The 101,852-nt window shown below is 38.6% G+C and overlaps 5 protein-coding genes across 9 annotated transcripts; 4 read left to right on the top strand and 1 right to left on the bottom strand.

Annotated features, from left to right (window-relative positions):
• The first annotated feature begins 7,900 nt into the window (after positions 1 to 7,900).
• Positions 7,901 to 26,356, top strand: mcrs1 (microspherule protein 1). 3 transcript variants are annotated; one of them, XM_067388672.1, is made up of 16 exons: positions 7,901 to 8,013; positions 8,114 to 8,143; positions 8,385 to 8,444; positions 11,345 to 11,507; positions 11,620 to 11,758; positions 14,073 to 14,237; positions 14,316 to 14,425; positions 15,833 to 15,941; positions 16,797 to 16,935; positions 17,024 to 17,099; positions 18,228 to 18,256; positions 18,365 to 18,457; positions 18,540 to 18,622; positions 23,133 to 23,220; positions 24,357 to 24,484; positions 25,242 to 26,356. In XM_067388672.1, the coding sequence occupies exons 3-16, from the start codon at positions 8,435 to 8,437 to the stop codon at positions 25,326 to 25,328; spliced, it is 1,419 nt and encodes a 472-aa protein (XP_067244773.1). In that variant the 5' UTR covers positions 7,901 to 8,013; positions 8,114 to 8,143; positions 8,385 to 8,434; the 3' UTR covers positions 25,329 to 26,356. The 3 variants fall into 3 exon arrangements, with proteins under 3 accessions (XP_067244773.1, XP_067244774.1, XP_067244772.1); XM_067388673.1 differs by having other exon boundaries at positions 7,956 to 8,143; positions 8,385 to 8,501; XM_067388671.1 differs by having other exon boundaries at positions 7,956 to 8,143.
• Positions 26,357 to 29,616: 3,260 nt separating this feature from the next.
• suox (sulfite oxidase) lies at positions 29,617 to 47,207 on the top strand. Of its 2 annotated transcripts, none has more exons than XM_067388675.1 (4): positions 29,617 to 29,687; positions 37,796 to 37,862; positions 38,102 to 38,289; positions 40,843 to 47,207. In XM_067388675.1, exons 3-4 carry the CDS (start codon positions 38,146 to 38,148, stop codon positions 42,340 to 42,342), a joined length of 1,644 nt encoding a protein of 547 aa, XP_067244776.1. In that variant the 5' UTR covers positions 29,617 to 29,687; positions 37,796 to 37,862; positions 38,102 to 38,145; the 3' UTR covers positions 42,343 to 47,207. The 2 variants fall into 2 exon arrangements, with proteins under 2 accessions (XP_067244776.1, XP_067244775.1); XM_067388674.1 differs by having other exon boundaries at positions 29,623 to 29,687; positions 38,102 to 38,294; positions 40,843 to 47,206.
• Positions 47,208 to 47,347: 140 nt separating this feature from the next.
• On the bottom strand, positions 47,348 to 50,715 carry LOC137021767 (tubulin alpha-1B chain). The gene is made up of 4 exons (XM_067388677.1): positions 50,568 to 50,715; positions 49,205 to 49,427; positions 48,754 to 48,902; positions 47,348 to 48,656 (listed from the first exon to the last, which is right to left on the bottom strand). Exons 1-4 carry the CDS (start codon positions 50,568 to 50,570, stop codon positions 47,676 to 47,678), a joined length of 1,356 nt encoding a protein of 451 aa, XP_067244778.1. The 5' UTR covers positions 50,571 to 50,715; the 3' UTR covers positions 47,348 to 47,675.
• Positions 50,716 to 51,598: 883 nt separating this feature from the next.
• On the top strand, positions 51,599 to 54,255 carry LOC137021766 (tubulin alpha-1A chain-like). Its single transcript, XM_067388676.1, has 4 exons — positions 51,599 to 51,676; positions 52,298 to 52,520; positions 52,823 to 52,971; positions 53,069 to 54,255. The coding sequence occupies exons 1-4, from the start codon at positions 51,674 to 51,676 to the stop codon at positions 54,047 to 54,049; spliced, it is 1,356 nt and encodes a 451-aa protein (XP_067244777.1). The 5' UTR covers positions 51,599 to 51,673; the 3' UTR covers positions 54,050 to 54,255.
• Positions 54,256 to 58,902: 4,647 nt separating this feature from the next.
• prph (peripherin) lies at positions 58,903 to 93,404 on the top strand. Of its 2 annotated transcripts, XM_067388679.1 has the most exons (9): positions 58,903 to 59,479; positions 77,573 to 77,633; positions 78,304 to 78,399; positions 81,862 to 82,029; positions 82,108 to 82,233; positions 82,575 to 82,795; positions 82,881 to 82,930; positions 88,677 to 88,747; positions 92,391 to 93,403. In XM_067388679.1, exons 1-9 carry the CDS (start codon positions 58,980 to 58,982, stop codon positions 92,439 to 92,441), a joined length of 1,344 nt encoding a protein of 447 aa, XP_067244780.1. In that variant the 5' UTR covers positions 58,903 to 58,979; the 3' UTR covers positions 92,442 to 93,403. The 2 variants fall into 2 exon arrangements, with proteins under 2 accessions (XP_067244780.1, XP_067244781.1); XM_067388680.1 differs by lacking the exon at positions 88,677 to 88,747 and having other exon boundaries at positions 92,391 to 93,404.
• The last annotated feature ends 8,448 nt before the right edge of the window (positions 93,405 to 101,852 follow it).

The raw sequence follows: 101,852 nt of genomic DNA on the forward strand, positions 1-101,852 counted from the left end.
AACTCCTTTCTGATATTGCTCCACTATTTTTCGCCACAGCATTGGGGGAATTGGTGATCCTCTGCCCATCTTGACTTCTGAGAGACACTGCCACTCTGAGAGGCTCTTTTTATACCCAATCATGTTGCCAATTGACCTAATAAGTTGCAAATTGGTCCTCCAGCTGTTTCTTATATGTACATTTAACTTTTCCGGCCTCTTATTGCTACCTGTCTCAACTTTTTTGGAATGTGTAGCTCTCATGAAATCCAAAATGAGCCAATATTTGGCATGACATTTCAAGATGTCTCACTTTCAACATTTGATATGTTATCTATATTCTATCGTGAATAAAATATAAGTTTATGAGATTTGTAAATTATTGCATTCCTTTTTTATTCACAATTTGTACAGTGTCCCAACTTTTTTGGAATCAGGTTTGAACTTAATATACTAAAAATTCTTCTTTAGTACTTCTTAAGATCATCTTAAGAACATCTAAGTGTACTCAACTGTGCTATTTTGAGACAGTGTGAAATATGAACTAAAATGTGCTTTTAATATACTATATCTGTATTTAAAAAATGTATTTACATACTACTTATAGTACATTTGAACCAAGCGGCAACCTCCCCCTTTCTCTCGTGAAGCCAATACGGAAGTTACTTAAACTGCGATTCATCGACTGGCCGCTAGGGACAGGCTCCAAAACAGCAGAATCTCATAGAGTCCCATGTTAAATTGGCCAAGTTTATAGCAGAAAAAAACATGTTTACAAGTTGGTTCAAATTGTGGTTTTGGTCTATACTGCTATTTTTGCCCTTCGTGACAACTCTGAGGGGGGTGAATTTTTTTATAACTTATCCGTTTAAATTATTAAGCCTTAAAGTTCTGCATAATTAAGGCCGTGGTCACTTGAGTGACAGGTAGATTGCGCTGCTGTCTGTGAGCTGTCACTTTACCTCAGCTGCCGCTGAATTTGGCATCTCAGCCGTTTTTTTTCTCGATTATTTTATACAATTATAAAATATGGCTTGCTGCATAATATTCGAGACTGATATGTGTCTGTGTAGATGTGCATGCATGCGGAAGAAACAGAACACACGTTTTTGGATCGTGGCATTGACTGAAAGTTTGGTTGTGAGATTTACTGTCTATGGAGATTTACTACAATGACAATGGCGGGAGGATATCAAAATCCGACAGCACTGTCTGTTTGGATATTATAACTAAAACTGCTGCACTATTTTGAAAAAAATATACTTTGGACACAGGCTCATTTGTTTGTTAGATGCAATCGTATACAGTTTTACAACATAAAGGCTGTTCAGATTGCATCCTTTCTTGAAGAACGATGACAGAGAGCAGATCATTCAGAAGAAATGTGACATGTTTTTTTGTTTTGCAATGGACACTCATATTTTACCCAAGTGCCACAGATTGGATTCATCTCGCGACCTCTATTTCATTATAAAGGTATGAAGTCCCATTTGATTTTCCATGTTGTTATTTGCACACCCAACACTACTGGTGTTGGAGCATCTATATCTTTAAAAAAACACCGTAAATTGACAGTAAACCTTTAGAACGTTCTGATGATAAAAAATATCTTCATTAATATTTTATCTAAGATAGATAGATAGCTCCTTTGCCTGCTAACATGGTCACGTCGAGCTAGGCGGGCGTGGTTTCAGCAACCAGTCATATCAGCTCAAACCACCTCCCCGCCTCTTTGCCCATTTTCAGTTATCCGGGAGTGACGTGCAGTGACGCGCAGCTAAGATGGCCGCGGCCTCATTTTCACTTCAAAACTGTTCAGAACTCTATGTCCATATTTTTTACAGTCTATGATTTGAACCAGTGCCCATAGACAGTAAAAGAAATGGACACAGCGACCCCATTGGAACTCAATTGAGTCAAGTGAAGCCCATTTTTAGCGATTTTTAGCACTTCCCTTTCTGACGCACAGATTCTCACTAAGCTTGATGACTTCAGCAACCTGTCTGACAGATGTAAATCTTCTAGTAGCTGTGCGTGCAAACTGCCATCGTTAATCTTGCAGAGACGGCGAGCTTGAGCGGGGAGTTCTTTGGCGTGAGTGAGCAGGAGTAAGTATTCTGATTAATTATTTTGTATAGTATCTTTAAATGTAACGCCAGTACGCCATATTAAGATAATCTCCCCGATTGTCTGCAAGCTTCTCCTCCTGTCTGTACGGTAATTTCGCTACTGTGCGACAGAGAGTCGAGTGGTTATGACGCAATCGTTAGCTTATTTTTACAAAAACTGTTTCTACGGGGCCATAATGTAACACAGAAGGTAATGGAGCCCTTTATACATTGTCGTGTATCTTTGGAAATAAATAATGGACAAATGCAATCTTTAAACGCCTCAGATGTACAGTTATTCACTGTCAAAGTGACGCCAAAATGAATGGGAGTCAGTGGGGATGCTAACGCAAGTGAAGCTCTGCTACAAGATGGCGGCACCCTGGCAGTGCCCAAGGAAGTCGACCGGAAGTTGAAGTCGGCCGCGTGCTGCCATCTTGTAGCAGAACTTCACTTGCGTTAGACTCCCATTCATTTTGGCGTCACTTTGACAGTGAATAACTGTACATCTGAGGCGTTTAAAGACACCATTTGTCCATTATTTATTTCCAAAGATACACGACAATGTATAAAGGGCTCCATTACCTTCTGTGTTACATTATGGCCCCGTAGAAAGAGTTTTTGTAAAAATAAGCTAACGATTGCGTCATAACCACTCGACTCTCTGTCGCACAGTAGCGAAATTACCGTACAGACAGGAGGAGAAGCTTGCAGACAATCGGGGAGATTATCTTAATATGGCGTACTGGCGTTACATTTAAAGATACTATACAAAATAATTAATCAGAATACTTACTCCTGCTCACTCACGCCAAAGAACTCCCTGCTCAAGCTCGCCGTCTCTGCAAGATTAACGATGGCAGTTTGCACGCACAGCTACTAGAAGATTTACATCTGTCAGACAGGTTGCTGACGTCATCAAGCTTAGTTTGAGTCTGCGCGTCAGAAAGGGAAGTGCTAAAAATCGCTAAAAATGGGCTTCACTTGACTCAATTGAATTCCAATGGGGTCGCTGTGTCCATTTCTTTTACTGTCTATGGGTGCTTCTCAATTCTTATTTTTGCATCCTCGTTTCCTTTCCTTGCTTCCTTTCCTCGTGTCTTAGCTCCACCCCTTCAGGATGCGAGGGAAGGAAGCAAGGAAAAGATGCGAGGACCTAGGAATTGAATCAAGTGAAATGATATATCCTCACTCCCTTTAGCGTCACTTCAAAGCATCATCAGCTGCGCACGAGGGATACCCACATGTTGATAAAGTTTGTTTTTTTAAAGAAATATATAATAAATATTAATAAAGCAAGATGCCCCGTTGAAATATATTAGGTATAAAGTTTATTTAAATTTAAATTATTGTGACAGATATAAAGGGGGAGGAGAATTTCTGCGTGCGTCACGTTTCTCGATGGCAAAGACTTCCGCAAAGGATGCACCTCTGTATCCTCGCTCATGACTCCTCAGGAAGCTTCCTCACTCCTCGATCCTCGCCTCCTCACGGTGCAATTAGATAATTGAGATGTCCTTCAAGATGGCTGAGCTCGATCGTTTTCCGGGTCATAGGATGGAGGACGGAGGAGCGAGGAGGGATATTGAGAAGCACAACTATGATTTGAACCCATAGTGTACTACTAGCTAATTCGAGACCCAGACCCTAATCCCTGGCCCAGACCACACGGTGGAGAGCACAGACAGACATTATATGAGTTATATGTGCTTATAAGAATTGTGTAAGAAGTAAAGCAATACAAACTCAAATGGGTGTTTTAAGTTTAGACACATTTTGAGTCACCCCTCCCTTGCTCCACAGTGGTTTGGCCCACCGCGCCGGCGGGAGACGACAGTTCTTCTTCAGACAATAATAGTGCCCCAGGGATGACGCGTTTTTGTAGGCCAACCCGGAAGTTAGCGGCGCACGGGTTCCCTCGACTGAAAGCCTATTCATTTTTCCCATAGACTTTTGGAAAATCGCAGAAAATAAGCTCTGTGTTTAACAAAGGGTTATGACACTTACATGTTTTGTCTATCAAGATAATCTTTACAAGTTAACACAACATTTATAGATTTTGAAGCCTAAATAAAGTGGCCAGATATAAAAGGCTAACAGTAGGCTATAAACGAACTACAGCACACCATGGCGTCCTCAAACTTTATTTAGAAAACAACTCTATTTATAAACATGCTCACTGATTATATATGGGCTGTGTATGAATACTTATCCACTTTTTCATGAGAAATGCTGTCCAAATGTCCTGTTTGACGTCTAAAATCCCCGCCAAAGGAAGTAGTCCCTTTTAGCAATTTGTTAGCAACCGCCGAATTTAAGACACAGTAAAAGTTTAAAAAATCACAAGTGCGTTATAACTGGTGTGTTTTATGTCATAGATCAAAACGTGAAAGTATTTAGAGGCTTTGTTTACCACAGACCAGGCGATTTAGCAAAAACCCATTAAAAAAACCCATAGACTTTACCCCAGCTAACACAAGGTGTGTTCGACATCGGCTGCGGCTGGATGCAACCGATCGGCGAGAGTAGCCGCGTGCAGGCGGGGAGGAGCTGAAAACGGAGACGTGAAGTCGGACACTTTCTGCTTCCCGTAATGACGCTCGCGCTGCGTTTGCATACTTTATCACAGCTGAAGTGAAATAAATGTAATATTTGACTAATACACTGATGTTTCAGAGACATTTTCATTCAAAACTTTATGTACTGCTTACAGCGTCTGTTTTTACAAGAATAAAGTTCAACATAAGCATATGTTATTTAAATAACAATGTAGTGGGGTCTTTGTTTTTTATCCGTTTTATTTTGATAAACATGACACAATACAACATCGCGACTTCATGAAAAGAGCTTTAACTGTTATAAAAACACAGATTTTTAAGCATTAGTGGAGCTGAAGGCGTGACAATAAACACGAAACACACGTGATCGTTGTCATGCGTTGAATCCGGCCAATCATGAAACAGCTGTGTCGTCATCAGCGCTCGTGCAGCTCCTCTTGAGAAACTGCGCTGGCTAACTCAGGCGGCTGATCTCGAATCGCTCTCGCGGTACTTTAAAGCCACACGTCACAGTCACATGACGTCAGCGCTGTCTCAAGTCGGACAACATTTCCACACCTTTTACAGAGTCAAATCAAACACTTTTAATGCATTTGTACTACACTACATTAAAGCAAATATTTTTTTTATCAGTTATTAAAGACATTGTGCTACAAACAACCATAATAATGTTTTATACATTGTGTCTTTTTAAAGTAGGCTACAACTGGATACAAAATAATAAAATTCTTTTCACTTTTATAATGCTTCATAATACACCAAAATAAACACAACTGAAAAGGTGTTTTAATGAAATGTTCAAACAACGAATAACCTTACCTGTTGCCAAGAACCGTAGTGTAATCATCAGACGTTCCCCCACGGAGATACAATCCCGGTAGTTCGTGTTTGTTCTCTGTATGATTGGACTAATAAGTTCTTTTAACATGTGAAATTGAGTGGGAAAAAGCCGAGCGAAATTTTTAAAACCACAAGTTTCCTGTAACTCGAGCTCTCGACACAGGTTCGGGAAAGCACCTTGGGCCTGTCTCTGGAGTATCCATGGTTTCACCCATTTAGTGCGCTTTCTCCGTATTTTTCTCATCCGCTTCTTCTTTTCCTCTTCCACAAGCAAAAGACCAAGGGCTGACAAAGCCAGTGCCATTTGCAACGTGTCGGACATTTTTGAAATAACACGAATCCGTATGTGATGAGCGAGAACTGGTTTTTCATGCACCTTTGTTTATGTTTTGTATCCCTGTAGCTCTTCCGGTCTCCCTAGCAACGAACCATAGCAACGAACACAAACTACTGCCACCTGCTGGCATGGAAAGGCATTTCATCTCACGCAGGCGCAGAACGGACGTGCTATTTGGCCGTCGGCTGTCGAACGTCGGCTTGGTGTGTCAGGGCAACTTTGGACCCAGACGCTGCCGACGCCAGCCGACGCCAGCCGACCCCGCAGTCTGCTTTCGTCGCCACTAGTTCGTCGCCGTCGGCTTGGTGTGTTCCGGCCTTTACCGGCATGCACTGCTTCAAGCCAGCCGCCGATCGGTCTTTGCGGCGCTGCATCAAGTCGAACAAGCCTACAGTTACGTTGTGACGACGTAACTGGACCGGACCATATTCGTTGTAGCGACGTACCAAATAACGTTCTAGGGACGTAACTTCGCTATCCCGTGATGCCACAGGAGAGGATTCTTCATAATTCAAAAATGGCGGAAAGCGGCGATATGCAGCTCATTCAAGTCCTTAAGTACCTCAGGGAAAAACTGTGTTTATTGTGGTTAAATTGCACTTGATTAACATAATGTAAGTAAACAGCTGACTTATTGAAAGTTTAAACAATGTAATGAGAAGATTAAAAGTTGGCTGTAAAAAGTTTATTCATTATTACTGACAGCACATCAAGCTAACCAACAGGTCGAGATAACGTTACATCCGCTTGTTAACTGTTTTATTTAACGGAGACGTTCGTTGTTAAGCAGTTTAATGAAATTAGAAAACTTAACGGACAGCAACATTCAGGCGGCAGTAGCCTAGTTTATAGGGCTCACAGTTTGTAGTTTGTTTTTTTTGTTTTTTTTAGAATATGTATATTATTATCATCATTGTATTTATTTGTATATATTGTATATAATATTTAGGCCATGTTGTGCATTTCTCTCGCCCTATCTGTCTATCTACACACTATTTATATATAATGTATTCAAGTTTGCTTATTGATTCATGTCTTTTGTTTCTCGTGTATTTTTATATGCATTCATTTTTAATAAATTGCTTAATTTCGTTGCTTCAAATCAGCCTCTGTCGTGATATTCACAGATGTATTTTTATTCTGAGGTAAAATTTCCTAGCTAAATAGGTGATTATACTTTGACATATTTAAATTTGCGCGCTGTTGTGACGACGCATGACAAGTGACAACATTAACATGGCGGATGTAGTACGTCCGAATTCCATTCATACTACTCCTATTCATACTATATAGAACGTACTGTTTTAACCATAGACATCATATAGGTAGACGCCAGACGCCCTATCGAACGCTACTGCCTATTGGCACGGACGAGCCGTGGAGCCGCCATCTTGGACCGGTCGCCAGCTCCACTCAGTGTAACTTGTTTGACAGGTGCAATGAGCTGTCAGCGCATTTAATTAATCATATCTCACTGAATACCTAACTGATTTTGACGCGGGTTTTTTTTGCTGCAAAGGTCATTCATGTAGCTATGATACAGGACACATTGTTCAGTGTATTTTAATATTCATAGTAGGCTTACAGTTATATAATATTCTGATATAAGATATGCGACTACATTTCTCTCCGAAATGGTAGGAAAATAAATTTAATTGAATGTGGAGGATTTTAACTGTGACAAGATGATTGACAGGGTAGTTTAAACAGTTATAGGTTGCGTAAATAAGCGACGGAAACGTCAATTAAAGATGCAGTTATGACGAGGTAGTATGTCCCAAAGCTTGTCTACTCTTCTGCTACACACTCAAAAGTATGTACTTTTTCTTTACAAAAACAGTAAATGCTTTTAGGACGTAGTATAAGTAGGCGAATTGGGACGCAGCTTAGGAGTACGACCGGTCTAAGATGGCGGCCGCAAATCTCATCGCCCAGCGGCCAATAGGGCGTCTACCTATATGATGTCTATGGCGTCCTCATTTTCGCTTCAAAACTGCTGTTCAGAACTTTATGGGTGACGTCACGGACGCTACGTCCATATTTTTTTACAGTCTTTGCGACCCGCCAATAAAATCAGAGAGAGAAAGAGAGAGACAGCAGATGGCAGTAATGCAACATTATGGATGCCAACTGCTGTAAAACTCCAACGAAGAAGAACCCGGAAACGCTCCAAACTCCACAGAAGCCTCCGGTTAGCTTAGCATCGTTGCTTCTTTTTTGTTTATCAAATAAAAGAATAACATATTGTGTAATATTTGAATCTTATATTGTATTATTTTATATTATTTAAGAGTCAGAGAGCAGCGATACTCATTCTAAAGGTAAAACATACATCGCCTGAATTCTCGACATTAATGTCTTTAATATGTTGTTTTGAATCATGTTTGATACAACAGTTTTCGCTTTTAGAGCTTCCAAAGCAAATAAATGATAATAATATACACCTAACATATAATTAAGCGGTGTATTACAGTGTCGTTCTAACGATGTAGAGCCAGCACATGTGTTAATAGTGTTTGTTGTAGTGTAGGTCTGTGTTCATACTCTTCTGTCTGTTTTCAGTATTCATGATTCATCGGGTTTCTGAGTGTTAATCAGCTGATCAGGAGATCATGGAGAAAGGCAAGGCAACACGAACATGATATCAACAGAAGAACAACACTAATATGTTATAAGACTGTGAGCTTTTATTACAATACGTTTGGTGGATTAATAATAGTTACAAGATTAAATATCAATTAATTTGGCTAAAAATAGAGTGGGACCTACACGTTCATTTTTCTCAAGGAAACAAATCTCTTTCAACTAATGCTGTAAACAAACAGGGAAACCTGTCAGCTGGTATTATTAAAGGTTAAAATTAACAACTCATTCTTATACAATTAATGTATTTTTATAATAATGTTGTAACATTTTTTTAATTATATAATACATAGTGCATACATTTAACAAAATGCTGCTCTCAAAAGTTTTTGTTGACATTAAGATTTTTAATGTTTTGAAGTCTCTACTGCTCACCAAGTCTGTATTTATTTGATCAGAACTACAGTAAAAACAGTTATATTGTATAATATTTTTACAATTTTAAATAACTGTTGTCTAATTGAATATATTTTAAAATACAGTTTATTCCTGTCATCAAAGCTGAATTTTCAGCATCATTACTCCAGTCTTCAGTGTCACATGATCCTTCAGAAATCATTCAAACATGGTGATCTGCTGCTCAAGAAACATTTATGATTATCAATGTTGAAAACAGTTGTGTACCCTTTTTTCCAGGATTATTTCAAACTTCGAAAGAACAGCATTTATCTGAAATACAAAGCTTTTGTAACATTATACACTACCGTTCAAAGGTTTGGAGTCGTTGCAAATGTTTTATTCTTTCGAAAGAAATTAAAGAAATTAATACTTTGATTCAGCAAGGATGCATTAAATCGATCAAAAGTGACAGTAAAGACATTTCAACAATATATTTCAGATAAATGCTGCTTTTGAACTTTCTGTTCATCAAATAATTTTGAAAAAAATTGTACACAACTGTTTTAAACATTGATAATGATAATAATAGTTTTGTGAGCGGCAAATCAGCATATTAGAATGATTTCTGAAGGATCATGTGACACTGAAGACTGGAGTAATGATGCTGAAAATTCAGCTTTAATCACAGGAATAAATTGCAATGTAAAATATATTCAAATAGAAAACAGTTATTTTAAATTGTAAAAATATTTCACAATATTGCAGTTTTTGCTGTATTTTTTTGATCAAATAAATAAAGCCTTGGTGAGAAGAAGAGACTTCTTTTAAAAACATTAAAAAAAATCTTCCAGTCCAAAAACATATGGTCATTGATCTTTTTGTATTGGTTGACTTATTGTTTGCAAGCTGTTTTATTCTTGTCTTTCCATGGTAGTACGATTGTATGAGAGATGATACATATCAGTAAGCTGTACTGTATCTTTCTACATACCTTCAGATGTTTATTTGGTGCTATAAGTAGTCATAAAGAAGAACATGTATCTGTTCACACTAGTCATTGTTTCGGGAAAAGATTCAAAGCTTCGAGAGTGTCGAAAACAGTAAAAGTAAAAATAGTAAAAAGTAAAGCAGCCAAAACCACCAGTTTCATGCTACGTCCTCAAATTAGTGATGTGCTACGATTAATCACGATTTATCATTTGCAAAATAAAAGTCTTTGTTTACGTAATACATGTGTGTGTTCTGTGTATAATAATTATGTATATATAAATACAGACACATACATTTATATATTTAAGAAAAATGTTAGATTTATATATAAAATATTTATATTTATATGTAGTATCAAATATATATAATTATATATATTTATTTAAACATGCATATTTATACATGTATGTATGTATATATATATATATATATATATATGTATATATGTATATATATATATATATAAATATAATTATTATACACAGAACACACACATATTACGTAAACGCAGACTTTTATTTTGCAAACGATTAATCGTTGCACATCCCTACTAATAGTGCGCGCAAGTGATAAATTAATTTACCCATTAAACTGCAGCATTTAATGCCAGTATGAATACCAATATGATGTAACAGAAGAATAAACACACATATATGAATTGCATATGGCAAATATTTTATTTACCTGAAATAATTTGTATTCTTCATATTACTTGTATGACTGTATTTAAAAATGTAATTGAATAAGTCTGAATGAACCTACTCGTAAAGTAAGTCTGGGGCTTCAAACTTTCCGATACGCAAAGCAAAACGTGCATGTGATTGGACAGAAAATGAGGCTTCATTTGTCGCCGTTCACATGACTCTGGGAAACCTATACACACCCTGACACTAGAAATTGTGTCGCATGCACGATATGCACATCGAAGCTTCAGTCATACATAACATCACTAGTTCACATGCCACTTTAACTTAGGCGACACATTAAAGAGTGCTAAAGCTGTATTTATTTTAATTGTTTGAATGTTGTTGTACAATTGACAATATGAAAGCTGAGACTTTTTCATATCAAAGTAACCTGCTCTGTCTTGTCTGATGCTTTTTTGTTAGCAATTTAAATTTTTAATCCAGGGTTTTTTTTTAGTTTTTTTTTTATCTGGGCTCCAGGGAAAGTTAATACATTAGATTAATAAACGTAAATAAATGATTAGTTAGTTGTTAATCTGTTAAATTGGGTAAATTGGATAATAAAAATGATTAATATAAATAATGTTTGTGTTAAAAGTAAATAAATAAATCCATTGAACAGCACATTGAATTGTATTGAATAGAAAAAAAAATGAGTAATGTAAATAGAAACTAATTTCACATTTATAATATAAATTTTTAGTTGATAAATTAGGTGGGGATGGGGGTCATATTTGGGTGTCCATCATGGCAGATAAAAGATTGAAAACCCTGACAGGGTGTGTAGATTAATTACTGTCATCACTCTCTCTTCTCGCTCTCGTGGCTTTTATGCATTCTGTTTGATAATGTGATGTGTTGTAGACGTAAAGGCGGGCGTCCCCTCTGCCGTGGCTGGAGGAGCATCAGTCGGGCCCATGGTTTCACAGAGCAGGTCTGAGGACGAGGAGTCCAGCGCTGTGAAGAGAACCGCTGCTCAGGCCTTCAGTGGAGCGGGAATGATCCCCAAACGCAGGAGCTCCTCCAGGTGAAGAGTGCTCATCTGCTACCGTCTGCTTCACTGTGCTACTTTTTCCATCATGGTCCAAAACCTGTACCTTATCATTGTAAATCAAAGTTGTCTTGTCATTATATTGTAGATCAATAAAGAGAAAGAAATTTGATGATGAACTGGTTGAGAGTAGCCTCGCGAAATCTACCAGTCGGGTCAAAGGTCAGCCAGTCATTGAGCCAATCAGATGCCCTGGGAGTGACCTTGCATCCAGTGACAAGAAGAAGGTAATGAAGGTTACTGTGTTTTGTTACACAACTCTGTGTGATATTTGATTGTGGTTAATCGTAACATTTTTCTGGTCAAGCATCACTAAACTGTATAATTGACCACTGAAAAAGTGTGTGTGTGTGTGTGTGTGTGAGAGAGAGAGAGAGAGGTAAAAACAGTTAATCACTACCAGTCAACAGTTTGGAATAATCAATTTAATATATTTTAAAATGTATTTTATTTCTGTGATCAAAGCTGAATTTTTTTGCATCACTCCAGTCTTCAGTGTCACATGATCTTTCAGAAATCATTCTAATATGCTAATAATAATAAAAAAAGTTGTAATAATAAAAAAAGAAATTAATACTTTTATCTGACAAGGGTGCATTAAATTTTTCAAAAGTGACAGTAAAGACATGGAGCCCAATTTTAAGTTGCACTTAGGGCTAAAAATCCACTTTTGTTAGTTTAATGATGGTAAAAATGCTTGTACCTTGTACCTAGTCTTATAATGAGTCATGGGTGTGTTTTGGGCGTAACGTGCAATAAACCAATCAGAGTGTCATCTCCTATTCCCTTTAAAAGCTTGGTGTCCTTGCACCACGGCGGATTGCTATTTACTTGCCAGAATATAGACACCCTCATCCTGACGAGTCAGTTTAAATACATGTGTGTATTGCCACGATTGTTCTAATAATTTGCTAATTTCATTACTGCAAATAGGTCATTCTAATATATACAATGACTATCCATTATGACATTTATCTTTATGTACACAATAATAATCATTTACATTGTAATTCTTTTATTTTTCATTTATGGCATGTTTGTGTGTTGCTGCGTGTCCCTTTGTGTGCAACAAGCAGAGTGAACGGGTGTTGTGCACCTGCCTATAGGTGCAAATTACTAACGCAGCCTTTAAAGGTGTAGATTTCAACAATGAATTTGAGAAAAATCGCATACAGCACCTTTTAAATAAAGGCCATTGACTTTAGACCTAAAAACAGCAACATGCCAACAATGCACCTGAAAACAACTCATTTTCAGACCAGCATGTCCATGGGCGAACAGATGGGCGTGAGTGCATTTGCTATTTAAACAACGTGGTGCAGGACGTGAAAATGATAACTGCGTCAGGCTGAAACTAGCAAAAAAAACACTGTTTCAAATAAATGCTGTTCTTTCTGTTCATCAAATAATCTTGGAAAAACAAAGTATCATAGTTTCCACTAAAATATTAAGCAGCAAAAACTTTTTTCAGCATTGACAGTAATCAGAACCATTTATAAATAACTGAGCAGCAACAATTATTAATGATAATTGAGCAGCCAGTCAGCATATTAGAATGATTTCATGTGACACTGAGGACTGGAGGAGCTGGAGTAAATTACATTTTAAAATACAGTAGTCAACATTTGAAGTGGATCAAAACCTTTCATCAGAGTTTTTCCTGAAACCTTCTTCTTAGCACAACTTTGAACTTTTTTGATCCACTTAAAATGTTGACTACTATACATTCACATAGAAAACAGTTCTATTTAAATTTTAATAATGTTTCACAATATTAGTGTTTTTACTGTATTTCCAATCAAATAAATGCAGCCTTGCTGAGCAGTAGAGACTTCTTTTTAAGAACATTAAAAAATAATTTTTCCAAACTTTTGAGCTGTAGTGTGAGAGGTACAACAGTAAGGCACATCAGGTCTTGATGGCCAATTACGATTTTTTGACTATATCCAATTTTTTTGATAAATTTTTCTTCTTTTAAAAGTGAGCTGTGTACCCGATAACTGCATTTACACTATACTTGGAAAAATTAACAAAAAATGGCATTATGATATTAAGTCAATATCAATAGTACATTGAAGTTTAATTTATTGATATGGAATTCATAGAAAAGAATTTAATGCAATAATTTCATCCTTACATCAAAATAATTATACTGTACAAATTCTTCACGACAGTGATTATGTACACAGATCCGCGGGATACGTGTGAGAGATATAATAGTCAGGTGGTAGAACTTTTGTAAAGCCCGTCAGAGGTTCTGGGTTTGAATCCGCCCTCTTATAGGTTTATTTACTTATTAAAACCAAAAGCGTTCATCATTGATTGCATATCAAGGGCAGGGACATGCTTGTGCATTTTATTTTGTGACACTGGAACGAATAGGGAGTCTCCACAGCAGGACTGAATTAACACATTATTTAACGCAAACAATCAAAATGAATACTCTGCTAGTCAAGTAGATGTGTTTCATTTGTTATAGATATATCTGTACTACGAAATGTTGATTTGTTTTTGTCTTTTTTTGTTTTCTCTGAACCACAGGGTTTAAAGTCCGGGAGCGCTCTGACGCCGCCTCTTACCATGTTGATCACTCCTTCATCGATGTCCAAACGAATGAAGAAAAACAAGCAACCCTTACAGATAACCAAAGACCTGGGCCGCTGGAAACCCACGGATGACCTGCTGCTCATTAATGCTGTCCTACAGGTCAGCTGTCAGATTTGAGTGCTTTTAGAAGCTGACTGCTTTCAGAGATGAACTGAAGTACATGTACATTATGTTCAGACTACAGATCTCACGTCAGTTCATCTGGGGGTGAAATTCAGCTGTCGCTTCACACTGCGGGAGATTCAGGAGCGCTGGTACGCTCTGCTGTATGACCCTGTCATATCAAAGTGAGTTTCTGAAGCATCATTCTTATATAGCTATAGACCATGTTTTAAACATAAAAGGAAAAGTTCTTTCAACTGTCATCATCGTCATGTTGTTCTGAACCTTAATGAAAACACAAAAGAACAACATTTCAAGAATGTTTTTCACATTCATTTCATAATAGTATCAGAAAAGATGTACCTTTTGAGTTCTTTGAAAGGTGTTCAGTGTCTTTGCATGTGAAACAGAATTTCATGGCTTTTTTTTTTTCTTTTTTTTTTTAATTATTACATTGGCCAATTCATAGTTTTCAGTCATGTGACTGCCACTGAGATCTGGAGGGTAAAGCATCCATAGATCTGCAGCACAGGCCTGTCAGTTTTATAGGTTTCAAGTCACAAATATTTAGATCTCCTCTTAAAAGATGAAGAACAAAAATATGTGAACAAAATGCCAGTTTTGGGCACCTTTGATCCATATATAGCACTTGCTGCGGCATTTAAATAATTTAAAGGTTAGTTCACCCAAAAATGAAAATTCTGTCATTAATTTCTCCCCCTCATGTCGTTCCACACCTGTAAGACCTTTGTTCATCTTAGGAACACAAATTAAGATATTTTTGATAAAATCCGAAGGCTCAGTGTGAGGCCTTCATTGCCATCAAGACATTTAACACTTTTTAATGGCCAGAAAGCTACTAAAGACATATTTAAAACAGTTCATGTGACTATAGTGGTTCAACCCTAATGTCATGAAGTGACAAAAAAACTAAATAAAAACTTTATTCAACAATATCTAGTGATGTGTGATTTCAAAACACTGCTTCATGAAGCTTTAAAGCTTTATGAATCATTTGTTTCAAATCAGTGGTTCACAGCGTCTCTCAAAGTCACGTTATTTCCATAAACAAGGCTTCGTTACATCATAAGTGTTTCAAAATTTCACTGGTTCACCACTCGGGGCGTAACTTGGCAAAAAGTATTCTCATGGGTTTATAATATTAAGGTTGAACCACTGTACTCGCATGAACTGTTTTAAATATGTGCTTAGTACATTTCTGGGCATTGAAATTTCTGGGCGGGCAGGTTTGAAACGACACAAGGATGAGTTATTAAAGACAGTATTTTAATTTTTGGGTGAACTGACCCTGTAAGTAATATGAAAAACACAGATGTATGTTTGCTTTCTTGAAGCGGCACGAACACAGGTTATGCTATTAAGAATCATTAGATCCTACACAGATGAACTTCCCCTCCAGTGAGTCTTTGCTGCTTTGCATGAAAAAAAATCCCCAGGTTTTGTTGTCTGGAATGGTTTGGAATGATATGAGGGTTAGTAAATACTGGCAGTTTTTGTATTTTATTTAGTTTTTTCACTCTTTATCATAGAAATTTAATGTCCATTTTGAAAGGGTTTTGTCTGTTCCTCAGGTTGGCGTGGCAGGCCATGAGACAGCTGCATCCAGAGGCTATTGCTGCTATTCAGAGTAAAGCTCTCTTCAGCCAGGCAGAGGAAGCCCTGCTTGCCAAGATCACCTCTGTGAGTAAATGACATCAACATTTTGATCACATGTATTGGAGGAAATCTATCAATGTATGCTTTTGAGATATTATTGTTTTACATTAGGCATGTGACGGTATCAAATTTTCGTGTTGCGATTAATTGCTGAAGCTTTTATCACGGTATACGGTATTATCACGATATTGAAATGTTGCACAAACAAAAGTGTTGTCATAGTATAACAGGTTTAAGAACTCTTTTTGTAATACACAGAAAATATATAAAGTAAATAAAGTGCAAAAGAATTAGACTATAAAGAACAAAAGGTAACACTTTACAATAAAGTCTCATTATTTAATGCATTAACTAAGATTGAGCAACAGCTACATTTGTTAAAGAAAGTTATTTAATTACATTAAAAACATTGAATGGCTGTTTGAAGCATTTTAAAAACTTCACCTGCACAGTTGCTTTGTTTGCGGGGTTTCTGGGGTAACCACTGCATTCTGCTGTTCCATCAGCGCCCTCTACTGTCAGAGAGTGGATGTACACTTTCATTCAGCGCGTCTCCTTCACTCGTTCCGCCATGTGCTTCTCATGCACACTGGGCTCGTTTACATCTTTGCGCGTGTCCCTTTGACGCAGAAAACTGCGGTGTTGTGCATTTTATACTGTTGATGGGGAAAATATTCTTAAATGCATTATAAAAACTGTAATAATTGGTAATAAATTAGTATTTACGGTATTTTGAAGTGCCCACGATAACAATATCATGCATATTCATTATCGTGATATATCGCATTACCGAATATCTGCACATGTCTATTTTACATGCATCTTTTCTGTTCTGTTTACTTCATATTTAATTGATCCTTGCTTCATGTTTGTGAGCAGAGCAGTCAGCCTAAGCTGGAGGTTTTTCAGGATTTGCTGAACAAGCACCCAAATGTGTTTTACCCATCCCGCACTGCTAAAAATCTGCTGGTGCACTGGCAGCTGCTCAAGCAGTATTATTTACTGGAGGATCAGAGCGGTGAGATGCTGTCATATGTCACTGCAGTCTGATGGTCCTGTTTGTGCCGATCGCTGTCATTTAAACGACACATCTGATTTATTTATAGTTCAACCTCTGCCTAAAGGAGAGCAAGTGTTGAACTTCTCTGATGCTGAGCAGGTGGTTGATGATGCCAAACTCAAGTAAGCCAATTTTTTTTTTTTTTAAAGCTAAACTTAGGCTATAAACAAACTGCAACAAGGTCACATGACTTCAGCATCACCATCGCTAAGCTTCCGACAAGTTATAATAGTTGGTAAGAGTGTGATTATAAACACAATGGGTCTCATTCATGAAACATTCGTAAATATATGAGTAAATATGAGTGATTTGCGCATAAAGAGACCTTCCCGAAAACTCTTCTCCTGATTCACAAATACTTTGTAAACGTCAGAAGTGATAGTGAAATATGTGTGTGTGTGTTAATGAATTCAAATCAGTCGTAAATGGACACGCGTGCACGCTCATTCTCAATTACCATAAATCCCGCCCATTAAATCCGACTGACTGACCGGCATCATATTATGACACCAAACGAAGGATTTTGGCCATCAGCCCTATTGAAATCAATTAATTATTTGATTAAAGTGCTCCGTTTGCAGATGCTATTACTGGCTCTCACAATAAAAGTAAAAAGAAAAAAACGTATGTAATTACTATATATAATATTTTTTCAAAATGCTGTGTAATGTACATTATTAAGGTGAATTAAAATGCAGCCTTATTAATGAGCAAAACGTTCGGATGTTTCGGCTGGGAGCAGGTGTAGATTTCTTTCGTACCAACTAACATTTGGAAAATACGAACATTTTAATGAATCCGGAAAATTTATGCCAGAACCACTTTACACACGATTTACACAAAAATTCGTTCTGCTCGTGTTTCATGAATGAGACCCATTGAGGATGTAGAAGTGGATTAGTGAGTAGATGAGTTTACCTGTTCAGCGTGATGATGTTTAATGTCCCTGACAACCTCTTTAGTCCTATTTAGAGACTTGTTAGCAACTGCCTTTTTCAAGACAAGTAAAGGCTTCAAAAAATCACATTACTGATTATTACTGATCGGATCTGTTTTGTGTGGTAGAATAAAATGTGCTTGTATTCACCACAGACCGTAATTTCTAATCAAAAACCAAAATGGAAGAAAATGTCATCCCTGCAGCACCCTATAGTCTGGTTCATATTGTTTTGTTTCATTGGCCCCTTATAGGCTTTTGTGATAATCATGTATGATTCTCTCTGGTTATGTTCATTTATGTTGTTCATCAGGGACAGCAGAGATGAAGTTCTGGAGCATGGTGAGTTATTTCATACAGCCTCATGTTGTTTTTAATGCGTTTCAATGTAGTTATCGTAATGCTCTTTCCTGCGACTGTCTTAGACATGTTATGTTGCATTTCCTGTAGAGCTGATGCTTGCAGACAGACATCAGAAGCGTGAGATCAGACAGCTGGAGCAGGAGCTTCCTCGTTGGCAGGTGTTAGTGGACAGTATCACAGGTCAGATTTTGTGACGTTGTCTTCAGTATGGTTATAAGATGAATGTGATCACTTAAGTGATTGTGTGATGTAATTATTTCAGGCATGAATTCACCAGACTTCGATAATCAGACACTGGCAGCTTTACGTGGACGAATGGTCAGATACCTGATGAGATCTAGAGAGGTCAGTGAACATTTGCTATGCACAGAAATATCGTGCTGTGACATTATAAGCGTGTGTGAATGGTAAACATCTATTGTGCTTCTGTGATCATTTTGTGTAAAATAACAACATTATGTCTTTGAAAAGGCAGTTTTAGGGGCTCAGGACTAACATTTGAGAGCAGTAACACCAGTGCCACTAAGTTCTACAGATGATTTAGAACCTGATTTGGTAGCGCTTTTATTGACAACAGTAATGTGCAAAAAAATAAAAAATTCTATAGGGTAAAATGTAAATATTCTATTCTTATTAAATGTGGCATTGTTTTTCTATTGACCTTATTCTTGACTAGCCTACTGCGTTTCGAATTATGGGTTACACTTCTGGTTTGGGGAACTTCCATTCAAAAAAGACTGAAACCTATCGTTTCAGATCATAAGGTTGCCCTACAAATAAAGCTTATCTGTCAGCTTGACTAAATGAGCTGTCGATTTTACTTTCATGTTTTATTTTCAGACATCATGAGAATTACGTAACGCTTGGTATTTTAACGTAACATGTTATAACAAGAATATCTATGGCAAGAGCTCATTTCAGCTGCTGCTTTCTATCCTCGTGATTATTTTATTTTGTCCCTTTGCATACCGCTGCACATTTGTGGTCTGTTCTCCAGATATAATTTATGATATATCCCATTAATAATTAATTGGGATGCACAAAGAATCTCCTCCTCAAAGCCTCACGTCTCCAAAGAAACCAAAGACTGTTAGTGAGTTTTTGAAATGAGCGCATGCGTAAGAACAACCCCCCCTCCTTCACAGCTCATTTCAAGGGAACGCCTCCCAAAACTCATGCACGAGTATTGGAACACGAGTGTTTACCACCGGCATTCGCTGTGTCGTGTTAGTGGATTCATTATGTCAGACTCACCGCAGGTAACTCATAATCTGCAGTTGTTACTCCTGTCTCCTGACAAAAACATCGCATGCAGCGCCTGTGGAGTGTGGAAAGTTACTGGAGCGCGCAGCCGCGCTCGTCTCTCGCAAGGAACGTCACGGCAGTGATTGACAAGCCAGAGGGCCAATCGTTTACGCGATGATCATGTAACCGATTGGCTGATGTTTTTAAGGCCCTACCTCGTGCACAGATGATGTATATTAATATTATTCCTTTCAGTGCACCTAATAAATAGTCTTTTATCAGTTAGTAAAGACAGTTTCAAGTAATATTGCAAAAATGTATAAAACAAAACATCCTATTTAGCACCTTTAAGGCAACGTATATTACATAATGCAGATCTATATCACTATAGTTATGTTCAACCCGTCCGTTATTGCTGTGGAAAGAATCGCGCTTTTTCATGGTCTGTTGAAAGTACCTTGTTGATGCTTTTACACTTAAAAGTCCTTTTAATGTTAGTTAGTTGAAGGGTGAGTAGAATAATGTCATCTCTAGGGCTGCAACGATTAATCGCGATTAATCGTTTTCAAAATAAAAGTCTGTGTTTGCGTAATGTATATGTGTGTGTTCTGTGTATAATAATTATGTATATATAAATGCACACACATTCATGTATATATTTAAGAAAAGTGTTATATTTATATATAAAATATTTGTTTATATGTAATATAAAATATATATATATATTTATAATACATGCATATATTTCTAAACTTTATACCTGTATGTGTGTGTATTTATACATAATTATTATACACAGAACACACACATATATATTACGTAAACACAGACTTTTATTTTGAAAACGATTAATCGCGATTTATCGTTGCAGCCCTAGTCATCTCATTGTACCCGGTTTATAAATAAAATGCATTACTGCGTTCATAGCGCGAGTCTATCACTGAGTGTTTAAAGGAAGTTACTCCCATAATTCGCACAAAGCGTCATGGGGCGTTGGAATAAGGTGGATAGGTTTTGATTTTCATGATACTTTTGGACTTTTCCTACTTTATACTTAAGTACAAAAGTGCTAAACTTTGACAAGAATTGATTACTTGATGATTTCATAAATTCAAAAGCAAAACGTGAAAAATATGTTAGGGAGTGGAAATGGCTAATAAACCAATAAGTGCTCCTCTGAAGGTTATAGTGGTAATTTCATGTCTTTTTTATTTTTAAGGTGAGACACCCCAGGTGAATAGGGTAAAAAACAACAACTAATAGATATCACCATACTACCCCATGTGATTGATTACATTAAAAAGTGCAAACATTTTTTGTATTACAAGTTTTGTAAAATGTTATGTTTAAATATGCAAATGAGGCATTATCTAATTAAATATGCACTAATTTACACACATTTCTAGAACAAAAATCTGAATATTGGATGACGTCAGGTTCACAGTTCTCGTTTAATTTTTTGGACATATTAAATTCAAAGGTTTTTACAGAGGGAATTTTGGATATCTCTTTTTGTCACTCCATAAATCAGAAAATACTATCAACAGCCAGAAAAAAAAATATTTTCACAATTTTTTTTTTTTTTAGGAATATAATGTATAAAATCAGGCAAATTATATATCAACAAATCCCTCTGTAAAAACCTTAAGAATTTAGATAGGATTAAAACTGTCAAGTTTGGTGTATGTCAGTTCTGCTGAAGTGGAGATTTCTGACTCGGAGCAGGAGAAAAAACTAATTTTGAGAAAACGGCCTTTAAAGATATTTACTGTAATTGGAATCTATAGACGCAAATAGATAAAGTGCTATAAAATAAACACTTAAAAGTGTATTTTGGATGTTTTCTTTACACCAGTCTGAAAAAAACACTTTATGAAAAGCCAAAAAGTGCAAAATCTCAAAATTGACAGGTGCCTGAAAAAAGTGTTTTTGCCTGTAGTGTCTCTCCTTAAGTGTTTGTTTGCCGCCATGTGTTAGTATGTCTTGAAACTTTTAGTTTTTACAAATGAGAGCAAACTTTAAAGGATGAACACACAATGTTTTTGGTCATCACATTAAATATTATTCAATTTTAAAGTTATTTTTAGAGCTTTGAAGTGCTGGAAAAAGTTGTGTAAAGCCCTTGAAAAGTAATTGAATTTCACTCTCAAAAGGATGTACAAACACTGTAATGAATGAATTAAATAATTAACTCTTTATGCTGCAGTACCATGGTCATTGACGAATAAGGTTTTTAAAAGTGTAACAAAGTGTAAACATGATAACTAGCAAGTTAGATTGCTAGCTAGCTAATAAAAGGACAATCAAACATTTTATATTTAGTGCAAGTTTTTAAAATATTACAACATTTTCCATGTTTTTAATAGCGGGACATGCTTATGAGTGTGAAAAACTTGAATTTTTCAAATAGTTAAGAGAAAGTTAGTTACTTTGCTTCACAACCATGTGGTCCTTTGCAGGTGTCTGAATGATGTCCCATCCAGTCACATGATAAGTGATCACACAAAATGGTCCCTTTTTATTCGTTACTCTGAATGAAATCAATGAAATTCAATTTTCCAGACATTCTTTCTCATAACAAAGCAACGACTTTGACACATAATTTTAATACCATCTTGAACTGTACTGATATATGATGTTATAAGATCATGCCAGAATAATATATATATATATAAATCACAAATGAAATGGCTGTATTGGCCTTTGGATGGTTAAACTGAATGACCTTTTGACACTTCAAAATCTTTAAAATACCTTTATATGTAGCAAAATATAATTAAAATCTTCTAGTTGTACTTCCTTAAATACTTTAGATGTCATATCTTTGTTTTTATTATTATTAAACAAAAAACAAAAAAATACCCATCACGTCATTGACCCGGTAACAGTTAGCGTAACTACATTAATTAATGGTGAATGCCGGTGATTTGTGGGCTGAAAAGCCTTCTATAACTTGTTTGTTCATGGCACATTTCTCGTGATTTCCACATCAGCACTGTTTGTAGCACCGCTATCTATGGTTTGTAACAGAGAATTGGAATGATTCTCTCTGCATTTCCCAGCAATGTTATTAATTCTCTGGTGAATTTGGTCGCAGTCTGGAGCCCTCTGTGAGAATAAATTGGGGGGGGGGGGGTGACTTGTATACAAGCCACATATTTACAGTGGCCCCAAAAGGTATTTTTACACAAAACAATCTACAAAAGTCACTGCATTAGAGAACAAATTATTGATTAAACTTCATTCTACAGTATGTGCACTTGTAATTACACAAGAAAGTACTTAGTAATGTAAAGTAACTGCATAAGTTTAGTGTTATGGTTGGGTACTGGTTTAGTATCTAGTTTTTACACTGGTATTGTGATTACTATAGTAAAGTACATACAGAACAGGGCTGTAAGTGCTACCAAATATCGTCTGTCTATTTCTATACAAGTCACTTTTGAATTATCTATAATAACCTCTTTTTGTCATATGATTCACTTGAAATGTTTTTTTTACTTGAAATGAATGTCACTTGTCTTAATATTTAGTCATTAATACATTGTGAGATGTTTTTAAAGGAGCAGTTCAGCACAGATGTCCAGTAACAAACTCTGACATGTTTCAGATCACACTGGGTCGTGCTACTAAAGACAAGCAGATTGACGTAGATCTGTCTTTGGAGGGACCTGCATGGAAGATCTCCAGAAAACAAGGTTGGACAGTTCAGCAGCATTATTCATGGTATTCATGATTAAACTGCACAGTGCTTTCATTTGGTGTAAACACAAGCATTGACTAAAGTGGACGTGGATCAACTCCGGTAGCCGTGTCACAGCCGTAACCTGTGTAAATGAGGGATGACTATGGCAACATACACACTGCGGCTAAATTCGATTGTCAGTTCACCTTTTAGTGCTTAATCCTGTTCCATACACACACAGTTCAGTAAAATACGCATTCTTCAACTGAATAACCCAACTAAACAACTTAATGAAGTTTTTGCATCAGAGACGTTTCTCCCTTCTGTATGTGGGGTACAGAAATCACAGGGAAAGCATTATGAACCTTGGCTCATTCTTGTTGCCAGATCTTAATGGAAAAAAAGCAAACCAAAACCAGCCCATAATAAAACAACATAAATCAAATATAATAATATAAATCATCTTCATGCTGAAAATAATAGCAAATTATTGTGACCCGCGTCTGCTCACTTTAATATCTCCATAAACCCGATTGCTTTGAGCTGAACTTAAACTACAATCATTAAATGCTTAATAAATGAACAAGGAAACACTGCAGGAGTGCGCTCTGTGTGAAACAGGCATAAACAAAACACTGCTTTAGTCAACATTTCTGAAAATAACGAGTGTTTTGTCGCCTTAATATTACTTAATAACAGATACCAAACGAATAAGATGCCAGAACGTTGCTATGGTTTCCAAGCTGTCAATCGTTGCAGTTCCGGAATTCAGTCGTGTTCCGTTCACACATGGAACGATAATTTAGGGGATTCACTCCTGTATTTAAATGCAGTTGTCACTCCTGGAACTTGCAGTGTGTATTGTCTAACTTTGCAACTACATGTCAACTTATTCTACTAACTCAAACCCTGACTTAAAATTTTACTAAAACTCAGAGTTGGTTGCAAAGTTATATTTGTTACCTTTATTGAGTGGACCATCGAAATAAAGTGTAATGTCCATGTCAGCTGTAACTGAAGCACATCATCACATCAGCCACTATTTAATGTCTCGCATGATTCATGTAATTTAAAAAAAAATTTAAGCTTTGAGTTAAATGAACAATTAATGTTTAATTAATTGGAATAATGTTTGTTTTCTAACTTCAGGGATCATTAAACTGAAAAATAATGGAGATTTTTTCATCGCTAATGAAGGCCGGAGACCCATTTACATTGATGGACGACCAGTTTTATCTGGAAACAAGTGGAAACTCAATAACAACTCTGTTATGGAGGTACGGAGAGAGACAATTTAAAGGGTTAGTTCTCCCAAAAATGAAATTTGTCATTAATTACTCACCCTCATGTCGTTCCACACCTGTAAGACCTTCGTTCATCTTCAGAACACAAATTAAGATATTTTTGATGAAATCCCAGAGTGTTTTTTTTTTTAATCTCCCATAGAAAGCAATGAAATGACCACATTCAAGGTTCAGAGAAGTACATCATTAAAATAGTTCATGTGACTACAGTGGTTTCACCTTAATGTTATGAAGTGAAGAGAATACTTTTTGTGTGCAAAAACAACAAAAATAATGACTTTATTCAACAATTTCTTCTCTTCCCTGTCATTCTCCTATGCACTGTAGTCATGTTGACTATTTTAATGATGTCTTTACTACTTTTCTGGACCTAGAATGTGGTAATTTCATTGCTTTCTATTGGAGATAAAAACTAAACTTGGATTTCATCAAAAATATCTTAATTTGTTTTCTGTAATAATTTGTGTTCTGAAGATGAATGAAGGTCTTACGGGTGTGGACCGACACAAGGGTGAGTAATTAATGACAGAAATCAAATTTTTGGGTGAACTAACCCTTTAATTTGAGTCACAAAATTGCACTGCACATTTTGTACATGGTATATAAATTACTTTTGTTTTAGATGTTGCATAATAAATATGTTCTGCAGTCGTTAATGATGTAGTGACTCTCTGGCAGGAATTAAACAACAACCAGTTCAATAAAGCGCATCTTTGTTTGTTTTGTCCAGATTGCAGGTCTTCGCTTTGTGTTCCTGATCAATCAGGAGTTGATCTCTCTCATTAAAGCTGAAGCTGCCAAGATGAACCAGCCGTAACACTGAACTCACCGGACAAACACGATTCGGTCTGCGGCCGACGTGACACTATCTTTATCTCTGTGTAGAATCATAAACAGAAGACCTTCAGCACAAGATTATATGGGCTCTCATAGCAACAGCTGAGCCTGCATCTGCAGTTCAGATCAGAGGAAAATCATTTGGAGATTTTCTATGCTTATTATTTAGGCACATTTGGACTGAAAGAACTGTTTGAGAACATGATAGATTTGTTGTTATTTGTTTAAGTGAACCTTTTTCACTTCAGTGTTTTGTTGACTTGTACATTTTTTGTTTATAATTAAAAACTCCGTAACCTTGTATTGTCTAATCAAAGACGGTATGCTAATATTCTGCTCAGACAGAACTAGTGTAAATATGCAGATGACGATAGATTAAAACAGGAAAGTGATTTAATGATGAATCTGTGTGTTAGTAATGTGTTTGTAATGAACTTTTGTTAACTGAGTTGCAAACTTGCTTCCTTGAAATGAACTGTTGCAATCACAGAGTGGACACAAGTAACCTCCAATACCTGAAAGCAGGGGCGATTCTAGGGTCAGAGCTTTAGGGGTGCCGAGCACCCAATGAGCCCCACTGCCACCACCCACCCTCTCTTCACACAAAAACAAAAAATATGTCTATTGAAAAATAACTTAATCATTTTAACATTGATTCAACTAACTCCAAAATCCAGATTTTTTTTTTCTTCTTTTTTTTGAGACGACACTAGCTTAATTGTGAGTGTTCACACAGACAGCCCCCTGTAACAAACACAAAACCTTCACTCAGCTGGTTTTCCTGACTGTTAACTCCATGTGCCTCCTTTTGTATCAACAGTCATCAGATTGGTTAGATTAGATTCAACTTTATTGTCATTGAACAAAGTAACAGGTACTTGGACAACAAAATGTAATTCATCTTCTGTAAATTATTTACAAATGGCCATCTCTAACATATCTGGTTGCATACAGCAAAAGAAAAACATTAAACTTTCTTTTATTGTCTAGTTTGATAGTCAGCCACAACTGAAAAATAACAGATATAAATCTAGGAATGAATAACAATTCATTTAAAAAGCCACAGTGAGTTTTTTCACACATACACTTTAAAAAATGCTGGGTTAAAATGGACAAACCCAGCAATTGGGTTGTTTAAACCCAGCGGTAGGGTTAAATGTTTGCCCAACCTGCTGGGTAGCTTTATTTAACTCAACTTTTGTTTAAAAATTACTGTATTTCTTAATTAAAATTAACCCAAAGTATGTTGGAAATGAACATGTTCAATGAATAATTATCAAACAATAAACATTTATTAAATTGCTTAATACATTTATATTAATAAACTATTAAATTTATATTAATAAAATATATTTATAATACCCAACTATTTTGGGTTCATTTTAAGCTAGCCATATATCAATTTTTAAATAATAGTTGGTTTAAATAAAACTACCCAGCAGGTTGGGCAAACATTTAACCCAACCGCTGGGTTTGTCCATTTTCAACCCAACATTTTTTAGAGTGTACTGGGGCCTGTTTCATAAAACAAGTTTACCAAATAAGCTAGGCTTATTTCAGTTAGTCTGATTTATTTTGAACCAAATCAACTGACAATAAACCAGACTTACTGAAATAAACCTGGATTAATTGGTAAACTTGTTTTATGAAACAGGCCCCTGGTGGTATACAGTGATATGTCGTTTGTTTTCACTCTGGTCCAAACGCCAGGGCTTCATGTTTCCATGACGACTGACCAGAAAAGACGCACGTGAGGTCATGTTTACATGACTCCTTATTGTTAAAATGAGTATCAAATTAACGATAAACTTTAACAACAGAGACACACATAGTAAGGTGACCAGATTTCTGAAATGGAAACCGGGGACATTTCCTATGTGAGTGGTCAAAATACCACCAAAATCTCATTTGTTATTATCTATTAATTAAAAAACGGGGACAGTACTTTTTTTATTTATTATTATTATTATTGTGGGTTTCACATTTTACATTAATAAATATTATGATTTTATTTTATTATTGGGATTTTTGGTCTGGTTTTAATAATTCACCAAAATAACTAGCCAATAGGCCTAACTACAAAAACTATTACACTATTTTGAAAAAAATAACATTACAAAATACAAAGTGAGATAAATAACACAAATATTATTTGCAATATTTATTATTTTAATTTTCACGAGCTGTTTATACCAGGGGGGTCTGGTGGCATGCACCCCCGTAAGAAAATTTAGTGTATTTTAAGGTTAAATGCATCAATCTGGTGCACTTTGGAAGCTAAAAATTAAGAGCTTCAACCCATGTACAGTGTGCAAATTCAACAAAGAAACAACATTGACTTGTACCTGGACATTAAAGAGGGTTCAAACATCTTTTTAGTTGTGATATAAATTCTACATCGTTTTAGGTGTTTTAGGATGCCAAACAATAAAATAATAATATAATAATGTTTAAGGCCTATATAATTGTTCATATGACAGTAATATATATATATATATATATATATATATATATATACAGCTATGGAAAAAATTAAGAGACCACTTAACATTGATTTCTTAACTTGGAGTGGTCTCTTAATTTTTTCCATAGCTGTATATATATATATATATATATATATATATATATATATATATAAACTATGGAAATCTTGTTTTCGCCACAATAAATACAAAATGTTAGCCTAATTGCAAATTTTTATCTCACAAGTCTAAATATTTTTCTTACAATTGCGAGATTACATAATTGTGATATAAGCTTGCAATTGCCAGGAAAAAAGTCAGAATTGCAAGTTTATACCACGTTATTCTGACCTTTTTTTTTTTCGCAATTATTATTTTTTTGTGGCATTTTACAGTTTATATCTTGCGATTCTTACTTTGTTTCTTAGAATTGTGAGATATATACTTGCAATTGCGAGAAATAAAAATCAGAATAGCGAGATAAAAAGTAAAGTAAGTCGCAATAACCTTTTTTTTTTACATAAACAATCTTCCATAGTCATAATGTATGATTAAGAACTCGTATTAAAAACTGATTTTATAGTTAAGTCATGGCAATAAAACTTTTAAAGACTTAGAGAGCAATATATTACTTTAGGGCATAATCCAAGTCTTTTATTCCCATTGTTGTAAAATTGAAAATTTCCTGGAAAAGTCCTGGAAAATGATCGCTGAAAAAGAGTGGGAACCCTGATTATGTACTAAAAACATATTTAAATCTGTTCATGTGAGTACAGTCTACAGTGGTGCAATATTAATATTATAAAGCGAATATTTTTGGTGCGCCAAAAAAAAAGAAAATAATGACTTATTTAGCACTGCTTCATGAAGCTTCAGAGCGTTATGAATCTTTTGTGTCGAATCATGATTCGGATCGCGTGTCAAACGGTCAAACTCCTGAAATCACGTTCCGCTCCGAATCATGATTCGACACAAAAGATTTATAACGCTCTGAAGCTTCCTGAAGCAGTGTTTTGAAATCGGCCATCTTTTTTTTTTTTTTTTTTGGGTACACCAAAAAAATTCTCGTCACTTTATAATATTAATATTGAACCACTGTACTCACATGAACTGATTTAAATATGTTTTTAGTACATTAATGGATCTTGAGAGAGGAAATGTCATTGCTCCCTATGCAGGCCTCACTGAGCCATCGGATTTCATAAAAAATATCTTAATTTGTGTTCTGAAGATGAACAAAGGTTTTACGGGTGTGGAACGACATGAGGGGGAGTAATTAATAATTAAATTTTTGGGTGAACTAACCTTTTAAGAAGAGTAATGATGCAGTTCAGCTTTGATCATTTAAAATATATCCCAATAGAATATTTATTATTAATTTTACCATAATATTGATTAAATAAAGAAAGGCAGCCTTGGTGACTATATATATATATATATATATATATATATATATATATATATATATATATATATATATATATATATATATATATATATATATATACTTAAGTTTTGGCTGGCTGTGAATCTGCTTTTTCCTCTCAATGGTATTAAAAGATTAAGAGGCAGCATAATCAGTGTTTACCTTCATCCATGGAATGTTCTAGAAAATGACAAATGCTTAATGCGTGGTACTAAAATTAGCTAGATTACCAATTGTTGAGGTGTTTGTATACCTGCAAAAGAATATACATCTGATACATTTATATATTAAAAAAAAACAAAACAAAAGCACAAGATCTCGCGATGATGTCGCAGGCTGCGTCCACGTCACACTCGTGCGTATCAGTTCACTTTTCCAAGCGGACAGAGAAGGGTCGACATCGCGAGCTCATGGCGTATTCTGCTTCTCCGCGGACTGCAGTTTAATTACAGTAAGACTACGCTCTCCTAGTTATCAATGGATAAAAGCGAAGTCGTTAGTGGTTGGAATTCGAAGCAACATTGTGTGTGTGTTCGTTTGTCAAGTGTTATGCTGAATCAAAACTCAGTAGGATGTGTTTTGAGATGCACATGACTTTTTTCTTCTTTTTTCTTTTGTGTTTTTAGCCTACTAATGATATATAAATGTTTTATTTAATCGCTTTTGATTACAATATATGCATGGATGCATTTTATAAGTTATAATAAAAGTAGTTCCATTTTAGAACGAATTCCAAAATAGTTCTTTTTGAAAGTGTTTCCATATTTTCTTTTTTCCCCCACATGAAAAAAATGTATATACTATATGTATATAAAAATACTATAGTAATTTATAGTAAATTCTATAGAGTTTTTGAACCATACTATTATAAATTGTTATATGTTATACTTATTTACAACACTTAATGAATGCTAACTGATAAACTGTAATAAATACTATAGTATACTTTAGTTTTTACTACAGTAAACTGTAGTGTATTGGAGTATAATACCTTAAGTGTAAAGCATATGTTTAACTTTTATAGCAGAGTACTGCGGACATCTGACAAGATAATTCAGCTTTCTCAAACTGCGGCTTTTTATATCAACATGCATTTTAACTTCTTAAAGGAGGAGATTGATCTTGCGAAGCAGCTAGAACGTTTATTTAAACTATGCCTGGTGTAAGTAACCTTACTAAAAAGTGATTTAATTCATTTCCCACTACTAAATGACAAGTGTGAGGGTGTGTTGGACAAACATCAAGAAAGACTCACTTTCGCGTAGAATAACAATTTTAAGAACTAATCTTTTGAGGACGAAATGCAGTGTTCTGTCATGAAGCTGTAGATTGCTTGGGCTGATATGTTTTTAACCTAATCTGCTTTCAATCACGTCATTCTTTACAAGGTACAGCTGATTGGTTTCTGCTGTATCAGTAGCCAATGTGCTTGCTGCTCAACGTTCAAATACTTGGTCAGCATTTACTATAGCAGTGTGGCGTGCCTTCAGAAACCCTCCACCTTCCCCAGCTCCACCTGTATAGCTCTGCTATGGGTAATTCATGTATGCTGTATTGAACAGCAGCAGCAGTGTAGCAGATCTGTTCCACCAAGATCAAATAAATATATCAGCACTATCATATCCATTAACATGCCAAACACTCAGAGAGTTGTCATGATAGAACTAATTGAAGGGGAAATTTTTTGCACCTACATCAGTAATCATGCACGGCTATACTGGAGATACTCGGATGTAAACAACAGCATGGATTGCATGGTTAATGTACTACTGAAGATATTGTTCTACTTATTTACAATGTCTAAACCATGGAAAAAAGCTGCTAAATCATATAGAGAAGGACTTAGTAAGCAGGAAAGGCCGCAATATTTTGACAAACTAAAGTTAATAGGTGGTAAAGATCCGTACGAGCTGATCTTGTACAGGTCAGGGCCCTCATTTATCAATGGTGCGTACGGACAGATTTGTGCGTAGTGAGTGCGCAAGAACAGTTTCACGCAAAGTGTGGGATTCACCAACTTGTACTTAAACGTAGAAATGTGTGTAAATATAAGCACACCTCTGAGCATGCTTACGCAGATAATCTAGTGGTAGAATAGTGACACTACACACCAAAATCATTTTCACAGTAAAATCAGTCACAGTATGCATTAAGCAATCCACATGTCCTGTGTTTCCATTATTTATAAAACATTTTTAAAAATTTATAAAATTATTATTAGTAAATAATACAGAAAAACAAAACAAAACAAAACAAATGCAAGTTATTTAGTAGTACTCATTTTAAGCTTGTAGAAATTACAGTGTAAACATCAACATTATAAAATTAAGTTAAACTACTCAACTTTTCTGATACTGGTGTTCCCATCATGCACTTGGCCTTGAATAATTAATGAGGTAAATTTTTTGCTGTTTTCCAGCTGTTTTATCATTGCTTTTGTGGTTAGGTTTAGTAACTTAACATTTTGTGACATTTGGAGCTCATTTTCTACTCAAAATGCCACAATCACACTCAAAAATGTTCCATCGAATGTTACCGTCATTGTGTGTTGTGTACCAAGTATTGAGGTCTCTGTGTTCAACTATAGCATTACTTTTAATGTGTAGATATGATGTCTACACAATATCTTTCGTATTATCTGCTTAGATGTTTCTAAGTAAAAGCATACACATCAACAGCATGGTTTCATTCAGTGTTATATTGTTTTGTGTGAAATGTATTGCAAGAGAGTTTTAAATTAAATAGAAATTACTCAACTTTTTACTGATAAAGTTCAAGTTACTTATAATTTTACTTATCTCAGCTATGTAGAGTAACTTAAACCCATATTTGAAATTTACTTAAATAGTTTATGTGTGCAAAAACTTAAGTAAAAATTAAGTAAACTTTATCTTTATTTTATCTTGCATTATTGGAAGACTTTGCAAACAATGCGCTCCAGAGAGCACGTTTTCCAAGATCATGCTGATCTGCTTGGCAAGAGCTCTCTTTGCTATTATTGTGGTGAGGAAAAAACACAATCACGTGACTTTTAAAGGGAAGTTTTGTCACCATATATGGTTAATTGGAGGCGTTTCCGAATGCTAATGACCTTGAATGTGAACGAGCATGGCACTTACGCACATGTGGGATTTATCAACAATGATTGCTTACTCATGTGTGTAAGAACTGCGTGCGCACGTTTGATAAATGCCGATGTTCTTGTACTTAGGCACATTCTAAATTTCATTCGTTGGACAAAATGTAGAACCTTTTCTACGCACTGTTGATAAATGAGGGCCCAGATCTTTTACCTAGAATACAATAATAATAAATAAAGCACCATTAACACAAAAGATATGTAACTTAAGTTTTGTACTATTGGACTAGGTTATGAAATGAGATTAGAATCATTTTTTAAGCCAAAAATTTAACAAACAACAACGTAATATCAATAGGAGTGTATACTACTACACTACAAAATTATATAAGATATTAGCCTAATATTTCACCTACATGACGAGAAATGATAAGAGCAAACACGAATGTTGTTAAGATTCTTGCCCTGGAAGTCCTGGCCAACCACAAATGCCTTCTTTCCTCAGACAATTTTTTGCACACTTTTTCTTGATTTATTATAAGTTTTGGCATTCTATAGTACTCCAAATGTTTTCCCGGTCCGGCCAATTAGTACAGCCCAAAACGCGACAATAACTGACCATTTTCAGCTAAATTTGCGAGTTCTGTTCGGTTCAGAGCATTGTTGACGTTCACTCCCACCAATATGGCCGACTTCCGGATTGATTATGTATCGTGAAAACACCCTATTCAACTCGGAACACTCTTCAGTCACAGAAATGTGACAAAACATCCCTGGACACAATTAATTACAGTATTACTCAATCCAGTGTTTTATAGTTTAATATTAAAGTTGGCTTAATATTGGTAGATATTTCAGTAGTGCGTTGAAATGGAGTCAGTGGGATTTGTTTTTGGCTCTTTATGTGGCCTAGTTAATGAAAATGCTGAGAAACCAAGATTCCACACTGCTGGCCCTGAGAGCAAGGTTAATGTTTTCTGTACACAAGAACTGCATGAACCAAAACAAGTGTGTAATCCATTATGACGCAATCATGTCAGTCCATCTAAACCTTTCTTTGGGTCATTTCACATGGCTGTTTGGTATTTAAAATTAGGCTTTAGTTTGATCATTTTATTTCCAAGAGACTTTCTCTATGCCAGTAGTCTTTCTGCTTAACACCCTTTTCTTATCATGTGCAAATATATGTTTATGGTGGTCATTAACCGTTTTAAAGCCAGTAGCCCATCGTTGACATAAAGCTAATAGACTGATATGTGATGTTGGAGTGAGTAAATGAATGTTGCAAAGTTTAAACATGGGGTGTGAATCATTCTGAGATTCAGCGCTTTAAGTGACTACAGCTTGACTTCTCTTTTCATTGGAGTTTTAGGAGTTTTTTTTGGGGGGGGGGGTCATGACCCAGCAGGCTTACATGTGGTTGCAGTGATAAGACGAATGTTTTGATGAAAAAGTTTTGATGAGTCATGATGGTTAGTCTGTAGATCCATGCACTATACTTTTAAACTCACCAAGTGTTTCATGTTTAATATATTGCTGGTAAACTGAAAGGTACATTTAGGAAGGAATGGCTCTGTTGACCCCATTCTTCTTTATAAGTCCTAAGAACCTTATTGAACCTCATATTAAACACTTTCTTTTAATTAATAAACTTGACTCACATTTTTGTAGGGAATATAGGCCCCTAAAATAAGGGAAGTTTCACAAGATTGATGCATTATTGCTAAAGACCTCTTGATTGGATATCACAATCATATTTAGTCACCCATTCTTTGGCAATTTAGAAAAGTGTCAATAGCCACTTATGCAAGACTTTTATTTTAACACATTAGATATTTTGTCCCGTCTGCTTACAGAACTGACCTTGTTTGCATAACAAGATCCCTTCCTTATCAAATATAGACCCATTTCTTGTCTTGCACTCTCTACTAATTAGACCTTAATCAGTGTAGATGCCATACTGAATTAGTGTTGTCAAAAGTACTGACTTCGATAACAAGTCGGTACTGAAATTTTACAAATGTGATGCTTTGAGTGCTGTTGAGCGGATTAATAAACACCTCTGATTGGCCATTGTGTTCACACGCTCATCAGATATGTCTGTGATTGGCTACAGTGGTCAAGGGAACTTTTGAAAGCACACAGAAGTGTTTGAATTTGAAAGCGGGAGCGTTTGAAAGCAGGCCGGTGCTTGATTGATGTCTATTTACAACATGTTTCTGAAACGTTGATCATTGTAGCCAATCACAGACATATCTGTTGAGCGCGTGAAAACGATAGCCAATCAGAGGTGTTTAGAAATCCACTCAACCGTGCTCAAAGCATCACATTTTTTTAAATTTCAGTATTAACTTGTAATTTTCAAAACTCACAACTTTCATAACTGTTCTATGGAGTTTTTCTCTACTGAAAGTCTTTAGAAAAGACATTTCATTAGTTGAGCATCTGGCATGTTGTTAAACAACAGCAAAATCTATTGAAAACACTGTACTTCTATCCCTCAAATTAAATGCGGGCAGTGTCCGAAAGCTGGCATTGACTTTACAGGCAGCATTTGCGCACAAGGGTATATCATGAAAATGATTTTGGAGAGACTTCTGAGGCAACATACTGGTTTAATAATCTACAACAAAACATCTCTCAACAAAAAAAGAGAGCTTTCTGATAACTAAGTGAATATTTAATAACTACAATAGTACTTTCTAGCTAGAAGTTACATAAAGTGGAAAAAGTTGGTCGAAACCAAAAAACACAAAGAATAAGTCTGATTCATAAAGGTTCCTAAGTGTTAAGACTAGGTCTCAGCTCCAGTATTACTTAAGAGTGCTGGAGACGTATCCTAGTTAGGAGTAACAAGATGGACAGAGATGAGACCACACACTTTCCAACAAATATATAGATTTATTGGAGTTATATGATGACCGAGAGTTGATAAAACGATACTAGCTTGATTGTCGAGGTATTCTTTTTGTACCTGACCTAGTTAGAAATTTGATCATTTGTCCTACTCTACAAATCATGTGCATTTTTAAAAATATTTTGAAGATGAAGGAAGAACAAAACACTAAACTTGGTCAAGGTATTTATCTGACAAAAAAAAGAAGAAAAAAGTGCCAAAAAAGCACACCCTGACTGACTACAACATAATCAGTTATTACTAATATTTAGTTAGTTCTCTCATTTTTGCAAGACAGCCTGGCCAAAATTATGTTGGTACAATTTGACGTTTCATTGCGAAGCATTTCCTGAAACCACACTTCCAACAAACATTCATAAACTTGTGTGGTTTGAACCTGTGTTTAGAAGCATAATTTCTTGTTTATATGAAGATGACTTGCATAGATCATGCTCTTGCACACAATGAGCAAGCTAACATTAAAGGGTTAGTTCACCCAAAAAGGAAAATTCTGTCATTAATTACTCACACTCATGTCGTTCCACACCCGTAAGACGAGTTCATCTTCAGAACACAAATTAAGATATTTTTGATGTAATCTGATGACTCAGTGAGGCCTCCATTGACACCAAGATAATTAACACTTTCAGATGCCCAGAAAGCTACTAAAGACATATTTAAAACAGTTCATGTGACTACAGTGGTTCATCTTTAATGTTATGAAGTGACGAGAATACTTTTTGTGCGCCAAAAAAACTAAATAAGGACTTTATTCAACAATATCTAGTGATGGGCGATTTCAAAACACTGCCTCATGAAGCTTCGAAGCTTTACGAATCTTTTGTTTTGAATCAGTGGTTTGTAGCGTGTATCAAACTGCCAAAGTCACGTGAACTATTGAAATTCCGAAACACTTATGACGCAACAAGACCTTGTTTACTGAGAATCACTTGACTTCGGCAATCTGAACAACTGAGCCATCGTATTTCATCAAAAATATCTTGATTTGTGTTCCAAAGATGCACGAAGGTCTTACGAAGTTCATTCTTTATTATTCAATTTAAACCAAGCGGCAACCTCCCCCAGTTTCTCGTGAAGCCAATGCGGAAGTAATTTAAACTGCGATTCATCGATTGGCCGCTAGGGACAGGCTGTAAAAGGGAGCAGAATCTCATTGACCATAATGTTAAAACAGCCAAGTTTACAGCAGAAAAAAACATGTTTACAGTCTGGTTCAAATCGTGTTTTGGTCTATACTGCTAATTTTGCCCTAAATGATGTGATTTTTTTTTATAATTCATCTGTTTAAATTATACTAAGCCTTAAAGTTCTGCATAATTAAGGGCGTGGTCACTTGAGTGACAGGTGGATTGGCGCTGCGGTCTGTGAGCCGTCATGTTACCTCAGCTCATTTCAGCCACTGAATTTGGCATCTCAGTCATATTTGTGTCTTTTTTTCTGGATTATTTTATACAATAAATGGCTTGTTGCATACTCGAGACAAATGTCAGTCTGTGTACATGTTCTCGCATGCGGAACACACGTTGTTGGATTGTTGTGGCATTGGCTAAAAGTTTTGTTCCTGAGATTTACTACAATGACAATACCAGGAGGATATAGTACAACTCCGACAGCACTGCTTGGATATAACTAAAACTGTGACACTATTTAGAAAAATTATACTTTGGATACATGCTCATTAGTTTGAGAGAACATTTGAGAGTTATACAGATATCTGGTAAGTTACCTAAGTTATATATGTGCGTATAGAGTCTTACATTATAAACGATGCTCAGATTGCATCCTTTCTTGAAGAACGATGATGGAGAGCAAATCATTCCGACGATATGTAATGCAAACGAGGGGTAATATATAAAGATTTCATGGATTTAACGTTTTCATGAACAAAAAGTAGGTTTTTTATATTTTGAAATGGACATTTTACCCAAGTGCAACGGATTGGATTCATCTCGCGATCTCTATTTCATTAAAGGTATGAAGTCCCAGTTGATTTTGTTTGTGTTATTTGCACACCCCACACAAATTAATTAGCCTACTGGTGTTAGAGCATCTATAATGTTAACTTAAAAACACTGTAGATTGACAGTAAACCTTTAGTACTTTCTAATGATATTGTTATCTTTATTAATATTTTATATAGTATCTAAGATAGATATGCTAGGCGGGCGTGGTTTCAGCAACAAGTCGCATGGGCTCCAACTACATCCCGCCTCTTTACCCATTTTCAGTTATCCGTGAGGGATGTGCGGTGACGCGCAGCTAAGATGGCCTCATTTTCGCTTCAAAACTGCTGTTCAGAACTCTATGGGTGACGTCACGGACACTACGTCCATATGTTTTACAGTCTATGATTTAAATATATACATTTCAATAATTATTTTAAAGTGTGTCAGCACCGTTTTTGAAGAGTATGCATGCATAAGGGAAAGTGAGAAGTTCCTTATATCTGTTATATAACTAATTGAGCATTTGACTGTGGATTCATCATAACAGATCACCAGAGCTTTTGAACGGTGTCATTGTACTTTGACATCTTGGTGTTCTTCTTTCTCTCTTTACTCAGAAAGTGCAATGCAGAACCTAAAGAATTGCCAAGGTCTTGCTCCGGTCTTCCTTATCAGGAGTCAAAGGTAATACTGCCATTTCATAAAAACCTTTGTTCTTTATCATTTATGTGTTTCTAAATAAGACATATGAAAGTTTATTTTTCTAGGATTCATGGTTTACTTAAACTTGATTTAATCATTTTTGTTTAATGTAAATTATTAAAATGACAAGGCCAGATTCTCTTTCTTGTGCAGAAATTAGGAGGTTTGAAATTAATGATGTTTGTTATGAAATTGTTGCATAAACTTCTCTAAACTCTCAGTTCCAGGATTTCAAAGAGCATTATCCCATCCTTGTCTGTGTGGGATGGGCATCTTTCCTCTCGCTGGAGGAGCACCGGTGGACATGGAAGGCAGAAATACTTCAGTGACAGGGTGCCGAAGTTTAGATTTGCGCTGGCAGGGCTGCTGGCCGGTACCGGAGCTGTTCTGGCCTATAAGCACCACCAAGGCAAGGTGAGACATTTTCCCCAATTAAAAAAAAAAAAAAATTTGGAAAGAACTCTAAAGATATAAAAAGGAAATACAGCAGTTGGCTGATTCATATATAGATCTATTGAAAATAACAGCATTGTCACACAATGGATGAAAACACCTGTTACAAAACCTGTCAAAAAGTTGTTAAAATTGCACAAAACTGGTGACCGAAAGGATTGTTTCAAGCATGCCTAGATGGCAGAAACGGCGCTCCTGTTGACCCAAGTCTTGCCACGTTTTCTCAAGAGTAATTTAAAAACTATTAAAAAAATTATCTGTACAAATTAATCTGAACATTAACCAAACTAATCTATCTACTAAGGGTCTGGTATGGTAAGAGTTATGTGTACGTACCTCTTTCATTACTTATGCCTGAGAATGAGGGAGAAGAATAATCATGTTTTGCAAATATGTATTATGTATCTTATATATATATATATATATGTATATACATGATATATTGCCTGGTCCTTGGCAGGTCTTAAAATTAGGTAAATACAAGCTCAGATGAACAACAACACAGGACATATTACACTGTGTCATTATTTATTTAGGAAAAATAAATAAAAAGAAAAAGAAGCCATGGGTGACAAACTAAGTACACCCCATGATTTAGTTGCTTGTAGAGCCAATCAGGAGGAAAATGTTACAAAACTGAAAAGCACCTTGTGTTATAAAAGTACAAAATAAATAGAATAATGAAAAATAAAACTTTAGGTGTGTCATAATTTTCTCCACATAAACTTGATTTAAACATTCAAAAACATTAATTCTAGTGAACTTTGGCTGTTTTCAAAATACCTTCATTCACTATTCCCTACATATTCCCTCCTCAAGTAAACTATATTAGTGAAAACGAGTGAGTGAATTCAGACACTGAGTGCACCGGAAGGGCTGCCGCTTTTGCATAGTTTGTGTTTGCTGTTTAATAATCATAATAATAATCAGCTCCAGTAGAAAATATTTATCTTGAACTCTGTCAATGTATAAACCTTATTTAAACAATTTAAAAATCAATTAAAAAGGAATTTATACCTGTATGATGTTATGTTGCAACCACATTGGATCAGCGGTTTGGAAAATGGATGGATGATTCATCTGCGGGCGCCATCTTCTGGCAAGATGCAGGAATTAATTCTGTGCGACCCTTACAGCGCATTATGGGTGTTCTCCAGCCGTTGTGCTTACATCGGTTGTACACTCGTTATTGCGGTGCATTGTGGGGATTGAATGAGTTCACTTGATAAGGTCCACTATGGTTTCAGACATCACTACAAATGGCTGTACCCTCAATTAGTGCCTTGTTTAAATGGGGTGATTTCAGACACAGCCTTAAATGTTAAAGGGTTAGTTCACCCGAAAATGAAAATTATGTCATTTATTACTCACCCTCATGCTGTTCCACACCCGCAAGACCTTCGTTAATCTTTGGAATGCAAATTAAGATTTTTTGATGAAATCCGATGACTCAGTGAGGCCTCCATAGGGAACAATGACATTTCCTCTCTCAAGATCCATAAAGGTACTAAAATATATTTAAATCAGTTCATGTGAGTACAGTGGTTCAATATTAATATTATAAAGCCACAAGAATATTTTTGGTGCACCAAAAAAAACAAAATAATGACTTATATAGTGATGGCCGATTTCAAAACACTTCTTCAGGAAGCTTCGGAGCGTAATGAATCAGCATGTCGAATCAGTGGTTTGGAGCGCCAAAGTCACATGATTCAGCAGATTGGCGGTTTGGCACGCGATCCGAATCATGATTTGTCACAAAAGAATCATAACGTTCTAAAGCTTCCTGTTGTTTTTATTCAGAGAAAGTGTGCATAAAGAAGTGGAAGAGTCTGGGATACATATTTAAAGGAGAGGGAGAGCCCATCTCATGATGCGAATTCACGTCTGTTGTGAAGTGAATTTCGCGTGCAAATGAAGGGAGTAAACGCAAAATGTTCAAGCGTCCAACTACGCGTGAATAGTGAAATTTATTTGCGCAAGTCGCATCTGGTGTGAACGCCCCATTAGTTTTCAAGCACTCAAGTCATTTGTGTATGTGCTGTTCTTCTTCTGCTCTTTTTGCTGTTGTGGCGGTTGGCAAACAGTGTTGTATTACTGTGCACACCACAATATGTAACACACATATATATATATATATATATATATATATATATATATATATATATATATATATATATATATATATATATATATATATATATATAAATAACATAACAAAGTTATGACTTTTATGGATTCATAAAAAAAATGTCATGTCCCCTTTAAAGTTTGTGTAAATAAGGATGTCGAAACGAACTGGAACATCAAACACTGTCAATCATTACTAAAGTCTTAGCTAAGATCATAGAGTTTGACATAAAAGACCATTGATGTCTCACACTCTTTGATTAAGATCTCCCTGGGCTCCTATTATACAATCAGACAAGTAAAGGAACAATTGTAAAATAAAATTACAGTGTGTCCTTGACTTATTGAGTAATCGACTTTATTGTGTCTTTTTGTTCAGGTTGAGTGGGCAGCTTCTTCAGCACAGCTACCAGTGACGCAGACTTCAGCTCTTCCTGTGTACACCCTAGAAGATGTCACAAAACATTGCTCCCTTGACAGTGGCGTGTGGGTTACCTATAAAGGGGAAGTCTACGATATTACTGAATTTGTAGCCATGCACCCCGGTGGCGACAAAATACTTCTGGCTGCAGGTGGAGCTCTGGAACCGTACTGGGCATTATATGCCGTTCATGAGCAAGACCATGTTCTAGAAATCCTCTCGGAGTATAAAATTGGTGTTCTTAATACAGAGGGTCTCAAGAAGCAAGAGAGCGCAAACACTTCAGACCCTTACTCTGCCGAGCCGACACGTCACCCTGCTCTTCAGATCAACAGTCTGAAACCTTTCAATGCCGAACCACCTGCTTCTATACTTTCTGATAACTACATCACCCCCTCAGTCATATTTTTTAAGCGGAATCATCTTCCAGTGCCCAGGGTGGATCCAGAAACATACAGGTTGGAGATTGAGGGTCTCCCTGGTGGAGTAGCATCACTTACACTAAGCGAGCTGAAGTCTTGTTTTCCAAAACACACAATTACAGCAACGCTTCAGTGTGCTGGGAACCGTCGGTCTGAGATGAACACAGTCAAGCAAGTGAAAGGACTCAATTGGGGCATTGCCGCAATAAGCAATGCTACGTGGTCAGGCGCACGTCTGCGGGATGTACTGTTGCACTATGGCTTTGGACCAGAGGTAGCAGCGAAGGCTCAACATGTCCAGTTTGAAGGGTTGGACAGGGATGTGAGCGGTACAGCATATGGCGCATCTATTCCACTGAACAAGGCTGTGAGTGAGGAAGGTGACGTTCTTCTTGCGTATGAGATGAACGGGGAGGACCTTCCGCCTGACCATGGCTACCCTGTCCGTGTGGTCGTGCCTGGAATTGTTGGAGCCCGTAACGTCAAGTGGTTGGGGAAAATTGTTGTGAGTGAAGAAGAGAGCAAGAGTCACTGGCAGCAGAATGATTACAAAGGCTTTTCTCCAGGTACCGACTGGGACACTGTGGACTTTAAATCGGCACCAGCCATACAGGAACTCCCCATTCAGTCAGCAATCACTCATCCGGCAGAGGGAAACTCAGTAGACAGCAGTGACAGGGAGGTGACTGTAAAAGGCTATGCATGGAGTGGGGGAGGAAGAGAGGTTGTCAGAGTAGACGTCTCAATAGATGGTGGGAAGACATGGCATGTTGCCGAACTTCGCACTGGTGATAAGGGACAACACCCTGCTCCTCCTCCTCCACCTGGAAAAGCCTGGGCTTGGAAGCTATGGGAGATAGACATTCCAATTCCTCATAGGGCTCGAGAGCTGGAGATTGTATGCAAAGCAGTGGACAGTAGTTACAACACGCAGCCAGATACTGTTGCCCCTATCTGGAACTTGCGTGGAGTGCTTAGTAATGCATGGCATCGAGTAAAGGTAAAAGTGAATGAGGATTTGAAGGGTGAAAAATGAAGTTTGTAGCTTTCGAACAGTTTGAGCTTGTGGGTACTTGAAAGGGTACTACTCTCATTTACTCGGTAGTTACAATTTACAATCAGAAATAAATGTCTTGATGGATCTTTTTTGGTATTCAACTCACGAATACTTGGTCAAGACTGATTATACCAAACAAGTTTATCATTTGTTTTTCATTGCATCACCAAATTGTGAAATCCTGTATGATATGAAGACTAAATGGATTATACCAAGTTACGCTGTTCATAATTGTATTGGCTTACAATGATAAGGTGCCACATTCACACTGTTTTTTAAAATCTTAGTCTATATACAGTCTAGATAGATAGATTCAGATGCAATCAAAGGCCCCCAGAGACTGTAAAGGCCAGAACACACCACGCCGACGCCGACGAACTAGTGGCGACGAAAGTAAGCTGCAGGGTTGGCTCACGTTGGCAGCGTCTGTGTCCAAAGTTGCCCTGACACACCAAACCGACGCTAAACAGCCAACGACCAAGTAGCACGTCAGTTCTGCACCTGCGTGAGATGAAATGCCTTTCCGAACAGCAGACGGAAGTAGCTGAACAGCCAATCAGAAAGATCAGATGGCCCGACGGACCGACAAGCTCCAACGCCGATTCCACATGTCGAATCGGCTGAAAAAAAGCCAACGAGGACCAACTTCAGCCGGCGGTGCGGAACACACTGAGAAAACTTGGCCGACGAAGAAAAACTGACCGTTGGCTTGGTGTGTTCCTGCCTTAACCATATAAGCTTTTCTGAAGATCCAGAGATTATCAGTATAGTGGCATATAGAAAATATGTCATTATGGCCACGTACACATTGGAGCTTAATTTGGTTGTCAGTTCACCTGTTAATGCTTAGTCCTCTTCTGAATTCACACAGAGTTCATTCATTTACAGGAGTGACAAAAAGCGCATTCTACAACCAAATTACCTCCCGAAAAATGCATGTAATGTATTTACAATAATTCTGCACGGTGTGTACAGAACATGAAGTGAATATCTAGTTGTTTATGACACTTTGGGTGCTTTCACACTTGGTTTGATTGTTTGAACCGAACCCGAGTTCGATTGCTTCCCCCTCCCCCTGCTCCCACTGGACTGTGTTCACATTATATTATTTGGGTCCAAACCGCGGTTCGTTTACGTCAACAAACCGCCAGCTGTTTACTCCGTTGCTTAGTAATGATGGCGCAGGAGAAGGCGACAAAACGTTGCTCTCCTTGCTTTTATATTTTTGTTTTTGAATTGTTGGTTTTGTTCATAACGGCACTTGCGTCAATCTGCCGCGAATGTAGAACGCTGAAGGCGAGCAGAAATGAACTGGGCTACACTACAGCTCTCTGCTTGCAGCACGTCAGTCACGCTCGTCGGGAAAGTGAGTGAAAAACACACACAAACACATTTTTATCAAATAATACGACATTGATAGTGGTTCACTTCCGCTATTTGGTACGTAATTTCCCTGATAATTTACTCACCCCCATGTCATCCAAGATTTTCATGTCCTTCTCTCTTCTGTTGAAAAGAAATTAAGGTTTTTGATGAAAACTTTCCAGAATTTTTCTCCATATAGTGGACTTCAATGGCCTCCAGACAGATGAAGGTCAAAATTACAGTTTCATTGCAGCTTCAAAGAGCTCTACACGATCCCAGACGAGAAATAAGGGTCTTATCTAGAGAAACCATCGCTCATTTTCTAAAAAAAAAATAAAATATTTTTTTTTATACATTTTAACCATAAATGCTCATCTTGAACTAGCTCTCTTCTTCTTCTCTATTAGAATTATTATATTGTATATTATATTGTATTACTGCCCTCCACAGGTCAAAGTTTGAACTAAATTGTCATATACAATATGCTAGTGCAAGTATATAACAATTCAAACTTTGACCTGTTCGATCAGAGCACCTGAGAAAAACCTTTGTTTTACTTCTAAAGACGTGCAAAATGGCCTGATGAAAGAATGAAAAAAGCATTTCAGTAAGGACTATAAGAAAAGTGCTAAACAAGAAAGGACTTCATGTCCAGGCTCCTTAAAGGATTAGTTCATTTTGAAATGAAAATTAGCCCAAGTTTTACTCACCCTCAAACTAACCTAGGTGTATCAAATCAAATCAAAATTGTATTTATACAGCACAATAAGTACAACAGTAGCTGGCCTTTGTGCTGTACAAGAGGATAAATATCTAAAAAACAAACAAACAAACAAAGGCTGCAGTGCAAAATGTTTAATTTAATTTAAAAATCAGTGTTAAAAATCAAATACAGGCTGTTGGCCTGAGAGAAAAAAATACGTTTTCAACTTAGATTTCAATTCAGACTCTGTGGATAGTAGTCTTAAAGATAGAGGAAGACTATTCCACAATTTTGGACCAATAATAGAAAAAGATAAGATGACCTTAATGATCTAGCAGAGTTATTTAATTTCAAAAGTTCAGAGAGATATTTTGGAGCTGATCCATTTAGGACTTTAAAAACAAGCAGGATTTTAAAACCAATTCTATAACAAACCGGGAGCCAGTGCAACACTTACAATATTGGGGAAATATGATTAAATTTCCGTGTTCCAGTCAACAGCCTGGCTGCTGCATTTTGGACCATCTGAAGATGACTAATATTGGATTGGCTCATTCCAATATAATGAGAATTACAATAGTAAAGTCTAAATTAAATAAACGAATGGATCACTCTCTCAAACTCTGCAAATGTTAGAAAACTCTTAGCCTTAGATAAGTCTTAAGTTTGTCAAATTTAAGGGCAGAATCAAAAATAACAAGTGTTTTACATAAGGGACCAAATCTCCCAGGTCACCAGCAGAATTTAACACATCTGTAGGCCCGAAAACAATAACCTCAGTTTTGCTCTTGTTTAGATGCAAAAAATTAGAAAACCAAGACTTAATATCAGACAAGCATGCTGATAATGAGCTTAAAGCTTTTTTGTCGTTTTTCTTTAAGGGCAGATAAATTTGGGTGTCATCAGCATAAAAATGAAATGACACCCCATGTTTAGAAAGAATAGCCCCCAAAGAAAGCATATACAATGAGAACAAATCAGGGACCAGAATGACTTTATAGGACTTTATATGTATATGACTTTCTTCTTTCTGATGAACATAATCTCAGAAATATTCATAAATATCCTGACACATCCGAGCTTTAAAATAGTAAAATATCTAGCTTCTGCACAAGCCGCCTTCTGTGTTCAACGTACGCAGAAAGTGTAAAACTCTTGCAGTACACAAAGCTTATGCTACATCCTACGCCTTCCCTATTCAACTTATGGAAAAAGTGTAACTGACGTGACGCCAGTTTACACTTTCCTCTTAAATTCGGTATGGAAGGTGGTCTGGCAGAAGTAACATATTTTACTTCATAACTTGATGGATCATACTCATTGATCCCTATCAATGCCATTATGAAGCTCAGATGTTTATTAATATTTCTGTGATTGTTCATCAGAAAGAAGAAAGTCATATACATCTAGGATGGCTTGAGGGTGAGTAAAGCTTAGTGAACTAATCCTTTAACTAAGAAGAACTGGTCAAAAAGGCTGAAGTGAATAGTCTGGAAGAAATTTGGAAAGACCTGTGGAGTTCTGGAACTTTTTGGACCCATGGATCAGTGGTGTGTCTGGCACACGAAAGTCAAGGCTTATAACTAACACCATCGCTACGGTCGAACATGTGGGTCAGTTTCGTTGTGGGGTGCTTTGATGCTGCAGAAACTGGAAATCTTGACCATGTGACCGGCATCATGGATACTTCGTACACTGAAGTTTGATGGCCATTATACCAAATTACCTTTATAGGCTTGGTTTAGTGATCTGATCTGGAATGTTCTTAAGTGGCTTGTTCAGTCTCCAGATTTAAATCCCATCTTTGGTAAGATTTGAAGAAGCAGTGGCAGCACGGGAACCAACAGATATCAGTTAGCTGGAAGCTTTTGCACAAAGCACATAGGGCTGATAGTGGAGAGGTGTCAAGCTTGTAAGTAATTGTAGTACAGGCAACATTTTTTGGAGGTAATAAAAAGTGATACTTCTGGGAGTGGAGTCATTTTGTACATGGATGTTTTAATTTCTTTTTTATTTTTGTTTTCTTTTGAACAGACAAATTTATACTCAGAAATATTCATAATGTAATAATAAACTTTAAATGACTATTTAATGATGCCTTGTTGATATTTTTTTATAACATTTTGTTCACAACACCAGAATATCTTCAAAATCGGGGGGTTGAATTATATTTACTGCAACTGTATTTGCCATTTTTGCTTTATAGGGTTTTGGTGCAGAGAATCCCAGTTTTGCAAACATTTTTTTTTTACCATTAAATCAAGTGATTATGCTTCTTTATACCTTCACAAGCTGGCTTTGATGTAAGAAGTTATTTAAAATATGAAATGTAAAATTCATGATTAATAACCTTGACATTGAATGAATATGATAGAATAAGGTTAGGAATATTACAGTACCACATCACAACAAATTTAGTTTTCTCATAAAGTTCCACTTTTTAAAATAATGTTTATATATTTTTTTATCTTTTAGTAAGTGGTAGATATTTTAGTGTAATAGGTGTTGTTGAAAAAGTAATCTTTAATACAATTTGTAATGTGAATCTATTGATATTGTATGTGAATCACTATTTTGAAGTATACTCAAAAGTCTTAAATGAAACCTTTTGTCTTGTCATATTAAGGAAATGTAAAAATATGGTATTCTAGTTAAATGTTTAACTGCAGCAAGTTATTTAGGCAAAGAGAAAAAATACACAATACAATCGGTATAAGTATTTTTTTCAAGTGGGTAGTTTTGATATTTAGTGAATAAAATAAATGTGAACATGGTTGTTGGCTAAAATCACTCTTGTTGCTTTAAGGAACCTGTAAAAAAAACATACTGAAAAAAACAAATTATAAAAACTGAAATGAATATAAATGTGTGTTTAAAAAAAAAAAAAAAAATTGTCCTAAAATATATATTTTTTTAAAACTTATTTTTTCAGTGAGAGTTGAGTAAAAGCATATGCAACTCATGTCTTCAAATGATCAATTCATTGCAGATGTTGATAAGATCAGTGCATCATTTTATTTGATTTTATACACAGTTTTTGGACAAATCGTAAAATATGCCTTAAAAATCTCAGATCATTGCAGCATCAACTATGTGGTTAACATATTGTAAAGAACAAATGTTTACTACACATATTTCCTAAACTGCAATAGACAAACTGAATGCTTTCTTGATATGTGTCCCCTCTAAAGCCTCAGCTTTACATTTGTGACTAGAACTGATAAATAAATTGGTAAAAGTGATCTTAATATTCCTCGCCTTCCTCTTCTCCTTCTCCCTCGACTGAATCTACTCCCACCTCCTCATAATCTTTCTCCAGAGCTGCCATGTCTTCTCTAGCCTCAGAGAACTCGCCCTCCTCCATACCTTCACCTACGTACCAGTGCACAAAGGCACGCTTAGCGTACATCAGATCGAACTTATGATCAAGCCTGGCCCAAGCCTCGGCGATAGCAGTGGTGTTGCTCAGCATGCACACGGCTCGCTGCACCTTCGCCAAATCACCACCAGGTACAACAGTGGGAGGCTGGTAGTTGATGCCAACCTTGAAACCAGTGGGACACCAGTCCACAAACTGGATGCTGCGCTTGGTCTTGATGGTGGCAATAGCAGCATTGACGTCTTTAGGCACAACGTCACCACGGTACAACAGGCAACAGGCCATGTACTTCCCGTGACGTGGGTCACATTTGACCATCTGATTCGATGGTTCAAAGCATGCATTAGTGATCTCAGCCACTGAGAGCTGCTCATGGTAAGCTTTCTCAGCAGAGATCACAGGAGCATAAGTTGCCAAAGGGAAATGGATACGTGGATACGGCACCAAGTTGGTCTGAAACTCTGTAAGATCAACATTCAGGGCGCCGTCGAATCTGAGAGAGGCAGTAATGGAGGACACAATCTGACTGATTAACCTATTGAGGTTGGTGTAGGTAGGACGCTCGATATCAAGGTTTCTACGGCAGATGTCATAGATGGCCTCATTATCGACCATGAAAGCACAATCTGAGTGCTCTAGGGTGGTGTGGGTGGTAAGAATGGAGTTGTAGGGCTCCACCACAGCAGTAGAGACCTGTGGAGCTGGATAGATGGAGAACTCAAGCTTGGATTTCTTTCCGTAATCAACAGAAAGACGCTCCATCAGCAAAGAGGTGAAACCAGAACCAGTTCCTCCTCCAAAGCTGTGAAACACCAAGAAGCCCTGAAGTCCAGTGCACTGATCAGCCTACGAAGAGGGAGGAATGGAAAGAAATATATTAAGTTCAAATAAAAACCGAACGCTGAATGAGAACAGGCTGAGTGCGATTACAAAGATGCCTTACCAGTTTGCGAATCCTGTCAAGAACAAGATCAATGATCTCTTTGCCAATAGTGTAATGGCCACGAGCGTAGTTGTTCGCTGCGTCCTCCTTTCCGGTGATCAGCTGCTCGGGGTGGAAAAGCTGACGGTAAGTTCCAGTGCGGACCTCATCTGAACCGCAAAAAAAGCAGTATGGAGAGAACGAAAGATGTGAGGAACTCATGGACTGACCATAAAGGCCAGTTCACACTGCACTGACAGACGCCAACCAATGGCAAGAGACACTTTGTTGGGTTTTGTTGGATCAGTGTTACCCCTGTCGGTGTCTGTTGGCGTTGGTCGATGCTTGTTTGTTGGATTGCAGAATGTCTGAGAAGTGACATACTGTAATCTGGTGACTGTCAGTATCGTTCACCGTCTGTCGCTGCAGTGAGAATTGGCCTTAAGAGGCTGGTAATCAGGCAAATACTAACCTATCACAGTGGGCTCCAGATCTACAAACACTGCTCTGGGTACATGCTTGCCAGCTCCTGTCTCGCTGAAGAAAGTGTTGAAGGAGTCGTCCCCTCCACCGATTGTCTTATCACTGGGCATCTGTCCATCCGGCTGAATCCCATGCTCGAGACAGTAAAGTTCCCAGCAGGCATTGCCAATCTGGACGCCAGCTTGACCCACATGAATGGAAATACACTCACGCTGTTGTAGAAAAGAAAAGCAACAATTTTAATGTTATATGATAGCCTTCAAAGCTGATATATAATATTTTGCAACTGTGAATTAGGTGTTGTAACATTTCTGACACAAACTGCAGTTCAGTGCTTTAGATATAAAACTGAGCTCAAGAATGATATGGCTAGAGGCGAGACATCGTGTGGAAATACTGGGCTGAGCAACCATGCATGCCACCTTCCTCCTCCTCTCTTATTCAAAACCCCAAGCTCCATCCGGGTGTTCCCTGTTTCTTGCCTAGCAACATGGGTTTACAAACCATCATACCAAACTGCATTACTGTTTCAGTGTACAGTATATGCATATAAGTGCAGACCATACTCTTTCTGGAGTTTGTTAAAGCATACAAAGGAGGCTACAACATATGTTTCCTGAGCTTAGCTGGCCAGATTAATGCATCTTAATGAGATTATGGCTGTCTGCATATGCTAAAAGATTAGTGTGCACTCTCTGCTATGCCCTCATCATTAAATTTCACAACAATAACCATTGCTATAGGCCAAAATTTTCAGCATAGTCCAAAACAAAATGAAAAGTCCAACATAAGTTGCTTGATTGCACGTGCTAATTTACCCCTCCGTTTTAAAAGGCACTGAGGTTTGTGCACTGTTGTACTGTATTTTATTGTTGTTTTAATACTGTATCGCCACATTTCTATGCCCATCTTCTCCTGGATGAAAATATTAACACTGATGTGAACATGTTAACGTTTGACCCGCGTAAAATAAATGCTGAATATACAGCAGGAATAGATGCCGTTTAACCTGCCTCGCATCATCATGCTACTACACATGCATATTAAAAATAACAATTATTATCATATTCAGAAAAAATAATGAATGAGATTTAGTTTAGGCTCTAGCTAATATTAGCTTTCTTTATCACACAATTCGTGCTGAAATTGTTGTATTATTAAAATAGCGTACAGTCTCAAAGATAAAGGTTCATTACTGGAATAGATGGTTCCATGAAAAACCTTTAACATCAATGGAACCTTTCTATTCCACAAAAGGTTACAGTGGTTCTGAATATTATTAATCTGCCCCTTTTACCTTTATTTTTAAGAGTGTAGCCCATTAAGTAATAATACATGAGTCAGCTACTCACCATTTTCCTATATGCCTATTTAGGAATGATCTGGAAACGAGATAATGTTCTGCTACAGCGTTACTGTTCTCGACGGCGAAGAGTCGATGTAGTAACTGCGGGAAATCCTCGAGTCGCACCGCTTTTATAGAGCGACCCAACGTCAGGATCTGACCTACTTCAGGCTATGTGAATGTATAGAATTGCACCAGAACGCCTCTGTTTCATTCAAGTTTTTATTTATTTATTTATTATAACGTGTCATTGATGTCTGAATAATCTCTGGGGATAGCTAATTTTGTTATGTTATAGATTTTCTAAAATGTTCACTAGATTTTCTAATCAAAATATCGATATAGTCAGTTAAACTTCTCTTTCAAAAGCAGAAAGATTTTAAAAATCTATAAATGGTACTTTTTGAACCGTCTAGTGTCTAGTGTTTTTATTTATTAGTCTGCGGTGACATCAGTCTGCAGCATTATGACGCCATCACTGCAGCAGAATCTCTCATTCGGGCGGTGGCTCGGCTGGCTGTGATTTAAAATCATGTGAGCTGACTACTTAGGCAGCTTGGAACGGTTTATTATACCCTAGCCTAGACTGTTAAGGCAGCTTTTTAGGTTTTGAAACACATTCTGTCTGTCTGGATCACAGTGATATGGTGCGAGCGCATCAAATCTAAAACACATCTATTCATAAATCATCCGTTAATATAAATTATACCCAGTAGTTTTGCATGCTATTGATTATCGTGTCCAGTCAGGTGATTGAAATTTAAATGAATGAACCACGAATGGCAAAATGTTAAATGATTTGTAGGCTGCAGGTTGCATTTCGGTTTAATAAAATTGCACAAATTGCACTGATCTAGATTATAGTTTATGTGCATTTGGGCAGATTTATTGAATAACCCTTTTCCACAAAGAGATCCAACTTCTAATACATGATGTTAAGAGTGGTGCGGTGGCAGTATTTTGTCTGGAATGTTATTGTCACACAAAGGCTTATTTTTTTGATCATGAGCCACTCCCTCCTGCAGCCCATTCTCTCATAGCGACCTCCATCTTCTCTGCAGTCCGTGAGATCAGCACACATCAGCGCCTACAGCACCTGCGGAAAACGACAAAATGGTGAGTTTACACTTTAATTTCTCAGTTAAATTCTGCCTTAATATGTTCATCTATTTTGTTGTTTTGCACTGCACAGATCTTGAAGTCTATTGTTGCACTGTCATTGTTAGAAGATGAGTAGGAGAATTAAGACGAACAATGTATTATTCATATGGCAACATTTCTGATCTGTGAGACCGAAAAGGGATTATATATACTGTACTGTAAATTATACATCAACTTGTGTGATATTTTGCCATTATTATTGCTTTTAAAGAGATGTCACAATGCACACATTGATTCATTTCACTGTGCTTAAATGTCTTCTTCATGTAATTTGCAAACATTTATTAGCAAATTTTGGGATTATAATGCTCTTTACATTTCATGCCATTGGTGCTGGGCTTAGCTGGAGAATTAGGCTTCTCAAAATGGTGTTGAAGTTATATTTTTTTATAAAGAAGGCTATTGTAATGTTTCATAATGCAACTTAAGAAAATAAACATTTAACATGGCATGTAATAAAATATCATACAAAAATTACATTTTACAAAGCTTCATTGTGTCAGGGATGGAAATGATCCTTATTTTCAGAATAAGTGACAAAATTCATGACAATGTTCATTTTCTTTTCTACAACAGCGTGAGTGTATTTCCATTCATGTGGGTCAAGCTGGCGTCCAGATTGGCAATGCCTGCTGGGAACTTTACTGTCTCGAGCATGGGATTCAGCCGGATGGACAGATGCCCAGTGATAAGACAATCGGTGGAGGGGACGACTCCTTCAACACTTTCTTCAGCGAGACAGGAGCTGGCAAGCATGTACCCAGAGCAGTGTTTGTAGATCTGGAGCCCACTGTGATAGGTTAGTATTTGCCTGATTACCAGCCTCTTAAGGCCAATTCTCACTGCAGCGACAGACGGCGAACGATACTGACAGTCACCAGATTACAGTATGTCACTTCTCAGACATTCTGCAATCCAACAAACAAGCATCGACCAACGCCAACAGACACCGACAGGGGTAACACTGATCCAACAAAACCCGACAAAGTGTCTCTTGCCATTGGTTGGCGTCTGTCAGTGCAGTGTGAACTGGCCTTTATGGTCAGTCCATGAGTTCCTCACATCTTTCGTTCTCTCCATACTGCTTTTTTTGCGGTTCAGATGAGGTCCGCACTGGAACTTACCGTCAGCTTTTCCACCCCGAGCAGCTGATCACCGGAAAGGAGGACGCAGCGAACAACTACGCTCGTGGCCATTACACTATTGGCAAAGAGATCATTGATCTTGTTCTTGACAGGATTCGCAAACTGGTAAGGCATCTTTGTAATCGCACTCAGCCTGTTCTCATTCAGCGTTCGGTTTTTATTTGAACTTAATATATTTCTTTCCATTCCTCCCTCTTCGTAGGCTGATCAGTGCACTGGACTTCAGGGCTTCTTGGTGTTTCACAGCTTTGGAGGAGGAACTGGTTCTGGTTTCACCTCTTTGCTGATGGAGCGTCTTTCTGTTGATTACGGAAAGAAATCCAAGCTTGAGTTCTCCATCTATCCAGCTCCACAGGTCTCTACTGCTGTGGTGGAGCCCTACAACTCCATTCTTACCACCCACACCACCCTAGAGCACTCAGATTGTGCTTTCATGGTCGATAATGAGGCCATCTATGACATCTGCCGTAGAAACCTTGATATCGAGCGTCCTACCTACACCAACCTCAATAGGCTGATAGGTCAGATTGTGTCCTCCATTACTGCCTCTCTCAGATTCGACGGCGCCCTGAATGTTGATCTTACAGAGTTTCAGACCAACTTGGTGCCGTATCCACGTATCCATTTCCCTTTGGCAACTTATGCTCCTGTGATCTCTGCTGAGAAAGCTTACCATGAGCAGCTCTCAGTGGCTGAGATCACTAATGCATGCTTTGAACCATCGAATCAGATGGTCAAATGTGACCCACGTCACGGGAAGTACATGGCCTGTTGCCTGTTGTACCGTGGTGACGTTGTGCCTAAAGACGTCAATGCTGCTATTGCCACCATCAAGACCAAGCGCAGCATCCAGTTTGTGGACTGGTGTCCCACTGGTTTCAAGGTTGGCATCAACTACCAGCCTCCCACTGTTGTACCTGGTGGTGATTTGGCGAAGGTGCAGCGAGCCGTGTGCATGCTGAGCAACACCACTGCTATCGCCGAGGCTTGGGCCAGGCTTGATCATAAGTTCGATCTGATGTACGCTAAGCGTGCCTTTGTGCACTGGTACGTAGGTGAAGGTATGGAGGAGGGCGAGTTCTCTGAGGCTAGAGAAGACATGGCAGCTCTGGAGAAAGATTATGAGGAGGTGGGAGTAGATTCAGTCGAGGGAGAAGGAGAAGAGGAAGGTGAGGAATATTAGATTTCCTTAATTTCATGCCTTCCTTAGAATGAAAATGAGCAGGTAGCCTCTAGACTGAACAATTTCACAAGCTTAAGAGCTTTTTTGCCAGGTGACATAATGGTATTGGTGTTAGTTCCAATCTATGTAACTCCCTGATAAACATTATAACAAAAGCTAATTGTGGATATTCTGTTCAGTGTGCATTCTGGTGTTAAGAACCCAATAAAGACCTTAAAATGATCATGTTACATTTCTGTTTACTTTCATATGCTCTTGATCACTTACTTAAAGGGGACCTATTATGCTAAAATCACTTTTATAAGGCATTTGAACACCGATGTGTGTCTGTAGTGTGTGAGAACAACCAGTCTATTTATGGTAAAAATTAGTGTTGTAGTCAATACCACCTAATTCAACACCACGATGAGACCAAGACCAGTCCAGCACTCCTCAAATTCATTTAAAAGGTCTGCATTTGCTGAGAAATGTCTTATTTTTAATCATTAATTACAATTAGAATAAGATATTATATAGAGCTGTTACCAATCAAATCAAATCACTGAACAAAATTCATCTTTGAGGAACAGAGGTGGCACAGAAGCTGTATTTGAATTTATAAAATTAAAATGCAGAAATAATGTTAAGAATAATGTTTTACAAATAAGTAAAATTTTATTTATTGAATCCTTGAATAAAAGCAATATCATGTTTGCAGTTGTGCTCAGATTTGTGAAAACGGCTCTTGTGACATTGCATTATTACATCATCTGTTATAATATAAAAATCCAGTACTTTTTTTGCAACATTATCTTGAAATTTTTGGGCATTATACTGATTTTGGTGACATTTCTGACACAATCCCTCATCAATTTCTGACCTGGCACAACAGTATAAATACATGAAATCCAAAACAAGTTATTGATTGCATTTGAAGCAGGAAGTTTTACATCCAGTCACATTAACCCTTAAATGCATACCTCGGGTCTTTAGTGACCCGGGACGTCATTCACTACCCTCCTCCTCGTTCATTTTTTAAAGTTAGACATCAACCTTCTTCGTATTTCAAAATCAATTCATTATAAAGAATATAACAAGAAAACAATCATAAAATTACAAAATAATGCCTATTTTTGTATTCATTTTTTGTAAAAATTTTATCGACCCGAGGTGTGTATGAATGTATATTTTTAACAATAATTGAATCTTAGATGACGGAATAAGTGCAATTCACCTTTATTCCACAAGGTGGCAATGTCTGATACACAATGCTGAAGTGACGACTCATTCAGACATGAAAACATGAAATGGCTCAGGGATTTACCGCAGAGCAAGTACTGAACGCAGTCAAATATGACTATAACTGTTACTGGATGGATCTGGTGAAGCTGTTAGCGATTGAAAATATTGATTTTGAAGAGAAAATTATATGGTTCTGAGAAAATGTTTGAGATCGCGAATGGGCTCATATTCATGACCTCAAACATAAAACTAGCCCATTATTTGCTGAATTTACTGGAAAATGAGCTCTGACGAGGACAGTGATGATGGCATAAAACATCTGCTCAAACTGAGCCCTTTCAAGCTCCAAAAGGTAACAAAATACGATTTATTTTATTCTTCTGTAATTGTTTATCTAATATCAGAGGAGTTTTATATTATCGCAACAGGTAGAGATCCTTCCGTGTTAGATATTGATCCGGGTCGATAAAGACCCGAATATGTAAGAATGATTGGCGAAACAGTCATGCATTTAAGGGTTAATGCTGTTAATAAATAAATCAGACAGTGCACTGGAAATTTAGTGATATCCTCATAGTTGTGGTCTTGACCGGTCTTAAAAACAAAATCCTGAGTCCTCATGACTTAGACATGACCGAATATAAATGTTGACCAAGACAAGACCAATACCTTCAAAAAATGTTCTTAAGCCCGATCTCAAGACCAAGACTGGTTTCAAGTACTACATCACTAGTAAAAAATGTCATCGTAAGGAGAAGCCTCGCCCAGAGCTGGTGACAATCTGAGCTGAGTGAGAAGCAAGGAGTCCACCATTTCTGTATCCTCCCTGTAGCAGCTGGAGTTTTACAGTGTCTGCGCCAAAGAGGCATTACAACTACAAGTATTGTCTTTTGGGATGCATCAATGCTCCATAGACTCTCTCCATCTGACTGCATCACAAACGAGGGTCTTTTCACAGAAGGTTGATTCTGAAACATACTGTATAAGGCTGAACACCACTACTGACATTTCTGACATTTTCAGTGCATGAGATTGTCCTGTTTTGTTGTTGTCGGTATGCCGGAGCATGAGCTCTCGAAGCTCTGCCCTCTTCCTGAAGGGGGACTGGGAACAGCAACTCATTTGCATTTAATAAAAAGGGGGCAATTTTAATATTTTAATAATAAAATTAAGGCCACATTAACCATACATTGACCTTTAGTTCTGTGTTTTAAGGGGTCATTAGAAATCACTTTCCTTTATCTTTGGAAACAAAACATGATGATACACTATATGTAGACATACTGTAACTTTCAGAATGTCCTTGTGTGTCTTAAATATCTTAAAATGGTTCATTCTGAAATCTCTGACTTTGTGAATTGGTGCTTCTTTGCATCCAAACTAACACCACATCAACTGTTAGCTAGTAGACAAATGTGAGGTCCTCAAAAGAATGCACTACAGCACAACTGCATAGTAAGTACTCTCCGGAACTCTTTTAAAGCTTAAAATGATGAATGTGGACATGCTACACTACAGGCCTTTACATACACACAATCAAGCAAAGACAAGAAGACCTATGCATTGAATGTGCCATTTGGGATAATCTATTTAGCAACATGATCCGCCCATTTATGGTGAAGCAATACAACAGGACAGATTATTATTCCTTAAAAAAACACACAAGAAAAATTATATTCTAATTGAATTTAACTAACGAGAACAGTATAATTTAAGGAACATATCTAAAACCTTTTGTGAATCGCAAATGTTTCTCTTTCCAAATCAAATAGTTCAAAGTAGTTTTTATTATAATTTTAAAAGCATAATTTGCTCCAAAAATAGTCTTCTAATATATTATTTAACTAATTTTAGTGCTAATGAAATGAAAATGCTTTTTATTTTATACCACTCAAGGTATTAAAATGACTCAAGCACTAGGAGAACACTTTTTTTTCTTCACTTTTTTGTAGCAAATTAATAAAGTTACTGTCATATGGTACTGTTGTAAAAGCACATTACAGACAAATTTGACATTCTGTAAAATGTTAAATTTAACACAATATAAGAATATTATAGTCATCATTCTTTACATAATCCACATATATTTTAAAAGTTTTTATTGCTGACTTAAATATTTTGGAGAATTAATATTAAATGCTGCATTAAACCTTCTAGAGACATTAAAAAAGAGATATTTAGAAATTCTTGGCAAGGTGTCACCCTAATTGCCTTAGAATAAGGATATATATTTAATATGTGATATGATATGCTTGACTTAATGTAAAGTCTACTGTATTTCAGATGAGGCCTTTATTGACTGAGCAAAGGAAAAAATCGAAGCTATGTATGAATTATTAATGTAAGCATACAGTGAGCATATCCGCTGTTTATGTAGTACAGTCTGCAAAATAATCATTTATATTTCTACATTTTCTGCAGAATGATTCAGCACATTCGCTGAAATGCAAAGGAATGCAATGTTTTGGTTGTCAGAACATGTTGAATAACATGTGAAATGTATCCTTTATGTCAAATTCTCAAATGTAATCAATAAATTAATTTACAATAAAAAAAGTAAAGCAGTTTTTCACAGTGCTCTCAAAAGTGCCCCCTCAGACCTGATTTGTGTCCCCTCAGTTTCGATTTGTGCCACTAAAAAATATAAAATAAATGAAAAGTGAAATTATTTGTATATGAAACTAAAGCTGTCAGTAGCTAGCGGCAAGCCATGTTCAAGAATTCGATTTATTCTAGAAAGAAGCAAGTCATTGTATTTATATCACACACGGTTGACACGCAAAGATGAGAGCGGCAGCTATAGTTTTATTAAACTTAAACTCACGCACAAAATACTCAGGAAACTTTGACTCAAAAAGCATGAACAGAACAACCGGTGAAACGTGTGAGAACGGCCCATGAACTGACCAAACACAGGCTTTAAATACAAAGGCAAACTAATCAACAAAATCAGGTGCAAATCATAACAAATCAATAAGAAACCATGGCAATGACCTCAAACTCAGGAAACACACACAAACCCACCCAAAACAACCACAAGAACATTGTTACAATTTATAAATAGGTCATTGAATTATTCAGAAAAGTTCGGAGTCTGCACTCCGAAGTGAAAGCTCCAGAAAATTATGATTTGAGATTTTGACCAGTTAGGTTGGTTAGGAAATGTTGTGCTTGGTTGTAAAAAAAAATAAATTTTGAGATTGCAGTAAGCTTTTTAAAAACATTTTTTTAATCTAGCCACGACCATGAATGTTATGGCAAGTCCTGGAATCAGTGGATGTTTAAGAAGTAAACTTGTATCCCAGCGCATGACATTTTCTATGCATAAATGAAACGTATTTGTCTATTTGCATTTGACTTTCACTGAAAAACGCCTCTTTCAGTTCTGTTAGCATTATAACTGAAATAACTGCATAAAGCTGTTCATTTTCAGTGCCTCAGAGAAGTGCCCAGGTTGTGTCTGGGAGGGAGTGACCGTGTGGATAAATGATGGATACATGAGAGAAGATGAGATCAGGGGCTCTGGAGACTGGGAATGGGCTGGGCTGGGTGGAGCTCAGATGAACTGACCAGCTTCATGTATAAAAGCCTCAGTCTCACATCCTGCCGTGACTCAGCTTTGTTCAAAACAACAGACACACGGACCAGAAGAAGAGGAAGATACACAAGTTAATCATTCCAAAAAAGTACAAGGATTAGAGGCAGAACCATGAGTCACTCTTCATATCGCACCACTTATCACCGCACTTTTGGGCCGCCCGCCTATAGCCCTGTGTCCAGTCGTGTAGGAGGCCGCTACATCTCCTCTTCCATGCCCACCCGCACTGTGGACTTCAGGAGTCGCTCCAGCGGTCCAGCCCCACGTCTCTCCTATGATAAGGTGGACTTCTCCCTGGCAGAGGCCGTCAACCAGGAGTTCCTGACCACGCGCAGCAACGAGAAAAGAGAACTACAGGAACTCAATGATCGCTTCGCCAGCTTCATAGAGAAGGTGCGCTATTTGGAGCAGCAGAACTCGAGGCTGACTCAGGAGTTGGGTCAGTATAAGGAGAAGGAGCAGCAGCAAGGGCCAACAGGCCGCGTCAACGAGCTGTGCCAGCAGGAGATGAGAGAGCTGCGCAGACAGCTGGAACTGATGGGCAACGATCGAGACCAGACGCAGGTGGAGAGAGACAACCTGGCCGAAGATGTGGCCCTGCTCAAGCAGAGGTTTGTGTGATGGCTGGTGGGGCGTGTATGCATTTACAGATAACGGGTCCTTATAGAAGAAGAAAACAATTCCTTTTTATCCTTTTTGCATTGTTAATATTTCTAGTTTGACACTGGCCAGTGCATTAGTGGATGGTTCACCTGGGTTGGGGTAAACTGACCCATTGACAGAAAATTGGATGGGTTAATACTGGTAAAGTTAATTGTGACAAAGTAATTTGAAAAGTGGATGTACAGACATTTCTATGTGGGAGGATATTTTGAGCAGATGATTGATATATACAACTTCAGTCATAATGATACCTGTTGTATCACATGATTCTGAAGCTTTTGCTTAATTATCATCATAATTATTTATAATATCCATTCATTTATCCATTAATAGGTATCTTTTTACACCTATAATAGGTATATAGGTGTAAAAAAAGAAAATGAAAAAATAAATAATAATAATAATAATAAAAGATGCACAATGTATTTTATAAATATAAAGGAATTTGACAGGCATTTTACCTGTATTTTGAATTTCGTTGCGTTATTAACGGAAATTTCAGTAAAAGTAGCCCACTGGATGTCCTGGCAGAAAATTTACCTGTACGTTTCTATTTTTTATCTGCTCAGGATGTCTCTGAATATGTTTATTTTGATACAGAGGAGTTGATATAACAGTAAAGAGTTTTGACTTCTGAAATTTGCAGATATCATTAGGCTACAGAGGTAATTGTGGTTGGAGAAATTAAGATCAGACCTTTTAAAATAACCTTATGCCTGTATAATGATGTTCGTGATACATGGGCGTGGCAGCGAATGACAGTAACACAGAGACAAAGAAACTGCAGCAAGGATCCACCCATCATCATCTATACTGCGGTTTAGACTGGCTTCATATCACGAAGGACCTCATTTCATGCGTGGAAACACAAAAACTCATACAGATTTGATACTCATTACTGCCTTAAACTCTTTTTTCTTTAACCTCAACACTTTTTGAACTTTTTCTTTGTCTCAACGCTCGTTTCACACCGTGCACGAACTGAGAGCGTGCGCGAATCTCCGCCTATAATCACATCAGCAGGTTGTTATTATAGACAGGCTGAGCCTCAGTACAGCATGGACGCGTTTCATGCGCTTCCCCGGGGAGGAAAGGTAAGCGCCTCTTCAAAACATGAGGAGGAGAAATTAAAACAACAAATATGACAAAATATGAGATCAAACTGTGTGCACACTGAAGACATCTTCACGCGGGTTATTGTGAATCAACTTTAAGCGTGTTTTCTAAACCAACTAAACCAATCTTGTCCCTGCCAACACACCCATGTGGGGCCCATAAGGGTTGGATATGGGCTGGTGAGTGGGCCCCATCTGGGCTGCCCAGATGGGGCCCAGTTAGTTTTGTCCGGGGGTTCCATGGTGGCCCCATGTGGGCAAGCCCAGATGGGCTGAAGTTGGGCTTCACATGGGCCCTAGCTAAAACCCACACGGGCAACCCAGGTTTCTCCCATCTGGGGCCCACACTTACCTGGGCCCCATGTGGGCTGCACATGGGCCCCTGCTATTCTCCCCATAAGGGTAATAACCATTATTATGGGCTAACAAATTCATCTTATTTTACAGTCAGCCCATACAGTTCTGTAACCCATGTTCATATTTTTTTTACACAGCTAATTTTACCGGGTCTGGTGGACCCACCATATTATTAGGCTTTTAAATCAATACAGCCATAACAATTCATGTAAAAAATACTTGACAGATGTTTACTTTAGCCATTTACCCCTGTGAGATCGCATTTATGATTGTTTGTTTTTTGTGAGAAACCAAGGAAATTCAATAAAAAAAAACATAGAAAAGATTATATCATTATTAGAGATTATTTCTTAGAACTTAATCAGAATAGGTGAAAATGCTTGAAATGTAACAATTTTGTAACTTTGTGTGGGAATAGCAGGTGCAGAAAGACAACACTCCTGCACACAGACGGCCAATGAGTTTGTGTTAGAAAAAAATAATAAATAGCATATTTTTCTTTTAGCAACCTTTAAAACGTGGTCCCAAAGACCCAAACATCTTGGGTTAAATGAGCTACAATAATAACAAGACCAGTAATACAATTAATTACCTTTTTATTTAAGTAAAATTAACAAAAACATTAAGAAAACTCTCATTAAGAAAACTTTTGCTCAGTGTTCCTTCACTGTTACAGACAGGATTAGCTACTTTCCACCTCAAATGAACCCGAAGCCAAGTCCTTGAGGGGTTGCCTGTCGGGCCTGTCTATTACCCCCCAGTCCCTAGCACCAATGAGCCACTTGGAGACTGCCTTCTCTACATCTTTACAGGTGATTTTGCTGGTCATGGTGCTTTTCTTTTAAGCCTCCTGCAAGAAACAAATATAACAGTCACTTACTTTATATGTGGCAAAACAAATCTCAGCCAGGACTGTAAAGACAACTATGTAAAGAAAAGTGCTATATAAAAATCAATAAGATTATTATTATTATTATAACTACACACATACTCTTAAACACACAAGTTAGGCAACTTACTTGCAACTCCATACACAGTGGCTACGTTTACATGCACCAATTTTCACCAATCCGAATGAATTGAATCTGATTGCAGATCTGTTTACATGTACTCTAAACATTGTAATCTGATTCAAATATCCATTTATATGTGTTTTATATACATTCTGATTAAAACGTTTGCGCACGCACTGTGCGTGTGACGTCATATCAGTCACACATGCGGTAAACCAGGTTGCGTCAACAGGCGATTATCATGTATCGACGATAGCGGGAGATATTGTCAACAGCTTCAAATCTTGGCAATATTAAGAGGATTTAGTATTTCCAATGAATGTAGGCGTGTTACATTCTTCTAGTCTTATTATAACTATTAGGTTCAGCTTCTTTTATTATTAAATTAATATTATATGTGCTGTGAGGATAATAAAAGATTAGGCTTTTAGCTATCTTTAAAAATGATTTAATTTTTTTTTAGGTCTATTATTACAATGAATTATAGCCTATAATTAAAATTATTTAGAGTGTAGGCTATAATACTATTTCCTAACACTGCAGTCATCAATGAAAATTAAGTGCAGCGTTACTTCAAGCACCGACTTAAAAAAAAAACAAAAACTGTTGAACACAAAATAATAATAGACAAATAAACTGGCGAATAAACAAAGAAGTTACCCAGAACTCAATGTGGCATGACGTCAGATTCGTATTCTCTATTATTCTCACTTGTTCCACTTGCCTATATGTACAGCCACCAGATAAATACTGGAATAAATTATTTTTTTATATACCGTTACCAGCATATTATATTGAAATTCATCTCTGAGAGAATATGCTCCGTTAATGCAGCGTCAGACAGCTCCGTCACTTTTTACTTTCACTTTCTGTGACTTTTTCACCAGCAATAACTCTTGCGCAAAGTTTGCACGTTACTTCTTTTATGATATCCATTGGCTCCCCTTCTTGTTTTTAAACGGAAATATTTCCAATATTATGATGAAGGGATACAACTACGTCACTGCCTGTTGGCATCTTTTCAACTCAGAACGTGAACGCGACTTTGTGCACTGCGTAATGTGTGTTAACATTGCACTGCGCATGTGCCCCAGATCTTCTGAGAACGAATGAGATAGTAGTCGGATTCAAGCATTTACATGGTCATTTTTTGCTGTTGGATTGGATTAGAAAAGGAATAAACCACCCCTTTCAATCCGATCTAAATTTCATTCGGATCAAGCTCAGTCGGATCTATTAAGGTGTTTACATGAACGTCTTTCAATTTGATTGAGCAGTCAATCCGATTACAAATGGATTATTTGGGTGCAAGTAAACATAGGCAGTAAATAATGTTTATAAGTTTGGGGTATTGTGACAGCTTTCTAATATCAGTACAACTTAAAACATTATCCACATGCACACCTACCATTACTTCATACAGTTTTAAGGCCTTGAACTCTCTCTTCCCGTTTCGGCCCACAAAGTTGTACTGCCAGTTGGATGGAGGCCATGGAGGTGTCAGCAGAGATCTGAGGGTGGATGGAGCCGGCACAGATCAGAGGGTGGATGCAGCCGGTGCGCTGAAAAAAATAAAAAATAAAATAATAATAATTTTGTTGTGTTGGTTCAGCAAAAATCCACACTGTAAAAATCTTGTACAACAAAAAAATCTTATATATATATATATATAATTTAAATTCTTAAGTACTTCTGTATCCAATAGACATTAAATGTTGAATTGGCTCAACTACAAAAGATTTGGTACAGAATAGTTTTCTCCAGAAAACAAATAATGTCAAGTTGACTTACATTTTCTTTTTTTTTTATAGTGGAGGTGATGACCTGAGGGTGGATGGAGGTGTAGGCCTGATGAGGCTCATCCTCACTGGACAAAATCACTCGCCTAGAAATCTATAATATACAAGCACAATCAATGAGTTTAAGTGTTTTAAAAACAGTTGGTTAAAAAATATATACATAAAAAATATATACATCTCTGGTATCTACACTCTAGATACCAGAGAGACCCTCACATTGATCCTTAACATCTGTTCCAACACCCCATGCTCCCTTCAGGCATGCACACATCCATTTGTATACATCTCTTATCCCCCCAAAACATGTGATTGTTCTTTTTATTAACTGACATTACATTACATTTAATATTATTTATTTCTTAATCATATATCTGTTGTCTACCTCCCTCGTTTTGACAGCTTTGAGCCAAATACACTTAACAAAACTCCCACAAAACATGTCCTTCCTGTGTCATTGGGAAATTTTTCACCATCCATTTAGTAGTAGTAATTCAAATAGCCTCACTCTTTCTGCGCTTCCCCCTTCCCATATTCTCTGTAGAATCGGACTCGGTTCGTACATCTGTGTTCATACTCGACTAATTTTGTGCAGGCAATTTCATACGTTGCTGTGGGAGACATAGTGGCAATTAGTTTCATTCAGAGCAAATTTTACATTTCTAATGACACCCACAACCTACAAACAAAATATATATATATTAAATTAATAATTATCAGTAAGTGTATAATATTTAAAACACATTGAAATAAATGAATACATTTTTAATAGCAATAGAAGATAACTACTTCTCTTGTTAGAGAAGAGTCAAAATTGTTTGAGTGCACACCCACAAAATTGTCCGAATGCACCATGTGCAACATGGATTGGGTCTTCTGACCTTTTGATTTTGATTAATATGTGAAATATGAGAGAGTTAAGACAGTGCTTATTTTGAAGACAAAAGGAGGGGCTCTCTGCTCGTTCTCTCTGTCACTCAGTTAACATGCGCTCTATCACAAGCGCAGCAGTCATCTACATCAGTCATAGATCACAATAACTGATCAAAACCAGGCTTTGGCGGGACAAAAATTTGTTTTGTCGGCCGCTAAAAAATAAACGCAGGAAAACCCTGTTAACGTTTGGTGATTTACGGTAGAAATCTAAAGGCACAAGTTGACAAAATATAATGAAATAACCACCTTAATATGTAATGTTGACATTTTTTTTGACATTAAAGCTTAGTTAAATGTTAAGGAGCAAACTGGCCCAAAATCTCAAAATTGATCACTGCATAAAAACCCGATGTTTTCACCTGCCGTGTCTCGGAAGTGCAGCAGAGTGCTCGCGCGCTCCCGCGGCCAGGGGATGCAAATCCTGGCGGGGATATGTGCCTTAATTGGCACGACACCCTGGCCGATAAAACTTTGCTGACATTCACATGGACTTTCATCAGTGTTTTTGCTTTAACTGTAAATGCAACAAGTGCAACTATTAAAATTCCACCAGCTGGTAAAAGCGGCTGAAATTTAGTCTTTTTAACAGCTTGCCAATACCTGTTCGACTGCCTTGCTAAGAAGTTTACAACCAAATAGTTCTGAACAATATATTTAAGTCAACCACTCAAAACAAGCTCAAATGCTAACGTTACTGACTTGATAACTTAAAGTCGTCTGTTCAACGCTTTAACCAAGTTTAAGCTACATCTGCTAATGCACAAACATTTGCTAAAAGCTTTCCTCGAAACTAATACTTTACAAAAAAGCTTTAGGTTAACATCATGCGGTAAAATCATCCCCAAGTTTATTATACTCTTACCTGCCTTTTGTCCACACGACGACACCGATGAACTCGAGGATCCTTAACGGACAGCAGACTACTGAAAGGCGGCAAAGTTGTTGCTGGGCAGATTCCAATTCGCTCGGCGATGGGGGTTGAGCTTTCCAGATGTGCGCTGCACAGAATGCGCACTGCTTACGGTTTGAACATTTTGTGGGGAAACCGTACAAACTTTTCTTTTGAAACTCGTACAACGTTCTTAAGACAACTGTTTAGCTGCAGTCTCCAATTTGGCGCTCTAGCGATTAATAAACAGAATTATTCTTGCGGAAGAACACTGCAGCCGGAGCTACGTCTATGACGAGTCACGCAGGGACTTTGCTCCTCCGCAGCGATTCCTACTTGACCGGCCTGAAATAGTCCCAATATAAACACTTATTATAAATGTATAATGATTCGGGGTAAGACAAAAACACGGTTAGGAAAATGGATTGTTAGATGAATGGATTGAAAATGAATGTTGTACATTTTCATTATAAATTTTTTGTAAATCTTAAAACACAAAAAAAATGTTACAGACAGCAGCTAATCTAATAAAATTTGTATAAAAAGTGGACCTAGCCCAGAGTCTATATTGTTAAAAATAGCATCCATGTCTGACAGTCAATTTTGAATGGAGCCCATAGCCTATCTACTGCCCATGTGGGGCCCAACAACAACAGCCCACCCTGAGCCCATGCCCAGCCGAAGCCCAACTAGCCCAAGCGAGGCCCATGTGGGCCCCAACTGGACGTGTTTGCAGGGGTGGCAACATTTTATTTTCACAAAGATTTCTTAAAATAAATACCTATTTTTTATAGAGTTATTATGCGAAGTAGAACATTTAATCAAATAACTAAGAATAATTAATAATAAAATCTGATTTAGGATTGTTACATTGTGCTAGAAGTCTGCATATTTGATATATCCTGAAAACATTTAAGATCCGAAAAGATTAACACTATTGTAATTTTTCTTGCAATAAAATAATAAAAAAGACTGCAATCTTCAATGAGGTGTATCAATCTGAAGTGAATATATATAACGGTGCGCTCCAAAAGGTTTGGAAACACCCCTGGCAAAGTGTGGTTTTGGACGATATCAGCATAAATCCTTATCATTTTTTGGTGCAAATACATTACAGTAACTTGACATTATCTCACTTTATTAACCAATGTCTTTGCTGCTGACCTTCAATGATCTAATTCAAACAGCAAAAAATACTTTAAATTAGATTTAGAAATAAGAGTGTTGAACTTCCTTCTCCTGTATCCCATTATTCTTCAATCCAGGGGTGCGTTTCCCACACAACAATTTAACTCGCTGCTGAACTACCATAGTACGATGCATCGTTGAACAAATCAACTAGCTAGTCACGACTGTTTCCCGAAACCGTACTGTCGCAAACTTGTCGTTCAACCACGTTGGTGAATGACGTCACGCAGGTGGTGGAGTAATAACTTCTTTAAATGAATCCGTTTGAGATCGAATTAATGCTAGAATTACTGCTATAAATTATGGACGTGGCATTAGAGGACTAATTCTCATTTTAACGAATACTGGTAATTTTCTGCCAGTACATTATCCGTTTTTTTTTACGGAAATTTTATTAACGGAAGTGTATGTAAAGTTATGGAGGATGTTCTGTAAATCTACAGAATTTTCCGTTTTTGAATTGAAGGAAGTGTCCGTAATCTTAACGGAAAATGTACCGGTAATTTTCTGCCAGTACATTATCCGTATTTTTACGGAAATATTTTTTACAGTGTACACGGTGCGCTCCAAAAGGTTTGGAAACACCCCTGGCAAAGTGTGGTTTTGGACGATATCAGCATAAATCCTTATCATTTTTTGGTGCAAATACATTACAGTAACTTGACATTATCATTGAAGACCAGCAATAATAATTTTCATTTTGGTTACATAATAATGGCAATATACACATGTCAAAGTCAGACATGCCCCTTTGCCAGCTGTGATGCTGGTTACTGGTTTAAACTTGGTCCAGATTTGTAAAAGATTTTTGGGTCAGCACACCTTAATAGCTTCAACAATTGATTGCCAATTAAGTTTAGAATACAATGAACCAATCAGAACCCAGTTTAGGTCAGATAGCTGCTAATGCTGGATATTTTGCATAAGTTTGATTTGATTTAATTCAAATAAGCAGCATAAGCACCACCACACTCGCTAATGCACACAGTGAGCATCTACATGTAATTGAGAGCATTCTGAAAGACTGCTTATGTCAATTTATTATAAGCAACGCAAGACTTTAACAGCCAATGGCATTTACAGCTGGGGACACTGGACTGATTTTCTACTGTTTATCACAGTACTGTTTATCATTGTATCACAGTATTTTTTAAGATTCTGGAGGTTTCAGTGTATACCACCGTTTCCCCTGAACATTTACTGTCAGGATTATAGAGAATATTAAAACACTGCAAGGACAAATACAAATTTACTTTAAAAAATCAATTTATAAAAATAACATCTTAAAATGTAATCAAATAAAAATTATAATTCCTTTTTTTTTTTTTTTTGGCAAGATTACTTTTGAATTAAAGGGGACCTATAATGCCCCTTTTAGTATGTAGTATGTGGAGAATCTCACACAGCCAAAATGAGGATTGTCAGTGTTGGTGTTCAGCCTTACATTGTTCAAACCGGAGTCGAGACTGATGGAGAGACTCAGGAAGAAGTTACAACTTTTAGAATACTAATATAACCAATGCCATCTTTCGTGACTGCTCTGCGTGTTCTTGTGTTTTGGAAGAGGCGTGGCTTTGGAGACGCTCTGAGGGAGGGTGGGATCTTTTCCCCTTTTATGCTTTCAAAGCTAACTTTCTATTGCTACCAGTGTTGGGGCAACATATTACAAGTAACTTGAGTTACGTAATCAGATTACTTTTTCAAGTAACTTGTAAAGTAACTCATTAAATGTTTTATTTACAACAAAATATCTAAGTTACTTTTTCAAATAAGTAATGCAAGTTACTTTTTCTTATTTATTTATTGTAGTATTAGACTAAATGTTAACATGCATTTACTCATCCTACTTGCACGAAAACATTCAATATTCCTCAAAATTAATAAACTTAAATTAAATTACAGAAATACACTTTGGCCAGGTTTCATAGACAGGGCTTAGCCTTAGTTCAGTTAGGATATTTAAGTAGCTTTTATAAACACTAGAAAAAAACATTATTGATGTGCATCTTGAGACAAAACAATGTCACTGACATATTTTAAGATATGCCAGTACAAGTTGCTTTCAGTTATAACAGCTCAAACATGCATTTTAGTCTAAGACTATCTTAAACCTTATCTGTGAAACCGGTGAAATCTGTGCTTAATCTCACTTTATTAACCAATGTCTTTGCTGCTGACCTTCAATGATCTAATTCAAACAGCAAAAATTACTTTAAATTAGATTTAGAAATAAGAGTGTTGAACTTCCTTCTCCTGTATCCCATTATTCTTCAATCCAGGGGTGCGTTTCCCACACAACAATTTAACTCGCTGCTGAACTACCATAGTACGATGCATCGTTGAACAAATCAACTAGCTAGTCACGACTGTTTCCCGAAACCGTACTTTTGTGCAAACTTGTCGTTCAACCACGTTGGTGAATGACGTCACGCAGGTGGTGGAGTAATAACGTCTTTAAATGAATCCGTTTGAGATCGAATTAATGCTAGAATTACTGCTATAAATTATGGACATGGCATTAGAGGACTAATTCTCATTTTTCTCAGTTATTTTGCTTTATTTCCAGATTAAATCAAATGCTTGTTCTTACGTACTAGAGCACGTACACACATACGCACTCTTAAAAAACGGTGCTGTAAATCTCTTGACATCTAAAATATAAATGACATTTGTATATATTTGAAATAAAAGATATACATTGTACTTAATGTCAGCTTGCTTATTTTACTCAAGATAACGATTTATTAAGTCCACATGTCATAAAAACAAGAAACTATGCTTCTAACCACAGCTCAAGAGCTGTCGTTCTAACCACACAAGTTTGCAATGCGGTTTGCGAATGTTCGTTTGAACTTTGGTTTCGGGAAACACCAAGTCGTTGAACTATGTAAGTAATGACGGAACTGGCGATGTTAGTTGCGTTTGGGAAACGCACCCCTGAATGGCAGCACAGCTGAAAGGTTTGTTTGAGCTGCGCCCTCTACTGTACAGGCGTAAATATGCATTTTCTTCAGCCTGAAGTCGCGACAAAGCAACAGAATCCCATTCATTTCAATGAAGCGCTGGCAACTTCAGGCGACAAGAGTGACATTGACCATTGGCGACAGAATGAAGGGGTGTCAAGCGACGGGAGACATGCAACAAAAGTTCAGAAATTTCAACTTTATGCAAATGTGCGAATTTTGCGAGTGACAGCCAATAGGAGTGAAGGCTCTCTGGAGCTCACATCACTGTCTCAAGTGCAGGCAAGAAAACAGGACATAGTTCCGGAGCGACTTCACTGCTTTATTTGATTTGACTGATATAATAAAGTGATGTGTGGAAAAGAAACTGTTGGCAGTCTTGTGACTTTCATTCATACATTGATAGTTTGTGTTGTTAATTATATGCTGTGAGCAGTTTAGCACTGCTGTAGTTCATATTACAGTTTCCCCTGCATTGTGCTGATTATTAGGGACAAGAAAATTGATTATTTGTCAAATTTGAATGACGTTTTAGTATTTTTTGACAGTATGAGTGAGTTTAATTTGTTGATACAACGATCGTTAATCTAGTTAATGATTTAATGCACTGAGCTCTGCAGTCATAACACTCTACAGCAGCAGAATGTTACTTTTAATTATTTTAAACCTAATTCCTAGTCAAATTAGAATGATTTCTTAGTTTTATATATCATTTGTGATTGCATTTTCTATAGATATGATCAGACAGGCAGTCTACCAATGATATTAGAGTAACAAGCGACTTCACAACACAGAGACTAGCGACATGCAGCGAAAAAGTCGCTGGCAGTGTGAACGGAGCTTGAGGCTTATTCATTTCACTTTTGGTGTGAAAGGGTATTAACATTTGCCAAAAGAATAGAACTAGGCAAGCCCAGCCCAGGTGAGAAAAAAAGTAAAGCAAAACGTACTCGGTTACTAACGTAACCTCGGTTCCCTGAGATACGGAACGAGTACTGCGTATGGGGAAAGGTCTCCCTTTTTCCCCGCTGCTGAAGCCTTTTTTCAATAACGCAGTGTAACTGCACCGTCATTGGTTCACTCATAGACAAGTTGTTGAACCAATGGCGGCGCGGCATAGCTGCGCGGCCTATGGCGACAAAGCGCGCGAATATTCCCGCCGAAATGGGCGGGGTATAGGGCTATATAAGCAGGCGTTTCGCCATAGGATTTCAGTGTCAATCGACTGAAGCGACGACCCTGAGCCGCAGCCTCGTGGCACGGCAAGTGACGCAGTACTCGTTCCGTATCTCAGGGAACCGAGGTTACGTTAGTAACCGAGTACGTTCCCTTTCGATACTTCACTCGTACTGCGTATGGGGAACGAATTCAACCACGCCGTGCCACGGCTGGGAACGATATAGCTTGCATTTGGCCACCCAGAGGGGGGCAAAAGGACAAGCGGAGGCAAAGCCTAACCGAACCCATGGTTACACTGAAGGAAGATACTTCCTATGGTGGCGTGAAGCGGGACCTGTTGGAAGCCGCTAATCACACCGACAGGACCCGAGCTTGTAAGGTCGGGACATCGAGGTGATAGAACCTGACAAAGGTGGACGGCGAAGACCAGCCGGCCGCCTCACAGATGTCTTGGATGGAAACTCCGTTGGACCAAGCCCACGAGGAAGCCATTCCTCTAGTGGAGTGGGCCCTGACTCCTATGGGGCAATTAGTGCCCAGTGAGGAGTAGCACAGGTTAATAGCATCCACTATCCAACGGGAAATGCGTTGTTTCGAGACCGGAGACCCTTTGGTGCGGCCGCCAAAACAAACAAAGAGCTGATCCGACAGTCTGAAAGACTGTGATCGGTCTATGTAGGTCCTCAATGCCCTGACTGGGCAGAGTAGCTGCAGCTCTGGTTCGTCCGCCGAGGGAGGAAGAGCAGAGAGCGAGATGACCTGAGCTCTAAACGGAGTTGAGAGCACTTTAGGGACGTAGCCATGCCTAGGTTTCAGAACGACCTTAGAGTCACCAGGCCCGAATTCGAGGCATGCAGGGTTCACAGAGAGGGCCTGCAAATCGCCAACACGCTTTTACCGATGCTAGTGCTAGTAGCAGAGCGGTTTTTAGTGTTAGGGGCCTGAGGTCGGCTGAACCCATTGGTTCAAATGGGGCTCCTTTCAAGGCCCTGAGGACCAACGAGAGGTCCCAGGAGGGAATAGTGAGAGGGCGAGGAGGATTCAAACGCCTAGCACCTCTCAAAAAACGGATCACGAGCCCGTTTCGTCCCACCGATTGGCCAGCAATAGGAGCGTGGAACGCTGCAATGGCTGCTACGTAAACCTTAAGCGTGGAAGGGGAGTGCCCCATTTCCAAGCGTTCTTGGAGGAAAGACAGTATGGAAGATACGTCACTCTCCACAGGGTCTATGTTGCGTGTTGAACACCAATCAACAAAGACTGACCACTTCTGGTCGTAGAGGCGCCTCGTAGATGGGGCTCTAGCCTGAGAAATGGTATTTAGGACGTCCTCGGGGAGGCTAGTCGGCTCCCATCGAGGGACCAGAGGTGCAGAGCCCAGAGCTGCGGCTGTGGGTGCCAGATTGTTCTGTTTGCCTGAGAGAGGAGGTCCCGTCTCAGGGGAATCGGCCACGGGGCTCTTAGAGAGAGCCTGAATAGCTCTGAGGACCAAACCTGGTTCCTCCAGAGCGGGGCCACCAGAAGGACTCTGTGCTGGTCTTCTCTGATACGCCTGATGACCTGGGGGATCAGTGCGATCGGAGGGAAAGCATAAAGGAGCGTGCTGGGCCATGTGTGGGCCAGAGCATCTACTTCCTTCGAGAAAAATGTTGGGCAATGAGAGTTGTCTTCTGAGGCGAAGAGGTCTACCTCTGCCTTCCCGAAGAACTCCCAGATCGTGAGGACCACTTGGGGGTGGAGCATCCACTCGTCGGAGGGGATGTTGCTCCGTGACAACATGTCCGCACCCAGATTGTTCCTGCCAGGAACATGAGTCGCTCTGAGCGACTGAAGCCTCGGAAGAGCCCATTCCAGCAGACGTTTCGCCAGAGCGCATAAGCGGCTGGACGAAAGACCGCCTTGGTGGTTCAGGTATGACACCACCGTCATACTGTCTGACCGAACTAGAACATGACGTCCCGTCAAGTAAGCCTGAAAGAACTGAAGGGCTTTCATCACTGCTAGCATCTCTAGACAGTTGATGTGTAGATGGCTTTCCTCGTGGCTCCACGAGCCGAAGGCCGGTCTGCCCTCGCACACAGCGCCCCAGCCCAAGTTGGAGGCGTCTGTTGAGAGCACCGTCCTCCGTGAGACCGCCTGTAAAGGGACTCGCGTTGGAACCATACTGGATCCATCCAAGGTTTCAGGGCTAGAAGACAGGCCCGATTGACCTTGAGACATAGGCGGCCGTGCCGCCATGCGCTGGGAGGAACCCGGAACTTCAACCAGTACTGAAGAGGCCGCATCCGAAGAAGGCCTAGCTGCAGCACCGGGGAGGCGGAAGCCATCAGCCCTAGCAGCCTCTGGAAAAACTTCAGAGGGAGATAGGCTTTGTTCGTGACAGATGCCGTGAGCTGCTGAATTGCCAGGGCGCGCTCTGGCGAGACTACTGCCGTCATACGGACCGAGTCGAAAACTGCTCCCAGAAACGAAATTCGTTGAGTGGGGCATAGCGAGCTCTTGGCTAAGTTGACCCTGAGACCCAGGCATTGTAGATGGCTGAGGAGCACGGATCTGTGGCGTTCCAGCTCGTCTCGCGAACGGGCTAAGATGAGCCAGTCGTCGAGATAATTCAGAACCCGGATTCCCATCTGTCTCAGAGGGGAAAGCGCCGCGTCCATGCACTTGGTGAAAGTGCGGGGAGCCAGAGACAGCCCGAAGGGCAGGACCGTATATTGGTATGCCACCCCTTCGTATGCGAATCTCAAGAATCGTCTGTGACGGGGGGCTATCTGGATGTGAAAATACGCATCCTTCAGGTCCAGCGAGCAGAACCAGTCCTCGGGGCAAATGTGCGCGAGGATCTGCTTCAGCGTCAGCATTTTGAACTTCCGTCTCATGAGGGAGTGATTCAAAAGCCTGAGGTCTAGGATGGGTCTGAGACCGCCATCCTTTTTGGGGACCAGAAAGTAGCGGCTGTAAAAGCCTGTCTCGCTCTCTGACGGAGGAACCATTTCCACAGCTCCTTTTTCCAGCAACGACATGACTTCGGCCCGGAGGACATGAGCGTCGTCCGGATTGACCGATGTTTGAAGCACCCCGGCGAAGCGGGGGGCCGCCGTGCAAACTGGAGCGAGTAGCCCTGGTTTACGATCCCCATGACCCATTCTGACACATCGGGGATGGCCTGCCAGGCCTCGGCCCGAGTGGCTAGGGGTTGAATAATGTTGGGTGACAGACCGCCGTTGAGAGGGTCGTACACCGCGAGGGGTGGAAGAGGAAATTTGCTCTTTTTGTGATGAGGTAAAATTTGTCCGCCGTGAAAACGGCGTTTGGAGTGGGCGCAACAGGTGTGGGCCCAGCTGTCACTTGGAGTATGTTTCCCACGCCCGGAAATAAACGAGGCGGAGGGGAAATTACTCGTGGGAGCTTTTGGGGTGGTCCGGTCGTAACGGGACGGTCCCCCATCCTCTTCCTGTCCGACGAATCAGGACGACTTCGGAGGCACCGGGTCCAGCACAATCCTGGGCCGGGGTCCCTGGCGCCTCGGGAAGGGAGGGCGCTTCGCAGGGCGCGAGCGCTGGCGATGCTCCTGGGGCGGCGCTGCCTGTGTTGCAGGTGGGGCTGGTTTGTTCTGCTGAGCCGGCGCAGTCCTGGGGCGGCTAGACGCAGAAGCGGAGCTGGAGCGCTTAGGCAAGAAATGCCTCATAGCCTGAGACGATTTCTGCGCGGCAGTAAAGCGCTCAGTGAAGCCATCCACTGCAGGCCCGAAGAGACCAGAAGGCGAGACCGGGGCGTCTAAGAAGGCCGTCTTGTCTAGGTCTTTGATCTCCGTTAGGTTGAGCCACAGGTGGCGCTCCAACACGACCAGGCTGGCCATGGAACGACCGATGGCCTGGGCCGTAGCCTTCGTAGCTCGCAGGGCAAGATCCGTGGCGCTGCGGAGATCTTTGAAGGCTGGCGCGTCGATTCCAGACTCATCCAGAGAGCGGAGGAGTTTGGCCTGGAATGCTTGAAATATGGCCATGGTGTGGAGCGCAGAGGCAGCTTGGCCCGCCGAGGTGTAAGCCCGTCCAGCCAGAGTAGAGGTGGTCCGACAGGGCTTGGAAGGAAGGGCCCTCTTCGTCTTCCAACCCACAGCCGCGGGAGGACAGAGGTGAGCAGCCACCGCTTCATCTAGGGGTGGCAAGCGCTCGTATCCCTTCTCCTCGGCGCTGTCGACGGCGGTGAGGGCGGAGCGGTGCGTAGTGTGGAGGCGGGCAGAGTAAGGAGCGCGCCACGACTTCGTCAGCTCTTCGTGGACCTCAGGAAAGAAGGGCGCTGAACGCTGGCGAGGTGCTTGGCGGCGGCCTGGCAGAAACCATTCGTCCAGGCGGCTGCGAGACGGCTCCTCTGGAGGGGCCCACTCGAGGTCCAGCTCTTCAACGGCTCTAGACAGGATGCGGAAGAGCTCGGCATCCATGCCCTGGCCATGCTCGATGGGTTCCAAGGGAGGCGGTGGAGCGGGGTCTTCCGGCTCGCCAGCCCATCCTTCCGCTTCGGAAGCCGCAAGAGACATGGAGTCGTCTTGTTCGTCGTCTGTTCCCCCGAATGAGACGAGGTCACTCGCTTCTGCGGAGGGACGCTGCTCAGGGCGAGAGAACAGAACGGGAGAGAGTTCCCTGGGAGGAGAGGGCGAGGCACGCGGGGGCTGGGCCGGCGTGAGCTCGCTCAACTCCTGGCGCTGAGTCGCTCTACCCCGCTGTCTTTTCCTCGCCGGCTCGCGGGAGGAAGGAGACGGGAGGGCGCGAGCGGCGAGATCGCCTTCAGTGAAGAAGGCGACCCGCGAGCGCAGGGAAGCGAGACTCATACACTCGCAGTGCGGGCATGAGTCTCCAGCGAGCGCGCCGTCTGCGTGGGGCTTGCCCAGGCAAGCGACACACTCGCTGTGTCCATCGTCGTCGTGCAGGGGGGCCCTGCAAGTACCACATGAGTGGCGGGGCATCGTGAGACGCCGCTGCCGTGAAAACGGCAATTGGGTGGCTCTTTTAGAGCGGCGAGGGCCGCGGAAGCTCTTAGAGCGGTGAAAACCGCTGGAAATCGCTCTTTTAGAGCGGCGTTAAAGCCGCGGATGAAGCTCTCAGGCGGCGCGCCGGATGGCGGCAGGGGACGCACAGGAAGCGGCCGGAAGCGGGAAGCGGGAGGCGGCGGCTCGGCGACGGCGCTAGAAGCTGCAGTCCGCGAGGGCGCCGGCGCTTTCTTCCACCGGCGAGTCCAGGCGAGTCCGCTGCGGGAGCCTCTTCAGACGGCGGCGAGAGCAGAAGGCGGCGAGCTTCTTCGGCTTCAGGCGGAGATCAGCGAAGAGAAGTAGATGTCGTCGCTGAAGGAGAAAACACTGAAATCCTATGGCGAAACGCCTGCTTATATAGCCCTATACCCCGCCCATTTCGGCGGGAATATTCGCGCGCTTTGTCGCCATAGGCCGCGCAGCTATAGCCATTGGTTCAACAACTTGTCTATGAGTGAACCAATGACGGTGCAGTTACACTGCGTTATTGAAAAAAGGCTTCAGCAGCGGGGAAAAAGGGAGACCTTTCCCCATACGCAGTACGAGTGAAGTATCGAAAGGGAACTAATGTAATGCATTACATAAAAAGTAACTAACAAAATTTGTTACTTTTTTTTAGGAAGTAACACAATATTGTAATGTAATTTTAAAAGTAACTTTCCCCAACACTGATTGCTAGCCTCTATGAAACTATGCACATTTCTTATAAAATCCATAAATAGGGCACAGTGTGTTAATTTAATGGAATTAACTATTCTTTTTTTACAGGTGTAAACTTTGCACTTCATTGCATTTTTGCATGTTTTAGAGTTAATGGAAAGTCTGTAAAATTACTAGATAATGTCTGGGTAATGAGCTGCTAGTAGTTTATTATTATTATTATTATTATTTAACATATTTATATTTTACCGTGTAGCTTTATCAATATCAACTCAGTGAACCATAATCTATAGGTGCTGTGCGATTCATTAAAAAAACTTACTGTCGCAGAATACAGACGAAAAGATGGAAGATGATTTCAATTGCCGTTAGAACATGGTGACGTTAAAGTTTTTCTGCTTTAGTCTAGATTTACTTTTTATCATTCAAGCAATATATTATGATATTGATACAGCAGTAGTAGGACTCCCTCTTTGTGTTTGGCTTATGCAATGTTTCGCTTATTAAGTTTGCCATAAGAACATTTCACCCAATCGGTACTAATGTCATCTCAGATGTTTTTAAGCTAATCAGCTAATGGGTTCTCTGACTCTCTGCCAGGTAAGATTTGATATTCATATTACGACCTTCACTTCAGACATACAGTCTTTAAAGTTTTTAGTCTCTTGAGGACCAAGTCACACATTTTAATGTATAACTAAAGACTTCAGAGAATATCACAAAACACACATGCTTCTCCCACTCTCACTTAACCCAGTATCAAATAAAAAATAGATTACAAGATTACGTTTTTAAAAAGTGCACAAAAGCGTGTGATTGTAACAGCACACTAATGAATAATTTATTTTTCTGTTACTCCCGACAGGATTTTTTTTTTTTTTTTTGAAGTGGACTTATATTTTCTTTTAATTGTTTGCAGGTTGAATGAAGAGATGCAGAAAAGACAGGAAGCTGAAAATAATCTGACTCTCTTTCGTAAGGTAAAGTGATAATGGGAAGTATATCTCTCAGCTTCATTATTTTTATACAGTGGGTATAAAAAGTCTACACACCTGTCACATTGTAACGGAAGCTTGTTTCCACCACTGAATAAAAAATGAAAAAAATCATTGTGACTTTTCATCCACTTTTGTAATCCACTTTTGCTACACAGCAAAATCTCCAGAGTTAAATCAACTCTGCTCAGAATAGTGTTAAAATAACACTAAAGCAGAGTTAATGTTAATGTGATAATTAAGCAATTAAGTGATGATTGTGCATTAGTGATGAACACCTGCTGTTAACAAGCAGAATCACTGAAGAGAAACACAAGAACTACAACTGACTTCAGTCACAGCCTTATTAATTGCTTAATTATCTCATTAACTTTAACTCTGCTTCAGTGTTACTTTAACACTATTTATAGAGGGACCATACTGTATGTACTCTGAGAAGAGTTGATTTTACTGTGTAGTTTGACGAAGGAAAGTTGCATGGTCCAAAAGGGTACCTTGTACCTTGTAGGGGTGTAACAATACATCAATATAGATCGATACATCTATCTAATGTCTAATGATATGATGTATCGATGCAACGTGTAAAAACTCAATACCTGTTGGGCTATTTATATATGAGTACATCTTGACTGTCTGACTGTGTGTGTATATGAAGGATGTGGATAATGCCACCCTTGCCCGTCTGGAGCTGGAGAGGAAGATTGAGTCTCTGATGGATGAGATTGAGTTCCTCAAGAAGATGCATGATGAGGTGAGAGACAAATAGATAATGAATGATGAACTAGAGAATGTGAAAATCAATCACTGGCCTACTTTTATGATGATATCTTTTTGTGTGCTTGCTTTGAAACTTATATTTGTCAAATTATTTCTGTTACCATTGACTATTAAAAATAACACTGATTATTCAGTTTGTAAGAAAAAGTAAAAATTCTATCACAGTGACAAAAATGTATTCATAGTTTTTACATGATGTCACACTAGAGGACAAAAAAAAAAAAAAAAAAGGCTTTCTTCCACTGCTTGCCAGTCATTTTTTCCCTGGTTTGATTCAAGTACTAATGTAGTTAGACAGTGATATAAAAAGACCAAATTCAATATACACACTTTATTGATGATGCATAATGTATACAGGCGAACAAATGAACCTTGGATATAAACACACAACCATTATCAAGAAAACGTTTAACCGTTTATATTCTGGGCTCATCTGAATGCCTGTATATAATATTCATCATTAATAAGGTGTATGGTGAATTAGATTTTTTTAGTGTCACTGTTTTAGTACATTATGACACTTTTTGTCTTTTTTTTCTTCTTCCTTTGAGATGGAAAACTGACAGGCCTGTGCTGTAGTTCTATGGATGTTTTGCCCTTCAGGTCTCAGAGCCAGTCATGTGACTGGAAACTATGAAAAGGGCAAGACATTGCATCAAGAAAAATGTCAAAATACACACTGTGTAAAAAAAAACTCTTGCACTTTCAGTCATGGAAGTACAGTTCCAATCTAATGTAATGGTGACATACCAAAATCTCAAAAACGTTTTTTTAAGTAACAAATACGTAATATGTGTCAGTGAATCAAATGAATGACTAAACGGTCAACTTCACATTGTTTCTCTTAGTAGGATGAAAATAATCTGTTATTTAAATGGTATTTAATTATTCTCACGCCCAAACTCTCTTTTTATTCAACAAATCTCTATTTATATCATGTTTGCACTGTTAGTTATAATGAAAGCATCCGTTAGTGTGCAGTAATTGAGTTAAAATGACGAGATCACTGCATTCATGCACTCAACAACATGTCTGTGATTGGCTACAATATTCATCACTGCAACCTTTCATGCCACAATCTCAATGTACAGTAATGTCATAGATTTAATGCTATAATCAACACTTCTCACAATTAGTTAACCTTGAGAGCTGTAATAGTAAAAATATGCAAAAAAATTGAGAAAGTAATACTTAGCTATTTCATATATTGCAAAGATGTTAGCCAATAGAGCTGCAGCAAATGATTTTGATAAATCAATTAATCTAACGATTACAGGAATTCAACTAATCATTGGTTATTTACTGATTAATCAGTAGGCTTTCATCCATTATTTATTCCACTTTTGCAATTAGTTAAAATATTGAGTTATACCTATTTTAATAATAAATAAAACAAAGAAATCACTTAAGCTTTTGAAAATTTATTTTTAATGAATTTCGAGCCAATCTCCTTCAATTTTCCTTTCCTCCTCAGTCATCAATAGTCCAACTACTAAAATGAGTGGCACTGTGTTTTTATTAAGTCTGGGAATTGTAATAATATCTTTTTAATAAGAGTAAAAATATGAATATTATATAAAATTATATTATGCACATTTTTTGATAAAGTTTCCTCTCTAAAGTTCTTTTAAACTGTCAAGTTATGGAATGGGTTTCCATGGGTAAATGCAACGTTTTGTGACATTGTTTGCAAGCTTTTTTATTGACATCTTTCTGCGGTTGAAACTCTTATTAAGTGATTACATTAGAGATGGATTAATGTAATTTAATTTTAATGGATCAAACTTTCCCACATTTTACGGTTGAAACGCAGTGTCTTCTATTGGATTGGATCCGATGACTGCATTACAGTATTGTGCTACGGCGCCCCACTGGTCAAATAGTGTTATTACGAGCCCTTCAAATAGGTCATATAAGATCAAAAGACTATTAAACAACAAAAATATTTGTTGACAATTTTTTTTTATTGTCGGTGATAATGATAATGATAATGGTGATAATGTCGATCTATTAGCCAATCACAGCAGTGGGCGTTTACACTGAAGTCTCACAGCAGACGCCCCTTAATACAGCATTCAAATAAAAGGGCTAAAATCAGGGTAGGAAAAATGCCTTTTATTTCTAAATTACTGGTATGACAATTTTTGATGTAAAAAGCATGCTAACATTATAAGTGCACCACAGTTTCACTCAAATAACAATGACAGTTCATTGTACTTAGAACAAAAGTTGCGTGAACTCAAAATTTGATTGTAGTAAACTGAACTTAATATGATTGCGTTGCAAAAGATTTCTAATTCCCAGTAAGCTTTACATCAGACTGTAAAAGGAAAATAAATGTTGAAATGAAGTGTTGTTAGTGTAGGGTTATCATTGTGGTGAAGAGTAGAGCCTGTGGTTAGGTTGAGGATTGTTAAAGGCATAGTTCACCCAAAAATGAAAATTTGATGTTTATCTGCTTACCCCCAGTGCATCCAAGATGAGGGTGACTTTTTTTCTTCAGTCGAACGCAAATTATGATTTTTAACTGCAACCGCTGCCGTCTGTCAGTCAAATAATAGCAGTGGATGGGAACTTCAACTATAACAGTAAATAAAACTTGCTTAGACAAATCAAAATTAAAACCTGCAGCTCGTGACGACACATTAATGTCCTAAGACATGAAACGATCGGTTTGTGCGAGAAACCGAACATTATTTATATAATTTTTACCTGTAATACACCACTATGTCCAACTTCGTTCAGCTTCCTGTTAGTGAGGTCAAAAAACGCGTTCTGGTGACGGAAGTGATGTCTCGCCCATATACTTCACTTCCGTTGTCAGAGCGCGATCCGACCTCACTAGCCGGAAGCTGAATGAAGTTGGACATAGTGGTGTATTAGAGGTAAAAAATTATATAAATACTGTTCGGTTTCTCACACAAACCGATCGTTTTGTGTCTTAGGACATCAATGTGTCGTCACGAGCCGCAGGGTTTCATTTGGATTTGAATATGGAAGTTTTTTCGACTCTTATTGTTCAAGTTCCCAATCACTGCTATTATTTGACTGACAGACGGCAGCGGTTGCAGTTAAAAATCATAATTTGCGTTCGACTGAAGAAAAAAAGTCCTCTATATCTTGGATGCACTGGGGGTAAGCAGATAAACATCAAATTTTTATTTTTGGGTGAACTATCCCTTTAATGAGAGGCACCTGTGCACCACACTAGCCTTGCTCCACTTTCAAGGCTCTCGGCTCCAACAACAACCGTCTAACCAATCAGCATTAGGGGGCGTATGACGGTCGAGGAGAGAGAACGAGCAAGAGGGAGAATTGAAAATAAGAAAAAAACGCAGAACGAGAAATGGGACACAATACAAAAGAGTTCAAAGTAATATCACTGGAATTAAAACACAAACATTTAAATAATTACATGTGTTTTTTAAATATGTAGGAAATTCAGGATGTACAGGTGAGTGTTCAGAATCAGCAGATGAAGATGGAGGTGATGGAGACATCCAGCCGCCCTGATCTGACCGCAGCACTTCGAGACATCAGAGCTCAGTATGAGAACATCGCCTCCAAAAACATGCAGGAATCTGAGGAGTGGTACAAGTCCAAGGTGAGTGACACCACGGTATGTCAGGAAGTTCAATACTGCAATATATACTACTGATCATCTTTGTGTTTTCTCTGTTAGTTTGCAGACCTGACCGATTCAGCCAAGCGCAATGCTGAGGCCATGAGACAGGCTAAACAAGAGACCAATGACATGAGGAGGCAAATTCAAGCCCAGAATTGCGACATCGATTCTCTCAAGAGCACTGTACATACACATACCTGTGGTCATTATAGTAACCATGTCAAATGTTGCATGTAAACGTACTCACTGTTAAAACTAAAGCGTCATGTTGGGATGCATTCTCGTTTTCTGTGAGTAAGGCCTGCCTTCTTTGATCTGATTGGCCATCTCAATCTGTTAGACCGCTAAGGCAGACCAGCCTAAAAATTTTACTTTTGGCAATTTTACATTTTGGGGGGATTTGTCCCCCACAGTGATTATGGTGGTTATGGCCCTGTTATAGTTAGCTTTGTATAAAAACAATACAAGTCTATGGTATTCAGTTATTTAGACAGCTATTTATATGTGTGTGTTTGTGATGTTAGAATGAGGCTCTACTGAGGCAAATGAGAGAAATGGAAGAGCAGTTTTCTGCAGAGGCCGGAAATTATCAAGATGCTGTGGCGCGTCTAGAAGAGGAGATACGACACCTGAAAGAGGAGATGTCGCGCCATCTGCGGGAATATCAGGATCTGCTCAATGTCAAGATGGCCCTGGACATCGAGATCGCCACCTACAGGAAACTTCTGGAGGGAGAGGAAAACCGGTAGGAGAGATTCCGTTGAGCCATTCAACAGGTTTCTGCATGTTTTAATCCTGCTAACTGATGACCTTTGAACTTCACCTTTCAGAATTGTGGTTCCTATCATGAAAATGCCTTCAATGAGTGGACACGGTGGTGGTGAGTCTATCATAACTTATAAAAGAATCTCCAGGAGTGCTTATTATTATTTAACCCTAAAAAGTAAAAAAAAATAAAAATACAAATAGGAGGTTGTAGGATTGGATTTACAAACCAGCCAGGTTTGTAGCTATAGCTATATCAATATTAGGGTTTTTATTTGAAATAATAACTTTGCACATACATTTTTGATGTTTATAAATGGTTTCAATTACATTTACACTTCATTTAAATTTTTAGGTTAAAAAAAAAATAAAAAATTATACTCAAAAGTTTATAGTAGAGCTGCCTTGCCTTATTGTGTTTTGGTAATTGAGCAGCAAAATGAGCCCACAGCACCACCTAGCGTTCAACCAGCAATACATGTGTTTTGTGAGGCATTTATAATAAATAATGGAATATTTTCTTCCTTTTATATTTCTATGTCATAATAGTACAAGATTATCCTATTTTAATGTATGTGGCATCCAATAAAGAAGAGATGTAATCCACAATGTAACAAAAAGGGGCGGTTTACACAACACTGTTTTCTAAAAATGGAAACCCTTTTATGCCTTTTGGCCATTCATTTACATGACAACGGCATTTTGGTGGCCTGAAAACACAAACTTTTGAAAAAGGGTTTCAAAGTGCAAGTTTTTAAAAACTACACCATTGTCGTCTATGCAAAAATTTGAATCTGTGAAAACGGTGATGGGATGCACATGCTTATTATGTGTTTAGTCTATCTGCCTTATTTTTCATTGCGGAAGGAAGGTGTTTTCCATGAATGTGCGAGACTTCCGATTTATTAGTCGCTATTGGGAAATGAGAAGAATATCAAAATGCCTTAAACTGTAAAAACAAGGTGAATAGCATGTGTGTTAGGCATGAGTTGCATGCTCTCTGTAAAGCCCTGGGTTTACTTTGTTTTTGTTTACACATATGCTGGTGTACATGCACAGTCGAACGCACAACCTTGGAAAGTATGCTTCATTTGACTTGTACACGTACACAGGCGATTGACGTATGTGCAGTTTTGAGCAATCTCTCGGCACGAGTTACAACCCATGTAAACACCTTTGTATTCAAGCTAGAGTTACTTTATAACCCCTTTCACAGTCTGTCATCTATATAAGCCTCCACTGTTGCTGTAGCTTGCATGCGTTCCGTTTAGGCGTTTTTTTTTCTGTACAAAGAAAAACGTTTCCGTTTTTAGAACATCGTTGTAGTAGATTTAAGTTCGTAGTGGGGAAGGAAGTGGTCAGGGACGACGAACAACTGCTGACTGAGTCTTTATTGAATGTCAACAGAAGGACTGTGCAACGCACAACAACGAAAATAAACAATCCACAAAGGGCTTCACTCCAGGTTCGGCATACGCTTTCCACAAGGGCTTCTCTCCAAGTTTGGTTTACACCATCCACAAGGGCTTCACTCCACGAACCTTGACTCGACTCAGTCAACAGTTCCCCTCTCTCTCTCACGCTCCTGCTTCTCACGGCATTTTAACCTGTCTCCGCGCCAATCACTGGAATGAGAAACAGGTGTTCGTGATTTGTATCCAACCCACTCACTTACCAAGCGTCTCCCGCTATTCTCTCCGGTTGCAGACCTCGCTGAACCACGCCCCTCTCGCCACATACCCCCACGGCCCGACTCAGGCCGGGGAGCCGTCTGGCCTGCGGCCACTCCCCCCCACCCCATTTCTGGAGAGGAAATCGGCCACAGTCATTCGAACACCTGGCCTGTGGACCACCTTGAACTTAAAAGGCTGTAAAGCCAGATACCAACGAGTGATCCGCGCGTTGGTATCCTTCATGAGGCGGAGCCACTGCAGGGGAGCGTGGTCCGAACAGAGAGTGAATTCCCGTCCCAGGAGATAATAGCGGAGGGTGAGGACGGCCCACCTGATTGCCAAACACTCTTTTTCTACGGTACTGTACTTAGCTTCTCTCTTCGAGAGCTTACGGCTAATGTACAGTACCGGCCGCTCCTCACCCTCTATCTCCTGGGACAGGACAGCACCCAGCCCCCTGTCCGACGCGTCAGTCTGCAACAGAAAAGGGAGAGAAAAGTCAGGAGAGTGAAGCAATGGCCCGCCACATAGAGCAGCTTTTACCTGGGTGAAAGCCTGCTGGCACGGCTCCGTCCACTGGACCGTATCTGGAGCATCCTTTTTAGTTTTTTGTCAATTTGGGGACGCACCTGCCCATGCCCCAAGTGGAAGCCCAGATACCTTACTTCCACGTGCCCAATTGCACACTTCTTCGGGTTGGCCGTGAGCCCAGCCGCTCTCAGCGATCTCAGGACGGCTCTCACATGCTGCATATGCCGCTGCCAATCATTACTATAGATGATAATATCATCTAGATAGGCAGCCGCAAATGCAACATGGGGCCGGAGAATTTTATCCATGAGTCGCTGAAAGGTGGCCGGTGCCCCGAACAGCCCGAACGGAAGCGTAACAAATTGGTGTAATCCGAACGGCGTCGTGAAATGGATAAAGGCGACAAGGGGATCTGCCAGTACCCTTTCGTTAAGTCCAGTGTCGAATAAAATCGAGCCGCACCTAGCCGGTCAAGCAATTCGTCCACCCGCGGCATTGGATACGCGTCGAATTTCGACACTGCATTCACCCTGCGATAGTCCACGCAGAAACGAACCGAGCCGTCGGTCTTAGGGACCAAAACTATCGGGCTCGCCCAGTTACTGCTGGACTCTTCTATTACTCCCATTTTCAGCATTGCCTCTAATTCGTCCTGAACTACCTTTTTTTTGTGTTCAGGTAATCTATACGGCCGGCTGCGAACAACCACGCCCGGCTCCGTCTCGACATGGTGCTGAATGAGGTTGGTACGTCCCGGCAGGGGAGAGAACACGTCTGCAAATTCCTTTTGCAATTTGGATAAATCAGTGAGCTGGAAGGGCGAGAGGTGATCTCCCCCCGGGACCAGAGTGAGAGATTGAGATTTTACATTCGCCTCTGGTCCGAGATCATCCTCCCCACTAATCACCGTCGCCAGCATCACTGATTCTGCCTCATTCCATTTTTTTAGGAGGTTGAGGTGATAGATTTGACGTGCCCCCCTCCTGTCGGACCGTACCACCTCGTAATCGAGCTCGCCCACTTGCCACTTTGCAAGTAATTTCGAACTGGAAGTAGGGAGCAATACAAGCACTTTTTCCCCCGGTGCGAATTTACGTAGGTTAGACCGTCTGTTATACAGTTGGCTCTGTCTGTGCTGGGCCTGTAACAAATTCTCCATTGATAGCCGCCCCAAAGTGTGGAGTTTTGATCGCAAGTCCAGCACATACTGAATTTCATTTTTGGCCTGAGATGGTCCGTCCACCCAAGTTACTCTGAGGACATCCAGCACCCCACTGGGCTGGCGCCCAAAGAGAAGCTCGAAGGGGGAAAACCCCGTGGAGGCTTGCGGGACCTCTCGTACTGCGAATAACAGAGGTTCCAACCACTTATCCCAATTTTTGGCGTCCTCTTGAACGAACTTACGAATCATGGATTTAAGCGTGCGATTAAAACGTTCGACCAGCCCGTCCGTTTGTGGGTGAAAGACGCTGGTACGAACCGATTTAATGCCCAATAATTCGTACAGTTCGCGTAACGTGCGTGACATAAACGCCGTGCCTTGATCAGTGAGGATTTCTTTTGGAATCCCCTTCCGGGAGATTAAGCGAAACAGTGCATCCGCAACACTTTTAGCAGAAATGTTGCGGAGAGCCACTGCTTCAGGATATCGTGTTGCATAATCAACAATGACTAATGCAAAGCGATGTCCCCTTGCTGATCGTTCTAATGGCCCGATGAGGTCCATACCAATTCTCTCGAAGGGGACCTGCATTAATGGAAGTGGGCGCAATGGCGCTTTTGGGGTGGCCGGTGGGTTCACCAACTGGCATTCACGACAAGACGCGCACCACCTGCGTACATTCTCGTGAATGCCCGGCCAGAAAAACCGGGTCATGAGACGATTAAGTGTCGCTGCCTGTCCCAAATGCCCCGCCATTGGATTAGAATGAGCCGCGTGGAAAAGCATTTCCCTGCGGCTCTTTGGCACTAATAACTGGGTTGTATCTTCTTTTGTCTGAGTGTCTTGGGTCACTCGATACAACCTATCTTTTATAATCGCGAAATACGGGTAAGCAAGCGGACGTCCAGGCTGGAGAGGCTGACCATCAATCATCGAGAACCTATCAAATGCATTTTTTAAGGTCTCATCCTGAGACTGCTCCAGGGGAAAATCATCGCGTTCTGGAAGAATTAGTCTTCCGGCTTCACTCAGATCCCCTGCAGCAGAACTCTCCGGTCTCTGATCAGTCTCTCCCACCTGTACTCGCGCTTGCTCACCCCGCGTTCTTTTCCCCCAAGAGGCATCCGAGCAAAGACATCCCAATAATTGTTTAAACGCGGGCCAATCCGTTCCCAAAATTATCGGATGCCAAAGGTGCGGGTTAACTGCCACCTCAACACTATGCTTTTGTCCCCTAAATTTAATTATGACGGACATTACGGGATATTTTACCACATCCCCGTGCACGCACCGAACCCCAACCATGCGGCCTGTATCCAATGCCCCAGACGAAATCAGGCTTTGATGGAGAGAGGTTTGGTTACTGCCCGAGTCCACCAAAGCCTGATAGGTACCCCCCTTGATACTCACAGGTATTTGGTACCCGCCAGCCTGACCAGGGGCGGGCTGAGGTTCGTCAGGGACCCGGATCACCGTCCCGACCTCCATAACCGGACATTTATCCACAAAATGATCCGGATCCCCGCACCGCCAACAGGCCGGCCCAGACCTGCCCGCCGCCCCAGTGGCAGAGAGTGGGCTGAATACATGGCGAGGAGAGAGGGGAGAAGCAGGAGCGGGGTCCGTCCCGGCAGCAGGGAGTCCCGTAGGAAGGTGCCTGTCCCGTTCCGCCCCGCCCTCGGGGCGGAACACGAGGTGGGCCGGGCGGACGAGACCTAGGGAGAGGGACAGGTCTAGAGAGAGAGGGGGACAAAAGAGAGGGAGATAGAGAACCTCGACTCGACTCAGTCAACAGTTCCCCTCTCTCTCTCACGCTCCTGCTTCTCACGGCGTTTTAACCTGTCTCCGCGCCAATCACTGGAATGAGAAACAGGTGTTCGTGATTTGTATCCAACCCACTCACTTACCAAGCGTCTCCCGCTATTCTCTCCGGTTGCAGACCTCGCTGAACCACGCCCCTCTCGCCACAATCGTTGTCGTGTAAACGTACCCCAAGTTACCATAAAATGTGATTACTGAATTTTTGTCATGTAATTTGTAATTAGTAATGAAATGCAGTGTATAAGTTATTTTCAAAGTTTCAAAAAGCACAAAAATGCAGCATAAAAGTATTCCATGAATTCAGAAGCTATCTATGGTTGAAAATCTACTCCTTTTCAGTATAAATCATGATGTGATTTATTACGATCACAATGTTAGGCTTGATTACACTTCCTAGCACCATCTCTGCATGCATCAAGTGTAATAAATGAACTATAATCAATCTTAAAATCATCATCATGCCAAATAATGGCAATTACCTCTTGTTTTCACTTAAAACCAGTTCAGAAGACAATTGTTTCCGGATCTACACTCAAATCTTGTAACCATTTTCAAAACACATTCATAATTAATCTGTGTCCATCTGTAACATTTTTAAATTCTCTGTACTACTAAATCATAAGTTATTTTACTCCACCTTTGTATCATATTTGTTGTATGATGTCTTTAAACAGATTATGGTCAATTTTCTGATACTGGACCTAAGAAAGTCGTAATCAAGACCGTGGAGATTCGTGATGGGGAGGTGAGACACTCCAACACCAAATCCAATGATTCTGCCCTTACGAAAAAGAAGTTTATGTTGCTATTAGTATTCTGCTTTTAAAAATAAGAAAGTATACTTTCAGTCTACTATTTTTATACTTCTCAAAAATGTACATTATGTACTTCTCAGTTATATACTTAAAAATTGCACTTGACTTATATTGACAGAAAAGTCTATTTATAGTAAAGTATAATTGGCCTATACTTGTACTCAATCTTTTGACTGAGATATACTTGACAGTATAATCAAGCATTCTAAGAATACCTGGCTTGTAGTTGTGTTTAATCTTTTGATTGAGTAGCCTATACTTTTTTCACACAGTTTTACATTATAATTTGACTTATAAACTTACTTTGTTTGAAAATATTTATGAAGAAAAAAGATGCGTTCCTGAGTGAATTTTTGTGTAGGCTAGTACACTTGTAGGGTGCACAGGAATTTACCTCAAATCTACTCTTTCCCCACCATTGACTGAATTTTCAGGCTATCTGTGTTTTCACCATTATACAGTAGGGGGTGCTTCTGAAAGAGTACAGAATCTTTAGATCAAAACGCAGGAGAAGAAGAAGCTGAAACAATGATCGAAGTTTGCTCACGCAAATGTAAAATAACTAGGCCTGGGAGGCGATTAAAATTTTTAATCTAATTAATTACATGATTTGGCAATTAATTAATCGCAAATTTATTGTACAAATTTGGCTCTGAAATTATCCCCAAAAGATCATTTGAAATCATTTCTATGTGAAAGAATTAAATAGACATTACAAAAAGTAGATTAAGAAAGAAATTTCTTGCGTGATTCAACAGAATTTATTACACAAACTTTTGGACCACGAGGTTGAGTAAATGATGACTGAATTTAATTTTGGGCTGAACTATATGTTGATTTTTTTTATCAATTTGGAAATATGAAATTGAAAGTAAATAGTAAACTGCTGTTTTATTAATCATTTTATTTGAGAAGTTAATTTACTGAAGGCTACCACGAAAGCTAGGTTACCAAGTTAATTGATTTAATTCACAATAGCCCATGTGCACATTTATTATTAGTTATGAGGGGGGTGTGACGTGTCACATAGGCACAATGGCACAGATGTATCACTTTTATTTTGTTTTTCATTTTTATTCAAAATATTCACAAACTTGGAGAACCTCACCTGTTCGTAATGACTACACTGAGATCAGGCATGTATCAGTTGGCCAGGCAGCTTTTAGGACATGTACTGTGCTGCTGGATGAGGTGAGCCTTCCATTCCTTCCATTCATATGGGAGCAGCGACATCATTGCTTAATGCCAGTACGTATCACAAGTTTTTCTCACATCTGCCATCACAGCAGCCCTGCACCTCCCTCTGTAATTACGACAGCTCCAAGATTGTGATGTTCGGCATTCTCCAGGTCTCGATATCTTACGGCTCTAAACATCTGCCATCATTTCCTTTCTATATTACTGAGCGGGGAGCCAACCTTCTGGGATTTGATCTATTTATAAGCTTTGGATTCACATTTTGAGATGAAAAGGCTCTGATGTCCACCATATCACCTCCACCTGGCGAAAAAAATCGGGAGGAATACAAGTCCATGTTGACCGGCGCTAGTGTTGTCATGATACCAAAATTTTGACTTCGATACGATACCCAACTTAAATATCACAATACCGATACTTAAACGATACTATGGCAAAAACCTAAAACAGCAGGAAAAGTAAATAAATAACATATGACAGAACTTCTTTCTTCACCAGTGTTCAGGCTGATACTTCTGGATTTGAGCTTAGTTAGATTTAATATAATTTTTAATGTTTATTATTTTCACGCTCAATAAAATTGTATATTATTTGCTGTTATGCTTTTTATACATTTAAGTGTTTTTGACAGTAAGATTATTGTAAAAATTATATTACTGTAAATAATTAAAGCAATGTTATTAAAGCATAAATTTGTTTAAAATAACCCTTCACATATTTATGTATTTTTAAAATAATTTTATTTTTGCAACCAGATATCACATATTAAACTTAGACTCAATAATACCTCTTTGTGAAGATCTGCTTGCACGAGTAAAATAAATAAACAACACTCATTTAATGTTTGAGAGCATAAACATAATGCTGGTATCACATTCACTAACCTGCCGCTCTTTAAATTCTTTGTACAAATCGGGATGTTTGACGGCAAGATGCTTTTGGCTCCCATCGCTTGCGTTATTTTGTAACATCTTTTGCAGACGGGCTTTGCGGTGTCCGTGGGCTTGCATTGTAAGCAAAATAATGCCATATTGCCATCTGCTTTCTCAACAATTTGTGGACGGTCTGCACCTGTATTTGTAACCATACATACCTCTCGTTTCATCACCATAAAAGCCGTTGCGCAGTTGAGATGAACAAACACGCATAAGAAGCAGCACGCACACTGCCCCCTGCTGTCGCACATTAGGAAATACAGCTGGCACTCAAAGTACCGGTACTAATAAAATGAAGAACCGGACCGTTTTTAAAAGCAGGGCATCGCGATACCTTTCTAGTACCGGTATGTTGTGCAACACTACCCGGCGCTTTGTAAATAAGGTGGTTATCCCTGACAAGTACCCCTTACCTACAGCTGAGGAGCTGACCGCTTACTTCTATGGTTCGACGGTCTTCTCAAAACCCCTTTGCCAGTTACTAAAGAAAGAAGAGCCATGGAACTGGACTAGTGCGTGCTCCGAAGCCATTCGAACACTGAAGTCCCAGATTAAAATAACACATTCATCAAACATTAAATAGCTTGTAAATCAGAACTGCCTAATGTTACTGAATGAAATGTTGAACCCATGAAGAGGAAATGACTGTGAAGCTTTGGGGGTGTTGATGGACTCGATCTACTCCATCTGTGTTTGATTATCATTCCGAATCCCATCCGGACATAGTCTTTGAAAAAAATGCTTTTTGTTTAAAATGTTTTTTTTTTTTTTTTTAAGATAGATAAAAAAGCATTCATGAAACTGGAATAAAATGTTTGTGTTTTTTTTAAATGGAAAGAGTTGAAGTACAGTTAAAGGTATATTTCAAGTATAAAAAAATAATACCTAAGTAGGAACGTAGTGCAAAATTATATATAAAAAGTAAACTATAAGTGTAATGCTATGTTCACTTAAAGAAAACTTACAAGTATACTTGCATTAAACTAGTAGTTTACTGAGAGTAAAGTGTACTTTCATATACTAAAAAACTTTACTAGTAGTATTAAAATAGTAAACTACTAGTATACTTATAAGTTCACTTCTAGTACAGATGCAGTACAAATGAGAAATGTAGCTGTGAACTAGTTGTGTATACTTCAGTTGGGCCAATTTAGTCCCAACCAGTATTGATTGAAATAGTACACTTACAAGTCTACTACTAATACTTTCATAGTAGTATTCTTACTACATAAAGTATACTTAAAATATACTTGAACATTACTTAAGTATACTTCAAAAATGAACTTCAAGTATACTTCTTTTTCGTAAGAACAATAAAAGAGACATAATAGCAATGTTAAATGTTATACCTCTACATTAAATGGCACTAAATGTTTTTGGTTTGTTTGTTAAATGTATATTTGTGGCAAACATCTGACTGATTCTTTTGTTCATTGCTCAGGTGGTGAAAGAGTCTACAAAGGAAAAGAACAGAGATGAGAAGAAAGATTGACATGGTCAAGGAGTGCCTGGCAGAGATTAGAGCGTGCAGATAAATAAATGCTTGAGTTATTAATTGTGTGTTGCAATTTTAAAGGGGCTCTAAGAGTAAAATTTAGGCGCACTTGTTGTTTACAGTGATGCTAGCATTGTAGTGAATAATCAGCAAATGTTTGACTCATTATTGTGTATATGATGGTGCTATTATTAACATATATGAGCATAACATGACTGCCTTATCTAAATAAATCATCTAAATAAAGTCACGCACACAAAAGCCTTGTTCAGACCGTCAGTCCAAATACGATTTCTATCCGATTGAAATCTGATCAGATTTAGCAAGTCTGAACAGCCAAAAACCGTTTCAAGGTACATTCATATGTGGTTTGGAATCCTGTTCAAAACATGCCAAAATTCGCTGTCGTTGTTGTAAAGTGTCAGATGAGCAGAAATGTTTAGAGACCAGCGGAGACGACAGCATGAAATAAAGCCGCTCATACCTGCCTCCTATGTTTCTGTCGTTGCCTCATCATAACGCAATAGTCCAGCGTCGGTGGCTACGCATAGTCATGATGTAAATAAGACAGCATCTGTATTGCAAACCCCTCCATGTTGTGGTTGTTGTTGTTTTCGACGTATACCTACGAACACAACATCATTGCCATAGAAACCAAAGCAGATATTCCGGAAAACAAAAAAGCACCATGGACACACAAATTGGATCTGAACTGATACACAGTGTGGACAGTAAAATTTTTAGATCAGATTCCAATCGGATACACAAATAATCGGATTTGGACTGACAGTCTGAACGAGGATTTAGAAACTCCAAAAACAATATTTCATGAATTCACGTCAATATAATCTTCAAATAAAAGTAAATGTAAACCGATTTGATTTGTTGTCTCTAATGGAGCATTTGAAAGTGAGATTTGACACGTGATAAGAGATATAAAACAAAATGCAGTGCTGTGGGTCCTCAGAAACACTGGATTAAGGCTGCCTTCGCATGCTATCAGAATTCCTAGGAAATTGGACATAAACGCCCTCTCACATCAGATGTACAGTTGCATGACAAAATATGGGAACCACTTTCAGAATCTGTGAAAATGTGAGTCATTTTTACAAAATAAGAGAGATCATACTAAATGCATGTTATTTTTTTGTTTAGTACTGTATAAAGATGTTTGCATAAATATCCAAACGACAAAAAATAGCTAAATTTATTAAAATAAACTTTTGGTGAAAACTTTTTGAATTTGGAATTCAAGGTAAATTGTACATAATTTGTCTTCCGAGAAACACGTAAGTATCTTTTGTTGCTTCCGAAGGGCAGTACTAAATGGAAAAAAGAAGATATTTCAACAAAATAAGGAAAATTTGGACAACATCATCCTGTTCAAAAGTTTTCACCCCCTGGCTCTTAATACATTGTGTTTCCTTCTGGAGCATCAGTGAATGTTTGAATGAATCTTTAATGTGACTCGGGAAGAACGAGTCGTCTCGGGGGGTGATTCGTTCAGTCGCGCATGTGTAATATTCTACAGGTTCTGTACTGCTAGTAGTAGTTCACCTGATGATTCAACTGATTAGTTCATCTCTTGAGTCTTTCGGGTTTTGAGTCGCTCCTTAATCACGTGACAGACCCATATGCTACCAATGCATTCTGAGCCGGGAAGAGAATTGATTACCGGTAGTTCTTTTTATGAGTCTTTCGGGTTTTTGAGTCCTTCCTTAATCCCGTGACAGACCCATACACATGTGACCCAAGCACATTATATTTATTAGTAAATAACATTAACTCTCCAGTTTTGTTTGAGTTTGTGTTACAACTGTTAAAGCTGAAGTTATCACCTTGATGTTTTAAACTAACATTAATAATTCATATTCAAAATGTTATTTGCTTTTAATTTATGTCATTTTTGAGCAATATATTAGACCAATATGTCAAGTCTGCCTAGGAAAAGCAATTATTATAACAGCAAACTCAAAATTGGAGTAAAAGTGAACAAACTAGGCTATAAATACTTTGTATTGTAGGCTTGGATTATTATATTATTATATAGCCTAGTGTATATTTACAGATAGACAGTCAAAAAGATAAATTAATCAATATTTTATTTATAACAGAGCTTTTTTTTATTTATAATTACACACCACAGATCCTCAAGAAACGGTAACAAAAACAGTGACAGAAATGTCAGAAATAGTGCATGGGTCTGTCACATGATTAAGGAACGACTCAAAACCTGAAAGACTCATAAAAAGAACTAATTAATTCTCTTTCCGGCTCAGAATGCATTGGCTTAGTGTATGGGTCTGTCACATGATTAAGGAACGACTCAAAACCCGAAAGACTCATGAAATTAACTAATCAATTCTCTTACCAGCTCAGACTGCATTGGTTTAGCATGGGACTGCCTGTCACGTCATTAAGGAATGACTTAAACCCGAAGACTTGTCAGACAAGAGGTGAGGTGAGCTAAATCAGCTTGTCATAAACTGAAGACCCAGGTAATGAATGAATCATTTCTGAATCTTATAGCATTGTAGTTTTGTATTGTTTGTAGTGGGATCAACATTTGAAGTAACACGTAACATTTTAATTACATTTTGCTAAAATGAACGAAATGACTCGAAAAAAGATTTGTTCATTTTGTTGAACGAGACTCAAAAGTCTGAGTTGGTAAAATGATCCGAACTTCCCATCACTAGTAGAAAGACATTGTTTAAATAGTCTTGTGACTACAGTGGTTCAACCTTAATGTTTTGATTATATGTTGTGCGCAACAACTTTATTCAACAATCTCTTCTCTTCCCTGTCAGTCTGTGCCACTGACGCAGCGAATGCAGTGCAGCGCTTCCGTGTTTACATCAGAATGCCGACTCATTATTGGCCGGCTCCTGTGTCAGCTTCACACGTCTGCATCATGGTGCTCAAGTGAACAGCCTTGGCTAATACCGAGCTGGCATTCAGACATGAACACAGAAGCGCTGCACTGTTTTTGCACACAAAAAATATTCTTGTCACTTCACAACATTAAGGTTGAACCACTGTTGTCACATGGACTATTTAAACAATGTCTTTACTACTTTTCTGGAACTTGAATGTGGTAATTAATTATGATGCTTTTTTAGGGAATAAAAAAAACTTTGTGTTCTGAAGATGAATGAAGGTCTTATAGGTTTGGAACAACTTGGGAGTGAGTAAATAATGACAGAAATTTCATTTTATAGGTGAACTAACCCTTAAGATAAGATTTTCCCAATAAATAGGCAAGAATAAACCTGGTGTCCTCCTTGATTGCGGTTCTTTCCAATAACAAAACGCGACTTCAGAAGTGGGAACTGCTGCTTTATTGGACATTTATAAATCATACTTTTATTTCTTAGCTTTTGTTTTTGCATACTGCACAGCACTTTGGATCAATCTGTGTTGTTTAAATGTGCTTTATAAATGTTTTTGCTGTAATCATGACTTTAGAAGCGGGAAGTAGGACATTTCTGATAACGCATGAAGGCAGCATCATTGAGGTGTTTATTTTTATTTACTTTTTTGGATCCTAGAACAGGGTTGGGTATGGCTTGTTTCCAACACAGAATAATAATTTTTTTAAAGATAATTGCAACTTTTTTTCCTCACAAATGCAAGCTTACATCTAGCTTACACTTCTTTTCTCAGTATTGTGATATAAATTCGCAATTCCAATTCTGAGGAAAAAGTCTGCTCACAATTCTGATATTTTCTTGCAATTGTGAGTTTATATTCTGCAATTCTGCTTTTATAACTCACAGCTGGGAGTTTATACAAAATTATTATCTTTCTGAAAAAAAGTCAGTTATAGCGAAACAAAAAGTCAGAATTGTACCATATTAATGGCTTATTAAAATGTAATTCAGCATGAATTGTACAACAACAAGAGCAAGAACAACAGGTTTTCTTTCTATAACAATATGGTACACCTTGAAACTCTGCATTTAACCCATCCAAATTAGTGCACACACATTAGGAGTAGTGAGAAGTGAACACACACACACACACACACACACACACACACACACACACACACACACACACACACACACACACACACACACACACACACACACACACACACACACACACACACACACACACACACACACACACAGAGCAGTGGGCAGCCAGTGATAGGGGGTTAGGTGCCTTGCCTCACACACGTGTAGTTTGGGGCAGATCGGACATGATTTATGCAATTTAACATTGCCAAGGCCTTTTGATTATACTGACCAAATATGATGTTGATCTGGTTAAATCTCTATGAGGAGTTAATCACAGTGTAAAACATGTAATTTCCTGTTGCCCGCAGGTGGTGCTATGACTGTATCTGAATATTGTCATGTAGATGTCTTCAGGCCAGGACTGTAATAAAACAAGTGAAGTTTGGGGTAGATCAGACATTGTATGCCTGAGTTATAACAACTTCCTCTTTCATGGAGACACATCAAAATTTGTCGCCACGGACACGCCCTTCAGCAAAAAATCAAGATCTTCACAATTTAATGTAGCAAAATGGCAAAAACTGCAAAAACTTTGAAGAGAAAATTCAAAATATCTCATGTAGGGTTTTCAGATTTTGCATATTTTTTGTAGGTATTTGTTTACATCTGAATTTCATACCTGTACGTGAAACGGAGAGCAAATGGCACTTAATTGATTTTTTTTTAAGTGGTGCTATCGAGCTATAACACCTAATTCTGAAACCCATATCAGACAAAAACTTCTGATGTGTCTACAAAATATAATGAGTTTTTGAGCACGTTTAGGCCCTCAAAAATGCAATTGATATCAGAGAAGAAGAAGAATTAACCGAGCAATTACAATAGGGTCCTCACACCATCAGTGCTCGGGCCCTAAAAATTATTATTTTTTACATAAAAATAAAAATTCCTACATGTCATAAGAGATAGTCATTGCATGTATCAGAATTACCTATGTGCAGTAATGATGAAAGAAATTAGCTAATTAATTGACCAATTGTTGCAATACACACATGTATTTAAACTGATTCGTTGCTATGTAAATAGCAATCTGCCATGGCACAAGGTCACCTGGCTTTTAAAGGAAATAGGAGATGACACTCTGATTGGTTTATTGCGTTACACCCCAAAACACACCCATTATTCATTAAGAGACTAGGAATAACACTATTGGACCATGCGCCTTTCTGTCATCAAACTAGCAAGTGGATAAAAAGTAAGAATTAACTTTATTTATTTATTTATTTTTTATTCAGTGGTGGAAACAAGTTTCCATTACATTATGACAAGAATGTAGAGTTCAACAATCATATTTCTAAATCTAATCTAAAGTAATTTTTGCTCAGTATGGTTGAATAAGATCATTGAAGGTCAGCAGCAAAGACATTGGTTAAAGTGAGAACCCGTCTCCTTTTATCACGCCTCGTCTGTTTTCACTTGTTTCATGGTTTCCACTTTCTTTACAACCTTCTTTGGAGGCGGGCTGCATGGCATCAATGGAGATGTGATTTTTAAGTTCGCCTCACACAATTTACAATATTATTTACAATGTCACAATTTACAGTTTTACAGTATTTGATGAAAAAAGAACAGGGTATGTAGTGCCAGTTCTCTGTGTCACTTACTATTGTAAGGACTGAGGATGAACCAAACAAATGAATCATTCAGATGATTCTTTCAAAACATAATTCCAGAAACCCAAACTCAGAGAATCTAATTTTCGGCTCCAGTTCGTCTACAGAACTAGTCTTTTATGACACCCATGCTTATATGACAAACTCAAGCTATTTGTGATAAACCAAATGGTCACCAAGAAGATAAAGTCTTTGATCTCCATATCAAAAGAGACTTTTGCAGAACTGTTCTGTTTCTCTGAGTGACCTAACTTTACAGAAAAACCAACAAAGACTGTTTTACAACTAAAACTGCATTGAATTGTTCCAAACAATTTGAATTTCAACTGCATACATTTTTTATCATGTCCACACATACTATGTAACCAGTTATGCTTTAGAACACCCACAATTAATGTAAATGTGATAACTTTTGACTGATTGATTGAAAGTATGCCTTAATTGGAATGAATTTAAATCTCTAATGTATGTCTAAATCATGGCTTGAATGAAATGTGTAAAATGTATCGTATTCCATTTAAAGGTGCCCTAGAACCCTTTTTACATATTACAAGATGTAATAGAAGTCTGAGGTGTCCTCTGAATGTGTCTGTGAAGTTTCAGCTCAAAATACCCCATAGATTTTTTATTATTAAATTTTTTAACTGCCTATTTTGGGGCATCATTAAAAATGCACCATTTTAGTGCGTGTCCCCTTTAAATGCTCGCGCTCCCCAACCCCCAGCTTGTGACTCTATAATACATTGCATTAACAAAGTTCACACAGCTAATATAACCCTCAAAATGGATCTTTACAAAGAGTTCGTTATCCGATCATGTAAGTATAGTATTTATTTGGATGTTTACATTTGATTCTGAATGAGTTTTATAGTATGCTATGTGGCTAAAGCTAACGTTACACACTGATTTATAAAGAATGAACTTGTGTTTATGAATTATACAGATTGCAAGTGTTTAATAATGAAAATAATAATGGCTCTTGTCTCCGTGAACACAGTAAGAAACAATGGTAATTAAAACATTTAACATTAAACAGTACATTAGCAACATGCTAACGAAAAATTTAGAAAGACAGTTTACAAATATCACTAAAAAAATAATGATATCATGGATCATGTCAGTTATTATCGTTCCATCTGCCATTTTTTGCTGTTGTCCTTGATTGCTTTCCTGTATAAAGTCTGTTGATTCAGCTGTGCAGATCAAGACGTTAATACTGGCTTGTCTAATGCCTTGAACATGGGCTGGCATATGCAAATATTTGGGGCGTACATATTAATGATCCCGACTGTTGCATCACAGTCTGTGTTATGTTGAGATTCGCCTGTTCTTCAGAGGTCTTTTTGCACAAATCAAATAAGAAGGAGGAAAGAATGGTGTTTGAGACTCACTGTATGTCATTTCCATGTACAGAACTCTAATTATTTAACGATGCCGACGTAAATTCAATTTTCAATTCTAGGGCACCTTTAATAGAAATTATGTCTAAAGCGGTACTCTCTGCTAAAGCAGAGACCTGGGGCCTGTACCATGAAGCTGGATTAGCTGGCTAGCCAGGTAAGTTTCAAATTAGTTTGTGTCAATCCTGGGTTTTAACAATGAAATTGTCTGGTTTTAATGATAAAATAATTTATATGTAATTATATGATCTATATTTTTATTAATCCATTACACACATGCAAGTTTAGTGTAACAGTAGTTATTAAGCACTTTGTTTCAATGAATATTAATATATATAGATCATATTTAATATAGGCCTAAATAAGGAGTAAATATACTCTTTAAAAATTACTACATGTGACTTTGTATGTTTAAGTCTCTTTTGCTATATTTTATCAACTATATAAACTAACTTCACAACTTTCACTTGCACTGATAGAGAAAGATCATTTCTTTTATTTGTCCTCTTTCACAGACAAGTATTTTCCATTAGTGTAAATGCATTTAAATTCTTCATTTTCAGCGAAAGAGTTTTGAATCACGCTGGCTCTCTCGCGAGAAGTGAATCACAGTTTATTTCTGTTGCAAGGCATGTGATTGGCTGTTTGCCACCGATGTCATGGATTCATGTGCACGCGCTCCAAAAACTCAGGATCAAAGGCTGAGTTGACAGAGAAAGTTGATGATCAGCATCATGGTACCAACAAAGCCGGATTGGAGTGGTTTGGTTTTGTCAACTCGAAACTAACCCTATAACCCTGAGTTTGTTCATCTACCATCACGGTACAGGCCCCGGGTGTAAACTCACCGCTGGATGCTGTTCTACCTGAAGTTGAACATTGTTAAACTCACCGCTGGATGCTGTTGTCTGTGAACGCTCCCCCTTTTTCTCAGAGGACACTTTGATATCAGACTGCGAGGGATTTCTTAACATTAAAAACCAGTTGGGTGGCCAGATAAAGATGATATGGGGGCCGCCATTTGACCAGCCTCGGCATAGATCATTTATTGAAGCCTATTCCTATCTATTCTTATTTACTGTAGTCTCGACCCATCCACAGCAGACAACGGGCTGTGGTATGCTTACCCAAGATGTCAAAAAGAAAAGAAAAAAGGAGAGAAAAGCTCTTGGTGATAAGGTATGTTTGGTGTACTGTATTTCACAGCATCCATCTATCTCTGTCAACTACATTAGATAATAAATCTCATTAAAGTAAATCTCATTCCCTTGCAAAAACTATTTCTTTGCACATAGGGATAGGGATGGGCAATTAAATTAAAAACTTTCCAGATAGCATTTATATTTGGGCCTCATCATGGCACATATGGCTCAGTTCTGGAAGCGGTAAAGGTCATATGGGCCGTATCTGGCCCACACACATAAAGCCGGTTTTAGTGTGAGACTTGCTGTGTATGGCCCAGATGTGGCCCATGTGACCTATATACAGTATATATATATATATATATATATATATATATATATATATATATATATATATATATATATATATATAGAGAGAGAGAGAGAGAGAGAGAGAGAGAGAGAGAGAGAGAGAGAGAGAGAGATACAGGTGCTGGTCATATAATTAGAATATCATCAAAAAGTTGATTTATTTCATTAATTCCATTCAAAAAGTAAAACTTATATATTATATTCATTCATTTTTGATGATTATAACTGACAACTAAGGAAAATCCCAAATTCAGTATCTCAGAAAATTGTGAAAAGGTTCAATATCTCAGACAGCTGGTGCCACACTCTAATCAGCTAATTAACTCAAAACACCTGCAAAGGCCTTTAAATGGTCTCTCAGTCTAGTTCTGTAGGCTACACAATCATGGGGAAGACTGCTGACTTGACAGTTGTCCAAAAGACGACCATTGACACCTTGCACAAGAAAGGCAAGACACAAAAGGTCTTTGAGAGGCTGGCTGTTCACAGAGCTCTGTGTCCAAGCACATTAATAGAGAGGCGAAGGGAAGGAAAAGATGTGGTAGAAAAATGTGTACAAGCAATATGGATAACCGCACCCTGGAGAGGATTGTGAAACAAAACCCATTCAAAAATGTGGGGGAGATTCACAAAGAGTGGACTGCAGCTGGAGTCAGTGCTTCAAGAACCACTACGCACAGATGTATGCAAGACATGGGTTTCAGCTGGTTTAAGGACCATGGTATCCCTGTTCTTAATTGGCCAGCAAACTCGCCTGACCTTAACCCCATAGAAAATCTATGGGGTATTGTGAAGAGGAAGATGCAATATGCCAGACCCAACAATGCAGAAGAGCTGAAGGCCACTATCAGAGCAACCTGGGCTCTCATAACACCTG

The sequence above is a fragment of the Chanodichthys erythropterus genome, chromosome 6 (genome assembly GCF_024489055.1).
Source record: "Chanodichthys erythropterus isolate Z2021 chromosome 6, ASM2448905v1, whole genome shotgun sequence".
NCBI lineage: Eukaryota > Metazoa > Chordata > Actinopteri > Cypriniformes > Xenocyprididae > Chanodichthys > Chanodichthys erythropterus.

Coding starts and splice junctions, on each gene's coding strand:
- LOC137021767 (XM_067388677.1), bottom strand. Junction 48,903..49,204: donor TCTGGAGCCCACTGTGATAG/GTTAGTATTTGC, acceptor TTTGCGGTTCAG/ATGAGGTCCGCACTGGAACT. Junction 48,657..48,753: donor TTGACAGGATTCGCAAACTG/GTAAGGCATCTT, acceptor CCCTCTTCGTAG/GCTGATCAGTGCACTGGACT.
- mcrs1 (XM_067388672.1), top strand. Junction 15,942..16,796: donor TGCTTGCCAAGATCACCTCT/GTGAGTAAATGA, acceptor GTTTGTGAGCAG/AGCAGTCAGCCTAAGCTGGA. Junction 24,485..25,241: donor ATAACAACTCTGTTATGGAG/GTACGGAGAGAG, acceptor TGTTTTGTCCAG/ATTGCAGGTCTTCGCTTTGT.
- prph (XM_067388679.1), top strand. CDS start 58,980: ATGAGTCACTCTTCATATCGCACCACTTATCACCGCACTTTTGGGCCG. Junction 78,400..81,861: donor TCAAGAAGATGCATGATGAG/GTGAGAGACAAA, acceptor TTAAATATGTAG/GAAATTCAGGATGTACAGGT. Junction 82,796..82,880: donor CTGGAGGGAGAGGAAAACCG/GTAGGAGAGATT, acceptor TTCACCTTTCAG/AATTGTGGTTCCTATCATGA.
- LOC137021766 (XM_067388676.1), top strand. Junction 52,521..52,822: donor TCTGGAGCCCACTGTGATAG/GTTAGTATTTGC, acceptor TTTGCGGTTCAG/ATGAGGTCCGCACTGGAACT. Junction 52,972..53,068: donor TTGACAGGATTCGCAAACTG/GTAAGGCATCTT, acceptor CCCTCTTCGTAG/GCTGATCAGTGCACTGGACT.
- suox (XM_067388674.1), top strand. CDS start 37,804: ATGCAGAACCTAAAGAATTGCCAAGGTCTTGCTCCGGTCTTCCTTATC. Junction 37,863..38,101: donor TTCCTTATCAGGAGTCAAAG/GTAATACTGCCA, acceptor CTAAACTCTCAG/TTCCAGGATTTCAAAGAGCA. Junction 38,295..40,842: donor ATAAGCACCACCAAGGCAAG/GTGAGACATTTT, acceptor CTTTTTGTTCAG/GTTGAGTGGGCAGCTTCTTC.